Here is a 144,179-nt window from a genome sequence, read left to right as displayed (position 1 = left end):
GTGTAGACCTGCAGTTCAATTGATTTTGTCTGCGGAAAATAATTCTGTATTCCACATTGTATTTTCGTAATTGTGAAAGTCTTGTTGTGATTTGTAGCATTGAATTTTGCTAACTGTATGATCAAAGTGTTAATTGTATGTGAAAAGTATATGTATATGTAAATGTTTGTTGACAGATTCTGTGTGCGTATCTGTGGAGAACAGTTGCCCCTTACATGTTAAATGAATGAATTTAAATTTTGGGTAAAATAAATAACCCAGCCACCAACAGAAAATAGTGTAATTTGTCTCCTTGAAAATTAATGGAGGTTAAATTGATACAGGAACCTAGGTTTTTTGTGGTGTAAAGCCATTTCCATAGAAGGCACTGAAGTGAGAGCTCTCATTGACACAGGGGCATCATTAAATGTGATGGACTCCAACCAGTATGACAAAATGTCACCCAAGCCTCCTATCGCATCTTCCAATGCCAGGATATACACATATGGAGGAACAGACCCGCTGCCACTGAGAGGCGTCATAGAGACCACAGTTGTGAACGGGGAATACTCCACCAAGACACGATTCACATCACCGAAGGGAAGAAGGGCACACTGCTGAGCTGTCACACCGCAGAAGACTTAGGACTTGTGTTCTTTGCGAACCAGGTGCACCAGGCCCACGCTGACAATCTACTGAAAGAGTTCCCTGAACTATTCCACGGCCTAGGGAAACTTAAAGGAAAGAAAATCAAGCTTCACATCGACTCGTCGGTGCAACCCGTCGCCCTGAGGCACAGGCGGGTACCATTCAACCTGAGACCCCAAGTGGAGGCAGAGCTCCAAAAGCTGGAAGACCTCGGGGTGATAGAGAAGATGTCGGCCCGGCCCCGTGGGTATCCCCACTAGTAGTCGCACCCAATCCAAAACAACCGGGAGCCATCAGGTTGTGTGTGGACATGAGATTACCCAACGTGGCCGTCAAAAGAGAACGACATATCACCCCGACCATGGATGATATCGTGGCCGACCTAAACGGGGCAAAATGGTTCTCGAAACTGGACCTCAACTTGGGGTACCATCAACTCAAGCTAGAACCAGCGAGCCGATACATAACTACGTTTTCCACCCACATAGGGCTGCGTCGATACAAGCGACTGAGTTTCGGCGTATCCTCAGCTGCTGAGGTGTTCCAAAATGCAATACGTGAAGTGCTGTCAGGGCTGAGTGGAGTAATCAACCTAAGTGACGACATCCTGGTCTACTCTGCCACCCTCGAAGAACACCATGCGCATCTGAGGGCGACCCTACAAAGGTTGGTAGACAGTGGCCTAACACTACACCAGTCGAAATGCTCTTTCTACCAAGAATCCATCGATTTTTTGGGATACACCTTCACAAGAGAAGGCCTGAAGGTTGATCCCAAGAAAGCAGAAGTAATCAAGGCCGTCAGCACCGAAGTGCGGAGCTTCCTGGGCATGTCCACATACTGTGGCCGCTTCATCCCCAACTTAGCTGCCCTGGCGGAACCACTGAGAGCGCTCACGAGGCAAGACCACAAGTGGGAATGGACGGTAGCGGCCAATAAAGCTTTTCAGGACATAAAGACAAGCCTCCTAGACACGGCAGTGATGGCTTACTTCCAGCCCCGTCACAAAACAGAGCTCATCGTCGACGCCAGCCCGGTGGGCCTAGGGGCGGTACTCCTACAAGAACATGGACCGGAAGTGTGGAAGCCAGTAGCCTATGCCAGCAAAGCTCTGTCTGATACAGAAACCTGGTATGCACAAATCGAGCGCGAAGCTCTTGCGATAAAGTGGGCGTGCCGACACTTCCACCTCTATCTATGCCGGCAAGAATTCAGCGTAGTGACGAACCATAAACCACTGTTGCCCCTATTTGCGGGATCTGCCAGGCTTGCACCCCCACGGGTAGAGCGCTGGGCAGTCCAGTTGCAAGGCTACAACTTCAAGATGATTTTCAGGCCCAGGCCGCACAACCCCGCTGACTACTTATCCCGACACCCGGACATCAATAGCCCGATCAGCCCGCTGGAAGACGGAATGAGAGCGGAGGCATTCGTTCATATGATCTCGCAAGCCGCGTGCCCAGAGACAATGACTCTGGAGGAGATAGGGCAAGCGACTGCAACGGATGAAACCCTGTCCAGAGTCCGCCATGCTCTAGAAGGGAACCAGTGGGTCCACTTCCTAGATGGGGCGCAAAACCTGCGAGCGGAAGTCAGTAACATGCGCCAACAGCTGTGGCAGGTCCAGAATGAGTTGAGCACAGGGGACGAAGGAGTCATCTTGCGGGGACACCTGATCGTAATTCCCGAAAGCCTCCAGGCAAGGATGCTAGCGATAGCACATGTAGGCCACCAAGGGACGGCCAAGACGAAAGCACGCCTAAGAAGCAAAGTCTGGTTCCCTGCCATGGACAGCATGGTAGACGAGATGGTGCGATCGTGCCATGCCTGCACCATCACCGGCAACGAACCTGCTCCAGCTCTGGTAATCACAGAAGAAGCGCCTTTGAGTCCGTGGACTCACCTCAGTATCGACTTCGGGAGTTTCCCCGATGGCCGACATACCCTCGTCCTCGTTGACTCGTTCTCCAAATTCCCGGTGGTCGAAGTACTGCCATCCACAGCGTTTCCCCAAGTCAAGAAAGCTCTCAGTCGCATATTTGCCACCATGGGAATCCCGGAGGAGATCAAATCAGACAATGGTCCACCTTTTCAAGTTAGAGAGTTCCAAAACTACCTTCAGAGCCTCCAGATCGCCCACCGGAAGATCACTCCGCAATGGCCCCAGGCAAATGGAGAGGTGGAGAGACTAATGAGGACCCTCAACCGGGCTCTGAGGATTGCCGTGGACGGAGGAGAAGACCCTGAAGCCGCCCTTGATCAATTCCTAGGGGCATATCGACAGACACCGCACAGTACTACAAAGTGTGCCCCTGCACATGTGCTATTCAAAAGGGCGCCCAGAGACAGCATCCCGACTGTTCAGGCGTGGAAACCTGTTGACAGGGATGATGAAGCCATCCAAGCTCGGAGGCAAAACACCAATCAAAAAGCGAGTGAAGCAAGACATGCACAAGAGCCGACCCTGCAAGTAGGAGATACCGTGGTGATTCGAGATCGATATCCGGGCTGGAAGTTCCGAACCCCGTATGAACCTGAAGTATGGGTAGTAGATAAGATTCAAGGCACCATGGTCACTGCCCGGCGAGGCGGACAGAAGGTTACTCGAAATGTCTCTTATTTCAAGAAGGCGCAGGCTCACGTGAGAGTCCGACGCCCTACAGAGGAACAAGAAGCGGTGGACGAGTTCGCCCATGATGGCGGTAGTTCATCTCTAAGATCGCCTCTGGCCCGATCGGATGGTGAAAACTCACCCTGTGGGACGCCGCAAGACACCCGACCAGAATCCTGCAGCCCGGGGGTGAGTTCCCAGGATGATGGTGTGGAATCAACCCCGGCCAGAGCATCAGCATCTCCAGCTGCACGCAGCCAAAGATATAATTTGCGACCTAACCCAATTCCCAGCCGGAGGTTGCGAGACTTTGCATAGACCTCATCCTAAGGTGAACGGAAGTGAGAGAGATAGAACAAAAAGGACTAAATTGAAGGAGGGATGTAGAGAGCCACCCGGACTCTCCCCTACTATGTTGCCACCATGCACGCATCCACGCATACCCCGGGGCGGGCTCGCGCCGGGGTATAAATAAAGAAGGCGGAAGACCGCTCGGGGTCTTTCCGGCTAGCACCCACTATCTGTGTCTGTGTCAGTTATTGCAGCACCAAAGACACCACGTGCGAGGCCCTGCCGTGGCCCTCTACAATATCTAACTTATATCATATGAATTTCATATTACATTTGGGGTGGGGAGGCGTTTCTGTAGCTTTGATGTGAGGTCGATGATGAAAACATGGGTCATTGCTTTTTTTTGTGGCAAGGAGTGGGAGGACGAAAGAGCGAGAACATCTAGTGCCCAGAGTGGAGAACGGCACCACTTGGCGCTGGGATCTAAAGATTAACGCCTTACAAACCCGAAACGCCTCCTTATTTACTTATTTAGTTTTGAGCTTTATATAGCGCTAGCTGGACCCGGAGGTATCAGGGCGCTTTACAGGTTCAAGGAATACATTAATACGTTTACAAGAGGTACAAGAAGGGTTGTTCCCGCCTGGGTGATGCCAGGAGCCCTAATGGGTCTGGGGTGGCATCGCCCTCCTGATTCTTCAAGTCAAAACACTCCAGGTGAGGGGGAAGAGGGACGTGGAAAACCACACAATGCCGGGTGTGTGGTTTTGGTTCATCCAAAGGGAATACTTGGACCACACTCCAATTAAGAAACCTACTTCTCTGAAGGTGCTTGATGTAGTGCACACCAGGCCGAACGAAGCTCAGGGCTCTTTGTAGAGAGCACTATCTCCATGACATTGGGGATACCTTGAACACTACTTGCTGTTCCTGGACAGTGGGGTCCCTGTCCCCCGGCTGAGACCAAATCGCAGATTCAGCTGCGTTACACTAAACTATGTTTGTGGCACATATTTACGGTCTCAGGGCTGATGTGCCCAGAATCACACTTTTTAGGAACATTTGCTGGAGCCAGGATTAAAACCTCGTACTGCAGGTCCTAAGATTTGCTGCGTTGGTCGCGCTCCGCAGGCATGAGTTGGACTCTAAACAGAACATTTTATCTCCCAGATGATTATCTGTATATATAAAATAGTTTCTGTTGAGGACCGAGCTGCTCTAGCGTGAGAAAGCAATGCTATGACATCAACAGGCCCTGGAGGCGCTAAGCTAGCCCATTCAAGCATCAATGCGCTAGGCTAGGGGGTACCACCTGTCAAGCGGACATCCTGGACTCGGATGGCCTCAGTGCGCTGTGGCCCACCCGAAGGCTGTGGAACACAATCTCAGATCCCGGCTTCTCATCTTGACCACTGTGAACTTCGGCAGATTGGTGTATCTCTGTGTAACCTTCAGTGCTAAGACTCAGTGGCGTTAGGAATATGAAACATTCGTCTTCGGCGCTACTTACCAACCTGGGCATTTGAATCTATGTCTGCCGGGTGCCATGGCTTCTCCCCCTATAGATGCTGCCAACATTCATGAGTGTGGGCAGCGCAAGAGACCCCTTGAAAGGGGGTGCAGGTCATCAGTGAGGAGGTCACCATTTGGAACCCCTCTAAATGAATCTTAACCTGCAGGTCCGCTTCACCCTCAGCATGCCCTTCTTAAACACAGCATGTGTAACAACTACTCTCTGCTCTGTTTGGAAGTGATGCTCTTGGTTACGTTGTATGTGAGGCATAGCTTTGATGTTAGTGTGTGGACTGTGTAATTCTGCACATTTGAAGTTTTATTTTCCACATATTTTCGTGGAATTATAGCTTTGTTTTTTCAGTTTATTTGCATAAATATTGAGCGTGGTTAGAAGACATCATCCCCGAGGCCGAGCCTTTGCAACATCTTTCGCTTCGAATTCATGAAAATACGGAAAAGCAAAAAGGGCGTTCGTTGTATATCTGTATATATCTGTGTGTGTGTGTGTGTGCGTGTTTGTGCGTACGCGTGCGGATAACTCTCTCTCCCTCTTTTGAAAGACAGAGAATTAGAGACCAGTTTGACGTTCCATCTGATGTATGTTGGCTAAAACCAATCCAATGTATTTGTTAATAATATTGTTATATAACTTGTGCGCGTGTGTTCACACCTCCGTCTCTCCGTACATATCATAAATACATATAAATACTTATACATATGTGTGTGTGTCTGTGTCCCTGCGTTAGTGTGCATATAACATCTTGGGCCAGATGTAGGTAATCCCAGATTACGATTCTTAACCCCTTCTGCGCTGTTGACGAGCTCAGCTCGTCATGAGGTTTACCTGTCGTGCGCTCATGACGAGCTGAGCTCGTCATGAACCGCGGGGTTTTAAAAACTTCAGCGCGCAGCAGGAAAACCCGTCACGCGCATGTGGTTAAATACCGAATCATACCGATTCGGTATTTAAGAACAGGCAAATGGGATGTAGGTAATTTTTCCTAAAAAAATACCGAATCGGTAAGTTTCGGTAATTACCGAATCGGTATTTACCGATTCGGTAATTGCCATTCATTCCTATGGGCCTGGAGGCCCATAGGAATGAATGTCAATTACGGTAATTGGGGGAAACATTGAAGGGTGGCAGGGTGTCACTTTGACACCCTGTTGCACCCCTCAATTGTGCATGGGTGCACATGTTGCAGACATACATGCCCCAAGGGCATGTATGTCTGCAACATGGCACTGTTGGAAAAGCAAAAAAATGCTTTTTCAAAGGTTTTCATTATTTACCACCAACTTCTAGTTGGTGGTAAATAACTTCTAGTTGGTGGTAAATAACCAATCCTTAACTGAGGAATGCACTAACTTGAGTACTTCCTACATCCTGGATTGGGTAATTTACCGAATCGGTATGTTAAGAATTCGGTATTTTACCAAATCCTTAAATTACCGATTCGGTAAAATACCTACAGGTAGATTCATGAAGCAAAATTGCGATCGCAATAGCTGCAAATTAGCTATTGCGATCGCAATGAACAGAAAAGAAATTCATCATGTGAAAAACACAGGAATAGCGAATTCGCAAAATAAAATTGCGAAATCGCAAAATAAATCGCAGAATCTAGGAGGAACTCCATTGCGATTCGGAAATAGCGAGAATCCATGGATTCTGCAATTATTTTTGCGATTTTGCTAAATAATCGCAAACGCAATTCATGACAACTCGCAATTTGCGAAAAAGCTGAAAATCGCAATTTGCGAGGCGCAATTTAAGGAGAACCAAAAGCAGGTGGTAACCATTAAGGAAAAAAAAAAGTCTAAAAAAAAAATAACAAGCCACAGTAGCAGTCCTGAACAAACACACTTAAGGAAACACAGTAGTAGCATGAGGGCTTCCACAATGCCAGGACTCTACATGGTGGTCAAGCGGCGAAGGCTCCAGGCTGCAGCACGGAACAGACGCAGGATCCAGGAGCGAATATTCCGCCTGCGTGTCACCCTGCTGGGCTAAACTGCGGAGCAAATTTACTATAAGTACCGCCTGAATGGGCCAATGATCATCAAGCTGATACGGGACCCGGACCCCCTGATGCCGCACCCAACAAGGAGGATCGATGCCGTGCCCACCCATGTCCAGGTCTTGTGCAGCCTGCACCTCCTAGCCTTGGGAAGCTTCCAGGGGATAGTTGCCGAAGCAGGGGGGATCTCCCAGAGCACCATGTCCCGCTGCCTAAGGAGTTTACTGGAGGCTATGCTGACCCGGCTACACCACTACATCTCATTCCCCACCACCCAACAGGACTTGAATGAGACCAAGCTACATTTCTACAACGTTGCGCAATTCCCACATGTAATTAAATGCATTGACTGTACCCACATCCACATCTGCCCACCAGCACAAACGGAATACATGTACCGCAACCGCAAGTCCTACCACTCCCTCAACATCCAGATGGTGTGCAACGCTAAGACTTTCATCACGGACATAGTGGCACAATACCCGGGGAGCACACATGACGCATTCATATTCCTGCACAGCGCATTCACACACGACTGGCCAGGGGAGACTTTGGCGAAGGACACCTACTAGGTAAGTACACATGCCCCCAAATAGTACACTGTGATCATGTAGCTGTGCAGAACAGGCACTCACCCTCTGCTCCTTTTCATTTAGGTGACAGCGCCTATGGTCTCCGTGAGTACCTCCTCACCCCATACCTCAACCCTGCTACACCACAGCAACGGCGTTACAATGCTGCACACATACGCACAAGAAATTGCATTGAGAGGACATTTGGCCTTTTGAAGAGCAGATTCCGCATACTTCACAAGACTGGTGGGGCCATCAAATATGAGCCAGAGGTCTGCTGCCGCATCGTGGCCATGTGTGCAATACTCCACAACATTGCTGCCAAGCGCAGGATACCTGTCGAGATCTCTGGCAGTGAGTCGGAAGGGGACAATCGCCCACCTGCACATGTGCGTCATGCACGTGGGGAGAATCCTGCAGAAGTACACAGGCGCCGCAACCACATCACTATTAACTGTTTCTAGTGCCCACATTCCCCTCACACAACACTGCACTCATGCATGACAAATGTAATAATGACATGAGTCGGATTTAAGTGGAACCATAAATTCTTATTGTTAAATCACAATAATGTGGCTTTTGTTGTCCATGATTGCACATGGGAACAGTATTGCGTCATACATCCCCATGCAGGGGTAGAGGGCTTGCTTGCAGATACTGCATGGCCCTGCAGGCTGAGTGCAAAGTGTCACTGGCGCCTCCGTCCAGACGCACCCAGTCGCCTCTCGCTGTCCTCAATTGCAGTGTTGGCCCGTGATGCTGCAGTAGGCCTGCTGCTGCGGCGGCATTCAGGCACCGGCGGCAAGGACATGCTGCTGTGGCTTGACGTGCCCTCGCTAGCATCATCACCACCCCCTGGTTCTCCATAGGCAGTTGGCTGCAGATTGAGCACTGCTGCTGTCACCTGATCTAGTGCCCTTGCTACGTCCTGGCAACACTGGACCATTTGGACCTGCATTGCAAGGGACCTGCGGGAAAGTTGGGATGTAGCATTGCCGATGATATGATTTGAGCGGGTGTAGGCTGACAGGCGGGTCAGCAGCTGGCGGTGGCAGCAGCGGGTGATGTCCTGCTGGGAGACCAGGATCTGGTTGTTCTCTCGCACTGCTGCAGTCAGCTGTCCAACATGCTGCGCGGTATTGGTGAGCTGCAGATGTATGGCAGCCAGGTGACGCGCCTGCATCTGATGTACCGCAAGCATGCGGCGTTCAATAGCCAGGCCAGGATCCCGTGCAGGGACAGCCCTGCCCGCACGTGTTGAGTTGTCACGCTGCTGGCGCATCAGTCCGCTGGAATGTGACCTGACTGCGGCTGTGCGCCTGGTCTGCCTCCTGGCTGCTGGTGTTGTGGCATGTACTACTGCCGTGGGCGCTGGTTGGGGTGGTTGCTGACCACCTGTGGCTGCTGGGGTGGCCCTGCCCACATGGGGTGGTGGTGGTGGTAGTGCTGCAGGTGGCTGAGATGGTCCTGGTTCAGGTTGGCCCTCACCCTCGGTGTCCTCCGAGTACTCATCTATATGAAGGTCCTCGCTGTCGGTGTTGGCCTGTTCTGCTTCACCTGTGATGTAAATGGGTGCATGATTAATGATATGTAGCTTGCACATGAGATGTTGCTACATGCATGCAGGACTGCTCTCCCTGACTGGCTTTTGGAATTACTTTGAATTGACAGGTCTGCCTGTGTTGGGCTATCTGGGAATGTTTCTTACACTACAACTCCCACAATGCAATAGGGCATTTCTGGTGTGCATGGCCTGCAGTACTGGGGTTCTCAAATTGCTAGCTCAGGGGTCATGGGCACTGTTAGGGGACAGGCTCGCAGTCGCATGGCACTTACCTTGGGATTGTTGGGTGGGTCCGGACGAGTCAAGCTGGGTGATCCCCACGCAGGCTTCAGGAGTCAGGGTGTCCTCCACGAGGTCCTCCAGTGGGGTGTTGGGTGTGGCAGTGGGGTCTCCTCCACCGGTGGCAAGACGCTCCTCCAGCCTCTCCGCAATCCGCTCTTTGGCACGACCTTTGAGGTCGTACCACCTCTTTTTTAAATCGTCGATTGACCGATGGGTCACCCCGACAGAATTTACCTTTGCGCGGATGCGCAGCCAGATTCTGCGCTTGTCTGCCTCTGGCACCCTCCTGGAGTCCTTGCCAAACAGACGTGCATGGTCCTTACAGACCCCCTCAATTAGGAACTCAAGTTCTTGCTCCGAGAACTTAATCTTCCTCTTCCTCTCATGGCCACTGCTCCCTGCTGCTTCCTGTGACATATTGGAGCTTGTGGATGTCCTGCTGTGGTGCTGCAAGTTCACTGTTGTGGAGCTCCTCACAGTCCTGCTTCCACTATCAGGCTCAGTGGTCTAAATGAAGGAGGAAACAGCCTACTTCCTGGTTGTGATGTCATCATTGGGCTCGAAATGCGACTTCCCGTTTTTGCGATCTCGCAGTTAGCGAGATCGCAAATTGCGATTTCGGTAATTGCGAAATCGCAATTTCAAACTAAAAATTGTACGATTCTGCGATTACTATGCGATTGGGGCAAAATCGCAATCGGCAATTGCGGCCGATTGCGAATCGCATTTTTTGTGCACATTTCTTCATGAATGCCATTCTGCGAATTCTAAATTGCGATTCGGTAAATTTCGCAATTTGAAATTCGCAGAATGTTGCATTGATGAATCTGGCTGCTAATCATTAGAAAATGCCACCTACATCTCAAAAACCCAATACCGGACGGTAATGGCCGAAATTCGGTAATTTCGGCCGTTACCGACCGGTATTGGGCCACCTACATCTGGCCCTAGATCTCTCTTCCTTTACATATATTTTATTTCACATATATGTGTGTGTTCGTGTGCGTATTACACCCTCTGTCTCCTTTTACATTTATGTCATATTTGTGTGAGTCTATGTGTATATAACACCCTCTCCCTCCCTCTACATATGCGTGTGTTCGTGTGTGTTTAAAGTGTGTGTGATAATATCCTATTTATTTTGAAGGTTTTATAGAGCGCGAACAAGATCCTTGCGGATATCAGAGCGCTTTACACACAGATGGGATAAACAGATAAGGAATTAAACACATATATAACGCAAAGATAAGCAAACAAGTTAAACAAATGAAAACAAGGTGCGGTAGCAGTGGTGTATAGGTGGTCAACTGTACACCGATAAAGGAATAAAAATTAAACAAATAAATCATGCAAAGATGAGAAAAAGTTAAATAAATGTAAACAAGGTGAGGTAGCAGCGGTGTATAGGTGGTCAACTGTACATAGTTTTTGGAGGAGACATAATGAGAATGAGAGTACATTAGTCTAAATTCATGTGAATTTAGCTAAGAGGAGAGATTTTACTTCTTTTTTGAAGGATGCCGTGGATGAGATAAGTCTGTTTTCTGGAGGAAGGGCATTCCAGATCCTGGGCGCCATCCCAGAGAAGGAGCGTTTATATGTCTTTTTCTTGCGGAATCTTTGGGGTTTCAGAAGAAGGTTTTGTGCGCTTCTTGTAGCTCTTGAGCCACCTGAAATTGCCAGTTTCTGAGCGAGGTAGCTGGGTGAGTTGTGGTGTATAGCCGTGTGTGTCATGCATGCGATTTTCAGGTGTATTCTAGCTTCGTATGGAAGCCAGTGCAGGGATCTTAAGTCGGGAGAGATGTGTGACCGTTTTTTTGAGCCTGTGATAAGTCTGGCTGCAGCATTAATAGAGGCTTTCAATGGTGCGGTAGTTGATAAGGGGAGGCCACAGAGGGCAACACTTCCATAATCCACTCAAGGGATTACTAGGGCTTGGACTGCAGTTCTGAAGTCATTTGCAGGGGGGAAAGGTTTCAGCTTCTTCAATGTGTTGATTTGGAAATTAGCTCCTTTAGTAGCATTGATGATATGGTGATGCATATTGAGATTGCAGTCGAGGGTTATGCCCAAAGATTTCGCTGAATCCATGATAGTAGGCTGAACGTTAAGTGCAGTGAGATGGTTAAGCCAGGACTGAGTAATGGGGACTTTGGAGGGAGGAGCTATTAGGAGGAATTCCGTTTTTAGGGCGTTAAGTTTGAGATGATTCTCTGCTAGCCAAGTCTGTGTGTTCCTAACCGTTGTGTTGAGAAGTTTGATGTCTTCAAGGGTGTGTATTTTAAGGTAGAGCTGGGTATCGTCTGCGTACATGTGAAATTGTACATTAGATGCTTGAAGCAGTGCGGTGAGTGATTCCATGACTAGATTGAACAAAACATGGGTTAGGGAGGATCCTTGTGGGACACCTAGTGTTACAGGAACTGGTGTAGACATAGTATTGTTAATCTTGAATTTCTGAGTCCGGTTATGCAGAAAGGAGGTGAACCATTTGAGTACTGTCCCTGATATACCCATTCTGAGATTCAGCAGATCGAGTAAGTTCTCGTGTTTGACCGTATCAAAGGCTGATGAGAGGTCGAGAAGGATGAGGAGGCAAGTACCATTCTAATCAAGAATTTGAAGTGAGTCATCAATTATGTGTGTCATAGCTGATTTCGTGCTGTGGCCTGCTCAGAAGCCTGATTGGTGTGAATTGAGGAGGTGAAAGTGCTCGATGTGTTTTGTCAGTTGGAGGTGTACACATTCTTCTAAGAGTTTGGCCAAAGTAGGGATATTGGTGATAGGACGATAGTTGATCAACTCGGTGGGGTCCGCTGTAGATTTCTTTAATATGGGCGATACCTGTTGTACTTTGAGGGAGTCCGGGACGCATCCTTGTTGCAGAGAGCTATTAATGATTTTGGTCCAAAGCGGGAGAAGCAATGGGATAAAGTCCTTTACAGCATTAGCGGGTAGAGGATCAGTCAGGTGATTGAAGGGCTTCAGTGTACTTAGAATCTTGCCAATAGTGTCTTCCGAGTAAGTTTCGAAAGATGCCCACGATGCATTGTTCTTTAGATTAAGGGGCGTTTTGCTGTGGAGGTTAGAATAAAGTCTTAGATCAGAGAGGAGATCTTCCCTGATTGTGTCTGTCTTTAGATTAAAGAAAGAAGAGAATTCTTCACAGGAAGGTAGTGTACTAGAGGTGTTTTGTAGTCTTTGAGGTCCATCCCTGGATTGAGTTTTGATTAACTTGAACAGCTTTTTTGGTCGGTTTCTTGCCTGGTCAAGTTGGTGGCTGAAGAAGGATGCCTTTGAACGTTTGATGTTTCTAAAGTATGCGTTTCTTTTTTTCTTTAGTGTTTTGAGGTGCATAGCTGAGGGGACTGATCTCCAGTTGCATTCCGCCAGTCTCATGGCTCGTCTATCTTCATTAAGCAGCCCATCGTACCATGGTTTAGAATTCCTAGTGGAAACTCTCTTTAACTGAAGGGGGGCAACTTCGTTGATAATGGAGGACTTCGATTTGAGGTAGTGGTCGGTGAGAACCTGTACGTCGGTAGCGCCGGTAGGGGGTAGGACAAGATAGTAGCTGGGGGAGGGAAGTGAGTTAGGATTGAGTTTCTTCAAGTTTCTCTTCCAGACCTTAGATCTGGTGGATTGAACCGGGAAATTCTAAATATATATCATATACATGTGTGTCTGTGCGTGTGTATAACACCCCTCTGTCGCCATCTATATTTATGTGTGTTTGTGAGTGCACGTGTGTGCACAGCCATTCTCCCCAGATCATTAGTTACAGACCAGTTTGACGTTGCTGCTGATGTATGTTGATGAAGAACAGTCTGTGATAAATTCAAAGCGGTTTATTCGCTGTTATGTTATGTTATGTTAATATTTATTTGTTAAGCGCTCGTACGCCCGTGGGCTTCATGGCGCTGTCGGAAGTGAACATAACACAAAAACATACTCTAAAGGTAAGCCTGTTTGAAAAGCCACATCTTAAGAGAGTGTCTAAAGGTGAGGAGATCTGGACTCAGTCTTAAAGGCAGTGGTAAAGAATTCCAAAAGGTGGCTGCAAGATGGTCAAAACAGCAGCCGCCAAGGCGTTTTTTCTTAAAAGTCGGGACAGCTAAAAGAGCTTTATGAGCAGAACGGAGATTTAATGAGGGGTTATATCTAGAGACAAGTTTTTTTATAAATTTTGGACCCGTGTTTTGTAGGGTTTAAAGGTGATACATCCAGTTTTAAACGCAATCCGCTGCATCACAGGTAGCCAATGTAGTTGTTCCAGGCCAGGTCTGATGGACTGCCATTTCGATTGTTTAAAAATAAGCCTGGCAGCTTGGTTTTGAACAAGTTGGAGTCTTTTTAACAGGCCCACTGGAAGTCCCAAATAGAGGCTATTTGACAAATCCAATCGGGACAGAACGAGGGCAATAATAACCTGGGTAAGTGCAGATTGCGTTAGAAACTGGGCTATTTTCTTTATTTTCTTGAGTTGAAAAAAACTGGCGGAGACTACTGTGCCAACTTGTCCTTTCAATAAAAGATCTGCGCTACGTGTGACTCCCAGACTTTTAACCGAGGGAGATTTAGTAGGTGGGACCCCCATGCTAGGTGGCCAAAAACATGGGCCCCAGCTTAATTCGCTTTTCCCAGGCAAGATCAATTCTGTCTTGCCTGGGTTAAGTTTTAAATGGTTGAGGGTCATCCACCTCTGTATGTGTGTCATGGTGTTCTGAAGTTCTATCACAGAGTCTGCAGTATTAAGGGGAAAGACAAGTTGGAGATCGTCCGCATAGTTATAGATGGTGACTTTGGCGTTCCTTAAAGAATATAATAGTGGGCGAAGATAAAGATTAAATAATAAAGGTGATAATGATGATCCTTGAGGGACCCCACATGTAGTGGGAGTTCTGGGGGCTGTGAAGGTACCAAGTCTCACTGATTGCGTGCATCCTGTAATAAAAGAAGTGATCCAGCTTAAGGCAGGGCCCCTGAGGCCGGCTTGTTCGACACGGTTGATAAGGATGGTATATTCAACCGTGTCGAACGCGGCCGATAAATCAAGGAGCACAAGGGCCTGATGAATGCCTCTGTCAGCATTAGATCTTGGAGTGTTTTGAACAGCAAGGATCACGGCTTCCGTCGAATGACAGGGGCGGAAGCCAGCCTGGTTAGGTTCCAGGTACTCTGATTTTTCAATGAACTTGGACACACAAGTAGAGACATGGGCTTCCAGAATTTTTGATGCATAGGGAAGAAGAGAGATTGGCCTATAATTTATTGGGTCGTGTAGGTCTGCTCCTAACTTTTTAATCAATGGGATAAGCAAGGCATTCTTAAAGCTGCTGGGCACCTTGCCCTGTAAAAGTGATTCATTTAACAGCGAAAGAGCGCCCTGTGGGATGGCCGACCCCACCTCTCTAAAGATGTATGGGGGACTGATATCATCAGGTGATCCAGACTTGACACGTACAAGAAGGTCAGATAAGGTTTTTATGTCGATGGAAGGAAAGGTATCTAGTATGACAGGATTATGATAGATATCATCCAGAGGGACAGGGGCCGGGGAATTAAGTATGCTCTGTTTTATAGTAATGATTTTATTTAAAAATAATGCATTCAAAGAGTCACAGAGCTCTTGTGTAGGAGTAACCGAAAGGGTAGTTCTATCACTGTTGCAAAGATCGTTCACTATATTGAACACCTCTTTTGTTTTATTCTGTGAGTTCAAAATTTTTCTGAGAAATAGTTAGTTTTCTGTTTTAAGATAGATTTTTGATAATTCTTTGGGGCCAAACAATAATTAGCTTTGTCTTGTGGTAGATACCTGGTCCTCCACTTCCTCTCTTTTTGACGAACTTCAAGTTTTAGGGTCTTCAATTGTGAAGTAAACCATTTATGTGCGTCATTAGGGCGTGAGCGGGGGAAATTCACACAGGGTGCATGGATGTCAGCTGCCAGTTGGATCCAGTGTGAGAAGGTCTCTTCAATGACATCGATATCTTTAGTCATTGGGGGCAGGGTGGTGGCCAAGGTGTCCAAAAAAGCCAGTGTATTAATACCCTTCCATTTCCTAATTTTACCACCCGCCCGGGATAGCTGTTTCGTGCCTCCGACGATAGTAAGTGTGAAATGTATAAAGAAGTGATCGGACCAGATACAGGGAGTTATGGAGGGAGCGGATAGGGAAAGATTATGAGACCCTATTTGATCTAGGCTATGGCCTTTCTCGTGGGTGGGAGAGTGAATTTGTTGGGTTAGGTTCAAATCTGAAAGTAGATCCTTGAGTTCTGCTGCATGGGAATCTACCTCAGTAGCATCGAACCAGAAGTTAAAATCTCCAATTAAAACAGTTTTGGAATAATTCGTTACAAGAGAGGCTATTTGTTCGGCCAGTAATGCAGAAAAGGTGGGCATGGATTGGGGGGGTCGATAAATCAAGACTAATAACAATGCTCCACTGTCAGTGTCAGTCTTAAAAACAATATTCTCCGTGCTGGTCAGGACAAGAGAGGGGAGTGTAATAAATTTATGAGTGTTGTGAATGATGGCAGCCACTCCTCCGCCCTTTTTGCCAGCAGATCGGTTGGCAGTTAAAATATAAGAATCAGATGGGAGAGAAGCCAAAATGTCTGGCAGTGAGTCCTGGTTGAGCCAGGTCTCGGTTAAAAACACAATATCAGGTTTCTCAGATGTCAGTAATAAAAATATATCCACTTGGTGTTTGGCCATGGAGCGCGTGTTAAGATAGATGCAGCGAAGTTTAATCTGTAGTTTTGAAGGTGACTGAGTGACAGTGTGTGAACATAGGTTAAGGCTGGAGTTAGAAACGGTATGTTTGATTTTCAATATCAATTTATCGAACACGCCCATATATCTATAGCCCACCAACCCCTAGCCCCTCACCCCCGCTCCATGATAATGCCTCGGCTGAAAAGCACTGCTTGGATTTCCTCCTTGCCACCCTAGGGCTGGGTATCTCTTTGGTACCCCCTGCCACCACCATGCTGGCACGTCTTGGCCTCTGCATTGGCACCTCTCAGTACTCTCTTTGGCACCCCACAGACACGTCACCAGCCCCTCTTAGGCACCCCTCGTCCAGCACCCCACGGACACGTCACCGGACCCTTTTTAGCACCCCATTGGGCAGCACCCCGCGGACACGACACCGGCCCCCCTTTGGCACCCCTCTTCCAGCACCCCGTGGGCACGTCATGGACACCTCGCTGTGACGCTCAGGTCCCAACAGATCCTGCTCCTTGCCTTCGGAACCTCATCGCACTGGGCGCTTTTTCATTCACACAATGAACAAGATGGTCGTGTGTTCACATTTTAGAGGGTGCCTGTGCCCGAGGAAGGCGTGTGTTATATATCTGCATAATGGCGCATCCTTCGAGGGAGCTTGTGAAGTAACATTTGCGTCACGCCGTGACTCGATGAGTGAGGCCCACGTTGCTATTAGCGCACCAAAGCTTTTCAATAAAATGTATGTTTGTTAGAATGTGGAGTATCAAATTTTAGCTTTTGTGTGCATTTTTATGGATTGTTTTGTATCCGAAATAAAACTATTTAGTGTTTCTCGTGGTAATTTATTATAGCTTTGTGACCAGCTAAACCATATTCTGTTACAGCGATGAAAGGTTCTCAAGATTCGGAGACTTATAGGCATATATAAGGGTAGGTGGATAGATGAATAGATGGATATATAGTTAGATAAATAGATCGATAGCTAGAGAGATGAGCTAAGTAGCGCCGTTATATTTGTGATAATATTCCACGTTTATACACAAACATACCCCCGCACCCTCCGCACACAGAATGACGCACACACATGCACCGACACATACCCACCCATAAAGACACCCACACCCACATACACACACACGCACATACAGACAGAAACACACAGATATACACACACACAAAGACACATACCCCCCACACAGAAGGACACACACACATACTCCGACACTTACCAACCCATAAAGAGACACACACACACCCGGAACCCGGAATCCACTCACACACATACGCCCCAGCCTCCCACTTCTCCCCAGAATCCACCCAGAGGGGTCTGCATTATTAATGTCAGACTCTGCTCCCAATAACTCGCACCAGAATGCACACTCTATCGGTTTGCCACCCTCCCCATTCTGCCCCTTTAACTCTTCACCCACCTCTTCTCATCCTTACCCTCTTCCTCTGCCCCTTTACTATCCATCTCCGACATTTCGCCCTTTTCCTTGGTCTCCTTACCCTTTTCCTCTGTCTCTTTACCGTTTTCCTCGGTCTCTTTACCCTTCTCCTCTGTTCCTTCTCCTACATCTCTCTACCATCATCCCCGTCCCCTTTACCTTGCTCCTCTGTAATTGCCGGTGAGGCCATGTCTGTCAAGTGACCCCGCCCCACATATCAGGTGACAAAAGTTATTAGGAATGGGAAGCAGGCAAGGATATTTGACAACGGGAAGACGATTGGGATATTGAGATATAGCAATGGGCATAACTGAGCACCCTGGAGAGGACAAGAAGAACACAAATAAGGTAATGTTAGTGGGATCACATGGTTATTAGGGAGTAGGTAGGTCGGTGCAGCGATAACGTCATAAAGCGGTGTGTGGTGCACCAGAGAGCTGGTGGGTATTAAAGACCAACAGCAAGCAGGCCAATATCATCAGGGAGCAGCTCGGGGCACAGCTGTAGTAAGAAGACCATTTCTGTCAGTACCGATATGGCTGGTCACTCTGCTGCTGCCAGCAGACACCCTCGCTCTGGTGGATGCTTTTCACCTCCACCATCTTATCTCTTTGCCTTTTTCGCCCATTCATTGGTTCTTTACAAACCTGAATTACACCGTACTTTTGGAACTGGGGTGCTATAGTTCTGACCACCTATCCCGATGAGGATCCCTCTTATGTTGTTCCATAAATTCGAAACGTGTGTCGTCAACCATTAACGTTTTTGAATTGTTTTCTCTCATTACTATTCTGAAAAGTGCATTCCTTTTACAAACCGACATTTTCAAGATTCCACATTCCATTTATAGAAAGAAAGCACAATCATATTCATACCTTTCATATCCACCCAACAAATGATAAACAGACAACAAATATGCAACAAATGATAAACAGAATGACAACACGACAACAGCACATGCGCTGAAGCAACATTTTAACTCATATCTGTACATATGTAATGCTTCAAGGACAGAGGTCTGCTGTCTATCCTTTTATTGGTTGTCCCCAGTCACTTTCTTGTTCCCTAATCTTTCACTTATTCCATCCCAGACCATCGTTGGCGACTCGGATACCTTGCTTTTGTTCCACACTCAAACAAAAACATCATCTTTTACTCTAACCACCTTTCCAGGTGCTGAGAATATACATTCGCTCTTGCAAACAATTGTAATTGTTTTTAACCCCACTGCTTCACTTATGCTCACCTTTTCTATGCTGCTTTTCACATTGCCAACTTCCTGTGCACCATATATGTTATGTCTCTCTCTCCTTCCATATTGTCCTCGTTTATATGCTTTCTTTTTTTTATTTTTTTATTAGAGAAATGACATGATAACAAAATCAAACAAAAAAAAACGACAATTATACTGTACAAAATATCTATGTCATTCCTCAAATTTAATATTTGCACCCCCCACCCATTCCCTCCCCCAGGGGATCGCTTACAGGAGGATCAGGCAAAAAAGAAAAGGCAAGTTCAAAAACAGTGGCTGTGAAATTAGGCAAAGCCTAAACTGATCATATAGAACATCTATTTCAGCAAAGATTTCATCGGGCTTCACAAGTTTTTAATTTTCCCAATTCAGCCAGTTGATTAAAGGCGCCCAAATCAATTCCCCCTCTCTTCGAGTCCTTGGACCTCTTCTCTTCAAAACCAATAGCTCCCACTTCCCGACATTTATAAATGTATCCAACCATTCATGTACTTTCGGGGGAGCAGGATCTAACCACACCGTTGCTATACACAATCTCAATGTAGCCATTGCTACAAAGAATAGCTTCCTCTCTGGTTCAGTCATATTCAGATCTACTACCCCCAACACTATAGCCTGAGGTGATAGTTGTATTGTATATCCAAACACTTGCTCTAATTGTTGTTCAATTTCATTGAGCAGTGGGGTCAAACAAGGATATGATGAAAACATATGAATACTGTCTACAGCCGGTTCCCTACATCTGGGACAATTAACCCCCACCACCTCACCCCATTGTTGAATATGATGTGGGTTTATATATAGGTTAAACCATGTCTTAAAGCATTGGACCTGGAGGTTTGCAGATATAGTGGCAGTACGGCTAAAGCTAAGTGAATATTCGCATACCTCCTGTCCGGCATGTAGTCCCATCTGCCACCGGCTAAAATGCTTAGATAGATCATCATTCCTTTTTTCATTCACCATTTTATAAATCATAGAGATAGACAATTGCCCCCCCCCCCCATAACTACCTCCACTAATGGAATGCGGGTCCAACTACAAGTTTTTCTTAAAACAAAATCCCGGATCTGTAAAAATTGAAAAAATGTCAATTACTAATACCATATTTCTGTTTTATGCATTCAAAGGTGAGTACTCCCGTTTCCGAGACAATATCTCCAATTACATTAACTCCATGTGCAATCCATTCTCTGAAGTATCCATCCACAAAAATTTCAGGCAGTCGACCATTTCCTATGACAGGGGTATATAAGTGTATTCTCCTAATAATATATAGTTTCCGCACGGGTGTCCAAACTTTAAAGACCGCCAACAGCACCTTAAACCTCACCCGTTTAAAGTAAGCAAAATCAATATACCTAAATAAAAGCTACCTAGCCTCCTCCCCATAAATTAGACGATAAATAGATATATCAGACCCGTCCCTATCCTCGCCATCCAGTAATTCGGCAATATGCCTCAATGTTATTGCCCAGTAATAGATCTGAAAGTTCGGGAGGGACCAGCCCCCCTCTCTCTAGGTAGCGTCATGTATTTCATCGCACGCCTAGATCGTTTACCAGCCCATACAAACCAGGAGATTATTCGTTCCATTTTTTAAACCAAATTAGATCAAACACCAAAGGAATAGCTCTGAAAAAATACAAAATTTGGGGTAGAAAAATCATTTTAACAACATTGCATCTATCCATCAAAGTTAGCTGCAAATTTTTAATCCGGCGCGCTTCTAGTAAAGGTTTTAAATTGATCTCCACAATCTCCTCGGGTTTAGAACTTATCTCTATCCCTAGATATTTTGCCTTACCAGTAACCCTAGAATCTACCAGCGAGATTCTATCATTGCAAATTACTTGAGTTTTAGCGTCGTTCAGGTGACACCCTGACACCCTACCAAACTGTGATGTCATACTCTGTATTTCTGGCAGTGCGGTCTGCGGAGAATCTGTCAGGATGGCAAGGTCATCCGCATAACCCAAAATGTTAGTTTCTCCTCCTATGGATCTAACCGGGCGCATCAAAACATTAGAAAGAATTGTTTTAATTAAGGGCTCAATATAAATTGCAAATAATAAAGGGGAACAGGGACGTCCCTGCCGTGTACCTTTTAAAACATTGTTTGTGCCTGTCTGAATCCCCATAACCGAGATTTGAGCTAGTGGTTGTTTATACATGCTCTGAATCACACAAATGATTTTATCACCAAGACCATAATGCCTCATTACGGCCCATAAAAAAGGCCAGGAGACCCTATCGAAGGCTTTTTCCGCATCTAGCAGAATTAAAGCCATAGGGTCTCCTGAAACCTTAGTAAAATCAAAGAATGCAATTGTGCGGCATATATGGTCAATCGTTTCTCGCCCGGGCACAAATCCATGAGGACACAAGTTTCTTAATCACCCCAGATACCCTATTTGCAAAGATCTTTGCATATACTTTTATGTCACTATTGATTAACGTGATTGGGTGATAAGATCCCATATCGGATGGGCTTTTGTCTTTCTTTAAGAATGTAACTATTCTAGCTCTTCACCACGATTCGGGGGGTGTCCCCATTTTGGACTTTACGGAACATTTCCAGCATAACAGGAGTAAATTGAGATCGAAAAGTCTTAAAAAGTTCACCCGGTAAAAAATCTGGGCCAACAGCTTTTCCAGCAGGGAGAGAGTCTATAGCTTGCCACAGTTCATCAATTCTAATTTCGGCATCTAGTATATCGAGTTCTTCCGGGGATAATGCATCCACCTTATTTTCCTTAAGATATTCCTGAATTTTGACCTGCAGTGCCTCATTATCACTAATATCCTCATTATATAATTTCTGATAAAATTTTTGAAAGGCAAAAGCTATAGCCCCCTCATCGGATACTAGACCAACATCCGGATCAAGTATATTTTTAATGCGTGCGGCAGCTTCTCTTTCTTTGATTCTTACAGCCATCATATGTCCAGCTCTTTCGCTGTTCTCAAACATTTTAGATCGCCAAGCAATAAATGTACTTGCCGCTTTAGCCTGTGATAATTCTGTTATAGCTACTTTTGCTATAATAGTCTGTGTTTGGGCAGCATCACTATCCCCGCCCTGCCGTATTACTTGGACCAGTTTCATCTCAGCCTCCTCTAGCTCTTTATATAATCTCTGTAATTTGACCTTTTCTTTTCTCTGACTTTCCCAGCCATATCGAGTTGTTTCCCCCCTTATCCCAGCCTTAAGCGTATCCCAAACATTTTGGATACCTGTGCTGTCTATGTTTTCATCAAAAAATCTTGTAATCCATGGGGTCAAAGATTCAATATACTTGTCATCCTTGAGTAAACCACGATTAAATGTCCAAACATCTGATTTATCCCTGCAAGACTGTATATTTACCTCGAGCAAAAGCGAATTATGATCCGACATAACTCTCGGGAATCTGGTGATACTAGTGCCTTGCACAAGAGCATGTGATATAAAAAAATAGTCAAGCCTGGAGCAGATTTTATGGGGTGCAGAAAAATAGGGGAATCCCGGGTCATTCCGATTAAAAAAAGCCCAGGCATCGATCAGACTATGAAGATCTATCATATCGCATAAAGCCCTATAAACCTTTGGCTTTCTCCCTACATATGGCATCCCAGGTTGATTCATAAGTTCACAATCCATATTAATATTTAAATCACCACATATTATAAATGGTGCCGGCCAGCCAACCAATTCCAGATTCAACCATTTATATAATTCCGGGTCATCAAGTACAGGGCCATATATAGAACACAATGTAATATTTTTATTCAAAAATTTGCCGTGCACAATGACCCAACGGCCGTAAGTGTCGGCAGAAGAACGAGTTATGTTGACTTTCCCCCGTCGTGCTAAAATAGCAACCCCCTTGGTCTGTGCCTCCAGTTTAGTCAAAGACACCAGTTGGTAGCCCTGAAATTACAGAAGTTTGTGCCGACTGGCTTCCATATGCGTTTCTTGAAGGCAGATGATATCTGCCCGCAAGAATCGCAAATCTTCTCTAATCCGACGCCGTTTACTCGGGTCATTAAGCCCGCAGATATTTATAGAGGCTATTCGGAAATTAGCCATATCTCTGAAAAAATATTCCTAAGGAGGAAAAAAAACTCTGGCAAAACCTTTCTATTGATCCTAAACCCACAGGTATTTAAAAAAACTATTCGCATATTAGCCATATTAGCCATATCTTGCCCCAAAGATTTTCCAAAAGAGAAACCCGCACCCAATACTTTGTGACAATCTTAAATCATTTGACTTGTTTCTAAGAGCAAATCCTGATCCAAACCTTACCTCCCCCTGAAGCGCCTCCCCCCTCCCTACCCCTTCCCTCCCCCTCACGCCCCAACCCCCAAAACGGGCAAAATAGGTCCATAGACCCATGTGATGCCTCCCACTTCCCGAGTGTCCCCAGGTCACCCCCTGTCTGTATAATCCCCTTACAAAAGAGCAAGAAGGAGCACACACAAAACATTAACTGAAAAGAATCAGATAGCAGAAAAAAAACCTAGCATATATATAGAACACATTTTTTTTAAGAGATTTAAGGAACCCTAATCCCAAACGAGATTAAATCAGACATTTAGACTAAGAAGTCCATAGGTCATTAGCCATTAGGAAGTTCCTTCAGATACTCTTCGGCTTGGATTTCTGATGAAAAAACCTGTATCTTGCCATGACAGATGACCTTTAGACGAGCAGGATTCATTAGGAAAACCTCGCATCCCTTTTTTTGAAAAGGAGTATTCAGTAGACGAAGTCGCCACCTCCGTTCCACTGTTGCGTGGCAAAAATCAGGGCACACAAAAAATGTATGGCCCTCTGCAGTTCTTTTAGCATCTGGACGGGCCTTTTCGAAAATAGTTTGTCTCAATAAGAAATTGCCGAAAAATATCAAGATAGCCCTCGGTTTTGCCTCAGGGTGAGAGTTCTTTTTCAGAATCAGAGGAAACCGGTGGACTCTCTGTATCTCAGTTTCGCAAGACCAGTGGAAGAGCTCAGGGAAAGCTGCTTGAAATAGTTTCAGGACAAATCCTCTGATATCTTGTCCCTCAGCTTTCTCCTCAATCCCTAAGAGTCGAAAGTTATTCCTTCGGAGCCGGTTTTCGGAGTCTTCCAGCTTCCACATGATGTCTGCCAGTTTCTCATCATTAACCGTCATTTTTGTCTCAGCTTGCTGTAGGCCAGTCTCAAGATCGACAATCCTCTCTTCATGGGCAGTAGTCCTGGTGATAACCTCTGAGCATGCCTTAGTGTTCTTCCGGATTGCCCCTTGAATCTTCATTGTCGCTAACTGAGCTCGCTTATGTTCTTGTCGAGCCTCGCTTTGAATAGATTTTAGCATAGCATAGATCTGAGTGTTAGAGGGAGGTGAATTACGCTGGCCCCTAGAGTCCTTGAGCTCTTCTTCGTGATCCCTTGATCCTGCCAAGCTAATAATGGCCGGTGTATAGTCCCATTGGAGATTATTGCCGGTCTCAGAGGCATCGCTCTCACCCTCCCTTTGCCCCTGAGTGGACGTCCGCCTGGTTTTACTTAAGCGAAGTGTGGCTCTTTTCAAAGTGTCAGCGGTATTTGGGGGGCTTCCGCTCTCTTCGGCTGAGGTGATATTTTCGTTCAGGGAATACCCTGTAGATTCGATATCTGACTCCTCTGCAAGAGAGAAAAAGCTATCTCCATCTTGGGGATCCAGTACACTACCAGCTTCTGTTGGACCCGGCCTCATGGCGTGGTCCTACCCCTCCCGCACGGCGGGCCCGGGACGACATCGGCCCTCCGTCGACCCGCTGTCGACCCCCCTGAACCCGAACCATCGACGAGAGCAGCCCCCCTGGCAACCCACGCTCTCCCCCCTGGGACCTCGGCGGACCCTGCTCGCCAACACTGCCGGTCTGGCGACCATGCCAGGCCACCATTTCCGGCCCGACTCCATCTTGGGCCCATCATGTCCCGAGCACGTGGCCGCAGCCATCCCTGGCCCCGGCCCCAGCGAAGCCCCGACATCGAGGCACCAAGATCCTCCCAGGGGGTAGAGTGGCCACTTGGCGGATCCCGGGGGAGAGGAGTTTCGATGGGCCTCCAGCCGTCCCCGGACGCCTGGTATCGATCGCCCTCCAGCCTCCCTGGGCGCTGGCTCCACCCCCCTGCTGGGTGTCTGGACACCTTAGTCCTGGCCCCTATGACCCCCAGGCGCGAGGGTCCGGACATCAAAGGACTCCAGTCCTATATCTGGGCCAGCCCTGGATTAGGACTTCAGTTGTATCTTGGAGTCGAAGCCCTGCTGACTTTGTCGCGGCTGATCCTGATCTGAACTCATGTACCTGGAACCTTCGAGGCCCTGCTGACGCCGTCGCGGCCTGACCAAGCTGAAACCACCTTCGAGGCCCTGCTGACGCTGTCGCGGCCTGACCAAGCTGAAACCACCTTCGAGGCCCTGCTGACGCTGTTGCGGCCTGACCAAGCTGAAACCACCTTCGAGGCCCTGCTGACGCTGTCGCGGCCTGACCGAACTGAACCACCTTCGAGGCCCTGCTGACGCTGTCGTGGCCTGACCGAACTGAACCACCTTCGAGGCCCTGCTGACGCTGTCGTGGCCTGACCGAACTGAACCACCTTCGAGGCCCCGCTGACGCTGTCGCGGCCTGACCCCTTGAACTATCCACGCACCAGTTGGTGCCAAGACTGTTCCGCTACCCCCCTTTTCCCGAAGCCAAGACTTTACGGATCCCCCGATTCCTGTGTTATCATCTTACGAGAATGTGCCTTCATTTCTTATATAAAGATTCTTGAGAATATTCCTTCGTGTGGTGTCCGTCTGTGGTAGTGTGATTGCTCCGCTGTTACGATTGTAGGAGAGGAGCCTCGCCAAGGAGGCCTCCCTACGGCGCTCGGCCTCTTCCATAGAGAAAGGGGGGTCCGACATCATCTGTCTCCCCTGGGATCGCCTTTCCAACAAGCTCCTATATCAGATTTCCCTCCAACAGGGGTCAAAAAAGTAGAAGTGTCCCCCTGCTCCAATAACAACCCCGGAGGAGATTTTCAGGGCATATCTCTATCTTTATCATCCCCCTTAGTCTCCTCACCTCCACAGGGCTCAGGGCATAGAATTATTTGAACATCAGGTAGAGTCACTGCTACTGCCCCGCTTTTGGCTCCCTCCTCGCTCCTTTTGTCCACCTCTCGAAGATCTTTTTCACCACTGCACCTGTCTTTGTCTGGGACTGACTCAGGTAAGCCAGCGAGCGAAGCGAGAGAGGCTCTGGTCACCCCCGCCTTCCCGGCAAACATCCCCGGGACAGTTACCACCTTCCCCCGTCCTGCGCCTTCCACTGCTCCGCCCACAGTCTCAGATTTTCCAGGGTCTAGAGTCTTATTAGTGGCATTATTAAAAGTATTGGCGCCAGATGACAGTTTCTCCAGCGGGTTCCCTTTAGCCAGCCCCATTTCCTTAGCGCTCGGCGCACTCACCGCCGTTATCCTGGGTACAGGTCTCTCCATCTTGTCCTGCTTCCCGGGTTTCTCAGGCTTTTCCGTTACTGGTGGCAGCTTCTTGGTCAGTTCCCCCGCAACTTTACTATTAACTGTCGGAGCATTCCCGTTTTTGCGGGGGGCATCGCGTCTTGTTTCCCGCTAGGCACTGTAGACACGCCGAGTGCTTTCTCCATTCTCTCAAGCCACACCCGCCAGGGTACCAGGTGTGCGCGGCTCCGGAGGGCGGTTGCTGCTAGCCGCGCTGACCGCAGCCACAGCCTCTGTATCTCACGATCAGCGAGCATAAGCCTTGTATTTTCCAAAAAATAAACTTTCCCTTACACTCCTAGTTCGGCATCAAGTAATACGCTTTCTTCCGATACTTTCCTCACATTAGATTTTCTCCTTCTTAGCTCAAAACCGCATTCAGTGTTGCCGAGCCAGACAGGGAGTGACACTTACTCGGATCAAGCGGCCACCATCTTGCCCCTCACTATATATGCATTCAATTAATCTATTATTTGGTCTACCTGGTAACAGCAACACTAATCCTCAATAGTACAAACAAGGTTATGCTTGTATTGATTTGAGGTCTGTACGCATAACTCACAACCTGTCTCTCACCATTTCCTACTAGTATAAGCCTTTCAGTGAAGCTAATTGTAAATTACCTTTAATTTCGTTCGACCAACCCATTACTTCTCAAGTGGTACAAGGAAGTCTCAACATGTCTAATCCTACACAACCTCAAAAACGGCTCCATCGCCTTGGCACAAGAGGTTTGCCATTCTCTGTCACAAGTTCTTCTGCAATCTCTTGTCAATTGAAAACACCCCCGTAAAATCTATGTGAGCTTCTGAACACACAATATCGGCGTATGTCATGTCAGGCCATCCAGAATCCTAATCCACCATAATCATGATGTATTTGAACCCCCAGAGAGCACACCAAATGCAGCGCCACTTAATTACTCTATTGAATACGACATACACTCCCTATAATACCACTCAGTGCCACATAATTACACGCCACATAATACCACATAATACCACTCAGTGCCATATAATTACATACCACTCAGTGCCATATAATTACATGCAACATACTTACACTCTACTCAATGCAACCTAAATACACTCCACATAATACTACATGGGGAACAACCTTTATAACGCAACTTTTAGCACGCTGTGCTATTACAACGCAGACTTTAAAACGAAAACCATTACAACGCATTACACTGGGGGGCGCTCTAGGATAGGGAATAGTTTTAATTTACTATCCAACACCTTCCCTAGTGTCCACGGGGACTGGTGTTGGAATAGTAAATTAAACTATTCACTATCCAACACCCCCCAGTGTAATGCGTTGTAATGGAATGCGTTTTAAAACTTGCGTTGTTACAGCATGCGTGGTAAAAGCATGCGTTGTAACAACGTACATCCTACTACACAGTGCCCCATAATTATATGAAACATAATTACACTGCACTCAATTCAACACACACTCCAAATACCACTCAGTGCCATATAATTACAACACCACATAATTACACTTTACTGAATGCAACATACACTCCACACAATACCACTCAGTGCCACATATTATTTGCTACATAACTACACTGCACTCAATGCAACATACACTCCACACAATACCACTCAGTGCCACATAATTACACGCCACATAATTACACTGCACTCAATGCACCATACACTCCAAATATTACCACTCAGTCCCACATTATTACACGCCACAATTACTCTACTGAATACAACTTACACTCCCCATAATACCACTCTGTGCCACATAATTACACGCCACATATTTACACCTACTCAATGCAACATAAATACACTCCACATAATACCATTCAGTAACACATACTCACACGTAACAATTACACTCTATTTAATGCAAAATAAATACACTCCACATAATGCCACTTATTGCCACATAATTACCCACCACATAATTACTTTACTCAATGCAACATAAATACACTCCACATAAGACCATTCAGTACCACCTAATTACATGTCACATAATTACACTCTATTCAATGCAACAATAAATACACTCCACATTATAACACTGTGCCACATAATTACACGCCACATAATTACACTGTACTCAATGCAACATAAATGCTCTCCACATACTACCACTGAGTGTGACATAGTTACACGCCACATAATTACACTACTCAATGCAACAAATACACCCCAAATACCACTCAGTACCACATACTTGCAAGCCACATAATTACACTCTACTCAATGCAACATAAATACACTCCACATATTACCACTCAGTGCCACATAATTACACGCCACATAATAACACTCTACTCAATGCAACATAAATACACTCCACATTATAACACTGTGCCACATAATTACACGCCACATAATTACACTGTACTCAATGCAACATAAATGCTCTCCACATACTACCACTGAGTGTGACATAGTTACACGCCACATAATTACACTACTCAATGCAACAAATACACCCCAAATACCACTCAGTACCACATACTTGCAAGCCACATAATTACACTCTACTCAATGCAACATAAATACACTCCACATATTACCACTCAGTGCCACATAATTACACGCCACATAATAACACTCTACTCAATGCAACATAAATACACTCCACATTATAACACTCAGTGCCACATAATTACACGCCACATAATTACACTGTACTCAATGCAACATAAATGCTCTCCACATACTACCACTGAGTGTGACATAGTTACACGCCACATAATTACACTACTCAATGCAACAAATACACCCCAAATACCACTCAGTACCACATACTTGCAAGCCACATAATTACACTCTACTCAATGCAACATAAATACACTCCACATATTACCACTCAGTGCCACATAATTACACGCCACATAATAACACTCTACTCAATGCAACATAAATACACTCCACATAATACCACTCAGTGCCATATAATTACACGCCACATAATTGCACTGTACTCATTTCAACATAAATACACTCCACATAAATGCACTCTATACCACATACCACCAATCAACATAAATGCACTACACACCATGACACAATTTCACTAAGCATAATTTCACTCAACACCACAGTTCCAGACCACACAATTCAACTCCACACATCTCCAATACACACCGCATAATTACACAACAAACAACACATTTCAACTCCACAATCCACAACGTACCTTCAATCCACACCATATGGTGTCACCACCTGAGCACCAAACATCATTCACCACCACCATTTTGCATCAGCGCACCACCTCAGCATCACGTCAATCTGCCCTTGGAGTCTGGCATCTGTTGATTCTCCCCTAGTGTCTGTCCGCTGCCCGTGTTCTAATTAAATGACTGTTGTCCAACCTCCACTCCCCCGTTATTTATGTCCCGCTCCCCCATAACAAAATAATTATAACAAACAAGCATGAGAACAGACAGGAAGAAGTTGCCAGCAGTGCAAGTACAAAAAAAGTAAAAGACATTTTTTATGTTAATTTTTTTTTGAATCAGGTTTTTCAGTTGTATACAATGTCATCTTCATTTGTATAAAGGTAACAAAAATGCTTAACACTTTTTATTATAACTTTTCAACATAATACACGACAGCCACTATGCTCTACAACATAGACAGAAGTTTTGGCTAACCACATAAGGTAATTATAAACAAAAAGAGAGAGAGGGTATTAGAGTATGTGTAGAGGGAACTCCTGATCCCCTATTAAATATGTATACAAACAAATGGAGGAGTACCCCCGTGCCCCGTGCCCCATGCCAACCTGTATGGAGCCCCACGGGGCTCCATACAGGTTACCAAGTAGGTTAATATACCTCGAGGACACAGCCACAAATCTCGTGAGTGGTCCGCGATTGGAATCGGGACGCCCATGAAGCTAATAGTTTCTCTAATCTGAGTTTTTTTCCAGAATCAGGAAGAAGATCGCTTCACTTTTTGTATGAACTACAATTTTGTGGTTCTTGCTTACACAACGATCTAGGGCAGGGCACACCTTAGCGTGTGTGCACCACCCAGATCCTTCACTTTGGTCCTGACGAAAACCGATAGTAATAAAATGGTTGAAACATGTAGACCTACATTCTAATCACATAATACATGCGCCTTTTTTAATACACAACACGTCGCTAACACCACAGTCTACCTAATTAGACAAAGGTGTTACATTTCTTTTTATTGAGTGTCCAATCACTCCGGAATAAAAATCTAGGAGCGAGTAGCATTGGATACTTTTTAACACACATAGGGGCAGATTTATGAGTTCTGGCGCATCTCTGCAAATCAGCAGGGATGCGCCAGAACTGATGCGTCACGCAATTCCCTCCTTGCGGCACCACAGATGCGCCGCATTTACAATGCGGCGCACCATGGTGCAAGGAAGGGCAGATGCGTGACGCATCTTGTGGTGTACGGGTGGTGCATTGCTGGAGTAGCGTCGCAAGTGCGATGCAACTCCTGCAATGTACAGAGGCCACCCATACATAACGTGGTGCGTCACTCCTTACGCCTGCTTCAAGCAGGTGTAAGGATTTGACGCAACAGTGTCGTAAAACTGACTCAGTGAAATCTTGTAGATTTCACTGCGTTAGTTTTACGGGGATTTCCTACGAGGGAACGCCCACCCTGCGACAGAACGCCCACATGAAACCTGACGCAGGTTCCATGTGGCGCAGGGCTTTACAACGTGACGCATCTGCCTAGATGCGTCACGTTGTAAATAGGTCACAGGGATGCGGCACGTTTCCGCGCCGTTGCGTCACGCAACGGCAGCGTAAACGTGGCGCAAGTCCGACATAAATCTGCCTCATAGTTTATTTATTTTTTATATTTCACTGCACATATAAAAAGAAAAAATACCCGCTCCGCTTTAATCAGGTGTCGTAGCACACCCCGTTGGCATTCGGCCCGCGGGGTGGGACCCCGATGATGAAGCATGTCACCAACCAGGTTGGTGAGTGAGGGGTCTTCTTTAGGACTACTGCTGTCCTTGGCTGGTTGGGCACAACGTGTACCACAATATATCTTCGAGGCTCATCTACTACGGCCTCACGGGGGTACTCCTCCATTTGTTTGTATATATAACCACATAAGGTCCCAAAGGCAAGACCTATTGGCTATGCCAATGCTTGTTCTAAATTGGTGTGGGATTGTTCTTGTGCTGTGATTTCACTTTACTCCTGTTGTTGCATAAACGCATAACAGAGTGCCTCTAAGTTAAGCCTGACTGCTTTTGTGCCAATTACGCAAAGGTTAATATATCAACGTTTGTGGTTCACCATGACACGGACTGTGGTTGTCGCTTGAGAAGGCACTTCAAAGCCCTCAATCAAAAACCCAATTTCCTATGTTGATATTTGAGCAATAGTTTATGTTGAGTTGGAATGAAATATTGTTTTTTTTCTTGGCACCAGAGAAAACGTCCTTCTGTGGTTATGTCAGGAATTGCCTGGAGTAATTTAATCATTTGAATTGATCATTTGTTGGGGCATTATTCCAACTAGACTCTGAGGCTTGATTCATCCTATATGTTGTCTGAACCTGGACTTTCTAAGCTGAGCTGGAAGTAGCACAACTGTAGAAGCCTGTAAGCCTGGTAAATGCAGTTTATTGTCTTAACCAGTTCTCTATACCCTGGTTAGGCGTGGATTCTCCTGTTGCCTTCCGACCTCCTGCTTTGCTGACTACAATTTTGCTGGCTTTAGGATTCTGGGCACTTTACCACTGCAAACCTGTAATGAAGTGCATATGCTCTGTACTCAAAACATGTTAACATCGGCTTATCCACAAATTGGCATATTTAATTTACTTATAAATCCCTTGTAAAGTGCACACTATGTGCCTAGGGCCTGTAGGTTAAATGCTCTTAGTGGGCCTGCAGCACTGATTGTGCCAACCACTTCAGTAGCCCTTTAAATATGTCTCAGGCCTGCCACTGCAGAGCCTGTCTGTGCAGTGTTAAACTGCCTTTTCGACAAGGCAAGGTAACTTACTTGCCGTTACTTGAGACATCCCTAAGGTAGGCCCTAGGCAGTCCTATTGGCAGGGCGCAGTGTATGTAAAAGGTAGAACATGTACTTTAGAGTTTTACATATCATAGTATTGAAAAAGGTCTAAATCCATTTTTCACTACTACTAGGCCTGTCGCTCCCTTAGGTTAACTTTGGGATTGCCTTAAAACATCTTTACTTGTAATTTTCAATATGGAAAAAGATAGGGATTTGGAGTTTGGTGCCTCTGGAATCACAATTTAAAATCACAATTCATGGTGAAGTCGGATTTTAAATTGTAAGTCTGAAAATGCCACTTTTAGAAATTTGGCATTTTTTAATTTTAATAATTCTGTGCCTCTGCCTGTCTCGGAGTACACGTCTCAGTTGGGTGACAGTGTGGCTTTGTGCATTCCCTCTAGACGGTCTCGCACAAAGGGAGCTGGGGTGTGACGTTTGCATCCAGCTGGCCCATCACCAGGCTGATGGGCCTTCCTGAGTCAGATTGGTAGGTAGAGGCTGCGTCTGTCCCAACACAAAGAGCTGCATACCCCCCTGTAGTGAGGCTGGAGCCAAGGCAGGGACCTTGTGATCTTCAAAAGCCTCGTTGAAATAATCAAAGTGGATATAAGTACTGGACCCTGAAACCACCAAAGCAGAACTTTGCTGGAACCAAGAACATTCTGCCAGGAAGAAGAGCTGCTATGCTGTAGGAGTGACAGCCATGCTGCTAACTGCTTTGCTGTGTTGGCCTGGTGCTTGCTGATTGCTGTGCTGCAGGAGGGACTGCCACTTTGCTGTTTTGGCCTGCTGCTTCTTGCCTGGGAGTGAGAAGGACTGGACCTGCTTGCTACATCATTGAACCCAAATTTCTCCAAGGGCTTGCTTGCTTGCTTGAAGTCTCATGGCCATCAAAGACTTCCTTCAACACTGCTTCAACTTATGGGCTCTGCCAACTGTGAGCTCTGCACTGCCAAGAGGTACCAATCTGTTCCTGGGCCTAGAAAGTAGGTTCTGGAGCTGCTTTCCTGCAAAAAGTGATGCAGTGATGACGTTGTGCTGATGGGAACTAACAACGTGCCCTCCGACACTGATGCAGTGCCGATCCAAGGACATCCCTGCACAGCTCGATGACGGCGCAGGTCCTGAGAGCGAGGCTCAACGCCGATGCAGCACTGATCCAAAGACATCCCTGCGAGCCTCGACGATGATGCATCATGGCTTTAGGGTCATCCATGCATGGCTCAACGATGACACAGAGCCTGTATCTTAAGGGGTTCGATGACGACGTGGTACCCAACTGCGGCGCTCGACTTCGACATAACAACCCAACTGCGTGAATAGGAACTGTCTAATTGAGTCTTGGATGCCAACACTTGCTCCAGCCAAGGTACTTTTTCAGAGGGCTCTGCATGGGTCCTGTAGCTGGCCTGTCCTCTATCGCGGTCGCTGTGAAACTATGGATTTACCCTGGTCCTGCACAACCTCATGTAACCCTTAAGCGCAATTGACTTTAAAGCAATATATTGCAGTGTATTCTTAAAAACAGATATCTCAAGTTCTACTTGCTGGATTTTTGTCATTTTGGTCTTGTTTTACACGCATAAACATTCACAATTTGCTTTAACTGGTGTGGAGTCTTTTTGTGGTGTTTTCACTGTGTACTGTAATGTAAGTGTTGCCCAAATACTTTACATATTGCCTCTTTAATTAAGCCTGACCACTCTGTGCCAAGCTACCAGAGGGTGAGCATGGGCTAATTTAGGCTGTGTATCTGAATTATCCTCACTAGGATTGTGGTCACTACTTGAACAAGGTACACAACTCTGCCAACTAGAGACCCAAATTCTAACATCCCTTAGAGGTAGAACTCATGTAGCACCTTGTAAAACGTGGATTTCTTGTCTGTTGTCTGAATGTGGTTGCTATACTCCGAGCCACAGCTCATCTGAATTACCCTTAAATATGTGCCTAGTTCAGCTGTCCATGGCCAGCAACTGTGAGATTTTTCTTGATTTAATTGTTTCTCAGAGAAGGTTTTTTTTTCTTTTATTAAAATAAAAGGAAGTGGTCTTTATACATGAAGACATATGCAGTGCACATTTTTTTAAAACTCATAGGGCATGTGAAATGATTTGTCCGCGTTCCTTCACCTGCCTGTAATGCCGGTTATTTGCAAATGCTTAGGAAATAGGTGTGTAAAAATACTTCATGTGATCCCCTAGTCTCGACTGGTGAGCTCATAATACCTTTCCGAAAGGTTCAAGCTTCCTTACCATGACATAAAATTATTGCACATTTTCTTAGGAGGTGCACTTCCAACCCTACAGTGCTTTACCAATTAAAATAAAAAGTAGATATTATTTTCAGTAGAAAGGGCTAATTGTAATGCTGATTACATTATGTGAGTGTGATGAATGTTTTAGTAAATGCATTGTTAGAGAATTGTGAATATCTCCCTGCTGGAATATTTGTGATATCAGTGCATGGTGGAATACAAAGTGAAGAAAAATTATGAGAGGGAAAATTGTGGCTAGTGGTGCATGGTGCAACTAAGTAAAGAACGGGTCTCCTACAGGAGAGTGATTCATTTTAGGGCTGTAGAGGCTAGAATCAAAATGAAGTGGCTACAGAGCAATGCTTCCCAGACCACAAATTGCAATTAGTTCTTAAAAGTAGAGATCTACAAAAGTCTCTCTACCCTGGTTCACTTTTTTTTAATCATGTATGAGATGACATTTAAAAAAAATTGAAAAAGATAAACATCAGACCATCCAAAATGCCTGGCATATGATTATTTATTTTATAAAACAAGTTGGGATTTACATGCAAATCAGGATACAGGGAGCCCAAGTATTTGCACGGAAAACAAGCATTTGCAATGTAATCGGTCTCGCCTTTGGGGTCTTGCAAGTATTTAGCCATGCAGCACATTATACTGGGCACTGCAATATCTACTGTTCTTTAACATGGAATTCTTCTGAAAGTTAGGGGTTGCTTAAAGCAACATATTTAAGGGGAGAATTAACAATGAAAAAGGTATTATTTTCTTACACCTGTTCAAATGTCGAGGGTCACCGTTGATGGAATGTATCAGATAGGGCAAGCTGAGAGTGAATATGAAAGAGCTGCTTTTTAGTGAGAGAATGTGTCTGTGAGGGTGAAACAGTGTGTGCGAGAAGGGAGATGTGTCTGAAAGCATGTGCAAGAGAAATGTGTGTGTGACTATAAATTGAGTGTGTGCATTTGAGAGAAAATGTGTGCATGAGAATGTGTTTGATAAATAACTCAAGAAGCATTTCTTATAAAGGTCTGTTTGGGAAAGTGTGGTGTCTGAGAAAGAGAAAGACTGTGTGAGAGTGAGAGAGTTGAAATTGATAGTAGTGCAGCGAAAAATGAGGCAAAAGCAGGAGAGAGCAATGCAGCAACATGGGAGAGCTGGGCAATCCTGGTGCAGATTCTGCAACGTTGGAGAGAGTGTGGTGCAGGCTCGCAGTGTTTGTTGTGCAGACAGCATAGCCTGGCAGCCTTACTCTTGCATCTGCTAGGGATGGGAGGAGAAAAGTGGGCTATGGCCCCTGGGACCAACACTGACATGTGTGCTGCAGTGGGGGCCCACCAGGGAAGCATAACGTGACAGAATTGCCTGAGCAGAGCGGTGCACGATACTCCGAGCCCTACACCGATACTCTCCAATAGGCAACATAAATAGGCCCTAACTCTCTCGATGTCCAGACCTACATGTTCCCAGGTGCACATCTGCTCGATGTGTGACAGAGCTAGTGGTTAATAGCTCTAATCTCTAAAGCAGTGCACACTTGCAAGAAGGAGGCTACGGAATGTTCTTTTAATGACGCCAAGTGGGTACTCAGCTGCAACCTACTTAATTACTTCTACAGTGCTGACTAATGTCTGCTTGCTGCCCGACTGACCTGGCTTGCACTCATATTTCGAAGATGGCACATTAGCGACAGCTCTAGAGAGGATTCTTAGTTATACGAAGCAACCCCAGTGTCGCACCTGGCATAGGACCTTGAACCACTGGACATTAGTGCATAAACTGCAGCTGACATAGATTCAACATGAAGCAGCAGTACACGAGGTCGGAGATTGACAGAGGGGTAAAGGCTCCTGCCTCGACAATGGAGGTGTGAATTCAAAAGTGCTTCTAGCTAGGTCAGCCATCCACAGGCAATAAAAAGGCTGAGAGCCGTGCCCTCTTATTCCTGCTACAGGAATGGACAAGCCATACACACAGTAAACCGTGTCCCAACATGATAAGTTTGAACCTTACCTCTGGGACCCCCCAATCAGGGCTTTAAGTGGGCCGGGTCTGTCCGGATCTGAGCACCGGCAGTTATTTTTACGGGGCTCTGTTTTCGGGCCTCGAAGAGGTCGTCCGTTTTCTTTCTTTTTTTTCTTGGACTTCAGTGAAAGCATGCACATCTCAATGCTGGCATCCTCGGGGAGCGGAATATAAAACAGATCCCATTTCACTGCAATATTTGTTTGTGGTTTACGAGAGGATCAAACCCGAGTAGTCCTTCGCAAATAATGCACGGCCGTCAAAGGTAACTAAACTGCCGGATTTCTGCCTACATGACAAGCCTTCTGCTTCTGAAAAATCAAAGGGAATGCTAAAACAATACAGCAGGAACATTTTAGGACGGGAATGGCGCGAATGCAGGAGGATTGCACTGCCAACGGTGCCGGGTCACGTGACCCTAGGGCTCGCGGCCTTGTATTCAGGGTGACGATATGTCACAGAGAAGAATGGCGCAGGCCGTGTTTTAGTGTGAAGGCAGCACTGCTTTCAGCATAACGCAGAGCCATCACGCGACCAAACCAGAAGAGAATATCTACAGCGCCCACATGTTTACGCCTTGCTCATAACTGCATGAGCACCTTTTTAGCGTGCTTGACTGTGAAATCTACCCCCACGAGAGCAGCCAGACCAGGTTATTTAAATAACAGCTGTGAATGCCAGCCAACTCAATTCATCAAACGTGGAAAGATAAACGGTTGAGTCGCTGTGCAGAGATTTGACCATGTGACCTGGAGGTTAACCCCAGATCTCTCTACAGTACACTCACCCCGCTGCATTATCTTGTAGTCTACATTTGATGTCTTATGTGCTGGTGTAAGGTTGCTGCTGGTGTTATGTTGCTGCTTGCGTGATATGCCCCTTTACTTTAGTGCCAGAGAAGCAACATGCAAAATGGCGGAGCGGTCCTGCAAATCCGTGTGACGGGCTCCCGAAAGAGCACTTAGGCTGTGTTCCTCACAGGATACACAGAGGCCTTGAGCCAAGCGCGAGTCAGAGGGCTACCTGCTTCCTACCTCGCAGGAGCTCACATTATCCCTGGATGCATCTTGGGTTGTAAGTTCCTCAGAGGGTTGGGTACACAGCCGTTCTGTCCCCATCTTGCACACACTGTCTGACATGGTGCTCTTCACACCCTGGGAACTTGGCTCTCAGACCCACTGGGTGTTGCATCTGTTGTGCTATTGCCATCAGCAGCATAGGTCTAACTACTACTAACTCAGGGCTTTAAGTGGGCCAGGTCTGTCTGGGTCTGAGCACTGGCAGTTATTTTCAGAGGGCCTCCAAACGGGTCTCTATCAGGCTCTATTTTCGGGCCTCGCAGAGATAGTCCGTTTTCTTTATTTTTTCTTGGACTTCAGTAAGAGCATGCACATCGATGTGCGCATGCTCATTTTGCTCACTACTGAGTAGTGGAGGTCAAGCCATGACGTCATGCCAGGTGAACCGCGTTGTAGGAGGACTCTGTGGCATGTTTTGAAGGAGGTTGTGGCTTCGTTAAAACTCACCGCTAAGAAGCCGCGTTGACTTCTGGGAGCAGTGCTTCTAGTACACTCAGCCTCACGTGAATGCCTCTCCCTAGAATTCCAAGTTCATCATGGCACACCCTTCAGGTTCCATACCATCTACAACCCGCCTGGTAATTGCTCTTCCTTCATGGAGGAATTCATCGACTTCATTAGTGACTAATATTCACAGAGCGACAAGCAGATCTTCCTAGGCGATTTCAATCTCCACTGGGGCTCTGTGGAAGACTCGGCTGCCAACACGCTTGCAACCTTTCTCTCAGCTAACGATCTGGCACAACACTGCTCGGAAATTACACATGCCAAGGGCTCAATTTTGGACCTTGTGATTTCCAAATCAGACCTGATTACCACTGCTTCACCCAACCGTGTTGACTGGTCTGACCATTTCCTCATTCCCTTCTGTTTTCACCTCTCTCACATTTTAACGCTCAGCCAACCCAAAAGAGCCTCTACGTGATTCCGAAACACAAAAAACATTGATCTTGAGACTCTATGTGATTCTGCTATGCAGTCTCTTCCTAGGCTAGACACCAATACGGATGTCAATGAGCTCACTCCCCTTTGCCTCTCAATCCTTGCAGTCTAAAGCGACAATGTTGCTCCACTCCACAGCAAAAGGAAATGACCCACCCCATCAGCTCCTTGGTTCAACAAAGCTCTCTATGACGAAAGGAAAAACCTTAGAATCTTGGAGAAGCACTGGAGACAATCTCCATCCACCCCCAACCTCTCTCTTTTACGTTCAGCAAGATCCATATACCACAAGCACATCTTCCAGGAAAAAACATCACATTTCAGATCCCTCCTCGATTCAGCTAAAAAGAGACCCAAAAAACTTTTCGACCTCATCAAAAACCCCAATTGTTCTTCCCAAACTATCAAGCCTGAGGATGCTTCTAAAAAGCAACTGAGTTCGCTATATTGTTCAATCAAAAGGTAAAATCTCTGGTGGAACAGGTCACCCACACCACCCCATCGAGGAGCGAAAATCCTTAGTCACTTGGCAGAACTTTGCCGTCATCTCAGAGGTTGATCTCCTCAAATGCATTCGCGAAACCAAACCCTCCAACCATTCCTCTGACCACATTCCCAATGGCATCGCCATTGATTTCTATACTAACACTCTCTCCTACTGGACCAGGCGAGTCAATCTCTTCCTCAGTCAAGGATCCCTCCCAATTGTCCTCAAAACAGGACAGGTTACCCCCTTCTAAAAAAAACCTCTGCAGATGCAAATGACCTCAATAACTTCCGCCCCATCATCAATCTCAGTTTTCTTTCAAAGATCACCGAAAAATGTGTTGCAAAACAACTCTCCCAACACATTATGGACAATAATCTCCTCGACATGTTCCAGTCGGGCTTTATACAAAACTGCAGCACTGAACCAACCCTGCTGCAAGTGATCGATGATGCGCTGCATATTCTCGATTCGGGGGAATGGTGCCTTCTGATTCTTCTCTCTGCAGTTTTTGACACTGTTAATCACAACACCCTCCTTAACATTCTTCAACAAACAATGGGCATGGAAGGCACAGTACTCAAATGGTTTGCCTCTTTCCTCTCAGACAGATCCCAAATGATCAAGATTGCAAACAGTCTCTCGTCTCCACTGGTGGTTGGTCAAGGCATCCCTCAAGGTTCTATCCTCGCTCCTACTCTGTTCAATCTCTATCTGGAACCATTAGGGAACCTTCTAAGCAGATCTGGAATCCTCTACCATCTCTATGTGGATGACACCCAAATCTACCTCAAGATGTCTTCCCCTCATGATCTCTCACTACTCAGCTCTACTCTCAATACTATTCACAACTGGATGTTAGTTCACCAACTCATTCTCAATCCCTCCAAAACTGAATTCCTCCTCTTATCTAGCTCTCTCTCTCCGCCTCCTTTTTCAATCCTGGATGGATCAATCGAATCTACTCAACAGTAAACCCATCATTGTGGACTGCGCTAAATCCTTAGATGTCATACTTGACAAAAGACTCAATCTAATCTCACACATCAACACCATGGCCAAGAGCGCATGCTATCAACTGCGCCTTTCATGGGGGATTCATCGGTTTTTCCCGGAGAATGACCTAAAAACCTTGGTCCAATCACTAGTTCTCTCTAGACTGGATTATTGTAATTCTCTTCTGACTGGCCTTCCCAAATCTCACCTCTCCCCCTCAAATTCGTCCTCCATTCAGCAGCTCACTTCATTACAGGGTCCAAACGTAGTGACCACATCACTCCTATCCTGTCTTCTCTCCGATGGCTTCCCATCGAGGCTAGAGCTATCTACAAAACAGCGTGCATCACCCACAAAGCTTTGCACTCTTCCTCCCCTCGCTATCTGGCGAATAAACTCAAACTGTCTGGATGCTCAAGACCTTCTCGGAATGCGGAAAAGTTCCTTCTTGAAACCCCCTCCTTCAAAAGGGAAACATTGTTGGCACAATCGTCATCAGGTAATGCAATGAGAATCTGGAACTCGCTTCCTCCTTCGCTCCGTGCCATCACCTCCATCCAGATCTTCAAAGCGGACCTCAAATCTCTTTTATTCCAAAGACACTTTCAGCACTAATTCCCTCCTTCTCAGACCCCATCAGGAAGTTCTTTAGTCATTGTAAATTTGTCACAAATATTTTTATTTTTGTTTGTACATCCTGTGCTTGCTGCGTTTGATATTGTGTTCCTTTGCCTGCGTTGTTTTGATTCTATGGCCTGCTATTGTTCGCCAGGAAGTTCTTTAGTCATTGTATAATTTTTCATATTTATTCTTAGTTTTGCTTGTACAGTCTGTTCATGCTGTGCTTGATATTGTGTGCCTTTTGCCTGCGTCGCTCCGATTCTATGGCATGCTACTTTTGTTTGTTCTATTCCTGCAACAGTTCTCTCATGTAACGTAACTGGTTCTATTGTACAGTGCTCTGACACCTTCGGGTAAAGTCCGCGCTTTATAAAAATGCATTAAATAAAAAAATGTAAAAAATATACGGGAGGTGTCTGCCTGGGGATTTCCCGGGATGACAACACCGGTCGTGGGGTATTGGGGAGGGTGTATGGCGTTATCCATAGCCTAGCTGTAATAAGGAGGGGAGAGAGCGAGCTTGAGCGAGGAATTCCAAATCTGATGACCCTTTGAGGAGTCGTAGAGCTGACGGCTTGTCAGAGCAGGGGGTACTGCTACTACACTTACCTTTATTTAGACCACGCCCCTACTCGGATAGGGCACACCCCTTTAAGAGGTTTGCCCCGCCCCTTTTAGAGCACCCCCAGTTTTTTTCCCACTTAAAGCGCCCTGCCCCCAATGAATGCCTCCATTACAGTTACGCCCAATGTCATCACTATATTACCACATGTAAAGCGGGCCTCACAGCTTAACCAGAGACTACCTCGGAACCCGCACTAACCTACGTGTTCATAACATCATCTGGAAAGTTATAAAAATAATAAAAACAGCAACGGGCGGGAACCAATTATTAAAAAAAACAATGATGGGGGTAAAGCAATTATTAAAAACCAATTAATACAAACAGCAATGGGGAAAAGCAACTAATAAAGCACAGGTAACACGCCTAACTTTAATTAAAGAACAGCATCCCACAGGTGGTGTGCGCGCACTGTAAGGAAAAGTAGCCCAGGTTTGCAGCACTGCTGAAAGCTTCTAGGTTTGAATCCCACTTCAGAAGATTTTGAGCGGGGTGGAAGTCAAGGCGAGCTGGGTCGGATGGATAAAGGTTACAATACAACTCGCATTTATGTGAGACGTATTGCAGTACAAATGGCAGCATCCACATTTAAAAAAGCATGAACAGGAGTGGGGTGGGTGGGGGGGCAAAAATCTGCAAACTGAAGGGGGAAGGAGACACACAGGGCAGCAAATAGTGTTCGAGTAAAGGGGCTGATAGCCTCGGAAGGAGCAAAATGATGACATAGGCGTCAGGAGGTGGGACTAACAAGCCAAACACCAATCACAATGCAGAAATTATGATTAAAGCCAATCAAAAAGATGGGCATTAAGAGGGTGGAGCTTCCCCCACTATAGTGTATACAGCATCTCCCAACGAGACAGCACACGCACTGCATAGGCGAGACCTAAAAAAGAATAGTAGAGCAAGGAACGTTCATCCTTTGCACCAGAGTAGAGAGACTTTTGTAGATATCTATTTAAGAACTAATTGCAATTTGTGGTCTGGGAGGCATTGCACGGTAGTGCTAAGTAAAGGACAGCATCAGAATATCCATTTGAATATTTCAGATTACGTTATCAGTGTGGAACAGTATATACAAATAAATTGTGAGAGTTGTCTTCCATTCAGTGGGGCACATTGCATTATGTAGGCAGTGTTTCTGTAGCAAAAATCAATTTGGCTGCTGTCCCTTTTGTATTTGATGAACCCTTTTCCCATTTATGACACTAAGCTATTTGGAAATAAAGCTCCAGAGAGGGACAGGGGAATACACAGGAGAGACATGCTGCAGAGCCTGGGAACACAGAGAAACGGTAGACCATCACCTTGCAGCAGTAATCTTGTGCTGTCAGGGCAGGAGGAGAGGGGCTGGGGATTAAGGGCACGGAGGGAATAGACTGAGGTGTGATGACCTCATATGAGGGAGGAAAAGGGAACGTCAGGTGAGTGGAGTAAGAGAAAGTATGCGCATATAGAAAATAGAAAGAAAATTAGGACGTGTCAAAATTGGAGAAATAGAACTGGAAGGAATGGGGAATCTGAGGTGTTAAATGGGTGTGCAGAACAGCTACTGAAATAATAGCCAGGCTAAGCAGGGAGAGTGCAAGGTAAAAGGGAAGGACTTGGGAGAAGAATTAAACAGAGCAATGAATAAGGCGACCACTTGCCAGCTATTTACATTATAATCAGTGAATTCAGCATAACATCCGTCATTTTTTGTTGTTCATTAAAAGGATGCCATTTTTCCATAACTTAAAGTACTTCCAGGAAGCTCAACAGCAATACCGCTGATAAAACAAATTCTATGTGTCGTGTCTCTAAGTGGGAGGTACTACTAATTACAATGTAACCTAGGATTGGAGCACCAGGGTCATGTCACCCAATGCCTCTGAGTCACGCTGAATTCGATTGGTTGGGGATGCCACATGAGCTAGGTGAGGCCGTTGGGGGTGTCCTCCACGTCTAATTCTGATGAGAATGAGAATTAGTGGCACAGCGCAGTGACATTTTGTCTCCAGCCTAAGCTGGGCTTTCTGAGCCTGTTGTTCTTGTTGGAAGGGAGGAGTGGGCAGGGAAGCAAAGGCAGCTTGGAGTAGTACCCCAGTTGGTAAGAGTGAGCCATGCTGATGTACCTTTCACCTGAATCAGTATGCAATTGGCTGGCATAGAAAAACAAGAAATAGAAAACAAGATGGTTGGCGCTACTTTGGAACACATAATGGGAATGCATTATAATTGTGCATTCCAAAGAAGTGTCAGCCATCTTACATACTGATGTCGAGGGGAGATAACATGAGGTAAGTGCTAGAGCAGCTGACCTAAAGGTCTCTCTTTTACGTTCAGCAAGATCCATATACCACAAGCACATCTTCCAGGAAAAAACATCACATTTCAGATCCCTCCTCGATTCAGCTAAAAACAGACCCAAAAAACTTTTCGACCTCATCAAAAACCCCAATTGTTCTCCCCAAACCATCAAGCCTGAGGATGCTTCTAAAAAAGCAACTGAGTTCGCTATATTGTTCGATCAAAAGGTAAAATCTCTGGTGGAACAGGTCACCCACACCACCCCCATCGAGGAGCGAAAATCCTTAGTCACTTGGCAGAACTTTACCGCCATCTCAGAGGTTGATCTCCTCAAATGCATCCGCGAAACCAAACCCTCCAACCATTCCTCTGACCACATTCCCAATGGCATCGCCATTGATTTCTATACTAACACTCTCTCCTACTGGACCAGGCGAGTCAATCTCTTCCTCAGTCAAGGATCCCTCCCAATTGTCCTCAAAACAGGACAGGTTACCCCCTTCTAAAAAAACCCTCTGCAGATGCAAATGACCTCAATAACTTCCGCCCTATCATCAATCTCCCTTTTCTTTTAAAGATCACAGAAAAATGTGTTGCAAAACAACTCTCCCAACACATCATGGACAATAATCTCCTCGACATGTTCCAGTCGGGCTTTATACAAAACTGCATCACTGAACCAACCCTGCTGCAAGTGATCGATGATGCGCTGCATATTCTCGATTCGGGGGAATCGTGCCTTCTGATTCTTCTTGACCTCTCTGCAGTTTTTGACACTGTTAATCACAACACCCTCCTTAACATTCTTCAACAGAAAATGGGCGTGGAAGGCACAGTACTCAAATGGTTTGCCTCTTTCCTCTCAGACAGACCCCAAATGATCAAGATTGCAAACAGTCTCTCGTCTCCACTGGTGGTTGGTCAAGACATCCCTCAAGGTTCTATCCTCGCTCCTGCTCTGTTCAATCTCTATCTGGAACCATTAGGGAACCTTCTAAGCAGATCTGGAATCCTCTACCATCTCTATGTGGATGACACCCAAATCTACCTCAAGATGTCTTCCCCTCATGATCTCTCACTACTCAGCTCTACTCTCAATACTATTCACAACTGGATGTAAGTTCACCAACTCATTCTCAATCCCTCCAAAACTGAATTCCTCCTCTTATCTAGCTCTCTCTCTCCGCCTCCTTTTTTAATCCTGGATGGATCAATCGAATCTACTCAACAGTAAACCCATCATTGTGGACGGCGCTAAATCCTTAGGTGTCATACTTGACAAAAGACTCAATCTAATCTCACACATCAACTCCATGGCCAAGAGCGCACGCTATCAACTGCGCCTTTTATGGGGGATTCATCGGTTCTTCCCGGAGAATGACCTAAAAACCTTGGCCCAATCACTAGTTCTCTCTAGACTGGATTATTGTAATTCTCTTTTGACTGGCCTTCCCAAATCTCACCTCTCCCCCCTCAAATTCGTTCTCCATTCAGCAGCTCACTTCATTACAGGGTCCAAACGTAGTGACCACATCACTCCTATCCTGTCTTCTCTCCGATGGCTTCCCATCGAGGCTAGAGCTATCTACAAAACAGCGTGCATCACCCACAAAGCTTTGCACTCTTCCTCCCCTCGCTATCTGGCGAATAAACTCAAACTGTCTGGATGCTCAAGAACTTCTCGGAATGCGGAAAAGTTCCTTCTTGAACCCCCCTCCTTCAAAAGGGAAATATTGTTGGCACAATCGTCATCAGGTAATGCAATGAGAATCTGGAACTCGCTTCCTCCTTCGCTCCGTGCCATCACCTCCATCCAGATCTTCAAAGCGGACCTCAAATCTCTTTTATTCCAAAGAAACTTTCAGAACTAATTCCCTCCTTCTCAGACCCCACCAGGAAGTTCTTTAGTCATTTTAAATTTGTCACAAATATTTTTATTTTTGTTTGTACATCCTGTGCTTGCTGCGTTTGATATTGTGTTCCTTTGCCTGCGTTGTTTTGATTCTATGGCCTGCTATTGTTCTCCAGGAAGTTCTTTAGTCATTGTATAATTTTTTATATTTATTCTTAGTTTTGCTTGTACAGTCTGTTCATGCTGTGCTTGAGATTGTGTGCCTTTTGCCTGCGTTGCTCCGATTCTATGGCATGCTACTTTTGTTTGTTCTATTCCTGCAACAGTTCTCTCATGTAACGTAACTGGTTCTATTGTACAGTGCTCTGACACCTTCGGGTAAAGTCCGCGCTTTATAAAAATGCATTAAATAAAAAAATAAAAAAAATATACGGGAGGTGTCTGCCTGGGCATTTCCCGGGATGACAACACCGGTCTTGGGGTATTGGGGAGGGTGTATGGCGTTATCCATAGCCTAGCTGTAATAAGGAGGGGAGAGAGCGAGCTTGAGCGAGGAATTCCAAATCTGATGACCCTTTGAGGAGTCGTAGAGCTGACGGCGTGTCAGAGCAGGGGGTACTGCTACACTAGTTTCCTTTATTTAAACCACGGCCCTACTCGGATAGGCCACACCCCTTTAAGAGGTTTGCCCCGCCCCTTTTAGAGCACCCCCAGGTTTTTTTTCCCACTTAAAGCGCCCTGCCCCCAATGAATGCCTCCATTACAGTTACGCCCAATGTCATCACTATATTACCACATGTAAAGCGGGCTTCACGACTTACCCGGAGACTACCTCGGAACCCGCACTAGCCTACGTGTTCATAGCATCAACTGGAAAGCTATAAAAATAATAAAAACAGCAACGGGCGGGAACCAAATATTAAAAAAAACATTGATGGGGGTAAACCAATTATTAAAAACCAATTAATACAAACAGCAGCGGGGAAAAACAACTAATAAAGGCACAGGTAACACGCCTAACTTTAATTAAAGAACAGCATCCCACAGGTGGTGTGCGCGCACTGTAAGGAAAAGTAGCCCAGGTTTGCAGCACTGCTGAAAGCTTCTAGGTTTGAATCCCACTTCAGAAGATTTTGAGCGGGGTGGAAGTCAAGGCGAGCTGGGTCGGATGGATAAAGGTTACAATACAACTCGCATTTATGCGAGACGTATTGCATTACAAATGGCAGCATCCACATTTAAAAAAGCATGAACAGGAGTGGGGTGGGTGGGGGGCAAAAAATCTGCGAACTGAAGGGGGAAGGGGACACACAGGGCAGCAAATAGTGTTCGAGTAAAGGGGCTGATAGCCTCGGAAGGAGCAAAATGATGACATAGGCGTCAGGAGGTGGGACTAACAAGCCAAACACCAATCACAATGCAGAATTTATGATTAAAGCCAATCAAAAAGATGGGCATTAAGAGGGTGGAGCTTCCACCACTATAGTGTATACAGCATCTCTCAACGAGACAGCACATGCACTGCATAGGCGAGACCTAAAAAAGAATAGTAGAGCAAGGAACGTTCATCCTTTGCACCAGAGTAGAGAGACTTTTGTAGATATCTATTTAAGAACTAATTGCAATTTGTGGTCTGGGAGGCATTGCACGGTAGTGCCAAGTAAAGGACAGCATCAGAATATCCATTTGAATATTTCAGATTACGTTATCAGTGTGGAACAGTATATAAAAATAAATTGTGAGAGTTGCCTTCCATTCAGTGGGGCACATTGCATTATGTAGGCTGTGTTTCTGTAGCAAAAATGAATTTGGCTGCTGTCCCTTTTGTATTTGATGAGCCCTTTTCACATTCATGACACTAAGCTATTTGGAAATAAAGCTCCAGAGAGGGACAGGGGAATACACAGGAGAGACATGCTGCAGAGCCTGGGAACACAGAGAAACGGTAGACCATCACCTTGCAGCAGTAAGCTTGTGCTGTCAGGGCAGGAGGAGAGGGGCTGGGGATTAAGGGCACGGAGGGAATAGACTGAGGTGTGATAACCTCATATGAGGGAGGAAAAGGGAACGTTAGGTGTGTGGAGTAAGAGAAAGTATGCGCATATAGAAAATAGAAAGAAAATTAGGACGTGTCAAAATTGGAGAAATAGAACTGGAAGGAAAGGGGAATCTGAGGGATTAAATGGGTGTGCAGAACAGCTACTGAAATAAGAGCCAGGCTAAGCAGGGAGAGTGCAAGGTGAAAGGGAAGGACTTGGGAGAAGAATTAAACAGAGCAATGAATAAGGTGACCACTTGCCAGCTATTTACATTATAATCAGCGAATTCAGCATAACATCCGTAATTTTTTGTTGTTCATTAAAAGGATGCCATTTTTTCATAACTTAAATCACTTCCAGGAAGCTCAACAGCAATACCGCTGATAAAACAAATTCTATGTGTCATGTCTCTAAGTGGGAGGTACTACTAATTACAATGTAACCTAGGATTGGAGCACCAGGGTCATGTCACCCAATGCCTCTGTGTCACGCTGAATTCGATTGGTTGGGGATGCCACATGAGCTATGTGAGGCCATTGGGGGTGTCCTCCACGTCTAATTCTGATGAGAATGAGATTTCGTGGCACAGCGCAGTGACATTTTGTCTCCAGCCTAAGCTGGGCTTTCTGAGCCTGTTGTTCTTGATGGAAGGGAGGAGTAGGCAGGGAAGCAAAGGCAGCTTGGAGTAGTACCCCAGTTGGTAAGAGTGAGCCATGCTGATGTACCTTTCACCTGAATCAGTATGCAATTGGCTGGCATAGAAAAACAAGAAGTAGAAAACAAGATGGTTGGCGCTACTTTGGAACACATAATGGGAATGCATTATAATTGTGCATTCCAAAGAAGTGTCAGCCATCTTACATACTGATGTCGAGGGGAGAGAACATGATGTAAGTGCTAGAGCAGCTGACCTAAAGGTCGGCAAAAAGGGTTTGATTCTCAGAGGCTCAACATCCTGTGTTTCTGCATAACTCATTTAATATAGAATGATAAAGTGCTCCGATACCTGTCAAATTGCAAAGAAAAAAAACCTAACAAAGGGGATAATAAATCTAAAAATGAACCCTCTCACATTGAAGTGATCTAAAGAAAAACTAAACAGGGGCCCTCCTGATTGCAAGGATAGATGCGCAGATGAAGCACAGCAGACGAAGCAAAACAAAATAAACAGCGACTGGCAGACAAAACAACAACTCCAAACAAAACGTTCTTCCAAACCACAACAGAAAGTGGCTTGGCAAAGACAACGTAGGAAATGGGAGGGAGTGGAAGAAATAATACCTGCATTAAAGCCACGGACACTAATTAAGGAGAATAAATGTGTATTTGAGCGGTGCTCCTGAGCTCCAATCGAAAGTGTTGGGGCGGTAGGCCGAACAAAAGAGGAGCCTTCAAAAAAGAGTGATGCTGGAGTCAACTTATTGTAAGCATCAGACAGGATTAGACTCCGTATACTGAATACATCAGGTCTTGCAGACAGCACATGCGAGCTGCCTAGGCTCGACCTACAATTTAGCATTTGAAAAAAACCACTTTTGACCAAGACTGCTATCTGATGATGAGGGTCATAATTGTATCTAACAAGACCCTTAACATTTTAAACTTTGGGGGCAATGGGCAGGCTCTAAACGACAACTAAATATACCCACTCCTTGCAATAAAAGGCATCATTTGCCTGACTATTTTTCCTGCCAGCTCAACGCCATATATTCTTAAATATTGTCATGTCAAATTTCATCAAAAATATATTATTTAGGATTTTAAAATGTACACATCACCAAGAGAATGATGATAGCATGCTGTGGTGAATACTATGGTAGCAAAAATAGCTTCTACTCTATATATTGAAAATAACTAACACTTTAAAATATTCATCTGCAAAAACCCATCATAGTTAATTTAAATTTTGACAAACAAGATCCTAGACACATTCTCTGAAATCTATATGCAAGAAAGGGTTGGAACCTTTTTAAAGTAGACAGTGTAATGGAAGCCTCAGCAAAATTGGTCATACATGTATGGTATTAAAGGGTACCGATAGATCTAGTAATTAATTCTCTGGAAATGCTCCTGGCATCTGCCTTGTCCTACTTTTGCAGAGAAGACAGTAAGGTCCTAGCTAAGAGTGCCGCAGTAATCCACTTGATAACTCTGACCCCCACTCTGCGCTCTGTGTTCCAAGACACAGTGGTACTGGCAACTCTGTAGAGGCAGATTTACTCATGGATTACACGTTGGACCTTTAGGGTCTCCTTTACAATTTGGAACTACTGTAAATCAGTAATTCTGTGGCAGATTCCACCAGTAATTTATCTTCTCTATAGTTTTCTGCAGAAATGTCAGCTTCTTTCATTAGTCAAGGTTCTCAGGGGAATATTTACAGGTCAGCAGCATTACTGCAAATCTTAGAATCCTGAAATGGGGGCTTGACTCTGCTGTTACCAGTCCCATCAGAGAGTCTGAGGATCTCGAAATGGGTGGCTTAAAGCCCAGTTCCACATAAAAAGCATCTAGATTTTTTCACTTTACTATTCACTAACAAATGCAATAAATAACAATGTCAAAAAATCTCTATATTTCAAGTTTGTCTTTGAACCTATATTTTTTATTTCATGCATTGTCTATAAACTGTGTAACATTCACGCTGACTCATAATTTAATAAAATTTACTAACTAAATTAAAATAAATGAACACAAAAACCACACAATTTTTTCCATCAGATATAAATAGAGCATGTCCTGTCGGACCCAACTGGGATGGACTCTATAATGTGTGCAGATATGAAATCCAAATTTTGAGATCATATCAATTGTGTTCAACATTTGATCCAAAAGGAATAAATTAGTCTTTATTGTCCTTACCTTCAGCCGATTAAGCTGTTAATTGACTGCCACCCGCCCTCAATTTAAGGATCTGAGCTGCAGGTGAAGGTGCATGATGGGAGTACCTATTGGGAGCCACCATTGCCCTGCAGGTAAGAGAAATACAAATATTAGTATTATCCACAATGCAAAGTAGTGAGACTAGTTGTTTGTGCTTCCCACATGGTAAAGTACTGGGTTGAATCTCAATAGCTGTGTTTATGGCTCCCCTTTTTTTCTTCTATCAGCTAGTATCAAGTAGCATGGAATCTGGTAGATAATAATTATTGTTTTCCTAATTCAGTTATACTGTACGATGGAAATGTGGCCATTACACTCTAATCATAAGTGAGCAAAAGTGAATTAATCATTACAGTTGTTAGGAGTGGCATATTATTTGACATGGCCACATTTAAAATGTTATTCCATGGGCATATGAATCGCTAACATCCATCTGAATGGAAGAGAGTGATAATTGCTTTCCCCAAATCTGTCCCCCCTTGTGAGCGGAAACCCACTAGACCAACCAGGAAAAATATTATAAATAGGAATGGGTTTGATGATCTGTACCATCATCACATTAGGGAGGACAGACCTCTCAGGGTGCAGATTCAGCTATTTGCCCCATCGGCCTGGACTAGGGGCCAAAAAACGTCACCATACCAACAGAAGAGAACATGCATAAAGAAAAGGGATGTGGAGCTTGCCTTTTCTTGCATTGAACTGCACCACCTAACCCTTGGCCCCAGATAGAAGTTCTGCACCTCTGGTTGGCAGGTTTTGGTTTTGACACCCTAAATGCCCACCATAAGAACTCTACACACCACAGATTACTATAAATAATTAAAGAATCCTTTCTCCCCAAAGGCACCAGACATCCATTCATTAGTCTTTCATTAGGGAGTTACCCTAACTTTGACTACCTAGGAGAAACAACCCACTAGGTTACTATGGAGAATATTTGAAAAATGAATTGGGTGGAGACTTGGGCTAGGCCCCCAATTCCCAGGGCCCAGCCAGTCATTGTGCTCCAGATGGGGGCCAGATTGGGACTATTTATCCCACATCTGTCCCGGGGGCAGAAAGCCAATTAGACACTTTGGATTCACTTTACAAAGAAGAAAGTGGTTGGCGGTCAATCTTCCTTGACAATGGGCCACACCTTAGCCCCCCCTCACCCCACCCCCTGGAAGCAGCCAGTTGTTTGGACCTTTTTAACAGGATATTTTGAAAAGAATACACCCAATCGGCCCGTCCCCAGGGGAGATAAATTCTGCTAAACACCATACGATATCAAGCCTTACCACCCCACCACCCTGAAACATCAAGAAGTCTTTATGCAGCCTTCAGGCATAGAGACTTGGGGGTTCACTTAGGGGGAAAGCCTACTAGACACTAGAAATTGGAGTAAACAAAATAGAAAAGTGCTGGGGGCTGGTCTGCCCTGGTTTCAGGTCACACCCCTCTCTAAAATCAAAAATAGTTTTTCTGACACTGTATGGGTTTACCCCATTTTTCATGCCCATGGTGGCTAAAAAGGCTACTAGACACCAGGCATTGCTGACAAGGAAAATCGAGGGGGCTGGCACTTTTGGGATCAGACCTCAAAATCTTCCCCGTTAACAAGCCAGCCTTTCTGCCCCCTGGTGTGGGAGATTTAGATGTTTAACTGCAACCTACAAACTAAGCTCAAGAACATTATTGGTGGAGAAGTGCTTCCCAACATGGAAATTGTCCTCCAATCCAGTGGCCCAGAATTTATTTTCTGCTCCCAAGATGCAGATAGTGGAAGGCCGTATATACACACAACCTACACCAGTAAAAACCCTAGTTTTATCCCAGTTTCTATAGAGGATAGAACAGAAAAGAGGCAAGGTCACACACACATAAAAACTATACCAAAAAGATCAAATCAGCTCAATTCCAGCACAATTACTTACCCTGAACACCTTGCGAATATCATCATTATGCCTAAACAGTTCCAGATTTCTTCTCACTTTTGATGGGTTACAGTATTTGTGCTCAGGTTTGTCTGGTCCTATAGTGACACACCAACTTTGACACTTCTGAAAACAAGAGCCCCAGGGAAACACAAGCTGGTTTGCTCTGCATGGACTGTGGTCCCTGTTGACAGAAATGTGTTTTTAATTTTGTGAGTTAGATCCTCCTACCAAAGAAGTAAACACATTTTGGCTATTTCAAACCTCAAATCTATTACAATTTCAGCTCAAACCCTGATAGCTATGGAAAACGCAGCAAGCAATACCTAGAGAATTGAGTGCCATATTCGAGCAGCACTAACAATTTTAAAGCAAAGAAACTCGCAGAATAAAATTCTTATTTTGACCAAGACCCATGCCAATATCAGGCTGACAGAGATGGGATGAGGAGGAGAATGAATACATCACGTGGTCATCCTGGCCAACGTTTTTACTTTTGGCAAAAGAAATTCATATTCCAATATGTCATTGTCAGAAATGTGGTTGTTGGTTGAGTTTTGTGTTAACCCAGCTCAAGCAACAGCCACAATATCTGTGAGGGTGAGCCACAAAATTCATTAAATTAACTTGGGCTCTGCTAACTTTGGCGCAAAAGCAGTCTGGCTTCACTTAAAGGCAAAGTGTAAAGTAATTATACAGCACACTGTTGGACTTGGCCCTTTTTGCAGGGCCATCCCTAAACTTTTTGCCTTTCTCCGAGCTTTTTTCTGACATGGTGTTGGGGGTTTTAGGACTCTGGGCACTTTAGCACTGCTGTCCAGTTTAAAGTGTGTGTGCTCTCTATGTTAAAGATGTTAAGATTGGTCTACACCTGTTTGGCCTTTTTAATGTACCTGTCAGTCCCTTGTAAAGTGGTATCCCATATACCCAGGGCTGGTAAATTAAATGCTACTGGTGGGCTTGCAGCTCTGATTGCACCACTCACCAAAGTAGCCTTTCAAACCTATCTCAGGACTCTGGCATTGCAGGGCCTGTGCGCACAGTATCACTGCCGCAGTGACATGGCACCTAAAGCGTGTGCCTTGTCCGTGACCCCCCTTTTACTACATGTCAGTTGCCCCTAAGGTAGGCCCTAGCTAGCCCTATGGGCAGGGTGCATTGTAGGTAAAAGCTAGGACATGTACCTTAAGTGTGTGACATGTAATGGTAGTGAAAACAGACATTTTGGTTTCTCACTACTGTGGGGCTGCCCTCCCATAGGAATGAATTGGGGATTGCCTGATAAGTGTTTCGGTGGTAATTCCTGATATGAGAGGCGCAGTGTGGTCAAGCCTGGTATGTTTGGAATAGTAATGATAAATGCTACGCAATGGTGTGCGCAGATGTATTATAACTATTTTAGAGATGACACTTTTAGAAGTTGGCAATTCTGTGTGCTATGTGTCTGCCTGCCTGATGTGAATTGCATGTCTGGCTTTTGAGTAAGAGGGGCTGGTGAGGTGTGTATGGCTCCATGAGGGGCAGGGTGAGTCAGCACTAGGCTGAATGGGACATCTACATTTAGAGTAGTGGGAGGGGAAGTCCCTGAATAGTATTGTGCCGGCCCTAGTGAAGGCTGGTTCCGCCCCCCTGTGGTGTGTCTGATGACAAGCCCCACCTAACAATAGGGAAGAGGAGCCTGGTAAACAGAGTGCTCTAGAACCAGTTCTAGCTGGTCCCCAAAAGCCCTGTGCTCTGGAGACAAAGGAAATGTTGGTATAAATGTAGGGGCTGTAACCCCATGTTTCTTCTGCTGTTCCTGACTTGGGGGTGTGCTGCTGCTGGGGCCCAGGAGGAACCACCATCGGGGCTTACCTCCCTGCTGGAGGGCCCTGTGTTCTGGCCTCCCTGGACCCCGCCATGCCCCTTGATCCCTAAGGACCTTTCAGGACTCCTTGGCGCCTTGTGAGCGCCAGATTGTTTTATTGCTGGAATCCCCAAGAATAAGGACTTCAGCCTTGCCAGAGAAGAGGAGCGCGATATATTTCTACCCCTTTGACAGGAGAAGTGTTTTTCAGCGTGGGGATTCCCCCATGTTACCTTTAGAGCGGGAGCGCACCCCGCATTTTCATCGCCTTAGCGGGTGCCTAGTCTGCTGTATGAGTGGTTTTTACTGCGGGAGCCCACCCCACGTTTTGCCGATTTTAACGGGAGCCTACCCGCTTTATTTCTCTTGTCAGGCGGGTGCCCACTACGCTTATGGTGCTAACAAGCGAGTGCCCACCCCGCAATTGAGCTTAATCGTAAGGTGGGAGCCCATCCTGCGCTTCCATGAAGGAGAGTTGCAGCAGCTGCCGCAGAGGGAACCGGAAGTCAGGCATCCTGAGTGCCTGACTGTGGGCGGGGCGAGCAGCAACAGAGACGGAGCCTCACGGGCTCCTCTTGCAGCTGAGGAGAGGTCACCGGAAGGGAGGAGGGACTGCAGCTGACCAGTGGGGCTCCCGTGTTGGAGGGAGAGCCCCGCGGGCAGCCCACACACAAATAGTAATATAGGGAAAACACAACAGAAGAAAAGTCCCACACCAATTTAGAATATGAGAGTACATTTTAATAAGTTATTTGACATAAAAATGACAAAAATCTGCAGAACCATAGTTATGATTTTTTAAAGTTTAAGCCTAAAAGATCAAAGCACCAAATGCAGACATCTAATCGTGCGAGACCGGGTCAAAGTAAAAAAAAATATGGCCGACCATGATCATGTGACAGAGGGCGAGCCACATACAAGAAATTGAGTGGGTCTGATCTTCACTTACCTTAGGCTAAAAATAATTTTGTGGAAAAATGTCTGAGAAGATGGAGTCCAGTGGGGAAATGCTGTAAGGGGTGTCTGAGGAGGAGGCGTCATCATCAGGAAGCCACAGGACCAAGTTGAGGTGACGATTGCAACATTCAGAATTAGGGCCTAATTACGATCTTGGCGGATAGGATAATCCATCACAAACATGACGGATATCCCATCCACCATATTACAAGTTACAAAAGACATAGTGGAATTGTAATTTGGCGGGTTGAAAATCCATCACGTTTGTGACAGAACGACTATGTCCACCAAGATTGTAATCAGGCCCATAGTCTCTTTTTTTGGAAGTACAAAATATCCAGGGGACGAGTTTGGATGTAGTAACCGATGAGGGCTCTGCGCCGGTGGATACTCCTGCGAAAAAGTGCTGAACAAAATTTGCTGCTGCAGAAAAGATCATAGATGGAGCTACTGCAACGTCAAGCAGACCAGCGATGCACCTTGGGTGGATAGATCAAACCAATTAGTCCAGGTCACCTGGCTCTCAGAATAGGTTTTAGCCAAATATTGTTTAAGTCCCAGGTTTTGGAAGTTTTAACACCACCTCCAAGTGTCCATGACCTGAGAGGTACTACTTGAGGTCTTAGGAGAAGGACTCACTCAAGCTGGGTCCAGGTGTGGGTTCAAGATGACTGGAACATTTTCTGGCTCTCAGGCCCACAGCAGCAGGCAGTGCTCTGAGAGTCCTTTCACAGGTCCAGAAAGTAAACTGAAGAGTGTGTGGGAGGGTCCTACTTTTGTACCTGGTGCCTTCTTTGAAGTAGGAGAAGTTTCTAGAGATCTTCCTTTGAAGTCCTTAGAATTCCCTGCCTCCCTTGTCCTGGCTAAAGCCTGATGGCCTGAACAATGCAGTGATGTGAAGCCCTTTGTGTGAAGGCAGGGCCCAGCTCTCCCTCCCCCATCCTGCCAGTGATAGCCCATCTAAGCAGCCTAATCTTTCATTGTGTTGCAATTCTTTAGTGTGGGTCTGGAGGCATGCAACTTGATCTTTTAATTGGTGGACGTCGTCATCCACCGCGGAAATGCGGTTTCAGTTTCCTTGATCCAGGCCATTGCATTGAGGAAATCCTGCCAGATGAGAGCCATGTCGACACAGATTTCACTGATCTTACCTTCTACAGAGGACTGGGAAGTGTTAATTTCTTGAAGGATGGTGTTGAGGTCCGTGAAGGTGGAGGTATTCTTCTATGTGGGGCTGCCCATTGCTCCAGGTACTGAAGTCGTGTATTGATCCATTTTGGTCTGTGTAGTGGGGGGTTTCGGTCCTCGGTCCTTCCCCATGTCTGCCGATCAATGGACAGGGTCAGTGTTTCTGGCTGCACCCAGTGCGGTCAAAGGAGGAAGGAGGAAAGCAGCTGGTTTGGTGATCAAGGAGACGTCTTCTCCCGGTTACAAGCTGTGGGGGGATATGGGACTGTGGCTGTGTGTCTGAGCCCGACAGCTTATTTTCGGCCCCAGTGGCCTTGGTAAAGCTGTTGCTCGTTGCCGCTGTTGACCTCCCGGTGTGGAGGTGCACTGAAGTCGGCACGTGCAGAGGGGGTGGTCAATCAGATGTCCAAGTTCTTTGCTGCCACTCGCCAGTGACAGACCACAGAGAGAATAATGGTCAGGGGGGATCCGTGTTGTGAGTGGGTTTCAGGGCTGGCTTGGCTGGCGCTGGAGCCCAGGATCAGCTAAGGGGGAGACCTCTTCTACCCTAGCTGCTGACCCAGCCCCGGGCCACATCCATTGTCAAAAGGCTGGCGGAGGTCTTCAGCTCAGGCCTTGTATGAAGACAGTCAAGAGTGCCATTCCCCAATGAGTTTGTGCCCCAGTGCAGTGGAATGGGAGGAGGAGGACCCAATCAAGACCCCCACTGCTCGAATAGTCAGTTGATCTGGTGGGTCATTCTGCTGTGACTTGACCGGATCAGGCGGTGTATTCGCCAGGTCAACCCCGCGCCATGCCTCGTTGAAGCGGGAGGCCCAGTAATGATGCTCCCTGTTTGTCTAGGGGAGATCCTCCCTGGGGCTTGCACGGTCTTGTAGTAGGACGTGGGGGGGTGCCACTCGCCCTTAGGTGGAGAGGAGGGGGAGACCCCCGGGTGGTCCACAGCCCTGCTGCCCGGAGTGACAGCCATTTCTTTGTGCCCCATCTCAGTGATCATTTGTGCCCCATGCTCTGTGGGCATCCCGAGGGCTTCGGTCAGTTGAAAGATGGTAAAGGGCCTTCTCAGGCCCCAGCAGAGTAGGAGGGGGGAACCAGTCCGCTCGGTCCCCACTGCACAAAATGGCTCCTAAACCGCACCGGGCACTCTGCCTCCAATACCTCACCAGCACCGGCGAACCACCTGTGTAGAGCACTGGCTCTGCCGCAGGTTGGTGCCCAGCCCGAAGCCGGGGGGGGGGGGCTCCAGTGCAGGTCAGGATGAGGAACCCTGCTGCCTTGGGTAGTACCAAAGTCAAGGACTGCTTCAGGGAGGGGAAGAAAGAGAGAGGCAGACGCCGGTCTCCCCTGGCAACCGGATCCACAGCAGGCTAGGAGAAGGGGGGAGAGATCCCTGTCCACTCATCCCCCGCTGCTCGGAATGGAAGCCGAACCATCCCCGGCGCTTTGCCTCCAACACCTCATCGACGCCGGAGGACAGCCCGTGTAGGCCTCCAGCGCTGATGCAGGCTGGTGCCCGGCCCAAGGCGCAGGGGACTTGGGTGCATGATCAGGCCCACTCACGCCCCTCAGCAGACGCAGTTAGGTGCAGTGGAGGGCCCCGGTGCAGGCTGCCCCTCCTTGCTCCTCACCTCCGTTGGATCAGAGTTTGCTCTCTGGCTTCTGGCAGACATTCTGCCGATGACTCCGCCCGGCTCTCTCCCGTGCTCCCTTGGCTTTCGTCCGGAGATCACAGCACTGCCACGAGTGGATGGGATCCTTTGCTGCATTCTGAATCCCCCCCAGATAGTCCCCAAATGTAGCACCAAGGGAGAGAACAGTAATGGGGATCACCCATACGGGAGCGCTGGAGCACAGAAACCCCTCCCGTGGTAGTGGGAGGTGGCTGAGTAAGAATATTAATGTTGTCAAGCCATTTCCTTGTAGTGTCACAGTATAGTGATAGACCTGCCTATACATGAGTAGTATTGAAACAAAGACTATAGGGCGGTATGAACAGCATAATGTAGACCGCTGTGCACTGTTGCCATATCACAGTACCAAGTTACAATGCAATTCACAACTCACAGAACTCTCAAGTGTCATTGTTCGTCAGGTATCTCACAAGATGTGCTGCCACCACCATCTATGTCAGAGGAGGGGGTCCAGCTGTGTCGATCGTCACATAGTCCATTGCTGACTTGGGGGTGGTAAATATCCGAGGTCTCCCGTTATCATCGATGCGCAGCCGCGCTGTGTAGAGCATAGCATAAGGGATCTGAGCCGCAATGAGAATTATTCTGGCTGGTATTCCCGTCGGGCTTCCTATACTGCGGTGGTGAAATATGGTTAGAAAGCAAGGGCTTTGCCCTTGTGGGTTTTCAGGTTTTAATGTCTTTATTTCGATAATAAAATCATAAAAGACAAAGTAAAAACATTCATAAACAAATCTAGAACCACCACCGCATACAGACAGTTGTATAAAGCCGAACTTAAACATGTTATCAAATTTACACTAAAACTAAAACCACAACTAAAAAGTTAATAAACATTTGTAAATTCCACAAGACATTAGATAAGCCTGATTCTAGAAATACAAAAAACACATTGCAAGATATAGTTAAGAAAGGGTTGAGTTCCTTCTGGCTCTAATTGCCCAGGCCCAGCCTAAAAATTTGGCCAAGCATATCACAATGATTTCAGAGGTGTTTGTTTTTAGGGCCCATATTGCATCCGAGGATTTTCTACAGGGTAATCGTTTAAAAAGGGGTTTTAACCACTTGGAGCGGGGTTCTGTATATTGAGGACAGGCAAACAGAAAATGACCCTCGGTTTCTTTGCAGTCAAGACAACAGCTACAGAAACTTGATGAGGTTTTACCCCAGGATGAAGTAAAGGAATTCAAGGGTAATGAGCCCACCCGGAATTGATGATACAGTTTTTTATCCAATGGCCTGGTGATGGAATCCCAATAGGTCTCGCGGGCAGGATCCAGCTTAAAGCTTAGAAAACGCCCCGTTAGACCCTCAGAACTAGAGGCATTTACCAGGGAAAGGCGGGTTGAGGCCCAAAATAAATCCTTAAATTCCTTTTTCGAGGGAAAAGTATTGATACCTGGGGACACCCACAGATGAGTTAAGCCCATGTCGCACAGACTCTTTTTCACCGAGCGAAGCCATGGGATCCGCTCAGAACCCCCCATGGCCCTCACTTCCGCTAGCTCTTTTGCAAAGAGTACAAGATCCTCCGAGGTCCACAAGCGCCTCCAAGTAGACACTACTCTAAATCTTGCCATGTCCGTAATTGGAAGACAACCCATATCATGGCAGGGAGGGATCAATGGGGTTGATTGGGGTAGCCCTACCAGGTTACGAAGAAATCTACACTGTGTTCTATATAGACTCGAAAGATCCATAAACCCCCATAGCTCTGCCCCATAAAGTGTGGCTGTATTTATTTTAGTGTCATATATTCTCAAGGCGGGGATAACCCGTTTTGTGATGGATTTCTTCTGCTCGCGCAGAAGACATCCAGTCAGTTGGGCGAGTTTTAACTGCTGAGTCGCTATTTGATCTTTCCAGGACAGACGACGGTCCAGAGTGACCCCCAGATACATCATGGTTTCAACTTGTTCCAAGTTGACCCCATTCAATTGTACGCTGCTGCGTATTAGATTTTTCCTGGAAAAAAACATAAACTTGGTTTTACCCACATTTATCTGGAGGTCATTTTTTTTACAAAACTCCTCAAAATGGTTTAAGGCCCGCTGTAGACCTCCCCGGGTCTTTGATAGGAGTAGGGTGTCGTCGGCAAAGATCAGCATAGGAAATTTAATCCCCGCCAAAGATGGAGCATCGGTATGGGTGGACATGAAAAATTTAACTACTTGGTCAATAAAGAGTAAGAAAAGGGTGGGAGCGAGAACGCACCCCTGGCGAACTCCTCGTGTCACTGGAAACGAGTCCGTGAATTGACCTTGTGCTCCCCACCTTACCCTGGCGTAGTTTTCGCCATGTAGTCTAATGATCATCTCAACTAATTCACCCGGCATACCCAGATCCCTCAAGACCTGCCATAATTTTCCCCTCTGTACCAGATCGAAGGCTGACTTCAGATCTATAAAGGCAGCAAAGAGAGTACCACCGCCAAGCGTAACAACCTTCCAAAAGATCATACAGAAACGTAGCACCTGATCAATGGTACTTGTACCAGATCTGAAGCCCGCCTGCATTGGGGACAGTATGTTTTCAAGATCCATCCACCCCTGCACTCTCGCCAGGATCATGCGAGCGAAAAATTTTTGAAAGCAATCAATTAAGCTGATCGGGCGATAATTGCCTGGGTTTGATCTATCTCCCTTTTTGTAAATAGGGAGAATCTCAGCCCCCTTCCATGTTTTGGGAATACAGGCTCCTCTCGCTATAGCGTTAGCTATGTTTGTTAAATAAGGGACCCAAAGGGCTGTGTTGGCCTTAAACAGATCAGCTGGAATTTGATCCAACCCAGGGGCTTTCCCCCGCTTTGTCAAGCCTAAAGCTATCTCCGTTTCTGTTTCGGTGAAGATCATGATCACATCACAAGGGGGCATTACATGTAACAGGTTTGTTGTGGGCGGAGGGTCCGCAACCTCTGAGCAAAATTGGGAAGAATAATAGTTTATCCAGGCTTCAGGGGATACATGATTGGATGGGATACGAAAATCTCCATCCTTACCACATTTAACAATGTCCCAGAATTTAATCTGGTTATTAGACTTGCTGGCATCCAAGAGATCCGCCCAGTAATCATCTTCCCACGCCCTCTTTGCTTCCCATTGAACTCTTTTGTACCATTGCCTAGCCACCTTTACTGCGCTCATGTTTCTGGATTTGACTTTCTCAATTAAGGAGCTATGGGCCTCCCTACACTCTCTGTTGTACCATTTTGCTCTTGGGGCTTGCAAATTCCCAGTACCTTTCTTACAGGGTTTCGAGAGAAGTTGTTTAAGCTCGATAAAACATTTTTCATGCATGCCCATAATCTTATCTAGTTCAGTCTGACCCCTCCCAACAACATCAGGCCTCATATCATTTAATGCAAGCTTCACCACATTTTCTATACTAGCCTGTATAGTTGCATCACTTGATATGGTGGACCATTTCAGTCTCCTCCGATCATTTGATAAGGTTAAAACCCCTTGCCCCCTAGGATCTGGTTCCACCGGTCTTATCAAATCATACATTTTAAGTTTCATAGACAGGGGATTGTGATCACTTTCCGGACGTATAACAATTTTCATATCAACAATTAGGCTCCAAAGTTCCATTTTTAAAAAAATATAGTCAATGCGACTTTTTCTCACACCATTATCAAATGTGAAGTTGGCGCCAATGTCCGATTTGGTACGACCATTTACGGCCCTTAATCCCCAGGTGAGACAGAAAGCAGTCCAGCTCAGGGCGGCCTCCGTTGCTTTAACAGGTGTTTGATTCGTTAATTCCGGGATTTTCCATGATGCGTCCTCTACAAACCCCCAATTATCCTCAGGCAGATAAAGTGGCTCGATCGTGCAGTTTATATCACTAGCTAACATGATAGATGTTCCTTTATTCCAACCAGTTAAAAGATTGTCTAGGACACCTATCAGCTGGGGGCGTCGGCCGCCAGGAAGGCCTCGAGAATAAATGTTAATAATGAGCATGTCCTGGCCCCCTGCCTTACGCAACCTAATTGCCAAAATGTCAGGGTTTTCCACATACAGTTCAGAGACTGAATAACCCCAAGCCTGTTTTACCCACGTTGTCAGTCCCCCTGATGCACGCCCTTTATTGCTCTTTATTGCGGGTTTAAAAAAGTTTATGAACCCGGCTTTATATATGGGTGCTGTAGCCCAGGTTTCTTGTAGTAACACGACCTCGTATTTATCAATGAACTCTAACCAATCTTCGGAGTCCAAACGGGTCTTTGCTCCGGCTACATTCCAGGACACTATGTTAGATATCAGTGTGTCGGTTTCTACAGGGTTGTTGCTGACATTGGCAGTGGAATGGGGATTAAATAAACTTACACTTGTTGGCCTATTACTGGCCCTATTTTCTTCTATTTTGACAATCGGCGCCCTTTCCCCATCTGGCGCAGCTGGTATTCTAGCATTCTTATGGGACATAGGCTGGTAGGCCATATTAAATTCCGAAACAGAGTTGGGTGGATATTGCACTACTTCCCTGTTCTCAGTAAACAGGATAGATGACAGGCTGGATGCACACAGTCAATCTATCCATTCTAAGTCTGACAGCACCTCAAAATGGTTAAAGAGCGGGGGTACTGTTGGGGGTAGGGTGTTATCAGCTCTCGAGACCTCCCCCCTCTCGTTTTCCACTGGTTGGTGCCCATGGGATAGTTAATGTGGGTGTGGGGGTAGAAATAGCCAAGGTCCAAGGTCTGAACATCACCAAGACGGGCAAATCTTGCTTTCCTTCGAATCCTATCCACTACCCAGGGGTCTTTAAAAGAAATCAAAATACAGTCCCCTTCTAGATCTTTTGAGCCCTTACCCACCCAATCAACTCTCCTTACATAGAGGATTTCAGTGGGGGATGAGGGTGGGAGAGGACGATGTTTATTTAACCAGAATATAACCTTATTCCGCAGGTCCCCTTGGGTCTCTTTAGTACCATCTTTTAAAGGGGCCACCCCGGTTAAAACGATGGTGTATTGGGACGCTTCTGGTGGTAAGTTAACTCTGGGTGTTGGTCGTATTTTACGGTTATCCGTCCTTTGAGACCTGGATGGTTGGCAATTGTTTTGGTCTTTACCCATCATTGGTGATTGCACTGTGGTATTATTTGCTTGATTTAACAAGCCGTTCGGCAAGGGATGTTTCCTTGGGGCCTTATTAGCAGTTAGTGGGCGTTTATCCCTCGGGATATCCATTGTGGGAACTCTACTGACAGTAGTCGAAGTAGCAGCAGGTTTTACCCCTGGAAGGGGTTTCTTGTTATTAACAGCTGAAATCCCTGTAGGGGTCGCTGTAAATTTTCCCGCTCGTTGGTTTATGCCCCCAGTTGAATTACAAGCCCCCATCCCAGTAACGGGTGTTGTTAGTTTTTGCAAGAGACCCAAGTTGGTATTGACAGCTGATTCCAAAACATCTATTTTAGCGGTCATCAACCTTGTTCTCTCTAAGACCGGGAGCAATATAGTTTTTAACATTGCTTCCATCTTAGCCAACAAGATATCATCGCTGCTAAGACAGGTTGGGCAAGGGTTTGATGACCCAGAGGGAGCTAATGAGGGGCAATACATCATTGGGAGACCTTGGTGGGGCTGGGAAAGAGGTGAGCTCACCCTATTAGTAAGAACAATTTTTGGTTGTTTTTGGACCTTTTCCCCCTGTGGACTCGAGACATGTTTTCTTTTCCGGGATGTTGGGTTTATGCTATCTTGTGGCAAGTTGGACACACTGGGGGGAGTGGGAACATAAGATTGTGAAGCGACAGACGCGCTACATTCATCATCCTCAATATACTGGCTATCATCCTCATAGCTTGTCTGATTAGTATATGGGTTCTGTTCCCTGTTATCATGGGGTGGAGATATAATAACTCCATCTCCATCTACATGAACTATTGCCTCTGTCTCTGTAGTAGAAATACAATTAAAAGCTGCGTTAGTTACAGGGCTTTTAACATGGGCTAGGGCACCAATTGAAGAACGCTTCCCGGTAACTAAGTCTAGGGACAGTCTATGTTCTACCATTTCTATTTCCTTTTCTAGGATTCCCGTCGCTCTGGTGATAAAAGCATCGAGGGGACCAGAAACGACACCCTTAGAGGTTTGTATATGAACTAGACGTTGTTTCCCAGATCTTAATGCCATATTTAGGAGCTAAGTGGGATGATATATAAAAATAGAATATGAATATTAATACAGCCACTATGCCACCTAAAAAAAATAAAAATACCAGTGGAGCCCCTCTCTATTAAATACAGTACGGCTACAAACCACACATTACAGAATAATATGAAAAAAAGAATAAAAATGAATGTTTGGCCAGAACTCTGGGCCCAACCCGACCTTGTCCGACCACGGACGGCCACAGACGGTCCCGCCCTTGTCCCGGGCTTCTCCCGGTCGCTCCCGCGAAGCGGGGACACTGCACTCCTTATGACTCTACTACCATGTGTTCATTGGCTGATAGGCGGGGGGCGTGGCCAGCTGGGAGAGCAGCCCAGGTGTTGCAAGTTGGGCGCGCAGGGGCTCCTGGACGCTGGAGTCCCTGCCTGTGCTCGCAGCCCCGCTGGTTAAGTCGCCTTTCCCCACGCTCTTCCTGTAAGCCTCTCTGCAGCCTCCCAGAACAAACGACGCGCTGCGGGACCCGCGGAGCGGGTCCGGCGAGTCGTGGAAAGAGTGATGGCAAGGGTCAGCTCTGCTGTGGCAGCAAGTTCGCCGCGCTCCTCCGATAACCAGGTACAGGCAACCAAATCACTTCAGGAGGGTCCCACGGGCTCAGAGGTGAAGCCCGCTTTTGACTCCGTCGGCGGGGGGCGTGGCCAGCGGGGAGAGCAGCCCAGGTGTTGCAAGTTGGGCGCGCAGGGGCTCCTGGACGCTGGAGTCCCTGCCTGTGCTCGCAGCCCCGCTGGTTAAGTCGCCTTTCCCCGCGCTCTTCCTGTAAGCCTCTCTGCAGACTCCCAGAACAAACCGCGCACTGCGGGACCCGCGGAGCAGGTCCGGCGAGTCGTGGAAAGAGTGATGGCAAGGGTCAGCTCTGCTGTGGCAGCAAGTTCGCCGCGCTCCTCCGATAACCAGGTACAGGCAACCAAATCACTTCAGGAGGGTCCCACGGGCTCAGGGGTGAAGCCCGCTTTTGACTCCGTCGGCGGGGGGCGTGGCCAGCGGGGAGAGCAGCCCAGGTGTTGCAAGTTGGGCGCGCAGGGGCTCCTGGACGCTGGAGTCCCTGCCTGTGCTCGCAGCCCCGCTGGTTAAGTCGCCTTTCCCCGCGTTCTTCCTGTAAGCCTCTCTGCAGCCTCCCAGAACAAACGACGCGCTGCGGGACCCGCGGAGCGGGTCCGGCGAGTCGTGGAAAGAGTGATGGCAAGGGTCAGCTCTGCTGTGGCAGCAAGTTCGCCGCGCTCCTCCGATAACCAGGTACAGGCAACCAAATCACTTCAGGAGGGTCCCACGGGCTCAGGGGTGAAGCCCGCTTTTGACTCCGTCGGCGGGGGGCGTGGCCAGTGGGGAGAGCAGCCCAGGTGTTGCAAGTTGGGCGCGCAGGGGCTCCTGGACGCTGGAGTCCCTGCCTGTGCTCGCAGTCCCGCTGGTTAAGTCGCCTTTCCCCGCGCTCTTCCTGTAAGCCTCTCTGCAGCCTCCCAGAACAAACGACGCGCTGCAGGACCCGGCGAGTCGTGGAAAGAGTGATGGCAAGGGTCAGCTCTGCTGTGGCAGCAAGTTCGCCGCGCTCCTCCGATAACCAGGTACAGGCAACCAAATCACTTCAGGAGGGTCCCTTGCCCTTGTGCATTATGTTGCCCCTCTCCCGGGCCATGTGGAAGATGGCATCCCGGTCCCGGTAATTGAGTAAGCGGGCAATGATGGGGTGTGGCACCGCGACCGGCGGAGGGCGAGAAGCGAGAGACCTGCGGTCCTGCTCCACAAATAGTACCTGAGACAGGAATTCCGTGCCAAAAGTGTCTCGGACAAGGTTCTCCACATAGGTCTCAAGGCAGCCAGTGTTGGTGGACTCCAGTAGGCCAGTAATACGCACATTATTGCGGCAGTACCAGGCCTCCAAATCTTCATTACGGGCCTGTATGACAGCCAGGACCCTCTCCATAGATGTCACCTTCGTAGTCACTTGCTGTAGGCCGTCCTCACCCTCCGAGATACGTGTTTTGGCCTCACCCAGCCGCATGGCATGTTTGTCAAGCTTTTGCAACATGTGGTCCATGCGTAAGTTCAGATTGTCGATCTTCCCATTGGAGACTCGCTTGGACTGCAAGGAGGGTTTTGCCAATATTGGACAGTTGATCACCAGTCGCATCATTTTCGGTGTCCGAGCCATCCTCTTGAGAGGTTTTAGTGGACTTGCGGCACTCAAAAGTGAGGCACGGTTGGCTGCGCTCAGATTTCCCCATGTCAATGACACTGAGGCTGGACAAGGCTGGAGAAGAAGATTGTGGCCACACCAGAGGCCTCCAGGCCACTGCAGTCAGGAGTCAGGCAGTCAGTATTGAGGGAGCAGGAGATAGGGCACCATAAGACAATGTGCCGGAGTGTGCACAGCAGAACCGTCTAGATGGCGGTAGGGCGGCCTTCGGGGTGGGGGTAGGGGAGGCACAGCAGAGAAGGCGCAGTATCCAGCTAGTCTCAGCACACCCCACCACTCGACCCCCGCAGGAGACAGTGGCCGCCACTGGAAACGTGGATCACGTGAGTTGTGTCCGCACTCAGGCCCAACAACAATACAAGTCTGGTAAGTCAACTGTCAGAAGTGGCCCTGCAGCAGCCCGCAGAGAGACATGGCACAGAGCAACAGCGCCGATGTTCAAAGGTGGAGAGGATAGGGCATCTTGCAAGCGGCCCTAGTGATTGGTGATGTCTAAATTGAACTTAGAGCTCCTGAGGCGAGTAAGCCGGGAGTTAGGGCTTTCACACACCCTTACCTGTTCACCCTGCTACGAGGCAGTTAGAATTTTTTAATCACGCATTTTTTGGTGCTTTCTTTTATTTTAAATCCTTCCTACCTGACCCATGCTCTTGTTACCCCGATATCTCTGAGCATTTCTCCATGATTCCTGGACAAACCGAGGGCCGATTTAGGGCTCGGATCGGTTGCAGGCAGCTTCCCCTAGGGCGCAGACTTCGGGCGCCATCTTTGGTGAATTGCTGGTTAGCGCACTAGTGTTCGGGCGATTGTCGGCCTGGGCGCTACAAAATCAAGCAGGAAGGCCACGCGACCTGCAATTGAACTTAGAGCTCCTGAGGCGAGTAAGCCGGGAGTTAGGACGTTCACACACCCTTACCTGTTCACCCTGCTAAGAGGCAGTTAGAATTTTTTAATCACGCATTATTTGGTACTTTCTTTTATTTTAAAGCCTTCCTACCTGACCCATGCTCTTGTTACCCCGATATCTCTGAGCATTTCTCCACGATTCCTGGACAAACCGAGGGCCGATTTAGGGCTCAGATCGGTTGCAGGCAGCTTCCCCTAGGGCACAGACTTCGGGCGCCATCTTTGGTGAATTGCTGGTTAGCGCACTAGTGTTCGGGCGATTGTCGGCCCGGGCGCTACATAATGAACGTCACCTCCCGTCCGCGCAGCTGGCGGGCGCAGCGGGCGCGCCGGAGCGTGCCAGAGGTAAGCTCGAGTGCGCCCGTCCGCGCCACGACCGGGCCCAGGGCCACCCCCCCTGTTAAAATTATAAACTATTCAATGGAAACGCTACTAAGGCTAAATCCTGGTCCAAATGCCTGTTTACAATCACACACCATGGGAAACTGAGCAGGACCTTGGAGCTGCAGGTTCTGCAGGAAGAGTTTTGGTCTAAATGGACCTGCAAAAACTCCGGCACCCAAACAAATAAGAAATCTACGCTGCGGACTCATCAATGTTAGGTCCATGTGTAAGCATACCCAACATATTTTCGACCTAATAGATGAAAAAGAGCTAGATTGCCTTTTCATGACAGAAACATGGCTGACACCAAATAGTAACCCGGATGTTACAAACTCCCTCCCCCCGGGTTTCCTAATTTGTAGAGAGGATAGACCTGTTCAGAGGGGTGGAGGTATTGCTATTATTCACCGTGACACCCTAGACTGCCAGACTTTCACTATCCCAGGTCTCAAAGCGGCAGAAAGTATAGGCTTCGCATTAAAGGTACATGACTCCTTCACTTTCACAGGTGCACTAATATATCGACCACCCGGGGCTCATACAGGCTTCACGGAAAGCATTGGAGAAGCCGCGGGTAGTCTAGCCCTTAAATCAGCCAACTTTACTATCCTGGGTGATGCCAATATTCACCTAGACTCCCCCTCAGACCAGGCCTCAGTTTGTTTTACAGATACAATGAATGTCCTAGGCCTAAGGATACTTACCACTTCCGCCACGCACAAGGCAGGACATATACTTGATTGTATATGCTCTAACCTAGAGACACTCATTGTTAAAACTCCACTAGAATTAACATGGACGGATCACAGCTTTGTCCCTTTTAAACTCCCAGGGGCAGCCTACACACGGGCCACAGTGGATAGGGAACGGCGCCCCCCCCCCAGGAGGAATTTTGTTGGAAAGATCTGACTGAACAGCCGGACTTTCTGACCAGAGCAGCAGTATCTAGACCCCCTCCGACGGGAGAGCCCGACAAAGACAGTCAGTCCTTTAGAAAATGGATTAATACACTTTGCGCAGGAAAAGGCTCGATTACTTCGACCCGAAGGCCCAGTAGGAAACAGAGACCCTCTACTCCCTGGTTCTCCCCAACCTTAAAAATAGAACAGCAGAAGGTTAGAGCTCTCGAGCGAATGTGGCGCCTTAACTATATAGTTTCTGATCGTGACAACTATAAAGCCGCCCGCCGTCTTTATCATGGGATGATTAAAACAGCCAAAAGAGAATACTACACAGAAGCTATTACTTAAAGTAACAATAAGCAGAAAGAAATTTTTAACATCGAGAACACCTTCATAAACCCCAAATCCATGCAAAGGGACATTCCCCACTCCCAAAGTCTATGTGACACCATAGCAGACTTTTTCGATACCAAAATTCAAACGCTTATTAAAGATTTTCCCCAACCCCAAACCCAAGAGGAGAATCAGATAAATAGTGTCAACACAAAGATGAACACTCTGTCCTCCTTTTTACCTGTTGACCCAGAGGAATCCCAGACTGAGATCCTAAAGCTCAAATCAGGCTCTCCCTTTGACCCCTGCCCTCCATCTGACCTTCATACATTAATAGAGATCGCAAATCCATTTATCAATAATATCATTAACTCATCACTTAACCTAGGCGTAGTCCCTGAGGAATGGAAGCTCGCAGCAGTAAAGCCCCTACAAAAAAAGCCACTACCTGATCCTGCAATCCTCACAAACCTTCGACCCATTTCCCTCCTTCCTAACTTTTGTAAACTAACTGAAAAGGCACTTAATAAACAGCTCACCGTTTTTTTGGAGGCCAATAACATCTGGCACCCAAATCAAGCAGGCTTTAAAGCTCAGCACTCAACCGAATCAGCTTTAATATTTATATTTGAAACTCTCCGAGCTGCATTAGACCAGGGTAAGAAAGCAGTCTTAGTTCTGCTGGACCTGTCCGCGGCTTTTGATACGGTGTCACATACCATCCTGATAAACCGTCTAGCCGCGGCAGGGATCACCAGAAATGTGCTGAACTGGCTTAAAACCTTCCTAGCAAATAGACGACAAGTGGTCATCTTCGGCCAATATAGGTCGGAAGAAAAACTACTAGGATCAGGAGTGCCCCAGGGCTCCTGTTTGAGCCCAATGCTCTTTAATGTATACATGGCTCCCTTAATTGCCCTCATATCATCTTACGGCATAGATACTATATCTTACGCAGATGACACACAGCTCATTCCGGTCATGGAGGACAACACCGGTGAAGCTGAAATGAAACTCAAGAACTGTCTCAAAGCTACGTTTAAATGGATGGACTTGAACCACCTTAAGTGTAACTCAGGTAAAACTGAGATTTTACCTTTTGGTAAAGGAAATCAATTTAATCCCGAATCTTGGTGGCCAGAGGATGCCATTGCCCCCCTCCCCAATACTGCACTCACAGTCCGAAACCTAGGGATTAAATTTGACCCCACCCTTAGTTTCAAACAGCAAGCAGTGGCCGTAGCAGGTACCTGCTTTGGCATTATAAAAGGGCTCAGAAGATTCTTCGATCTGATTCCCCTCCCAGCAAGGAAATTTGTTGCAGTGGCCCTTATAACCTCCCGCATTGACTACTGCAACAGCCTTTATGCAGGGACCAACAGAGAAATCTGCCATAAACTACAAATGGTGCAGCACGCCGCAGCCAGACTGGTGTTAGGATGGAAAAGGAGAACATCAGCCACAGCAGCATTTAACATCCTGCACTGGTTGCCTATTCACAAATGGGTGCTCTTTAAGATTCTCCTGATCACCTACAGAGCCTTTAATGGGAAAGGACCTAGCTACATACAGAGTATGTTCAAACGCTACACCCCCTCACATTGTCTTAGATCCCAAACTGCCAACCTCCTCACCATTCCTAAGTTTAGACTCAAAATGAGAGGAGGGAAAGCCCTGGCAGTTCTAGGCTCTAAAGCTTGGAACATGCTCCCACCACACCTCCGCTTAATCCTAACTGAATCCATTTTTAGAAAGACCCTCAAAACTTCGATCTATACTCTATCCGAAACACAAAGTATATCCCTAATCTAAACTGTACCAATCCACCAGACCCCCGGTTTCAGGCTTCAGGTTCTCTTTCTAAAAGCGCAAAGATGCTCCCTGGAGTGTAGACTGCGCTATATAAGACACTTATTACATTACATTACATTACATAAAAGCAGGAGAAAGACCGGTGTCGCACCCGGTCACGGCGTAGAGGAGAATACAGGCGTTCATCAGTAAATATGGGTGCCTCCGGTCACCTGTAGTCTGCAGCAGTAGGGGGCATCGCTGGATATGCCGGTTCAAAATGCGTGTTTTGTATGCTTCAGGGAAGGCAGGTTTGGCTGCCAGTTACACCACTCTGCCACGAGCAGTCGATACGGAGTGCCGCCAGCTGCAAATACGGTAGCTGATAGGGGTCCCCACAGGAAGTGCAGCTGCAGGCGGGCGGTCTTTGGAGGCAAGAGAGGCCCCGCCGTATGGAATCGCAGGTAGGCCACAGTCAGAGGGGGGCGCACACCTCAGCTCGGGCCCGGGTCAGTGGCCCAGTTCTGAAGGAGGCCGCAGTCACGCGGTCTGGGCCAGAATGGGAGCAGGGTCGATGTCGGCAATCTATGATTCACAGCCATTGCGCCACGCAGACCAGGGCCAGAAAATGGCGTGCACCCCAGCGAACCTAGAGCATACTGCGCCCGCCACACTCGAACCAGTCCGCATAGCCCTTCAGCCACCAGCCGAGTTGCGGAATCCCCACATGCTGCCTCCCGATCCCGATCAGCGCACGATACAGCACTCACCTCAGCCCCGGAGTCAGAGCATGTCACCGGCCGCCATGAGGCGATGCAAGCCCGAAAGACTGTCAGGCTCTTTGCTCAGCCGCCCGGCGACAAAGAGGACAGCGCCATTCAGGAGAGGTTGCCCACTGGTCTCCGCTACACTTCCACTGCAGGCAGGTCGCAGAGTGCTGGCATAAACTTGAGGATATTATCTGGATTAATGGCTCTGCTGGCGGAGCTGCTCTATCGAGCGGCCATCTTGCCGTGTGCCCTCTAGCATCCCCCACTAAGCCCCTAGTTTATGTTGTCCAAGCAATGCACAGATCCTACGGATTAATAGGAACTACACAACAACATTTCTTACCCAGACAAATCAGTTAGGTGTATTTTCTAGGGCCACCATTAAGACAAAGCAGTAGCCCCAAAACATTTTTGGTACTTAGGTCCTGATTCCGACTTTTGGCGGAGCAGTGGTGCAAACCACCATGCCACCTCTCCGCCGAAGGTCGGCACTGCCCGCCCACCAGATTATGACTTTTACGTAGTCTGGCAGAAGGGTGGCGTGGCAGTCCCAGGGTGGTGCCTTATTCAAAGATGGTGGTGCCTTTGAAAAAGGCACAGCAATTGGAAAGCTTTACAAGTTTCCTGCATGGCATGGACTCCAAAGTCCATGCCATGCAGGATCTGTCGTGCATGCACACGGGCGCACATGTTATGCCCCCTGTCCTTTGTTTCCTCTCCTCCAGGGTTTACATGGAGTCAGAACCTCCATAAAAACCCCTGGAGGAGAGGCAACTCTTAGTATGCTTGGCGGGACTGCAGCAGTACCACCAAGTATATTGCGGTCTCCTGACCGCCGCGCCACCTCCAGGGAATAGCGGTTCCCTGGCAGTGGCAGCGGTCCCAGGGCGGTACAACTCGCAATCGGATGGTAGGACCACTGGTGCTGCAGTGACTGGACTGGGGTATACAACCTTTACAACGAATCTTTTACCACGCACTACCATTACAACGCGGTCATTACAACGCAAACCATTACAACGCATTGCGCTGGGGGGGCGCTCTAGGATAGGGAATAGGTTAATTTACTATACAATAACCTTCCCTAGTGGCCACGGGGACTGGAGTTGGAATAGTAAATTAAGCTATTCACTATGTAACGTCATACATCCCTGGACTGGACCAGCACCGCCACACTCACAAGAGTCTGGCGGCAGCCAGCCTGCCAGACACGTAATATGGGCCTAAAAGGGCATCAAATTGTGTTATAAAATTACAAGTTGCTAAAATTGCTAGTTGGTCCTTTCTGGACTCCATGGAAGGTAAAATTGTTCGTAGAATAATTAATGTGAATACCTTTGCCACGTTAGTACATTTGTACTGATCCTAGCGTCTATTCTATAGCAGAGTTGGTTGATACATTCTAATGAAAACTCTCTAAGGACTTATTGTGGATGTGGTTTTCATTGAGTAGGGGCATGAGAGTACCTTTGAGACAATTCTCCACGCTGCTTTTACCTGCTTTAAAATTAACAAAGGGGAACTGGCATCTATATCAATGTCAGAATTGAAGCTATTTCTTAAAAATTCTAGCCCGGCGTGGATTCTGGAATTGGACAACAGTTCCTCTCTATTAAATCCTAGAAGTACATGGGTAGGTGCTTCTTGCAGTATTAAGAGAATGCAGCCCTATCTGAGAAGGAATATTGCTTATATTGTGCGACAATTGATTCTTCAAATTAGATTGCAAATGTTACCATTAAGAAGTATAGCCGGAGCTTGGGAGAGAATTTAGAAAAAACGATGAGTTTATAATGTATGTTCCTATGGAATCCAGGATTTAGTTCATGTGTTTTTGTGTGCCCTGCATTGCGTAAGCCCCTGATGAGATTTTTAAAGCAGCTGTTTATATGTAATGGTGTTTTTACTGTTGATAATGGGAACTATAATTATCTTTTTTCTGTTATTCTATATCACTGCAAGGAGCGAGAAAAGTGCTTAGGAAACATTGTAACCTAGGTGGAATTTATTACAATATTAAACTATTAAGCAATGAAGCAAGGGTGAGATGTTGGTTTTATTAAAATGTGTTCTCAAACGTTGTTGTCCCTAATATGGGAGAAAACAGTAAAGATGTGTGTCTGTCTTTTATAAAATTCTTAGTTGTATTGCAGTCTACAGGAAATGCAGAGCCACTGCCTAGGTGGTGCAGGGTTTGGAGAGTAGACTGGATGTCTCTCAGGGCCTTTCTAACTTTGTCTGATGGTGAATCCTAACCTGTATTCAAGAAGGATCTGCACTGTCTATGAGCCAGAAAAAGAATGCACTTACCAAATCAACATTATATTGCAATTTTGTTAAATGCTGAAACAGGCAATAGTCATACATTGATTAAAAATGCATTGCAATTATAATGTACAGATCTAGTTTCTCATAATTGTAGTATCAATCTGTATCTAAGGAACTGTGCTGCAGTTTCAGGAATTAATTCTGCTTTGACAGTTAACTGCTAGGAGAGTAATCCAGACTCCCAGCTTTGCAACTACTTAATTTAGACAGCTAAAACCAGTATGTCTGAATTCCGAGAGTACAATTAAGCAAGCGGGCCTTTGTGGAATGTTAATGATTATGTGTGCTCTGGGTGAAACACATTGTCAAAAGTAATCTTCGGTTGCATTGTTTTACAAGGAACTTCAAGCACTGATTCCATTATCACAACATTGGAATGATCTGACACAGTATGAACAGCCTGCTACTGAACAGCATAATAAAGAGTGCAGTGTTAAAAGGCACAGACAGCTTAATTATACATCAGGCAATCATGATTCACTCTCAGCACAACTGCATTTAACAAAACAAACTGGGATTATTGCTTTCGAAAAACAACCCTGTCTAATGGTTTAAGCATTGCTTTTTCGTATAACTAACTTAAATTAAACTGATGTAGACCAGTAAAAGAACAAAGAAACTGATTTTGCTTTAGGTTTGACAGAAGAAGGTATCTAGGTAGATTTATCTTCTGTTATTTAATACAAAATGGGCAAATAAATAAATTGTACCATTTAGTTCAATGGCTTAAAACAATATTAATCCACTTCGAGTGCAACCATAACTTACACAAACCAGACAGGTGTTTTTTTAGACATACGAGGCCGAATTCACAAAGATACATTTGAGAAAGATCTGAGAACGAAAATGACTGTTCAAGAACTCCACTGTGTAGTACGTTTGGTAGTACTATAAAACATACTAGAAAATGCTATTCACAAACCTAGGTGTGGAGTTTCATCTCCATCTCTATTATTGCTGAATGTGAGGAAATCTCAGCTCCAAATGCATAGAATTTGCATATGTAGATAAACACCTTGGGAGGGATGGATGGGAGTGGCAGGGAATTTGGGTAGGGTTATGGGAGGGGTCCCTCGTTTTGTTTGCATCCCTGCTGCCTGAAGACAGTGCGTTTTAAAGGTGTAATGCATTTAACTAAGCAATGGATAGCACCGTTTTGCTTTTAAATATTCAGAATGTTTATGTTGCATCATCCTTACTTGATTAAAGAAACGCCACATACATTTCCAATTTTCTTCTCTTTTTCTAAGGTTAAGAACACATTTCAAGATGTATCTTGACCTTTATAAAGCTTGCAAAAGGATGGTACAGTGAAAATTGTGAAAGACTTCAAAGTCAATCTCAAAATTGTCTTATTCGCCACATTTCTGAGGCATAAAAGATTACAAGCAATAAAACAAATACATTACATACATTTAGAGGAAATACATCGAAGTGCTGCTGTGTAATGCTGAATACATAGAGTATCATGTTTCTGAGGGATCAAAGTTTAAGAGAAGAAAGCAGATCCAGTACAAACGTTAGATAAAGTACGAAAAAGTACTACTGTATACTAAATGCTAGGTACATTAAGTATTACAAGGTTACATTTTTCCTCATGTTTAGTATATGCCATACAGAAGAGGCAAACCTGCAATATTTAAGAGTGGTATAAAATTGCTGTAGGAATAAAAGAGCTGGTCTGCATTGGTGAAAATGACAGTTTCTAAAAATAGCCAATAACATCTTCCTCCTGGGAGTTTGATTGAAGTTACAAAAGAACATTATATGGAGCATCAACTGAACCGACCTCCACTCACAGGGGCAAAGGCTCAGGTCGGATGGAGTAAAACAGCAGGAAAGCTGGCCATCAGCAGGAGGAGGTTAAAATGGGACCTGATGGGCACAAAGTGTTGCTGTCTATTTGGAATTTAGGACATGGTTGGAGGCTGTCCTGCTTGCAAACCAAACTATGGAATCACACGGTTAGTTTTTGACGGTCAGCCAGATCTCTAGACAGCCTTGCCTTTTTATAAAATAACTGTTTAATGCACTTTTGCTAAAAGAAGTGAAAGAATCTGGTGTGGCAAATGGTGCACAGACATAATATCGACTACAGAATATCGAATGGAGAAAATATCGAGGAAAAAATATCGACAATATAAAAATATTGAAAAAAAAAATATCGTCATTAAAAATATCGACAAAAATAATGATAAAAAATATCGAGTACAAAAATATCGACTCAAATAAATCGACTTGACAAAATATCGATATATAGTGGAAGTTAAAAATATCGAAAATATGTAGAAAAAAAGTTTAAATAACTAATTTTAATTAATAGTAATATAAATTGTAGTTTATGTTTAGGAGCGGGATGTTGGGTTAATAGGGGATAAGGGTGGGGAGTAATTTAAAATAATTAATAAATTAATATATGTGTGTAAATTATTTATATAATTAATTAATTGCTAAATAGTTATCAATTATTATTTGAATAATGTTTAATAAAAAAATTAATAGGAAATAATTAGTAATTAATTAATATTAATTAGTTAATTAATAAAGTAATTAGTTATTAATAATTAATAAATGCAATTGTAGTTTATGTTTAGGAGCGGGAAGTTGGGTTAATAGGGGATACGGGTGGGGAGTAATTGAAAATAATTAATTAATTCATATGTTTGTACATTTATTATATTATTAATTAATTGGTGAACAATTAACATTAATTATTTAATTAATTAACTTATTAATTAGTTAATAAATTATTACAATGTGTAATATTTTTTAATTAGTAATTAATTGTTAATTTATTAATGTCTATTAGTTAATTAATTAAGTAAATAGTTATTATTAGTTTGTTAATTAAATTGTAATTTATGTTTAGGAGCGGGATGTTGGTTTAATAGGGGATAAGTGTGGTGAGTAATTACTAATAATTATGTAATTAATATATGTTAGTTATTTTTGATTTACATAAATTAGTAAATAATAATATACATTATTTAATTAATTAATAATAATTAATTTAATTATTAATTAGTAATTAATACGTAATTAATTATTATAAAATTTGTAAATATATTAATGAGATTTTTTTGGCCTATTATTTCGAAGTTATTATTCATTAATTATTTAGGGAATATAATTATTAATCATAACAATTTTTTTATTACAGCTATTTTTATTTAATATTAAATAACTTTTTTATTATTAAATAATTAGTTATACAATATTAATACTTTTATTTTTGGTAAAGGAGTATTTGTAGGGTTCAGGGTCAGTTTAGGCTTTGTGGGTAAAGGAGTTATTATTTATTGAGGGTAATTGATCAGTTCTGGGGTAATTGTTTTTTTTTATTGTGGGACAGTTTTCATGTGTTGGATAAAGGGATATGATTTGTCTTTAGTGTCAGTTGTGGTTTATTGGAGGAAGGATTATTTTCTGTGTTGTGGGTTAGTTTTTAGTCTTTAGATACAGGTTTTTGTAAAGGCTTCAGGGTTAGTTTTCTGTCCTTGGGTAAAGGGGTATTTTTAGGGTTCAGGGTCAGTTTTCTGTTCTTGCGTAAAGGGATATGTTTAGGCTTCTGGGTCAGTTTTCAGTTCTTGGGTTAAGGGTATTTTTTGGGTTCAGGGTCAGTTTTCAGTTTTTGGGTGAAGGGGTTTTTTTTGTGTTCAGGGTCAGTTTTGAGTTCTTTGGTAAAGGGATATTTTTGGGGTTCAGGGTTAGTTTTCAGTTTTTGGATAAAGGGTATTATTTTGAGTTCAGGGTCAGTTTTCAGTTTTTGGATAAAGGGCTTTTTTTAGGGTTCAGGGTCAGTTTTCAGTTTTTCCGTAAAGCTTTTTTTTTAGGGTTCTGGGTCAGTTTTCAGTTCTTCGGTAAAGGGATTTTTTTTGGGTTCAGGGTCAGTTTTCAGTTTTTGGAAAAAGGGTTTTTTTAAGGGTTCTGGGTCAGTTTTCAGTTTTTGGATAAAGGGGTTTGTTTAGGGTTCAGGGTCAGTTTTCAGTTCTAGGGTAAAGGAATATTTTTGGGGTTCAGGGTCAGTTTTCTGTTTTTGGGTGAAGGAGTTTTTTTTGTGTTCAGGGTCAGTTTTGAGTTCTTCGTTAAAGGGATATTTTTGGTGTTCAGGGTCAGTTTTCAGTTTTTGGATAAAGGGTATTATTTTGAGTTCAGGGTCAGTTTTCAGTTTTTGGATAAAGGGCTTTTTTTAGGGTTCAGGGTCAGTTTTCAGTTTTTCCGTAAAGGTTTTTTTTTAGGGTTCAGGGTCAGTTTTCAGTTCTTCGGTAAAGGGATTTTTTTTGGGTTCAGGGTCAGTTTTCAGTTTTTGGAAAAAGGGTTTTTTTATGGGTTCTGGGTCAGTTTTCAGTTTTTGGATAAAGGGGTTTGTTTAGGGTTCAGGGTCAGTTTTCAGTTCTAGGGTAAAGGAATATTTTAGGGGTTCAGGGTCAGTTTTCAGTTTTTGGAGAAAGGGTATTTTTTTGAGTTCAGGGTCAGTTTTCAGTTTTTGGATAAAGGGCTTTTTTTTGGGTTCAGGGTCAGTTTTCAGTTTTTGTGTAAAGGGTTATTTTTTAGGGTTCAGGGTCAGTTTTTCTGTTCTTCGGTAAAGGGATATTTTTTCGGTTCAGGGTCAGTTTTCAGTTTTTGGAAAATGGGTTTTTTAAAGGGTTCAGGGTCAGTTTTCTGGTTTTGGATAAAGGTTTTTTTTTAGGGTTCTGGGTCAGTTTTCAGTTCTAGGGTAAAGGAATATATTTTTGGGTTCAGGGTCAGTTTTCAGTATTTGAGTAAAGGGGTATTTTTAGGGTTCTGGGTCAGTTTTGGGTTTTTGGATAAAGGGGTCTTTTTAAAGGGTTCAGGGACAGTTTTCTGTTCTTGGGTTAAGGATTTATTTTTGGGTTCAGGGTCAGTTTTCAGTTTTTGGGTAAAGGGGTATTTTCTGGGTTAAGGGTTCCTTTGGTGTATATAAAGTGTGCTACAAAAATATTATACTAATAATTAGTAGGAAAAAGTTATACATTTTTGTTCTATTTATATATTTTTGGACTACTCAGCTACAAATATTATACAAATATATGTAAATAACATTATTTAACTATTGTACCTTTTAAAGAAATTTACAATTAACTGTCACATTATACTAAAGTAGCAATTCACATTTATACATGGTCAGTGTCCAGCAGATTACCTGATATTAGCTACACTGGAGTTGAATTGAAAGTAATCATTGGTCACTATCCAGCACCTTCCCTAATATTAGCTTGACTGGAGTAGGATTTGTAATTCATTATTGGTTAATGTCTAACATTATACATTATATTAGCTTGACTACAGTATCAATAGTAAATATTAATTGATCAGTGTACAGCACATTTCCATATAATTGTAAATTATCATGTTATTATATTACAAAAAAATGCACAATGGGTGTTTTCACAAAACTTTATTACCATTTTAATATTTTTTTATGTGAACTATAATACAATCACAATCAAAAAGAAAATAACTGTTTTTGGAAATGTAGTATTTGCAGATTAACACATTAATATTTATGTACATGTTATAATTTTTTACATACATTTCTTTAACAACATTTTTTATGAACATAAATATTTTTATCAACATTAACATTGAGTAACAAGTTTTTATATAAAAATAAATAAAGAATTAGTGTTCATTCTGCTTATTCATGTTATATTTAATAATGTTAACATTATATATTAATATTATTAAATATTTTTTTTTTACACTTAAATTTTTATAAAGTAACATGACAATTATTATATTTGCTGAAGATATGGAAAAACAATTTATGACATTTTTGCCTACATATTTCAGACAATGTTTGTATATCACACATAAAAATATATAATGTTGTTCAGTTTGTCACTGTAAAGGGGAATAATATGTTTATTAATAATTTCTGGTATTGGAAAAATATTAATTATGCAAGTATATACTTTTATAATACTTAGAAATTATTATTAACATTTTTAAATAATTAATAAAAAAAAGTATATTATTATTATTATTTATTAATAAACTTAAACATTTATTTTTTCTTTTCAGAAATATATATATTCAGATAAATAAATATACATTATTTCAGGGTATAATTTTTATTATAAATGGTTACAAATGTTTTATTAATAACAATAAATAAGTTATATTATTTATTATTATTAATTATTCACATTAACAATTATAATGTTTAGTTATAAACAAACACAACATTATTCCTATAAATTTACACAATTACAAATTAGTTAGATATATCATTTCAAGTGTTACATTATTTTTTAATATTATTAATATATAATAATTATTATATATTATTTAATATTAAAAATATTTTTTATTTTTTTACTGTTTAATTTTTAATGAGTCTAGTTTATTATTTTGTTAAAATAACAATGTTTATGTATTACTTTTTTATACTATAACATTGTATTTTCTATAATACCTTTTCCAAAATGGTTTAAGGGGACTACTTTTTTACCGCGTAACGTTATTGTGCTTCATTCCGGACTGGAGAAGCTCGCGGTTGGGAGTTGCTTCGTGTGGAGGGAGGTAAGGTTGATTTTACATACAATTTATAACAGAGTGGTAATGTTTGATGGTATATTCTAACTGTGGAGGGTTTGTGTGTGTATGTATGAATTGTTTAGGTAGCGTTTAGGTTAAATGTCGTAGTTAGACATGCGTCGTGTATGTTTTAGTTCTAATGTTATTTTAATTGTTAGGAAAGGTCTTCTTACATGGTTAATGTTAATTGTGAATCTATTTACTAATGTTATGGGCTATTTGTGGGTGGGTTTCGTTATGTATGTTTTTTGTAGAGGTTCCGGTTCCTCGCATGAAAACTACATGGAAGGAAGCGTGTTTTTTTGATGAGATACTAATGTATGACTTTTCTAGTTATATTTTGACGTGTATCTCCTATATTTCGTGTTTGCCAGGAGCGGTTTTTTATATTTTATAACTGTTTTTCGTGTTTTTGGAGGGTTTCGTATTGAATTGATACATTGATATGTGTGACCGTTTTTTTTAGAAGTTGTGTGTATATCACTTTAAATGCTAAAGTGTCCACACTACTGTTTTCGGATTTTCATGGAGCGTTTATTTCATTTTAACATTATTTTCGGGTTCTTGATCGTTTCTTATACTGGAATTATTATACATTGCAATGGACTGTATTTTGCTTTATTACGTTTTTTTCATCAACACAAATTGTAAGTATTTTAAGTAATTATTTTGTTGGGTGGGAAATGTTGAACTTAATGTAATGTGTATGTGTGATGTAATTATAAATATTGCATATTTGTTCACAAATATGGTACGAACTTTTGATCCGTTTCTTAAACAAATATGTATTATTTATAATTTTAACAGACATTTTTCTATTGTTATATGTATAATTATTGTAATAAGAGATTAGTATCTATTGTAGACATTTTTATAGTAGGCTTTTTGCAATTATTGACAGGTATTCTAATCCTCTAGTTGTCGGATATAGTGTGACTTGACTTTGCAGTAGTCGGAACATTTGTTTAGTTTGTTTCGTTAGTTTTGGACCAATTTGGGTCACAGATTGTTCCATTCTTAGTTCTTGATAGCTTTGTTCTTTTTTCAAAGCTTCTACTAGGTTATGGAATGTGGGTCTGGCTCTGCTTGTGGTAGCTTGGAAAGCATTATGCCACCCTTCTACACTGTTGTTTGTTTTAGCCTCTTGGTTTAAAGTGCTAAGATAGACATTCCACCAAGGGATATGGAATTTGGGTTGGCGTCGATGTCCAGATCTGTGCAACCTTCCCACCCAAGTATCTTCGAAATAGTCCAGTAATGGCGTTAGTTTATCTTCATTCCTCTTGTAATATGTGCTGTCAATTAATAAATTGTAGTGTTCTGCTACATCGGTAACAGGAACGTAGGCCAGTGCAATCAATTTTTTTATTTGATAGGCAAATGTGCTATCTGTTGAGTATAGAATACTTAAAGTGGATTTCTGGAGATGTCTCCATATGCTCTGGTTGAAATGATAGTAGCAACCCTGGATTGCTGTGTGGGGAAATGTTCTCAAAATGCTATTAATCATAGCTAATTCGAAATCAATAATTATTTTTTCTGGAAAATAATTATTGATTTCATTTTTGAGAACATTTAATATTTCTGCATAAGTGTTTTGCTGTTTGTTTGGTAGCAAACAGTAAATGAAAGGGATGTTATAGTTATGGTATAAACCGTGGATGGAATATAGTTGATAAAAAGGTTTTGGGCATGGTTTAAATGTTCCATCCATCATCCATTGGGGACACTGTTGGATTTTTCGTAAATTACTTGCAGTTGCAAACATTATGATTCTGTTTGTACTGCTTTCATTGTCAAAAAGGATAAATTTGTCTTTATTGTGTGTGATGGACATTTCTGGTGAAATAATAATTTCATCAAAAGTAGTAGGGTTGGGTGGGGTTGTGCAAGTGCGTCTTTTAGTGTATGCAATTGTGCGTTTTAGGGATTCAATAGAGGGTAGTTGACCGGAAGCATGGGCTGGGACTTTTAACAGTTCTTCCTTAAGGATTTGTGTTGTTGGTTTATCACTTTGTGTGCTAGCAGTTTTTATACTTTCTAAAGCATCTCTTATTTCAATTTCTGTGACATTGGGGGGATGATTGTGTTCCCTGGTAAATAACACACTAGTTTCCTCAGTTGTAGCCCTTCCATAACATTTGTTAGAGTAATATTTTGTACATTTCCAGAAAACTTTTCTACCACTTTGTCTTTCCTGATTATAAACATAACCCATATAACATAACAGTAATTTATTTTTCTGTGACATCACAAATTCTGCACCTTCTGTCATTTAGCTTAACTTGTTCTAGGAAAGAGTAGAAAGAAACAAAATTATAAAAAATATCTTTCACTTTGTGGTGCTAACATAATTAATTATGTATTTATACTTACAGTTACTAACAGTAGTAATCAGAAATCCAGAACTGTATTTTGAAGTCTTTTCTTGTATGTATTTCTTGATTTACTGTTGGTATGAGAATATAGAAATGCTAAGTTAATGTTTACACATAACAAACGATTTTTCTAGGACAAAGCAGTTTTTATTTTAGTTTACTACTACATTTGATGTGAACGTTACATATACTTACTTGATAAAATAGTTGATTTGTAGAATTGGGTGCAGTAGATCAAGGTTATAAAGTTCTGATCTGTAGAGTAGATAGAATAAATAATTGTACAATATTATTAACAATTTTTGGAATTGTTGGTAAATGGCAAATATTTAAAAGTATACTCACTTGAAAAAAAGTAGTTTTGTTTGCTGTAGGTAGAATAGATGTATGATGTATTCTGAATATCTATTGAGAAAATATAAAAAACATAACATGGTGTTAACAACATATATTTTGTTTGATTTCTGAGGTTTTAGGCCAATTACAATTATACTTACTTTTTTTACAAGGGTCGTTTTGTCTTTTGGTATAGTTGATGTTGGATGTTATAATTGGATCTGTAGGGAAGATGTAATATGCAAGATATGTTGTTTAGAAAATATGATTTATTATATTGGGTGTTTACTAACAAAAACATATATACTTACATGTTTAATGAGTCTACTTTTATAGATTTGTAGTATAGAGATAGGAAATTCTCTGATTATCTGTGAATAAAATGTTTAAAATAGAGAATAAATCTGGTGAAATAGTGTTTAAAAAAAGCAGTTGGTGTATAACACAACATTAATGTATACTTACTATCTGATTTTCCAGGTGAAGAAATAGGAACATGTATTATGTATTTATTTGTAGTACTTTCTATCAGAAATGTAGAAGGAGATAAAAAGTAAATAAGTGCAAGAGTTAGGAGATATAAGTACATTATCACACTACTAATTTCTACATAATGCACTGTTACTTACTTGAATAATTAGCTAGTGAGCTGGATCTTTAAAGATGTTTGGTCAGGAAGAAATCTTCAGAGTTTTGGCATCTTCTTTCTAAGAGTTAGCAGCACCAAATGGTAGAATGTATGTATCCCTTTTATAGTATGTGTATTTTGTGTGCTTTCATTTAATTGGTTGCAGGGTGAAAGGAAGGATTGTATAGGCTAGTTTGAATTTTTTTGGGTTAATTGGTATGTTTGTCGATGTGAGAATGGTGGTATGTGGTGATTTCTGCATTAAAGCCAGTTATTTGTTAAATAAAATAGATATGTAAGTGGTTAAAAATCATGAAAATGTTAGTTAAATGTGCAGAATATTTTCCAAAAGATAGAACGCATTTTATAGAATGTATAGGAAATGTAGTTAAATAGGAAGGTGATAAAAGTAACAGGTATTATATGTAAAATGTTTTTTCTATAGAGCACTGACTTTTATAGACTATTAATATGGTATTTTAGACATGAAATGTAGAGAAAGCAACTCGATATTTTTTTTTTTACGATATTTTTGTAGTCTATATTTTAGTAGTCGATATTTTTGTAGTGTTTGTGGTAATTTCATGAACAACGATATATTTGTAGTCGATATTTACTAAGGCGATATTTATGTATTCGAGATTGTTAATACTCGATATTTTGTAGTCGATATTTTAGTAGTTTGTGTAATAAGTATAGAAAATCGATATTTTAGTACTCGATAAATTTTCTACGATATTTTAGTAAGTCGATAATGTGACCGTCGATAATATTTCAGTGATCCGTGGCAAATAGTGCATGGTGTCCAATCTCACCACAAGCTTGTTACACATAATCTAGCCAAGTAATATTTAATGCCGATTGTCGGTTTAGACAATCGTTCCTGATTAACTTATTTAAGGAGATCTCATCCCTTACCCAAACAGATTACATCTGTTCTCCATATAAGGAATGGCCACTTTGGTGTGACAGATGGAATTAGCACAGCTACATGGCACCACCAATAGGTTTTTCAAAAAGTTAAGGTCTACTTGTTGGGGGGTATCCAGGTGATCCAAATGCCTGCTCCATATGTTGCAATTGCCACTCATTTACTAGTACAGATCGTGGAATTCTCTTTTAATGGTTTGGTGCCCAGTTTGTTACAGAAAGTATGTATACCATTGATAGATTTATCAAAATGTTTTTCCTATACATAAACATCCATTTCGAATTATGTTTCATGTCAAATAAAACTCCAAGGTAGGAAAAGCATGTGTATAATCTTGGTGGTACTGATAAATCATAGCCAATGTTTTGCACTCGCTCACCCACAGATCTTAACTCTTTCATGAATACAGTTGAATTATCATTTACATTTTGGAGCCTTCTCCATGTTCTAGCAATTAAAACCGTACATTCTGCATACAGTAAAATGGGTAAAAGACATGCCCCACAATTAAGGGTGCCCTTCCGTTTCTCATTGAAAAAAAAAATCTCTACCCTATTTATATAGAGAGAAAATAAAAAAAGGACCAGGACGCATCCTTGTCTTACGTTCCTGTGGATCATAAAAGTGTCCATGTATTCTCCATCTTTACCATATCATACATGGGCTGAGGCCCCCTTATAAAGATATCTTATAAAGGATAAGATTTCCTGATCACCTCCCATCTCAGAGATGATAGTCCATAATTTTGAATGGCTGACACAATCAAAGGCCGCTGACAAGTCCATAAAGGACAAGTACAGTGGCCCATATTTAGCAAGTGTATATTTAGCAATAACTAAGCTTACATTTAGGCACTGAACAATGGTGACTAGGCTTTTCTTAAAGCCATACTGGATATTGGATATTCCTGCCTACATAGGAGAATATGACCCATGACTTCAGCTGTTGTGTTCCACAAAGAAATCGGTTTGTAGGTCTTAGGATGTGCTTCGTCCTCTTTTTTGTAGTTGGAGATGATTACAGAGCTATTCTAAGTGGAGGGGGTATACCTAAGCCACATCATTAAACACATTGGTTAAAAGAGGTGTCCGAAGGTCAGGATTACCAAGTAAACATCAAGTGGGACCACATATGTTCATGGCTCCGTACCCATCTTTCTTTCCGCGAGTGCTCAGCAAACCACAGGCAGCTTTGAAACCAAGAGTAGGCTAATTACCTCTGGTTTATCCCTTGTTCTAATATTTCTATCTACAATTATATGGCTATTATAGATCAGACTAAAGTGCTCAACCCAAGCATGAGATGAAATCTGGGTTTCTATGGACCGGCCTGCGTGGTCACTGGGGAAGGGTGCAATTACCACACCCAAAAGGCTGTGCTATCTTTCATTTGGCTTGGATTATGAAGCAAAGTTCAAGATTCCTCCTTAATCTGCCTTTTCCTAAGTGCCAGAGCTGATTAATTAAGTGCTCTATCTATTTTATTTGACTCCACTGCTCAAGGTCTAATGTGTAAAGCCTTTTCTAGAGCTGTATTGGAGCCAAAAGGCTTTGGGTGGGAGGATCTGAAAGGTCTGGTGAGAGATTCTCTGATTTATATTAATAAAGGTGAACTTAATCTTGTCTGCCTCTACTAGTGAGTCGATGCAGATAGCTACCTCGTGTTACTTCTTAATGGTTGTTTTAAACAAGTTGCGGGCACTTACCTTAGAGCATTTGATTGTGTATCCATTTTTCCATCCAAGGTATGACTGGCTGGGGGGGCGAGTTTTAATTAAGGCCTCCAGGCCGACCCACAAAATGAGAACTGCGTGATCGCTACGACGTGGGATATAGCTCAAAGTCACTACAAGTATGCTTAAGCATTTTAAGACTAATATGTAATCTATGGTAGTCGAACAAGAATTTCTAACAAATGTGGGAAGGGTATGTTGAGATTTTTAACCCATGTCATTTGCCATGGTCATATTATACTTGACTATGAGATAGTTCAAAGTATTCCCATAGGTGTTATGAACAAAGTGGGTCAGATTGTCCCCTTCAGTGTTAGATGAACAAAAAACTTATTTTGATGGCCAGTTACAATAATGCACATTAAATTCCCCTGAACATAAAATACAAAGGGGTTTCAGATGATCCTTAGGATATTTTGAATGGCATCACCTAAATCAACCACCACCTGATTCGTTTGCAAACTTGACTAGTTTCCCTGGGATGATATTTAAAATATATGTTGCGAGGCCCCCCTTAGATCAACCAGAAGGGGAGGGCAGCGCGGGTGTTTGCTAATATGAACTTTATATATAAGTCTTGTAAAAGACATATATAAAGTTCACATTAGCAAATCCCATCTAGCTGAATGGTATTCTTGGCTGCAAGTCCTTATTCTGCAGTTTCGTGTCTTTCAGAAAGGGTAGGACAAATATGAGATCAAAATGCCACAAACAGATACAGATGTGCCTCCTAAATATATGGGGCCCAACTGACATAAGTAGTAAGGAAAGAATATGGGTAGCATTGGGGCTGATCATCGCCAAGCGAACCATTTCAAAACTGTGGGGGGCTCCGGAAACACCTTTACTACAAGAATGGGAAAGAGACATGGATTGGTGCATGGTGACGGAAAAGACAATATATGAATCTTTTTGCTTTTCGCAAGAAGTTGAAAACTTTTCTGTTTTAGTTTGGTCACTGTTCCTGCTCATCCCTTTCTTCAGCAATTACCTGTCTTTCTTCTCTAGTCTGTCCCTGGCGCCGGGAAACCCATTACGGGTAGCTGAGCGCAATATAAATTCAATAAATAATAAATGAATCCAGAGGATGTCCTAAAAAGTGGTTACAGATTTGGAGGAAATGGAATGATTACAGTGGAGGAATCTGAGAGCCCCCACTGCTGGGACTGGAGATGGACCCGGGGTAATTTATGTCTAACTAGCTTACCCGTCGCACTTTGCTGCGATCTCAGAAGAAAGGAAATTCAAGGAAACTTGTTATGATAACATTCAATTTACATTGTGTCATTTTTATTGAAACTTATTCATTTTAATATGGAAAACATTTCAAAGTGTCGTTTTAATTCTATTTATTTATTCGAGTGCTTGTGGATACACGATATTTTTTGTTTTTCCGTCTGGTGCGTACACGAATAAATCAGAAGGTTTCCCAACACGTGAGCTGGCCACATACAGTTGTCCATGTGAGAAGCACGGATTCTCCAAATGGAGTCCACACACTTGCAGCGATTGTCCTTGTGCTTTGTTGATGGTCATTGCAAAAGCGAGTCGCACCGGAAACTGTAAACGTTTGAATTCAAATGGCATATCTGTTGAATCATTGGAATACGTGGCAACAGTACATCTTCCCCCTTGAATTTCCCATTCAAAATTGTAGCTTCGATGACATTGTTAATCATCTTTTTCACTGAACGTCTTGTACCATTGCAAAGTCCTGGTGGATTGATGTTTAGGAGAAGAATGATAGGCACGCCAATTTTCAATGTCAAAATGTGTGGTGGCATACCGGGCAAATCCAGTGAATTCAAGAATTCCATTGGGTAATTGACAACTTTGTCTTAATTCATCACAGTATCAATGGACTTATATGTTGTCGCTTCGCCTGGTATTCCGTTTTGAATGCTGAAATTGATGGCATTTACATCGTTGTTCGTAGCTGCTAATATAGCACGTGCACTGAGCCACAATTGATTTTTGTAATTCTGCGCGATATTCAAAAGATTATGAGGGCCCTGGGGGGCCGATATTAACAAAAATGTTATGCCAGAAACCTTCGTGGGAGTGTACTCAACAACTTCCCAAAGTTTCATGGCGATTGGATGAATTGTGTAGTAATGCATAAAGGACAAACAGACAGACAGACAGACAAACAGATATACATTCGTTTTTATATATATAGATTAGGCCGAACAGGCAATCGATAAAGACCGTGAATGATCTGGTGCTGGCGAAACAGTGTAGTGATAAAACTGCATCCCTGAGCGTTTATGTTTGTGTAGTTATTGAAATTTGTAAACTTGTCATCAATAAAAAGATTTATAAAAAAAAGAAATGCCACAATCAGGATGGCAAAAACTTTGCTATCCTAGTCATGCTACTTTTTTCTGAAAGAATCAGCATATTGGCAACATAAATTTCTCAAGGAAAGTACAACCATCTTCCTAAAATCTAGTAAGATTCCAACAGCAACACACATATATAGCCAAATACCCAGGGAAGCATCAAAACATTTAGGGCAAGCAATGGAAATATTTTCATTTTTCTCATTTAAGTAAGCTGGTGTATAGTATAATAGCCAAATGATATCAAATGCATTCTTCCCAGATTACTTTCACATACTGCCAATTAGTATGTGAAAGTAATCTGGGAAGAATGCATTTGATATCATTTGGCTATTATACTATACACCAGCTTACTTAAATAAGAAAAATGAAACAATTTCTATTGCTTGCCCTAGATGTTTTGATGCTTCCCTGGGTATTTGGCTATATATGTGTGTTGCTGAAGGAATCTTACTAGATTTTAAGAAGATGGTTGTACTTTCTTTGATCAATTTATGTTGCCAATATGCTGATTCTTTCAGAAAAAAGTAGCATTGATGGAATTACTTACGATCAGGCTAGAGCGTTTTAGATGAGGGGACACAAATGTGTTTTTAAAGCAATTCTCCTGGCACACCCCATCAAAGTGGAAGTCAAAGAAACCTACAGTTTTGGGGAAATGACAACAAAACGTTCTAAAGTATACAAGCAAGTGCATTGTTTTAATCTATGTAATTCTCTAAACAATTATGACCACATTGTAAAATGTATTACGATTTTATTAAAGAAGGGAATCCCCTAGAGGCTTGAAATAATTATCAATTTGCATGATATCGATAATGGCTTGTCTAAGAATCTTTTATGACTCCTAAAATGTTATTCAAATGCAATGCTTAAAAATCTTTCTCTCTTTCCAATGAATTAATATACCTAAATCTTTGTATTTTTCATCCTGATTGAATTTAATAAAAATATGAATAATAAAAAAACACAACTTATATCACATTTCGAGGCTCAATGAAGCATATTTACAAATGTTTCATGCAGTGCAGCACAGTAATCAATGTTGCTGTACTATGTTGCACAGAGAAGAAAACATACTATAGACCCAGAGCTAATAATATTGAATGTTGCTAGTACCATCCCCTGCACTGGAGATCACATTAAGTTACCTTCAAGATGCACACCCTCACACTATGGCGCAGGTGTGATGAAGCGCTTTGTTGTAGAGTTTGTACTGAAAGCATACACTTGCAGCATAAACGTTTATTCTTAAACACATTTCAAATGGATCCCATATATTCAAGGAGAAGATATTATTGGCACAAATCCTGATCTGGCACTCTAAGTAGATCTGGATTTTTATCAAAACATGTCTGCTTGTGCTGCTCTTTCCACAACATACCCCAGTAATATCCACTTGACGCAAAGAGATGCAGAACCCTATAATCTGCTTTGTGCACTGAGAAAAGGGTACTTTCTCTGGAAAAAATAATTTGCGCTGGAAGGCGCGACTTTGCTTCGCTTTGAGCTGGCGAGGGGCCTCAGTAAATCTGGGTCTCAGTGTTCTGTGCCAAGTAGTGGAAGTGTTTCTCCCCAATAGCGTTACTTTTATGGGCAAAAGGAATGAAGAGGAAGGCAGGTGATGCTTCTGGAACTCAACCAGAAACATCCATACACAGCTTCATTGATGATGCCTGGGTCTCCTTGGTATCAGTACTCCTGTTGGTCCCTGCAAACTGCTGGTACCATCTTCACAAATCTCCCTCTTCTAAAAGGGATTGCATTTTAAAGAGAGGGCAAGGAGCTTCGCAAATCTCTATGAGGCCTGGTTCAAAGCAGGGCTTTCTTCTGTGCTGAGGAATTGTGCTTGTGATATGTTTTTGGGGACGGGGGCTCTCCAGCTCTAGTGTTCCCACTGTGGCTGGAATGGAGGCATGAAGGTCACTAATGGAAATAATAATATTTTGGTCCTTTATGAATAATATTAAATGGAGGTGGCTGAGTAGTGCTTCTGGTGTGGGATTCGAGTCGCACCCTCTTAGAGTGTTCTTATTTGGGAGGTTTTTCGTTCAGCTCTTCAAAGCTTTTGACACTACGTGTTTCTCCACTTTGAAAACAAGAGTATATATGCAGGGACTCGGCGTGCTGTCCTGCCTACCCTCAGTGTTTTCCTGATGTCGGCTGTCCTTGAGTAGCATCCCCAATTGCCTCCACGGCTGACCACTCTCCTCACTAGCACTCCCCATTCTCCAATATATCTTGCATCTTGCAAGGTGACTCAGAGCCATAGCAAGTCTACAGTGCCCACCTCAGTGTCCAGTGTCACCATATCTGGACATGCAAAAAGGAGCATCCCTCTCATTGCCCCTATCAAGCCCACTATTCATTGGTCCTTGGTGAGAGTTAGGGGGATGGAGTTACACATTCCAGAATACAAAACAGGAGTGGGTGCATTTCCACCCCTCACTGTTGTAAATAAACTATACAGGTTCCTCAGATTTCACTTTGAGGTTAATTTTCAACTTCCCCTACCCACGTAGGTAATTAAAATAGGAGTTGTAGTATTCAATTATTCATGAAGCACCACATCATCAATCCATTCCCTTCTGTTACCAAACTAATAATTCCACTGCCTGTTCCAACCCTCTGTGATTCTCCATCAGATTAAAACATGACAGTTTCTCACAAGAAAAGGGCAAATCTGTCTTTAAGATGATCTCTGCTAACTCAGGACCGCCTCTTCCCTCCAAATCTCCTCGAAGGGAACTGCTGGTGGGGAGATGAAATATAATTTTAGCTGCTTCCATTATGAAATCCTTGGACAGCTTAATTAACAGGTAGTTGCTGGTTAAGGTGGAGACTCCAACTCCGACCCCTTCCTCCGGCAAGAGGTTCTCAATCCGCCTTGCTACTGGCCTATTATCTACTGGAGCCATTCATCCACCAGTTAGTACAGCAGAGGAAATAAAATTATCAGCCGGGCACCTCATAAGGCAAATTTAGCTGTACATTCTATTACAAAAACTAAATTAAATGAATCTAGATATGCCAACAACGACCTCGTCTCCGAATTCTGGCCCCAAAGATTTATGGGCAAGGTAGCAACCTTCACCATTGTGCCATGCTTTAACCCCTTCCATGCTGGGCCGATTCCGCCGCTGTGCGGTAAACAAACGAACAGGGCGGGGCCGTGACGAACCCCAGCCATCATCAGCACACGAGCACCGTGGAGCGTGACGGCTGGGGTTCGTCATCAGCATGGAAGGGGTTAATCTAAAGTTATATTTTAAGTACAATTTAACCAAAAAGTGAAAAAAATGTCTGCTACCCTAGAGGGATGGTGCAGTACCGCTCAATATGCAGTACAATCATAACAAATTTGCACACTTGCATAGTGCTACGTGTGTGTAAATGCCAGGTGGAGTCAGGCAACAGTCCCCCTTGCTAAACCTTGACGTGTGCACACACATATGTCCACGTCACATGCAATCTGTTCAGAGACCTTACCTCAGCTGCACACTGCAGCTGACTTATTTTACCAGGTGGGCACTGGAAGTTAGAGCTCAAAAGCAGCTTACATATAACACTTCAGTGGGTGAGACTCTTTAATGGAGTCGCATGCAACATCAAAACAAAAGTGATAAAACTGGAGTATTTCACTGGTAGGACCCATTTTATTTTAAGGTACATTGTCTGATGGGTCCTCCTAGAGTGTAGCGTCTAGTTTATGTGCTCCTGATTTTTGTCTTTTTCTTTTTAATTGCTCTGTGATTTGACAGTTTAATGACAACAATGAAAGGGGTATGTATCTTCATAGACATTGATTTCGTATTTCTTGTAAAATGTGCTATAGTTTTACTTGTTCTCAAAGGACTAGGAGCTCGCCGTGCAAGATTGGCATTCCTCTGTTGAGGGGAGATTGATGGCTGGATTTTCCATTCCAGATCTGAACATGTATCCAAAGCATTGTTTTACTGCTCTCCATGTTCGATGGAATAGCCTATTCTTTTCCTGTCTGAGCTTGCATGTGTTCATATTATTTGCTCACTTAGTGCTAGCATAATTAATTTGTACATATATGCTACTTTTCAGCTTTTTATTAACTTAAGTCATTATTAAGTGTTCACATCACCTTCTGAGCATTGGTCTATGCGTTCCTATGACACTGCCTGACATGCATTCTTGGTGTCCATGAAAAGATGCGTTAGTTGAGTCACTGTTAAAATGAGTGATTATCTCTGTTCCAAAGACTGGTCTCAAGATTTCTCATCAATGCAATTTTACATTTTTTTGGCTATGATTTTAATTAGGATAGAATTAGTGGAGGCTGAGCTTTTCTCTGCATTAAATGCTGGAAGCTTGTCTTGCAGTGGAGGTCTTGTCTTGTTAAACGTCTGGTAGAGAGAGACTTTTCAGACCTTTTACCTGATACCCTAGATTTCTGGTCATTTGAGGTTTTAAAACTTAAGGAAGTGGGTGGCAGGAGGCGGTAGGATTAGCTATATACTCCATAATGTTGTTATTTCTTCAGTTGATTAAGCCTAATGGTCAGATTAACAAAGATAAATGTACACTTGTGTGTAAGTTTTTTCTCTTTTTTGTCTTCACAAACTGTGATTTAATCGTAGGTTCTGACTGCCGATAACCCTGCTGTCGGGGCCCAGAACTCTTCACATAAAAAGATAGAAAAGGCCGATCTTTTCATGAGCGCCGTTCTCCGCCTGACTGCGGAGTGTCCACATTTGTAAATTTACCATTAACTCATAGTACCAAAGAGAGTACATTTACGCAACAGTATAAGCCTACCTGTGTGAATCAGGCCCAATATGTTTTGTCAGTTTTAATATTTAAGAATGCTTATTTCACTGTTTGTAAAAGGTAACTTTCCTTTTCCCTTGGTTATTTCTTACACTGTAACACAGGCATAATAGAATCATATAACTAACAACACATATTAGGATTATTCAGCTGAACCACAGAGAAATTCAGTGCCAGCATAACTATTGAGGTTTATTTCTTAAGAGTAACTCAATATTCTCGTGGTTTTCAACTATTCTCTGAAACCCGTGTCCATTGTTTTTCTTTACTGCTCTGGTATTATATTGACTGTAAAACAAAGTTAATTTATAATAATAATAATAATACTGGATTTTATACAGCGCGAACAGCTACCTCACGAGGAGGTGTCCCGGCGCTAGTAGAACACAGATAGCCTGGGGCAAAGATAGGAGAACTAGCGTGGCTGGGTGAAGAGCCATGTCTTGAGCATCTTCTTAAAGCAGGATTCGGATGGGGCCTGCTGGATTGCTTGTGGTAAGGAGTTCCACAGAGCGGAGACGTTTGCTGAAAAGGTACGACCGCCAAGGCGGGCCTTTTTTGCTCGCGGGACGACCAATTGGACACGGTCATTAGACCGTAGTGCGCGTCTTTGGGAGTATCTTGGAAGGCGTTTTTTTTAGGTAAGGTGGGCAGGAGCCATGCAAAGTTCTGAACGCAAGCGTCAGGGCTTTGAATTTTATGCGGTTGGCCACTGGCAGCCAGTGCAGGGTTCGAAGATGCGGAGAGACTGACTGCTTGAAAGGGATTCGCAGTAACAGTCTCGCAGCCGCATTTTGAACTACCTGAAGTTTGTGGGTCAGGTATTTTGGGAGGCCCAGGTATAGACCATTGGCATAGTCCAGCCGTGAGGTGACAGTTGCATGGACGACCATTTTTCTGCAGCTCTCCGGTAGAAGTCTAAGAATTTTTCGGAGGTTTCTTAGCTTGCTCATGCAGCATCCGGCCACTTGTTGGATATGGGAAGTAAAGGACATTTTATCATCCCATCTCACTCCAAGGTTTTTTGCCGAGTGACTGGGCGAAGGGGGGGGGCCCATCTCCAAAGGCCACCAGAGATCTGGGGCGGGGGTGGGACCCTTGCCGAAGAAGATGACTTCGGTTTTATTGGCATTTAGTTTTAATTTATTCGTATTCATCCAGTGAGCAATGTCCTGGAGACAGCCTTTAAAGTTTGAGAAAGAGTCCTGCGTCACCTCAGAGTATGGAAATACCAACTGGGTGTCATCGGCATATGAGATTGCCTTGACACCCCAGTTGGCAATTAGCGTAAAGAGGGGGGCCAGGTAGATGTTGAACAAGAGAGGGCTAAGGGCCGAGCCCTGCGGGACTCCACAGCTGAGAATTTTGGGTGTGGAAGAAATCGTCCCAAGTGCCACCTTCTGCGTTCTCTGAGATAGGTAGGAGTTTATCCACCCCAACGCTCTGTCTTGAATGCCTATCTCTGCCAGCCGGCTGAGTAATCTGGCGTGGTCCACCGTATCGAAGGCGGCCGACAGATCCAGGAGTACCAGCATTGCTGAATTTCCTGCATCCATCGACCACCTCACTGATTCGGCTACCTCTATGAGCGCTGTTTCTGTGCTAAAGCCGGGCCGAAAGCCAGATTGAGTTTCATGTAGAATGTTGCTGGTTTCCACGAATTTACACAGTTGGCGTTGTATAACTTTTTCCAGCATTTTTCCCGGGGCGGCTAGGAGGGATATTGGGCGGAGATTCGTGAGGTCATCTGGATCCCCATTTGGTTTTTTCTTTAGGGGAAGGAGAGTAGCATGCTTCCAGACGTCTGGGAAAACTCCTGACGTGATGGAGGAGTTCCAAATACATTGGAGTGTGGGAGCTACCGAGTCCGCTATGGCACTCCATAGTTTAGCTGGACAGGGGTCGTCAGGTGAGCCGGATTTACAGCGGCTGAGTTCCTGCCTCACCTCGTTCAGGGGGATATGCATGAACTGGGAGAGGGTTTCTCCTGGCTCACCAGTGTTCGCTGTGTCCTGCTTCACTGTATTTATTACTGGGCCAAAAGAGTCGTACACTTTCTTTATTTTGTGATCAAAGTATTCTGAAATTTGCTCGCATAGTCTAGGTGTGGGAACAACCTCTCTTTCAATGCATTTTGGTTTGAAGAAGGACTGTACCACTTTGAAGACTTGTTTACTGGACTGTTCTGCCTGTAGAATCGAGTCCGCGTAGAAGCGTTTTTTATTATTTCTAATGGCTTTCCGGAATTTTTTGGAAGCTTCCTTATATCTAGTTTTTTCTTCTAAACCGTAGTTTACTCTCCAGAGTCTCTCCAGTCTTTTACATGTCGCTTTCTCCTCCCTAAGTTCCTGCGAGAACCAGGGAGCTGAGGGGGATTCTCTTTTTGATAGAGCCCGAGAGGCTGGGGCAATGGAGGAAACCATCTTTCCTATCCATTCATTGAGTAGTATAGCATCCGTATTGGAATTATTTGTCAAGGAGGGGGTGGTTTGTGCCAAGACCGGGACCATGGTATCAGGGGTCAGTTTTTTCCATTGCCTTTTCATAAAGTAGCATTTGCTTGACGCCGGGATGTCATTCAGTACGTTCAGAGTAAATGGGACGAGTGAATGGTCTGACCATGTCAGAGGGAGGGGTGTTTCAGACCGCACATTCTTGATATTAGCAAAGATGAGATCAATAGTATGGCCCCCAGAGTGTGTAGGGCCCTCATTGATCAGTCTGAGGCCGGCGGCATCTAACGTTGTTCGTAGCAGCTCTGCCATGGCGCAGTCTGCTTTATCCATGTGGATATTGAAATCACCTACCACTAAAAAAAGGGAGTGGAGGAGCGAGCTCTGTACAATCGTGTCTAATAAGGTAGTTAGATAGGGGTCCGTGCCGACCGGGGGGCGATATATCACCAGTCCTGCTAGTGAGAGCTGAGGGCTCACTTGGAAGCAGAAGTGGAGACCTTCAATTCCTTGGATAGCAGTGGGGGCTGAGGATGTCAATACTAGAAACTCTTTGAAAATAATAGCTACACCACCGCCTCTTTTTGTCCCAGGGCGGTTGGCGAGGCATATTTTAAATCCCGGAGGGATTGCAAGAGCGATGGAGGTCAGGTTATCCTCCTTGATCCATGTTTCAGTTAAGAACAGGATATCCCAATCCTGCTCTACTAGTAGAAGCCAGACCTCATCTGTGTGTTTGGCGAGGGATCTACAGTTAAGTAAGCCCGCCCTGAGGCTAGTTTGAGGTGGGGGTTTGGGATTGGGGGGTATCGCGGGGGCAGCGCTGCCAAACGCTATCCCGCAATTGCTACAGGTTTGAAGGGAGTCAAAGGTTATAGGGTCCATAGAGTGAGGGCAGCATTTAGATGGGGGATTGAATGCCCTTAGGTCCTCACCTGACCACGCTATCTGTCCACCTTGTGTTCCGCCACCTGCAGCATGTCTGGCCCCGGCCGCGGTCTGTTCGCGGACGGGCGCAGACGGGCTTGCCTTAGGCGCGCCTTCGGCGCGCAAACGGCGCTCCCGCTGCGCTCGTCCGCTGCGCTTCAGGTGGCAACACATAATAAGTAGAGGTGGAGGAAGGGGCGTGGCCTAACGGGTGGTGGGCGTGGCCTGCGTGTCCCCGGGGAAGGCGTCCACACCAGGAGTATCACGTGGCACAGGGGCTCGAGGTACAATTGTATTGCTTCACAAAGTATACACTCAAACAAGGTAAAACTGTTTTAAAATCACATCATTTTACACACAATAATTTTAAAAATCGCTAGAGTGACTCTCCCGGCTTCCGCCTCAAGAGGTCTGAAGTTCTGCCTCGCGCTCCGCTTGGCGCGCTGTTTAAATGCGCGTCGCAAGGGGCGTGGCCTAACGGGTGGTGGGCGTGGCCTGCGTGTCCCCGGGGAAGGCGTCCACACCAGGAGTATCACGTGGCACAGGGGCTCGAGGTACAATTGTATTGCTTCACAAAGTATACACTCAAACAAGGTAAAACTGTTTTAAAATCACATCATTTTACACACAATAATTTTAAAAATCGCTAGAGTGACTCTCCCGGCTTCCGCCTCAAGAGGTCTGAAGTTCTGCCTCGCGCTCCGCTTGGCGCGCTGTTTAAATGCGCGTCGCAAGGGGCGTGGCCTAACGGGTGGTGGGCGTGGCCTGCGTGTCCCCGGGGAAGGCGTCCACACCAGGAGTATCACGTGGCACAGGGGCTCGAGGTACAATTGTATTGCTTCACAAAGTATACACTCAAACAAGGTAAAACTGTTTTAAAATCACATCATTTTACACACAATAATTTTAAAAATCGCTAGAGTGACTCTCCCGGCTTCCGCCTCAAGAGGTCTGAAGTTCTGCCTCGCGCTCCGCTTGGCGCGCTGTTTAAATGCGCGTCGCAAGGGGCGTGGCCTAACGGGTGGTGGGCGTGGCCTGCGTGTCCCCGGGGAAGGCGTCCACACCAGGAGTATCACGTGGCACAGGGGCTCGAGGTACAATTGTATTGCTTCACAAAGTATACACTCAAACAAGGTAAAACTGTTTTAAAATCACATCATTTTACACACAATAATTTTAAAAATCGCTAGAGTGACTCTCCCGGCTTCCGCCTCAAGAGGTCTGAAGTTCTGAATTTAGTCCTAACAAATGTGGTTGTATTACTAATTAGACCTTCATTAGGAAGTGTTTGCATTTGCAAAAGGCAGATTTCGTCTATGTGTGATTGTTTAGTGATCTCTTCAAAACTGGCCAGAAGATGTCCCTTTTTCCATAGGTTGTTTTATGTGAAATTATACTTTCCCTAATTACAAAGACAGTTTTTTTTGCATTAGGATAATGTCATCCATTTCTCTGCGGGTTCCCATTGTGTACTAGGATTTGTTTACATTCTTTCCATTGTTGACTATGGTGTTTACTATGATGGCATGCTTTCAGCATTACGAGCTGCCTCTGAATAGAGTTCTTCCTTGTTAGCAACTAAAAGAATGATCTAGATGGATCTATTATTATTAATTTTCCATGCTGCTCAGCACAGCATCCGAATTTGCAGCCCTACGTTATGCATGTGAAACAAAACAGCACAGCGGCATATCTACTAAGACTGGCTTGCTGCTGCTGTCATTCTAATGTCACTCTAACAAGACTTTCAGTGACACAAACAGCACTGCACTATGGTTTGTGTGTGCATATACTTCCAGTTTAATTTCCTATGTATACAAAAAACTCATAGGCATTCCCACGCATTGGATGTACGCTGGGGCCCACGTGCTGGGTGTTGCATTTTTTAAATTGAACATATTTCCCCTGTTTGCAGGTGGAGTCCACTCCACAGCTATCTTTGTAGGTTGGGTTTTATCTCTGTAGGTTGGGCTTTACGTCAAAACTATAGGTACTTGCACAGATTTTCATCAGTAATGCCTCTAGGTGTAAAGCAAACCAAAGATGCCTTTGCACTGAGAAAAATGAACATTTCAACTACAAAACATCTTTTGCCCTAGAAAGTTATTAGCTTGAACCGCACTGTACCACTTTGCACTGAAGCAAACCTGTTAGACCTGGCTTTTTCAGTGGGTTTACCCCCAGACTTTTTGCTTCTTGGCCTCCTATTTTTGTACCCTGTTTTTGGTGGCTGGGCACTTTACCACTGCTAATCAGTGCTAAAGCACATATGCTCTCTGTGTAAATTGTGCTTATGGATAAGAGTTTCCATGATTCGCTTATTTAACTTACTACTAAATCCATAGGACAGTGCACTGTGCGTGCCCAGGGCCAGTAAGTCAAATGTTGCTAGTGGGCCTGCAGCACTAATTGTGCCACTCACACAAGCAGCCTTTCAAAGGGGTCTCAAACCTGCCCCTGCAGTGTCTGTGTGCAATCTCTACTGCCATAATGCATTTAGAGTAGTGGGAGGCAATTTCCCTGCACCTTAATAGGCCTGGTCTGCCTAGGACAATGCTGTCTCCACCTCCTATCAGGAAGCTCGGCCAGAGAGGACAGAACTGGTTTGGACTGACCACAGGAACTCTCTACTACAAGAGAACAAAGAGAAATTTTGTATTTATATTAGGGCCAGACACCCAGGATTTTTGAACTTGCTTAGATCAAGGAACCTGCCAAGAGCTGGGGAAGCTGTGAGGAGAGACTACCACTTTGCTGTGTTGGCCTGCAGTAGCTGCTTCTGTCGTGGACAGAGAAAGGACTGGACTGAACTTTCTGCAACTTCTTTTCTTGAGTTTCTCCAAGGGCTTGAGGTAGAGCTTGCCCACTGTTCAAGAAGTTTCAAGAACAGCAAAGACTTCACCTCCCTCAAGGCACATCTCTGCGACCGCATGTATCAGTTACCACAGAGGGAAACCGCAACCCGACACTGCCACCAAGACGGCCAGCAGTTCCGTGAGCTGAAGGCATTGCAAAGGGTACTGCCACACTTCACACCGCAACCCTGGTCTCAACAATAACGATGACCGCCACCGCCTTCGAGTCTCTGCTTGCACCGCGTCCTGTGGGCACCGCACTCCGTGACGCCTTGCTTTACTCTGCTGCCCTGGTCTCACCGACGATGCTGTTGCCATCTGACATCGCGGCTGTGGTCTGCACCGTGGTTTGGGGGCACCGCTTGTAAGCTACACGATGTACCACCCCATCCAAAACCACAGCTGCGGCCCACCCAAGCCAGCTCCGATTGACCGGCACCACCACTTGCACCATGACCTATCAGCACCGCACTGAGCACCGCCCCACTTTGCGCCGTGGCCCTGGTCTCACCGACTCTGCTGGGCAACCGTCACTGAGCCACTGTCTTCACTGCTACCTGAGGGCATCGAACACCGCACCCCTCCACTTCACAGCGCAACAGTGATGGCTGCTGCAACGGGCCCGCTCCAATGTGGTTGGCCGGAACCAAAGGTACTTTTACAAGGCTTCTGACATCGACGCTGGTCTGCACCAATGCGTTCAATCAAAACTGTTGGATTTGGTTGTATTTAGCACCGCTGTAGCACCTGACAGAGCTACCGACTTTAAGCACCTGCATTTTGAAGGTCATTCTTGCAAGGTGCATATTTTGATTATTGTACATTGGATTTTTGTTGTTTTGGTCTTGTTTGGTTTAGATAAAGATTACTTATTTTTCTAAACTGGTGTGGTGTCCAATTGTAGTAATTCCACTGTATTACTGTATGATTGCACAAATGCTTTACACACTGCCTCTGAAATAAGCCTGCCTGCTCGTGCCAAGCTACCAATGGAGGGAACAGGGGTTGTCCAAGGGCGTAACTCCCTTACCCTGACTAGAAGCAAGGGCCCCTTCTTGGACAAAAGACTTCACCTCCCTCAAGGCACATCCCTGGTACCGCATGTATCAGTTACCACAGAGGGAAACCGCAACCCGACACTGCCACCAAGACTGCCAGCAGTTCCGTGAGCTGAAGGCACTGCAAAGGGTACTGCCACACTTCACACCGCAACCCTGGTCTCAACAATAACAATGACCGCCACCACCTTCGAGTCTCTGCTTGCACCGCGTCCGGTGGGCACCGCACTCCGTGACGCCTTGCTTCCCTCTGCTGCCCTGGTCTCACCGACGATGCTGTTGCCATCTGACATCGCAGCCGTGGTCTGCACCGTGGTTTGGGGGCACCGCTCGTAAGCTACATGATGTACCACCCCATCCAAAACCATAGCTGCGGCCCACCCACGCCAGCTCCGATTGACCGGCACCACCACTTGCACCATGACCTATCATCACCGCAAGGAGCACTGCCCCACTTTGCACCGTGGCCCTGATCTCACCGACTCTGCTGGGCAACCATCACTGAGCCACTGTCTTCACTGCTACCTGAGGGCATCGAACACCGCACCCCTCCACTTTACAGCGCAACCACGATGGCTGCTGCAACCGGCCCGCTCCAATGTGGTTGGCCGGAACCATAAGAAAACTTTTATTGATATCCTCATTCACCTCAGAAAAAGAGAAAGATGTAAATTTTGTCTGCCCTTATTGTTGTGAGGGATACCAACCGCTACCGGGCATACTCCAATAGGCACCAACCTTTCTGCGGCTGTGTCTCTCACACGGTATAACACGGATACTGCTTGATTTTCCAGAATTTGTAAGGTCCCTAGAGCAGTCCAGGAGTGTTAGCTGGTGTAATCATTGGATGTGAATTTATAATTATATCAGCAATTTAACCTCAAAAATTGGTTCGTACACCTTCTATGCTCTCTAGCCAGGCAATTAATGGTTTCCAGAAAGCTTTCTTTTTAGACTTTTTCCCTGAAAGATCCATTCTAGACATATATATAAGGGATTCCAGCCATTCCAAGTGCTGTGGAGTTATGTTGCTCACCCATTTACGGCAAACCTCCCTTCTAGCCAGTAGTACTGCATAAAACAACAAATCTCTGATGCTAACTACTAATTCATCATCCACCCCAAAGATAACCAGAGAAAGGCTTACCTTTATTTGCCGACTCAAAATACCTGTCGTAGTTGTTTGTACTTTATTCCAGAACTCGCTGTTTGCTGGACATTGGAAGAAAATATGGATGTCTGTTGCCTTTTCAAACCCACAATTAGCACAGCTGGTTCGGCTTCCTTTCCTTTCTCGTGTGAAATATATGCCCAATGGAGTTAAAACAGGTGGTTTCTTCTTAAAAAAGCAGATTTAACTGTGATGTAAAGAGGGCGCATAGATACTTGCCAAGTATTCTGCAACTGCTACCGAGGCAAGTGATTTCCCCATAGCTCCTCAGCCAGTCTGAATTCTCCATCCATGATGTCCTGAAGATGCCAATACCAGAGTGCTACTTCTTTGCTTCCTAGTGGCTTGAATACAAGTTGGTCTTCTAAAATATTACCAGTACCCAATGTTGGTTCCCTACTTTGTGCCCAACTTATCAGTTGTAGGTATTTAAACTTTGTGAGGGTACCTAGCATCAATCCGTTTAAGCCATACCAGGATAGCAAATTTTCATTTCTAGACATATCCCCCCAGACCTTTAGGTCTGTGTCTCTGATTGGTAACACCAACTTATCGTTGAGACACTCTGGGGTCCCTGGGGAGTTCCAAATCGGGGCAGAGTGGGAGTTGTATGTGGTACCACATTGTTGCCATCAAATGCAGTACCTTCAATGTAACTTTTACAAAGATTTGGGATCACCAAATTTAAAAAGGAAACCATCAGCCTTTGTTTTCTTCTCTTTTAGATTGGCTGAGCACATTAAACCTATTATGGATCCATCAGGAATCTTTATGAGCATTCTGGAATGTTTTAATGGGAAAGCCCACGCATAAAATTGTATGTCTGGTAAAGGTAGACCTCCCTTCTCCCTTCTTCTTCGTAGCTTCTTCCAAGAGATCCTAATCCATTTATTAGCCCAAATGAATTAATTGCTTGCTGAATTCTGTGTATAGTGATATTATTGAAGTGTAGTGGTAGTGAGTTGAACATGAAAGTGATTTTTGGCAAGATGCTCATTTTAACCAGGCTGACTCTCCCTAGAATAGTTAACGGAGGTGGATCCAGTTTTTCATTAATTGAACTATCTCTTTAAACACTCTTCTTAGGTTCATTTCAGCAATTTGGTTGATATCTTGTACTATTTTTAGCCCGAGATATCGCATCTCCTGTTTAACTAATGGATTGCAACTTACTTGGTTCCATATCATTGCTTCAGTCTTAAGCTCATTTACTGAATACCCCAACACTGTTCCAAATGTTGTTGCTATTCGTAAAATTATAGGTAGAGCAGCAACTAAATTAGAAGAATATACCATGAGGTCGTCTGCATATAATGCAACTTTTTTAACCCAATTTCCCTGACAAAATGGTGGAATGTCAGTTGAGTGTCTAATTCTAAAGGCCAGGGGCTCCATATACAAGTAAAATAAAAGAGGGGGTAACCCTGTCTTGTGCCTCTAAGGATCTTGAAAGGCGAGGATAGTCTACCATTTACCAATACTCTTGTGACTGGTTCTTTGTATATTAGCTTTTTGGCTTGACAGAAATAATCTCCCAGATTATATCGCTTTAATACTGGGAACAGGTAAGCCCATGTCAACTTGTCAAATGCCTTAGAGGCATTCAGTGTTGTTATAGCTAACGGTGTACAAGATCCAAAGCCCCAATAAGCTCATAGGTGAGCTCATGCAGGTATCTCCCTTTTACAAAACCTCTCTGATCTTCATGTATTATATACCACGCAATTTTAGCTGATCTACCAGATAATATTTTTGTAAAAAGTTTATATTCTGAGTTTAAAAGTGATATTGGTCTATAAGACTCAGAGGATACTGGATCTTTACCCGGTTTCAAAATACAGGTAATCTTAGCTTCATTCCACGATTTTGGTAATTGTATTCCCTGAAGGAGGGGGAAAGATGGCGGCCGGCTGTTGATTCCGGTTGGGAGCTCCGTGCCTGAGCTCTCTGGAATGGCGCTGTGAGAGGAGGAGGCTGCTGCTGTTGACCATTAACAGCTAGTCACGACACAGTTATCGATGTACCCAGAGTTTCACTAAATCCAGCAAGACGTATCTATTTTCCTGCCAACACCTCCGCAAAAGCTTCTTACGCGAAATAAAAGGTCTCAAGTTTCTGAGTTTCTGATCGAGACTTACTTGTTTCCCACTGGAAAGGTCAGCGTTTCCTTTTGTTTCTTTCATTTCCCCTGGGAGCGTGATGCAATGTTGATTTATTTCGGCGTCCTGACCGAGGCTCCCGCTGTTGCAACAGAGGCACTGAGTTCTCGATCCCTGAAGCGGAGCTCTCACATCGGCGAATCGGCGCTCCACACAGGCACAGACGCCGGGAGGTGGGAGGAGGCATTGCAGGCTCGGCAACTGCAGTAGAGCAGTGAGCCGGTTCACGATCTCTGTTAGAGGTAAGGCGAGGGGGATTGATGTGCTGGAAAGTCAGGCTCGCCTCCCTGGGGGTTACGAAAGTTTTGAGGTCTGCCAGGATAATTGGTCTAAGGCACAATTGCCCTGCCTGGAATTTCTGAGCAAGTTATATTGGGCCCGGTTTAAAAACGTATCGCAACTAGCTGACTCTCCTCCCAGTTTGAGACTCCTGAGCAAGTTAAGTGACCCCAAAAAATTCATTTTGGTTGATTACCCTGTGGAAGTTCCAGCAGATAAAACACCTCACTACCACTTTTGTCCCTCACTTTATCAGTACCAGTACTAGTATACTATCACAGGGACGCTTGCTGTAGTAAAAGTGGAGGGGGAGAAAGGAAGCTCAGACAGTATATTCCATTCCTCATCTCCCGAACTGAGAGATCAGACCCGGATTTCAGCTAGTAACCAGAAAATAGGTAAAATTGCTGCTAAAGTGGATAAAGTATTTAAAGCAGAACCTGAACAGCGGGAAAGTCCTCTTATTGTCTGAGGAACAGGCAATTCCTTAAGACAACAGCTCCTCCAGCTCCTAAACAGCCTGTAATTCCGCGGATCACAAAGAGAGTTTCACGGAAAGCTCTGAAACTACAAGTAGGAAAACCGCTAAATAGAAGGGGGCCGGTAGAAGGGAAACTGGAAGTATGTGAAGGGGGAAGAAACTCTAAAATAAAAATCACCCCCTATTTCAAAGTGCAGGACAAGGCTCAGTCTAAACCCGCTATGGAAAGCTCTGCTTCACCAGCACTAACAGAAGCTCTAATGGGTGACCCAAGTAGCTCCCCAGCAGAGGTCTCCACGAAGGAGCTAGAAAATCAGTTGCAGGAAGGGCCGTTGACGCCGGCTTTAGCCCAGGGTTTAATCCTGAGTTCGCCTCCCTGCCAGAGTTTGAGTCAAGCTCAAAGTACACCCCTGGACTCTTCTGGATCTGTGTCTAAATGCCCGCCTATGAGTCCTTCTTCAATTCCGATTAACACTATTACTATCTCTGACTCTAATACTAACTCTAAGTCTGACAACACTCAGAGTGACTCACGAAACAATATGGAGGTCTTGATGGAAAAGATGCTTGAGGAGATGAGGTCCAGATTTAAAGTATCAGAGGAAAATCAGAATACGCTACATGACAGATTCGAATCTCTGGACTCCACGCTATTAGCACTAAATGATAGAGTCTCCACAGTGGAGGCAGAAGCTGTGGGCCTGACTAAGAGAGTAGAGCTAACCGAACTGAATATTAGAGACTTGAAAGCAAAGGACCAAAGCATAGAGGAAAAGCTAGAAGCTTTAGAAAATCAGTCCAGAAGGTCCAATCTGAGATTTCTCAATGTTCCGGAAGGGCGAGAAGGATCAGATACAAAGAAATTTGTAATTTCGCTAATAGAAGAACACTTCCCATGGAGTAAAACCCTAGATCTGGAAAACGACATTCAGCGGGTACATCGTGATCCTTTTGGGAAACCCAAAGAGAGGAAGAACCCAAGAAAGATCCTAGTGAACTTTAGATCATACAATCTCAAAGAAAGAATCCTGAGTGAAGCCCTAAAAAATGGGGCATATAACAGAGATGACTGGTCTTTTAGGATCCGATCCGACATTGCGAAAGTGACTCAAGACAAGCAATGGGAGCTGGGTCAAAAAATGCCCGAACTAAAATCACTTGGGGCAACTGTCCAAATGAAGTTTCCAGCCTCACTCAGGATAATGTGGAGGAATAAGATGTATAACATATGAGACCCCCAGGAAGTTGATTCTCTCTTAGTGCAAATGCGCGATCAAATTCAAATACATTCTCATTCCTAGCTTAAATACATTTAATACATTCAATAATGAAGTAGTGAAAGTAGTGGTAGCAATAGCAGTAGCACCCTCAAAAAAGCTTTTTTATGTACTCAGGCACGGGGCTCGAAGTGGGCTATAATTAAGGCCCAAAGGAAAGGGAGGCTTTCCCAGGGAGGTAGTGTGTCTCCCCGTGCCTTCTTCTTTCTTTTTTTTCTGTTTATTTTTCACAACCACTACCACAAATGGTTTTATGTACACTCAAGAAGGGAGGGGGGGAGCACAAGGGGGATGGGAACAAAGTAGGGAAAAATACAAAAAAAGTCCTCATCTCAAAGAAAAGGGGATAATCAAGGCCCAGCTTGTTAATAATGGAATTCAGCTATTCAACAGAAAGAGATGGGAAGGAACCTAAAGAATATAAAAATAACTTCTTGGAATGTTAACGGGCTAAGAACTAAGAGCAGGTGACGGAAAATCTTTGAATATCTGAAATCTATTGATAGTGAAATTTTAATTTTACAAGAAACACACTTACTTAAAAAAGAGTGGAAAGAGATAATTAAAACCCTCCACTGGGTCGACTCTTATATATGCACTGATCAACAGTGTGTTATAAAAGGGGTTGTTATCCTTTAAAAAAAATCTTTGAAAGCAAGAATCTTATCATTTGAGATAGACCCTAAGGGGAGATGGGCGATAGCTAAGGTTAGTATACTTAGTAACACTTTTACTGTGGCTGGGTACTATGGACCAAACACAGATGATCCTACTCCACTGCAATCGCTATACTCCCAATTGATATCGGTAAATTCTCCTGTGATTTTGGGCGGAGATTTTAATATCATCCTAGATCCAAAAGTAGATCGGAATCCTAGAGGAAAACAGGCTAGCCTGCCAAAAAAGAGGGAATGGTTGAGAGTGTAAAAACGAGATTTAAGCCTTATCGATGTGTGGAAAGAGAAGGGCATTAAACAGGATAGATTTACCTTTAATAACAAGAAGCTTGGTATACAATCAAGAATTGATTATTTTTTAATAGATCAGGGGTTAGTAGAAAATACTCATAATGTAATTCATCTTCCCGCTCACCACTCGGCTGTCCAAATGACGTTAAAAATAACTAACGATATAACGATCCCGAGATGGACACTAGATCGTTCAGTTCTCTTAGACCCTGCAATAATTGACCAACTCAAAGGGACAAGATCTGTGGCCTAACTATCTATAAATCAAGGGAGGTAAAAAAGAGATCCAGAGAATAGAAGAAAATATAAAAACACTGGATCGACAGATCTTGATAGATACATCATCCCCGAGAAGTCAAGACCTAAATAAGGAAAGGCTTAAACTGAAAGAAAATTTATCAGTGTTACAAGAGGGTCAAATTAGGGAGAGATGGGAAAGTAGTAAACTTGCCCATTATGAATATGGAGAGGGCTGCGGGAAAATACTCGCTTGGAAGCTTAAAACAGACCAAGCTAGAAATAAAATTAGCAGTATAGACCCAACAGATAGTTCTCAAAATGGGTCTGAAGAAGCAGTAATAAAGGAGGAATTTTCAGCCTTCTTCTCCAACCTCTATACGGAGGACTGTAATCCTAAAATTGAAGAAATAACCCAATTTCTAGACGCGCAAAACACCCCAGTTCTAACCTCTGAAGAAAAAGAAATTTTAAATAGCGAAATAACAACAGAAGAGGTAGACTTAGCGATAAGAAAATTAAAGAGAGGTAAGGCAGCAGGTCTTGATGCCCTCCCTAACGACTTCTACATAAGGCTAAAAGACACACTGGCTCCCCAATTAACAGCGCTATTTAATAAGATTTTTATAAATAATGACAGAATCCCGGAGTCATGGAATGATGCAACCATCTCTATCCTTTTGAAACCAGGTAAAAACCTGAAAAGATGTGCGTCTTACCGCCCAATATCTATCCTAAATTGTGATTACAAGATCTTCACCCAAATCATGGCAAAAAGATTAGGGAAAATCGCGGGGTCACTAATAAACTCTAATCAGAAGGGCTTCGTGGCACACAAGTTGATCCGAGCAATCGATATCTCCATCATAGAGAAAATTCCTCTATCAATAATTACAATCGACGCTGCTAAAGCGTTCGATAGAGTTAACTGGTGCTATTTAAGCGAGGTTCTAAAGAAATTTAATCTGGGGGAAAACATCTTAAAAATCGTAGAAAACATCTATAACTCTCCTAGAGCTAAAATATTAATTAATGGTAATCTAACAAACAATATCCTGATAGGTAGAGGAACTCGCCAAGGGTGTCCCCTCTCCCCCTTGCTTTTTAATTTCTATATTGAGCCGATCGCAGAGTGCCTTAGGAATCTCCCTTCAATCTCCCCATTTTGTTATCAAGGGTGGCATAAGAAAGTAGCTCGTATGCAGATGACCTCATGATTTTTACTTCAGACTTAGAAGAGGCTCTTAAAACAACAGAAGAGACCTTAATAAGTTTTGGGAAGATATCTGGTTATCAGATAAATCAAACTAAAACTGAAACCATGAGCTGGAATGAAGATTTTGTATCCCCTTTTTGTAAAGAAAAAATAAGATACCTGGGTATCGATCTCGTAAAAGATATTGATAAAATAACCCGTATTAACATCCAAAGGGTAGAGGTTGAGGTAAAAAAGCTTTTGAAAGTATGGAGTGGTCTGCCTTTAACATTCCTGGGTAAATCTAACATCATAAATATGGCAATTTTGCCGAAATTCACCTTTATTTTTAACGCTATCCCGCTCGAGTTCAAAAGAGAAAACATAAAAAAGATCCAGGGAGATTTATCCAGCTTTATATGGTCCTCTAAAAGACCAAGAAGCGCCTGGTATAAATTAAGGAGAACTAAGGAGCAGGGAGGTATAGCTTATCCAGATCGCCTAGGATATTGCAGGGCCTTCCAATTTAAAAATAGTAGAGTGTTTTTGGGCTCTTACGAAAATTACCCATTATTCCTACAAAAATTAACAAATAACACCAGCCACTTTTTGTACAAATTCGGTCACCCGAAGTTCTTTAAAAAAATTAAATTGAAGGTCCTGAAATCAGCCGCTAGATTGTGGTATTGTGTCAGATCTACAGTAGATATCCCCTTCTATAGCGATAAGGCCCAGATTTGGGATTCCCAGACTACACCAGATTGCCTTAGGGACAGTTTAGCGATCCCCCTAAAATCAGCTGGATTAACAGAATGGGGACAACTCCTGCTTCAAAACAAGCTTCTTGACTGGGAAATATTATCGCAATGTACAAACTCCACACTTTCGAAATTCAAATATTACCAACTATTGAGCTGGACTAAGTCTCTCAAAGAAATTAGAAAAGGTAATATCTCCCTGGAAATAAAGATGCAGGCTAAAAAAACGTTCCTGAAAGAAATATCCTTCTGGTACTGGGCCCTAATTTCTGCCAGGGAGGACGACTTCCGGATTCCAGAGAGTGTCTGGGTAAAAGACCTGCCGACGCTGGATACAAGTAATGCATGGCAAGTATCTATGAGCAAATGCTGGTCGATTGTAACGTCTGCTGCTCTCAAAAGAAATCATTTACTCACTATTCATAGAGCCTACTGGACTCCGAAAAGGCTATCCAAACTGAACGGGTCCACAGTGAAGAGCTGCCCAAAAGGTGGCTCCTAAACTGAGAAAAATCCTAATTTTAAGACTTTCGGTATTCACAGAAGGCATTTAGGAGTCCTAAAGTTAGGAGTCCTAACTTTACTACTATTAAATTGAGAAAAATCCTAATTTTAAGACTTACGGTATTCACAGAATGCATTTAGGAGTCCTGAAGTTAGGAGTCCTAACTTTACTATTACTAAATTGAGAAAAATCCTAATTTTAAGACTTTTGGTATTCACAGAATGCATTTAGGAGTCCTAAAGTTCGGAGTCCTAACTTCTGTGAATACCGAAATGAGTAAGTGTCTTCTGTGAATACCAAAATGAGTAAGTGCCTTCTGTGAATACGAAAATGGTAGTAAGTTTAGGATTTTGTCTTAAGTTAGTTCTGTGAATCGGGCCCTTAGTTATTTTTGGGGTGACAAGTATGAATGTAGTAAGACCTTTTTCTAAAGCCCAAGAGAACTTAATGTTCATACTGATACTTTTGGCAAGGAGGGAGATCTGTATAAAATGGATAAATCCTGCCCCCCCGACCCACAATGAATGGCTGGCGTCAGTTCTGAGAGTGTATAACTTAGACAAAAATAAGAAGCTAGGCTCTAAAAAATATAAATTCTGGGATATTTGGGAAGAGTTTCATAAGGGTTGATTTATATTATGGCCTTTGTACATAACGTGGTAGTCATCTATTTGGATTTCTCATCATACCCCACTAAAAGTCCAATGATTACGCTACCGCAACAATATTGGAGGAAGGCTTGCAAGAGTAGCCATAGTGGCTAGCTCACCCCAATCCGAAATAAGAATCCTTCTCCTTACAAGTATATGGATGTAAGGGGTTCCCTCTCTCAGAGATGCCTGGAAGATGAGAAGGGTCCCTGAAAATCTCCTTACTTTAACCTGTTGCGTAATGAGGACAAAAAAAAAAAAAATTGTATTCCCTGACCCAATATCTCACCTATCACTTATGTAAAGAGCGGGGATATCTCCTCTTTTAAGATTTTATACATCTCTGTTGAGATGCCATCTGGCCCTGCCCCTCTACCCCCTTGCTAGTTTGAATTACTTTAATTACTTCATCCTTGGTGATCTCTTCATTTAGAATTTTTTGTCAACTAATATCTATAGGTCGAATGGATTAATCGAGCCAGTCCTCTACCTCAGTACTACTTATTTTTCTTATTTATTTATTTATTTATTTAAAACACTTGTAAAGCGCGAACGAAGGCCCGAGGGCATCTCGGCGCTAGAGAACTGCTGTGTTTAACCCAGGGAGGCAAGAAGTACGAAGGTCAAGAGAATCTGTTAAAGGTTGAAAAGCCAAGTTTTAAGGCTCTTTCGGAAAGACCAGAGGGAAGTGCTGGTCTTAATTGAATATGGGAGTGTGTTCCACAATTTCGGTGCAGCTACTAGGAACCGCCTGTCGCCCCAATTAACAGTTTTGGTTCGGGGGATCGCCAGATCAAATGAGATTGAGGAGCGCAGTGTTCTGGAAGGGCAATAGGGAATCAAATTTTGAGTAAAGAACACTGGTCCGGCATTGTGTAAGGCCTTGTATGTCAAACACAGTGCCTTAAACTTTATCCTCTTTTTCACTGGGAGCCAGTGAAGGCGCTTTAGAGTTGGTGAGACCGAATGGTATTTAGGGATTTTCCCTAGAAGCCTTGCAGCGGCATTCTGGATAGCCTGCATTTTAGCTAGCACTCTCTCCTGGGCACCTAGAAACAGGGCGTTACAGTAATCCAGGGTAGAGAGAACCAGGGCACTTACCAATGTTTTGGCGTGATGTTCAGGTAAAAAGGGCAGAATTTTTTTTATAAGCCGGAGTTTGTAGAAGGCAGAGGAGGAGATCTGGTTGGCATGAGGCAGGAAGTTCAAACGATTGTCGAACAATACACCCAGGTTCCTAACTTTGTCAACCGGGTCTGGAGGCTGGCCCATAGACGACGGCCACCATAAGGAGGACCAGCCTGGGGAAAGATTGCCAAAAATAAGAACCTCTGATTTTTCAGAGTTCAATTTCAGGCAATTATGGGTCATCCAGCTGCCTATTGCCTGCATGCCTTGGTTAAGCATGTTGGCTTTTTGTAGCCCGTCGTTCTTGACCGCTAGGATCAGTTGGGTGTCGTCAGCGTAGGACGTTAGGCTCATCCCAAATGCCCTGATGACTTTGGCAAGGTCCGACACATAAATGTTAAAGAGTGTCGGACTGAGGGATGAGCCCTGGGGAACTCCACATGGTAATGACAATGGGGAGGACTCGAAAGGTCCCACAGTGACAACCTGGGTCCTGTTGGCCAGGAAGGAGGCAATAAGTTTTTTGGCGTTGCCTCGGAAACCTATGCTCTCGACACGGTCGACCAGAGTGGTATGGTCGACCGTGTCGAAGGCCGCAGATAGGTCCAGTAGGATCAGGATGGCCGAGCCTCCTGCATCCCGGATGGATCTAATATCATCTGCCGCCTTAACCAGAGCGGTCTCAGTTCCGTGACACCGGCGGAAACCAAACTGCGATTCGTCGAGCCTTTTATTCTCCTCGATAAAGAGGGAAAGTTGGGTGTTCATAATTTTTTCCACCACTTTCGCTAAGAGTGGCAGACTGGCAATGGGCCGATAACTTTTAGGTTCCTCTTTATCCAGGGAAGGTTTCTTCAGAAGTGGTTTTATAAGTGTTTTCTTTAAGGTGTCCGGGTAGATGCCTGTGGAAAACATGGCGTTGCAAATCTCAGTTATGGAGGGGAGGACTGTGTCCACAATTGGCCGTATAACCTTCAAAGGGCATGGGTCCAAGGCTGACCCCGATTTAATAGAGGATATGATGTTGAGTACCTGTGAGCAGGTCACCTCTCTAAACTGCTGAAAAGTTGGTCCTTCAAGCTGGGTAAAGGCCTCGTGGGAACTGATAGCAGTATTGGCAAAGTTTCGATAAATATCATCCACCTTGCTGAAAAAAAATCTGGACAAGGTGTCACAGATGGCTTGGGAAGGGGGGGGTGTGAGATCAACAGAAGAGCCAGCTAGCTGTCTGGTAGTCTCGAATAGACACTTGTTTGAGTTTTGTGCATTTTCTATTTTGTAACAGTAATATCTTTTCTTGGCGTCTATAATGAGATTTTTGTATGTTGTTACCGACTCTTTGTAGAGGGATTTGGATTCCTGTGAATAGTCTTTCCGCCAGTGTCTCTCTCTATTCCGGCACTGTTGTTTTTGTGTGCGTAGTTCGTCCGTGTACCATGGGGCCGACGGGGTAGCTCTATTGCGTGACCGCTCCTTGACTTGAACCAGATCTCTGGCTGCTGAGCTGACCCAGTGGTAGAATTGAGAAGTGGCTGTATTAGGGTCAGTGGATAACAATGGGGTGGTATCTGTAAGCAGATTTTTTAAGCTACATTCGTCTATGTTATCCCATGCCAGGTATGATGGACGAGAGTTATGGTTGGATTTTTTGATCGGGAGATCATGAGTTTGTAACGATGAAAGAATAAGATGGTGATCAGACCATGTTAGAGGCAATATTTTTGTGACTAGAAGGCCAATAGCATTGGAGAAAATGCCATCTAACAAATGACCTCCTTCATGCGTGGGGGCATGAACCAAAGTGGCCAGGCCGAAGGTAGATAAGTCGGCTAATAGAGTGGCTGTGTCGGAATTATCATGGGCATCAAAATGAAAGTTAAAATCACCTAAGATGGTGAAAGGAGAATCTAATGCAGATACTTCCAGAAATGACCTGAATGCGCCAATAAAGTCACTTCTAGGCCCTGGGGGGCGGTACAGAAGAATCCCTTTAAATGTATAGGATGGGGACATTTTAATAGAAAACTCAATGGCTTCACAGAAAGTCTGTGCAATGATGGTGAACCTTACACTGTAGGTATCACGGGCGATGATGGCGATGCCACCTCCCTTTTTCTTGATTTGCCTATCTAATCTATGGGTGGTATACCCCATCGGAACTGCTATGACCAAGTCCGGGTCGGATGCTGGGCCCATCCATGTTTCAGTCATGAACAGGAGATCTATTTTGTGGTCAAGAATCAACTCTCTATATACGTCACTTAAGAAGTCTTTGAAGGCCTCTCTGATCTCAGTCTCACTACTCAGGGTGACTCCAGATTGTTCTTATTTGATCTTTTTAATCCTGTTCTTGTTGCGTTCTGTCTTAACTTTCCAAACAAGAAGTTTACCCTTCCCTCTCCATACTCAAAATGTGCTAGCTTGCTGGCCTCCCACCTCTTTTTATTCTTATTTTGAGGATCTCAGATTGTAGATTTTTCATAAGTAGCTGCTACTTTCCAAGTTCTTCTTTATTCTCCTCTAAATCTGATCTTTTTATTTCTAGTTCTATTTTCCTCCTCTCCTCCTCTAAGTGTGAGATTTCTCTTCTATATGTCTTATTTCTGTGACATGTTACACTGGTGCTTTTACCCTTTATAAAGGCCTTTAAGCTATTCCATACTATTCCGTTTGATGTTGAGCCTGTAGTAATCTCAATAAACTCTCTGACCTCTGCTTTAAGAGTTTCCATTGCTATGCTATCTGCCAATATGGTCCGATCCAGCGCCCACCTAGTCCCTTCACACTTGATACTGTTTTAGTGTTAATAGAACTGCTGAGTTCCCACTCTGATCTGTACAGAAAACTTGTTGTACCCATCTTTGTTTTTCAAAGATATCTAGACATTCCTTTTTCAACAGGTGTGTCTCATGTAAGACCAAAATGTGTGCGGGAGAGTCCCTTAGGTATTGGAGTAGCCTATCCCTTCGGCCCTTCAACCGTAAACCATTGACATTCCACGATAATATCTGTATGGACATATCTCTGATATTGTAATTCTAGTTGCTAAAACTAATATTAAGGTGTTTGAGGAATTTTTATTATTTTTTCCCATATGCTCCTCACCCTGTGACACTGTGACACCCCCCCCACCCCCCTGGAGAACCCTCCCCAGCTTCTTCTTCTTGGACATGATGTTAGTCCAAATTGGTCCTTTGCTCCATTAGCACCCAGTCTCACTAAGTAAAAGAAAAAAAATAACTAAATCATAGAAAAAGATCCCCTTCGGTGTATGTGTCTAGATTACATTTTCCAAGTGAGTGCCTAAATACATACCATCTTATTCTAATTTACCTAACTTCCACCACCACTTCCCCCCTTAATGCTTTCTAGTAGGACATCTGTTTCTCTTGTACTCCTAACCATATGCATTTTATTATTGAACATTACTCGCAGAGATGCTGGATATTTGAGTTACACAGTTGCCCCAGCTTTTGTAAAGTCTTCCATGAGCCTTCCCAGTTCCCACTGTCTATATAGGGTGGCTCGTGATAATCAGATCGTATTTCAAAAGAGAAATCAGGGCCTTTTAGGGTTTTAAGTTTTAATGCTACTATCAATATTTTTTCTTTAAGAGCATAGGTATGGAAATTAATGAGGATCTTCCTTGGCTTTGTCCTTCCCTGGGTTTTTCTGAAGGGATTCTTGTGTATTCTCTGAATGTCTTTGGCAATCTCCACTTCACTTTCCTCCACCTGGACTGCTGCTTTTATGAGAGCTACCACAAATTAGTTTAGGTCCTCCCTCTCTTTTCCTTCCGAAACATTTAATATCCTCAAATTATTTTTTCTATAAATATTTTGCAGCTGCTCAACTTTTTCCAGAAGTCCCCGTTCCTCTTTGTGCAATGCCTGGAGTTCCATTCTATTGTTGACGAGGCCCTTTTTAGCTCTTCTACTGTGTCTTCCAAGATCTCTGTCCTGTCAGATAACATATCTAGTTTCTTTTCCAGAATTTCGCAAAACCCACGAATTTCACACTGGTTTGCCTCAGATATCGAGAACCCATTCCTTATCTCTGCAGTTAGGTTACCCATCATTACTCTCATGGTTTTACCAGGGGCGCACTTGACTGGCCATCCGGGTTCTACTGCTAGAAGCTGTAATACTTGTTATATTTATATCTGGTCCAGGGGCGCACTTGACTGGCCATCCGGGTTCTACTGCTAGAAGCTGTAATACTTGTTATATTTATATCTGGTCTTAGAGTGTTTGTGGCTGGTCTATGTCCACCATGGTCACTACCATCGTTGTATCCTTTATCCTGGGTGTCCCTAGAATTGTCGACCGTTTGGTTTAGTATTCCATCAGGAGCTTCAGGAGCTTCAGAGATGACAGGACCCTCGCTCATAGCAATTATTTCAGCACTTGCCTGTATTAATTTTTTTACCACTCTCCATAGCTAAGGGGATGGAATCTATAACAGTATTAGCCATGGGCTCCCCAGTTAAACTCAAACTTGCAAATACAACTTGCAATGGTCTTTTTAGGGCTAGTATTGAAGGCTGTACTTTAAAAAAAAGGGCACAAAGATGGTGCAATTTTAAGTTTAGGCTCTATAAGGTCTCCTTTCTTCTTTTGTTTTCTGCCCTTCCTTTTGACTTCTCGCCTAAAATTATCCCTGGGGAAATCCTTTTAGAGGCATTCAGAAGATTCAACCGTGAAACCTGGGGAGGTTAAACCACAATCTGGAATCTGCCCTCCTTTCTGCCCAATAGACCCACTTTGTCTACTTTGTCCCTCCTTTTCTACTTCCACTGGGAGACCTTCTTTAACCTGGTCACCAGGCCCACAAAGAAAGACCTCTACAATGGGTCTCCTACCTTTCAAGTCCTACCGTCCTTCAGCATTGATGCCGTTAATGGTGGCTGGCTGCCTCGATAAAGCTCCAACCTCCAAGCTACCCAGGCGTGCAGCTACAGCATATGTGCTGACGCTCCCACCGCTTGCCAAGGGATAGACTTGCGCTGCTGCCCTGCGACTCTTCCTGAGCTCCAGGGCGGCCGAAACACAGCGCGGACTGCTGTCCGGATTCTGGCAGGAGCCAAGCATCAGCAGGCTCAAGCTAATGTCCGAGGTAAGGCACATCAAATAATGCGGCCCTGGCGGTGATATTCGACGATATTTGAGTGACGAAAAGATTAGGTGCTACGCATATCTCAAGTGCTATCGCCCGCGCTCTTGCACTCCACGGCGCGATTCGGTACCGGGATGATGTACATTGTTCCATTGTGAACAAAAGGAGCCCCTACAAACGCTATCTAGTCTCGTAGCAGGGAGATTGAACCTGAAGCTCCCAGGCTAATTGGACTACGATCACATCGACGATTACATCGATTGACTGCCCGATGGTTGTCCGTCTAGCGGGAGCACGTCTCGCCTAACAGCCTGATCCCCAGAGAATTCCTTAGACGTGGGTTAACCTCTTATCTAGGTTACCCGAACCTGCACAGTTCTGGTGCCAACTCAACCCTCATGCACCTAGCCTAAACACAAGGCCTTTTATTTCAGGCAAACCTATTACATGTCCTGATGATGATCCATTATTTGTGATTGGATCGAAACTCCGTCGACAAACAATATGTGGTTAAACACTAAGTTCACTATGAAGTGCTAAAATTCATGTGTTTTTCACATATGTGAAGCGATTATAACCTAATGTCCTTCGCTCTTGCTCTTGTAAATGCCTGAAAAACCTTAGTTATATGTTATGTGTATTGTGTGTGCAGCACTGTGGATGCAGGATTGTGTCCCTTTGTTTTATTGTTTGTTGCTGAAATTTGATTATCTTAACATTGAATAAATTTTATAGTCCGGCTGGACTATGTGTTCATTATAGTGCACATTGTGGCCTATAATTATTGGAACTGGTAAATTTCCCTTGTCAAGGGCCATTGTTTTCTCAATTAACGCATATCTCATCGGCAGGAAGCCTCCGGAGCTTGCGATCAGCGCGCTACGCGGCCGCCATGTTCTCCGCTGAACTTTAAGAATATTAATAAAATTGTAAACAAAAATGTGATCTTTTGTAAAGATTAAGCAATGTTTTCCTTAACTTTATGAATGGAAACCAATGGCTGCACTATTTGCAGACAAACTTTTCATGATATTGCCACAAATGTGCAAATAAAGGTGTTTGGGAAATACAACAATGAGCTTTAATAATAATAATAATAATAATAGGGGTAGCTTATAAAGCGCATGGTTACGCAGACGCGTGTCCCCGCGCTACAACTAAAGGACCCTGGACGAGGTTTAAGAGAGTAAGACCAGTTATCTGGAAAACAGGTATGTTTTTAGGTTCTTGCGGAAGCTGTATTCGGATAGATCTAGGCGGAGATGGAGAGGCAGGGAATTCCAGCTTTTCGCCGCCAGATGGCGGAAGGAGCGTCCGCCCATGCGGGCCCTTTTAACCCTAGGAACCTTAAGTAGGGCCCCCTGTGAGGAGCGCAGATCGCGTGATGGTATATACCTGGTTACTAGGTTCTGAAGTGGAAAAGGCGATTTCTTTGCAAGGATGCGGTGACAGGTACAGAGGGCTTTGAATTCCACTCTGCTCTTTACTGGCAGCCAGTGGAGGGTTTTAAGAGCGGCCTTGGTGTCTGACCGTTTAGGGATTTTTAGGATAAGACGGGCTGCCGCATTCTGTATTACCTGGAGGCGATTTATGGCCTTACAGGTGGTTCCCAAGTATAGTAGGTTGCCGTAGTCCAGGCGTGATGTCACAAGGGCATGTACCAGTGTTCTTCGTGCAGACATAGGAAGGAGGTCCAGAACCTTCCGTATAGTTTTTAAAATACTGAAACAGACACCTGCCACTCGATCTATTTGGGGTCCAAAGGACAGGTCAGCATCAAGCCATACGCCAAGGTTTTTGACTCCCTGGCGGGGTATGGGAGCCTCACCCAGGCAAGGAGGCCACCACGCCGATGACCAAGCAGATGGATTCCCCCCCACAACGAGCACCTCGGTCTTGTTGCCGTTTAATTTAAGGCAGTTGGTGGACATCCAGGTTGCAAGTTGAGTGCAAGTATGAAAGAAATTCATGGTACCTATTCAATTCAATAGACCCAGAACTAAATGTATCCAGGCAGCTTCTGAAAAAGCAGAATCTCAGGAAAAACAACACATTATCTTGGAGTATTATTTTCAAGTGTTACAATATAAATTGTTGCATTTAATATGATAACAGTGAAATTGCAAATTATCCTAAAAGGCAAGACATCCCTGGGTTTGCTGTACAGATTTTGCCAAAACGGTCATTCTGCCTAATATGCTGTTACATAATGAAGTCTGTGATGGTAGTAGTCCCCATTGAGTACTTTTCATAGCATGATCACTGATTACATTTCTTTGAGGTGTAATAAAAAAACAATAGTGACCTATCAATACCCCATGACCTAAACCAGTGGGGGAATATAACTTACCCAAACATTTAAATGATATCAATCCATTAGTGGGAAAAGACACCTTCTCCATTGCAATTCACCTTCTCCATTCAATATCATGAACTGTGCAGAACCTAAATTATTTATTTTTATGTTTGATGTTCCAGCTTTTAACAAAAAGATACGATTAAAGTTTAAGCATATAAGCTGAAAGTGAAGAGGAAGACTAGGGAATAAGACTCCGCATTCTCCGACAATATGTGGGGACATCTCAATTTTTCTACAGCATTCAATGAAATCTATTATTGAAGTAAACCTGTCCAAGCAGGCATGACAAATGTGAGAATGTATGTCTGCATTCATTAAAGTCTGATTGATCGTGCCATACAACTTGCAACTGGGAGAACGGTAACGTTTGAGGTGAAAAAGTAAAAAAAGAAACAACATTCTTAATTAGTAAACTGCCATCTCCAAGATGACAGCTGAAAAGTGCTACAGTTCAATGACCAAAGCATTTAGCAAATGTGGCTTGCAGTTTTCATTGCGTTACAATTGTGTATTTCAACACTAGAGGGGGACCTTTGCATATTTCCCCATACCTGCTTTCCAGGGGCACATTGTATCATTATCAAACTTAAAACCATAAATCTAGTCTGATTTAATCTGTGGTAATCTATAGCATGCTTTTGACCATGTCGTGTTCTTGCTGATGACATTTGTAATTCTCCTCTGTTGTGTTGCAACTTGCAACTAAGTTGGACAAGGCTAATTCTACAGCTGAGTAATGAACACTCCCCTTGGTTACCATACAAATCGTTAATTCTAGAGTGCCACTAGGGAATTAAAATGAGGTTTGAAAGATTGTGTCTGTCTGATTGCTAGGGAGCTAGTACCGCCTCTGGTACATCTGATAAGATACCCTTTGTGCATCTCATTAGAAATACAAATCCAAGATGCAAATGAACAACACCGATACCCTTTGTGCATCTCATTGGAAGATGCAAATGAACAACACCAAACTTGAAAATAATATGGAGAAAGAAAGTGATTAAAGGGATGAACTGAAAAGGAGAAAAGGGGGAAAGGGTCAATTCAGTGAAGATCTGCTATAATTCCTTGCTCAGGATTATTTTGTTGGATACCTCTTCCATTCGTGCCATGCCTGACATTGATGATGTATATTTGGAGGGACTTTACCCTTCAAAATCATCTGATCTCTTATGTGTAGCTTCACTAGGCTATCTGGACTTTCATTGCTGAATTCCAGCACTCATTTAATGCAGCTACCAAATTCCTTTGACCCGTTTGGACCTCCTCTGTCACTGGGGAGCCAGACATTTTCAGATGTTCTTGTGGAGCCAAAGAGACCAATTCTTTTATTGGAAATTCCAAAGACATCACAGGAATATCTCCTTCAGCTACCATTTCACATGTCCATCTCCTTAAAGTAAGACTGCTTATCCAGCTTATGCTCTTTCAGCTGAAGATCCTTTGTGCCGCAGTCCATTGCCCCTAAAACAGTTAGATGTTTCTCTCACTGCTCCCTCTTTGACTATAGAAGGCTGTAGTTATTTGGTTCTTCAAAATAACATGCCAACAGAGTTAATGTCAGTGTCCTGAAGACTGTTGATGTGTCTGATAAAATATTTGCAATTTAGTTTTGGAAGAGCTCATCTTGGCCCATTACATGTCTCCCAATGCAGCAGAGATTTTCTAAATCAGGCAGGAAGGGCAAATGTCTTAGCCACCTGCAGGTATAACTTAGTGAGCTCCCACATAATATGTTAAACGTGAAGGCACTCACAAATGTGTAATATAAATACATTTAAAATGAAATACTTCTATTTCTTGTGGAAAGTTTTTGTTCTGAGTGAATGGAAGATCAGGCTAAACCTCAAAGGCTCCTACATTTCAATCACAATGTTTGAGAGTAAACACCAGTTCATCCATTTCGAATAGATACTCAATATGTGGAAAGATTGTTGCCTTCCATACTCCTAGCCACCACTTCATGGGGTTTAAAAAAGTTGTTCAGACAGAAGGTAACTTATCTTTGTACCAGGGAAACCCTCATCATCGATTTGGCATTCTGCTGATGAGCCAATGTCCCTTCAAACTGATTTAGCATGTTGACATATGAGAAGTTCCCTTATGATCCTGCACATAACACTGTCATCCTGGGCGTCATAGTCAACAGTATTTTTACCACTGAGCTTTCTTTAAGAACTTTTTCTCTGGTTCCTTGTCACTCCCTTGCGCATCAGAGCTTTTTTGCTGTTTTTGTACAGTGCAATCTTGGTCTAAGGGCATTATAGTGGTTTACACAACTACCAGTTTACATTATACAAGGTCGCATTTTTTTAAAGTGCAAGAAGATTTAGGGCCAATGGCGAATGAGTATCCTTACTGTCAAGATAATGGTCTGGCCACCAGATTTATATGCAGATGCACTTATAGTTATACCCCGCCGATGGCCTGATATGCAGGTCAGTTTTTACTACCCATCAAATTCCATTAAAGAATGTTTCTACTTGGCCCTCTTTGAAGGGTCACCCCTAAACATTTTACCTTTCCCTTCCTAATCTTCTGCATTTGTTTTTGTTGGCCTTAGGACTCTGTTCAGTTTACCACTGTTAACCAGTGCTAAAGGGCTTGTGCTCAACCCCTTTAACATAGTAAACTTAGCTTTCACCTAATTGGCACATTTATTTACTTGTAAGTCCCTAGAAAAGTTTTACTGCAGGTACTAAGAGCCTGCAAATTAATTGCTACTGGTAGGCATGCAGCTCTGATTGTGCCACCCACTTATGTAGTTCTTTAAACATTTCTCAATCCTGCTGTTGCTAACTGTGTGTGCAGCTTTAAACTGCAAGTTGGCTTGGCAAAATAAACCACATGCCAGGTCTAAATCATACTTTTTAATAAATATAGTTTTCCCTTAAGGTAGACACTAGGGCAGGGTGTGCCATAATTAAAATGTTGTAAATTAATAAAAATAGCGTACATCTAATCTATATAATAATGCAAAGAATCAAAATGTACACTCGTATTTGTGCAAACCAGTAAGAGGGTGCCTCCCCAACAATGAACGCAATGTGCAAGTGAATGTTCACTTGAATGCTGGATGCACAGCTTGTGAGTACACTAATTCACCTATTCCACAATGATTAACAAAAATTACACAAATTTATCATGAACAAAATTGAAACACTTGTGATTCATCAATTAGACATGAACATGTTTGCCTTTATTCGGCTTGATATACACATGTTCTCAATGAGATCAACCTTGATCCGCTTTTAGTCGAAGAAACAAAAGATACACATAGAAACATATTGGTTATGTTCAAATCAACATTAATTTCCAATCTGTCTCAGAGGATATGCCCAATGTATTTCGGGATTTAAAACATCCCTTCTGCAGGGGCAACTGTAAGAAATACAAACAAATCTTCAGAGCTGATGTACACAAGAAATATATAAGTCTTGTAATGAACAATGTACAGAGAAGGCAAAAAGGAAAATCATGAGACTCTTTCAAAACCCATATCATCATCGCAGGAATCAATGGTTTCTGATTGTGAGATGGAAGCAACACGGACTCCTATGGACTCTCAACAATCAATAGCTGGCCCAAGCATCCACCTAACAGAGACTACTTCATCTGAACCATCTACAACATCTCAATTGACGCCTTTTTTAGACAGCAGTCCAAGCACAGGTCATCCACCAGATTCAAGCAGCCTCCCAAAAAAATGCACTCAATTTAAGGAGCAAATCCAAGACCTCGGCATAAATATTTCTTCGGTTCAATTAACATCAGCTAAGCAACAAACTTTGAGCAAAGGTACTTCTTTTGTAACTCTGTATCTCACTAATGCCTTGGAGATTGACGTGTCCGTGTTTAGGTTCATGAGGAATTTACATTTAAAGCACTTCTTCACCAATGTATTACCCACGCTTGATTCACCAGATTTCAAGAACACTGAACAAGAAACACAGAATAAGGAATTCAAACCCAAGAGTACATATATGGCGCCTGTGGCCCATAAACATCTTGACACATTTGAAACTATGATTAAGAATGATTTCTCCAAACTGAATTTACGGCCTAAAGTGAAATCTAGATTCTCGAAGTTTGAGGCACGTATCATTAAGCAATTGGCCAATGATTCAAGATTAATATTCCAGAAGGCTGACAAGGGGGTTGGTTTAGTTATTATGGACACTGCATTTTACGAGAAGAGTGTGTTGGAACACCTAAAAGACTCCAATACTTACATTAAACTCGACAGGGATCCCACACTAGAAAGTTCAGCAACTTTGAGGAAGATCTTAGAAAATGCAGTAGTGGAAATGCAGTGGATTTTAAAGAACACCTAATTTTTTTTAAATGTATTACATCCCAGGCGACCACGATTGTACATGCTACCTAAAGTGCATAGAAATATGGAGAATCCTCCTTTTCGACCTATTGTTTCCAGGTGCGACTCAATCTTCGCACCTGCAGGTCAACATGTGGATCATTTTCTACAAACTTTTGTCCAGAATTGGCAGAGCTGTATCAGAGATACCACACACTTTCTTCAACTTCGAAAAATAGTTGGAACCCAGTTTGATACAAGTTGGATCCTATATTCAATTGATGTCACAGCATTGTACACCTCAATACCTCTACGGGAAGGTATTGTTGCTTGTGAATAGGCTCTTCTTCAACTGCCAGAAATAGGGGCAAATAAAATCTTTATCCTAGAACTCTTGACTTTTGGCTTCCAACACAATTATCTTGAGTGGAAAGAGAATTTCTTCTTACAAATAAGCGGAACATCAATGTGCTTTCCCGGGGCTCCGGCATACGCCAATATTTTTATGGCTAAGTTCGAACACAATCACATTTTTTCTGATGATCGTTGGCATTCCAATCTAGTATTTCACATACATTCATCGATTACATCTTTTTAATTTGGAAAAATTCAGCCACCCCATTGGAATCCAAAATTCAGGAACTTAATCAGATGAACCCTCACATACAGTTCACCCATTCCATCAGCTCTACTAGTTTATCATTCTTGGATGTGCTAATCACCAAAAGTGCCAATAAATTACAACCTACTGTGTTTAAAAAACCTACAGACAGGAATAATTTGTTGTTATTCTCCAGTTTTCATCCACCTTCAACGTTACAGAATTTACCTTTCTCACAGATGTTGAGAACTAAGAGAATCAAGTCTGATGAAAATGTTCTGAGTTCCTTGCAACAGTGTGATACTAGGCAACAAAAGCAATCATACTCATTCTGGCAAAGAGATTTATCTTAGATACTGAGGAGCCTGCAATTCTTCATTTGTCATTTATTGTTTAAAATGCCCCTGAGTTCTACTATACTTGGGCATAACTGAGCGCAAAATTAAAACTAAGATCACAGAACACAATTTGAAGTAGAAGTCTGGAATCGCTCTTAGTAACACACTGGGTAGAGAATCGTCACACTATTGCACAATTTAGATTCATAATTCTAGAAATGTTGTTGTGTAAACCGGGCAGAGACAATACCAAACTGCTGTCTCAACGTGAAGTTTGGTGGATACAATCATTACAAACCGTGACTCCTTCAGGCCTATATGATAAGTTGGATATGTCTTGTTTTTCATGACTTTCATTCCTGTTATTCATTGTTTAACCATGTTGGGATTTTACAATTTTGTCCTCCTAATTTGTACTGAGAGTTTTGTGCAATGGGCTTCCATGTGGCAACAGCCTCACTTTTAACCTTCACCAGGTACTTCTGTTAATTACTCAGTTTATTAGATTCTAGGTTGGTTCACCTTCACTTAACGTTCGTTTCCTTTTTTTCCGCACTGTTCCTCTCATTTGAGTCTTGCCAAAGTGCAGTACATGAATACCATATAACATCAGGACATGGTTAGTGCATATGTAAACACAACATAATCTACATGGTTTCAGTTACCTGGTTTCTTCTACATCTAGTTCACAACTGCCTGGCATGTTTAATCGTTTCTTGTTTGTTATACACAAATTTGGAGCAATGAGCATTAGATTCCAGCTCTTTACACACTATATCTGGGAGGGATGCTGCAGTTCGTGCACTTACTGAGCTAGTTGAATTTTCGGATCTTCAGGGAATAGAGCATGACAGGAGAATACATTGTTCCGGCAGAGTAGTTTACATGTGTAAGAAGAGTTGGCCTAACGGCTAGGGTGGCTGACCTCGAATCTGGGGAACTGGGTTCGAGTCTCGGCAATGACATTGAACATCCTGTGATTATGTACAAATCACTTAATCTCCCCGTGCCTCACACAAAAAATGAATGTGTCCTCATGTAATGCAACTGGTGCTATGTAAAGCCCTCTGATACCCGATTCGGGTCAGGTTTGCGCTATATGACACTCAGTAAAAAATAAAAATAAGTATTCTTATATGTATTTCGGAATACACTTTTGTGGAGAGCTACGTGTTTAAACTGCCATCAGTTAGAGCCAATCACTACAATACAGCATTCAGCATCAGAATATTTTTCCAGCTATGTAGAGTTGGTTATTTATATTCTTCTGTATTGGCGTTGCAGCTTCTCAGCTATACTAAGGTGACGCTCATCCACCTAGGAGTCAGAATACGAACATTAGATTCAGTCCATTGTCTGTTGTCATTAAGCTGTGTTAGTTTTAAAACTCAGCGCTCGGCCCCTGATTGTTTTCAGCATTTGATGGCGAGAGCTTCACGGTGGTGAGACGTCGTCTCAACAGTTCGGTGAGTTAACAACACACACTGGTCCACGGTATTTTAATCTTGGGGTTCTCGGTATGAGGATTTATACAGGATTTTTGCTTCAATAGCCTATTTTTCCATAGAAAGAAACTCATCGAGGAGCATCTTGACATTTGGGTTCACACTCTCACTGATTCGGATTGATTCCACTCGTGCGCAGGTATTTTATTGTATTATGCAGTATGGTTTGTTGCTGTTCATAGTGTCAGTTCCTTTAGTTATCGTTGTCTGATACTTTGATCTTCGTACAGGGTATCAACGGTCAGATCAGTACACGTTGGACAAGTAGTTTCTCGACCATGGCTGGCTGCATTGAACACCACGTTTGCCGTATATGCTTATAAAGGTAAGGTACATGTGAGATGTGATTGAGGCATTAGTTCTAGGATGTCTCAGCATTTTAACAATGTACCAACTTTTGTGTTACAGCTCAGGTCGTGATAGTGTCCATAATTTTATTCAGAGAGGAACTTGACTATTTTTTCATGTACGTTTTCAGTCAATTGCACTTTTCATTTCATTGGGTGTTTGATCAAACCTTTGGGTCATTTATCACACTTAAGTGGTTTCATCATTCTTATGCTGATGCACATCATGCTCCAAGGTGGCTTGGTTTTTCTGCTGCTTTTTCTTCTAATTAGGTTATTAATTGGACTCGGTATTACCTCTATCAACGCACTTCTTCCTATTGCCATTTGACAGCACATTTGAAGTCTTATGATTTCATTTTCGCCTTCTCTGTTCATTACAAGACTTATATATTTCTTGTGTATATCAGCTCTGAAGATTTGTTTGTATTTCTTACAGATGCCCCTGAAGAAGGGATGTTTTAAATCCCGAAATGCATTGGGCATATTCTCTGAGACAGATTGGAAATTAATGTTGATTTGAACATAACCAATATGTTTCTATGTGTATATTTTGTTTCTTTGTCTAACAGCGGATCAAGGTTGATCTCGTTGAGAACATGTGTATATCAAGCCGAATAAAGGCAAACTTGTTCAAGTCTAATTGATAAATCACAAGTGTTTCAATTTTGTTCATGATCAATTTGTGTAATTTTTGTTAATCATTGTGGAATAGGTGAATTAGTGTATTCACAAGCTGTGGTGCATCCAGCATACAAGTGAACATTCACTTGTGCATTGTGTAAATAAAATGTTTGACATGTACTTTTGAGTTTTACATGTTCAGGTAGTGAAAAATCCAAAAATGTGTTTTCACTACAGTAATGCCCACCTCTCCCCAGGGTAGCATTGGGTTACCTTATTATATTTAATAAGTGGTAACATTTGATTGCGCTCTGTATATAGAAGACCTGCACTCCTATTGTATGTCTATATGTAATCTCCCGATGATTATTTTAACCAATTGTTAGGGTGCAACCCTGCTGTGGGTCGTGCCCACAACCCGTCTGTCAATACTGCACTGTACAGACCTAGGAGAAACTAGGCCTGCAGGGTGCTCCACCAATGTCCCTAAGGCTTCACAAATATAGTCAATTGTAATTGGTTCAGTAAAAAACTTTAAACATAGCTTAATCAAAAACAATACAAGAAAGTTTATGTTTTTCTCATCTTTTTCTATTTCATTAGGTCAGTGATTTTCGAACATTTTTTGAAAAAATAATATTCAAATCATACATTTCCAAAATACTTTTGTTCCATAAGCAGAAATGAAATCTATATACAAATTGTAATTCCTAAAACGCCCAATGCATTTCGGGTTGCGTGGAACCCTTCTTCAGGGGTTACAAATTTTACAAGTTATACAAAACGTTCTTTGTACTTCTTTGGTTATCTTTCATTCCAAGAGTAGGCACTACAACAAAAATGATACATGTTTCAAATGCATGTTGAGTTTTATTCTACATCGTTCCAATGGGATAGCACTTAGATAAAGTAAAATTATGTGAAATGAAATCAAGGGTGCTGGTTGTGGATGAAATAAGCCAAAACGTGCAGATGATGAAATGGAACGGAAAAAGTGATACAGAAATGTGAGGGCTTGTAAACCGCAAAAGTAATTTCCCGGTGTTTTCTATGTTAGACAAATTCATGTTCCCAATATCTCAAGACATTGGATAATTTTGAGACTCTAGTTAAAAAAGCTTTAGAAAAAATCAAATACCATCGACCCAAGAACACTAATTTATCCAAGAAAGAAATGGGAATTCTGACAAATTTGAGACAAGACACACAGATTACATTTCAGCCAGCGGATAAAGGAGGAGCACTGGTGATGATGGACACCAGTTTTTACGACAGCAAGGTGAATGAACATGTACAAGACAGAGACACTTATATAAAGCTGGATAAAGATCCCACGACCAAATTTGGTAAGCTCCTAGATGGTATCATCACAATGGTGGAAACAAAAGGACTCATCAATGTGAATACGAGCAGATACTTACGTACCAGTACACCTCAGATACCGCATATATACATGTTACCAAAAATTCACAAGCATCTCACAAACCCTCCGTTTCGACCCATCGTGGCAGGATGTGGCTCAATTCATGAAGCAGTTGGACGCTTCATTGATCATTACTTGCAACCTTTGGTACAATCATGAATAACATACATCAGGGACACAACCAATTATTTGTCAAGAATTGCTGCTTTTAATCACTTAGTTGATTAAACAGCTTTATTTTGCACTATTGATGTACTAGCATTATACACCTCAATCGCCCATATGGAAGGCATGGAAGCCATGGAATGGCGACTTTTGAATTCAGACTTGGATCACGAATTCTGTGTACTACTACTAGAACTATTACACTTCTCCTTATATCACAGTTACTTCTTATGGAAATCAGAATTTTTCCTACATAGGACGGGTACATCCATGGGGTTCTCTGGGGCCCCATCATATGTGAATACTTTCATGGCGTACTTTGAAGACCAATTCATTTTAAAAGATCCAAAGTGGATGGAGAGCACATTACTTCTAGTGAGATTTATTGATGACATTCTTGTTATATGGAAGGGGGATATAGTGGAATTGGAAGAGCGGATCAGTGAAATAAACACAAAAAGTCCACGTATAAAATTCACATATAACATTCAAAAAGAGCTAATCTAATTCTTGGACATTGAACTACATAAAACTCTGGAAGGAATATCAACAACAGTGTTTAGGAAGCCAACGGATGTTAATAACGCTTTACACTATGAAAGCGCTCACCCAAAAACTCTGAAGGATCATCTGCCCACCTCACAATTGATTAGGATCAAAAGGATCTCATCAGAATTGAATTAATGTGAAACATTGATTCAAGCACAGATGGAACGTTACAAGGAACGGGGTTACCCAGATAAGGTACTCGAGGAATCCCAAAAAAAGGTGGCAAAAATGAACAGAAACAGTCTACTGAAAAAATCTGAGAAATCCACTAATGAACGCATAGTATTTATCATAAAGTACTCAACACAGGCAGCAACCATCAAGAAAATCATACATCAACGATGGGAAATTATTGCAAACGAACCAGACTTTGTGAACCTATTTAAACACACCCCTATTTTTGCACACACACGAGCTAAGAATCTCAGGGAAATTTTAAAGAAGAAGGAAACAATTAAAGTGCAGAATTTCAAAGGGATGAGAAGATGTATGAACTGCGACAATGTGGCAATGTTATAGTGGGGGACAAATTCGGACACCCAAAAACAGGTTAGAGCATTAAGCTCAAACACAACGCTGATTGCAACACAATTGGAGTTATTTACGCAATACGCTGCCCCTGCGGCTTGGTATATGAAGGAGGACAGCAAGAAAAGTCAAAACCAGAATTATAGAACACAAAAGCACAATACGGAACAAACAAATGTCATCCAATCTGGCAGCACATTGGGAAAAGGAAGCACACACTATTCCTCAACTCAGATATACTGTGTTAGAAGTAGTAAAGAGTCACACAGGGAGAGACCGCCACACATTTCTATCACAAAGGGAAACATTTTGGATTAAATACATGGATACAATGCACCCCGGGGGTCTTAATGATCAATATGAATTACTATGTTACCTGTAAATGTATAAAGATTGGTACTGACAGTTATGTTGGATATTTAACAAATTTGATTACAAGGGATCTGCACACACACTTTGTAATTTACTTGTTCTATTTCGTCATCCTAATCTAATCAACTGACCTTTTTATTTTTTATTATATTTTTTTATTTTCTTATTTTTGCTTTTCTTTACATCTTTTCCTTTTTTTCCCAGTGTCCTGAGAACATACATAAAATATAATCACAGTTCGCACTGTACAGGAAGCTTATACTAGGAGTTTTTTCCCAGTATTCAGTGACTATTAATGACCATGAACTCGCAGTCAGCACAAAGTCCGGAATTCCAGAACTAACAGAGCTCATAAGATAACACCATATAAAAACATATGAAGATAGAGAGGAGTATGTATAGGTTAGTATTGTTCGCGTGATCACTGGACAATCTCAATAAAGTTATCCAATAACAGCTTTCGCTTTAAGAAGACGGAGGTGAGATTATCACGTGATAGAACCGGAAGGCTATTCGGTAGGAACGGGAGGCGGTACTCTTATCGAGCGTTTGAAGGTATGGAAACTTAGTGTCTTGACACAATTAGAACCTCACTCGGAGCGAGAATTTTTTGACTAAGGACGGCATTTGTGTTCACGATTAGGAAGTTGGCAGTGCTGAGTGAAACACGAGACTACAGATCGAGGTCTCTGACGCAACGGTCGAGACGGAAGAGATTAACAGAGCAGACAGAGGGGTAAGCGCTGATTTAATATGCGAACTGAATGCAATAACTTATCTATTTTTTGGGAAAACAGGGGCATTTTTTAAAATAGGGGCACCTTATTATTTTTTCAGTCAGATTTGGCCACTCGATTATTTTAAGTCAGCACCGAGTGAGAAAAATCGAAACTTTGATCAATGAACGTTAGGGCTACACGTGAGTAGAAATGCCTGAATTATTAAGATGGAGTGTGACACCACACAGGGATTAGGACTCTGGTAGCACTTGTAGGCGAACACCTACAATCTCATATAACTAACATAGAAAACACCGGGAAATTACTTTTGCGGTTTACAAGCCCTCACATTTCTGTATCACCTTTTCCGTTCCGTTTCATCATCTGCACGTTTTGGCTTATTTCATCTACAACCAGCAGCCTTGATTTCATTTCACATCGTTTTACTTTATCTAAGTGCTATCCCATTTGAACGATGTAGAATAAAACTCAACATGCATTTGAAACATGTATCATTTTTGTTGTAGTGCCTACTCTTGGAATGAAAGATAACCAAAGAAGAAGTACAAAAGAACGTTTTGTATAACTTGTAAAATTTGTAACCCCTGAAGAAGGGTCCCACGCAACCCGAAATGCATTGGGCGTTTTAGGAATTACAATTTGTATATAGATTTCATTTCTGCTTATGGAACAAAAGTATTTTGGAAATGTATGATTTGAATATTATTTTTTCAAAAAATGTTCGAAAATCACTGACCTAATGAAATAGAAAAAGATGTGAATAACATAAACTTTCTTGTATTGTTTTTGATTAAGCTATGTTTAAAGTTTTTTACTGAACCAATTACAATTGACTATATTTGTGAAGCCTTAGGGACATTGGTGGAGCACCCTGCAGGCCTAGTTTCCCCTAGGTCTATACAGTGCAACATTTGATTGCGAGCAGGAAGGAAAGTAATGTTTGGTGTCTGAAGAAGTCCTCCTCATTTGGTGCCTGCAGCCTGTTCCTGAGGCACATAACTAGGTGTAGTTGGAAATTGGTCTTTGTGTATTTTTCCCAGATAGTATCACAATCGAGGGGCTGGATGTTGGCAGGATGGGCCATGTTGGCTTAATGGGGGTGAGGTGTCAGCTACTACACTTGCACTTTAAAGGCATTGGCCCAGCTCACATACACAGGACTTCACACTAGCCTATTGTGCCTCTAGACAAACTTAGAACGGGAGTCAGGAAAATCCAGATACCTCTGTAGGGGAAAACTCCAGAAGCATCTCCAACTTTAAAGTGGACACCATGCATAAAAATAGGACCGTCAGACCCACTCTTCAGATCTGCTCTGCTGCCCTACTGCTCTGCTGCAAGAAGGACTACCCTGCTGTTTTGCTGTCCTGCCTGCAAGATACACTGTACTGCTGCACTACTACCTGAAGATGAAGGACTGGACCTGCACCTTAAACTCAGGACCACCAAAATGACTCCAAGGGCTAATTGGCTGGCATCCTGTTCTGAGCTATGGGGTAACAAGCTTCAACACCCGTGAACTTTGCACCTGGATTCCGCCTGCCTACTAAACCCCCCCCCCACGCCTCCCAGATGGTGTCTCCCCAGTCCTAGACCCTCGGAAGTGGGGATAAAGATTCTCTGCCAGCTCAGCTGTGGTTCCCATCGGAACCCATCCAGCTCTATGCAGCCCAACGCAGACCTCACAGCTCCTCATTGGAACCGATGGAGCACAATGCAACTTGATGTGGACCTCGTCTTGCAGCCCTCACAGCTCCTCATCTGGACCTACGCAGCGCAATGCATCTCAATGCACAACCCTGCATCGCTCATTGGAACCACATGCAAAACTTGCAGTAAGGACATAATATACAATTTTCAGCCGGCCTAACCTAGTCCCTGTATCTGGCCCATGATCCTTTGTGGTTGGATTGAACTTGTGAAATTCTACTGGTTCTGTATGAGCACAGTTGGTGCTTTGCGGTTTTAAGCACTATTTATACCTAAACATGCAAAAATTCATAATGCTGGTTCTATTGATTGGATTTTTGCTAATTTGGTGTAAAAAAGTTATTGAATTTTGCTCTATTTTTTAAATTGGTGTGTGATTTGTCTTGTGTTTTATTTTCACTTTATTGCTGTCTGTGTTCTGCATGAATACTTTACACATTTTCTCTAAGTTAAGCCTGATAGCTTTTGTACCAAACTACCAGAATGTTAAGCACAGGTTAATCTAATAACTTTTTGGTGGTTTACCCTGACAAGGATTTCAGCTCTTGCTTGCCCACACAACTGCAACCATTTCTCACAGGGATTTTCTCTCAAAAAATAAAATTAAAAAAACATGGTTTGAGAAATGACTCAGCTGTGCGTTGAACTTAGATACGAATTGACAGGTACTGTTATGATAGAGGTCCCTGACAATGGTTTAGAAATGACTGCCATCTTGGCGGTCATTTTCTAAATTTAGTGGGTTGAATAGTCTCGACTAGGCAGACATTAAGACATCCACCAAAATGTAAATCGGGCCCTCAGTAAATTGCTCAGAATCACAGGATGTTGAGCCAGTTCCAGAACCCAAATTTTATTCCCCAGTTCCAAAATTGGAAGCTCTGGCTGTTCTCCTTCATCTAGTCCCAATATATTGGCCCCTATTTTTCTTGACCCGCATACTCAGCTTTGCTGATAGATATAAAACAGCATGCCTGGAAAGATGCCTGCCTTGCCTAGGTCATCATCATTGAGTTCAATTTAATCTAGTCTTGCTGTGGTGCCAAATTATTTAATTTGATAGTGACACCACATAATTTAAAGAAGGCTGTCTGAATATCCAATCACTGGAGACTTTGTATTTCAAATTTGCTGTCAAAAGCCTAGTAATATAGAACTCCATCTCATGCTGGACAGTGTTTACCCTCAGGATGGACAATGTATCTGCAGTAATAAATACAATGAGGTTACTCCAGAGGGCCTCTTGAGGATCCCCCGACTGTGCTAAGACACTACTTGAATATCAAATCAAATCAAATCAAATATACTTTTTCGGTTTTTGTGATACAAAACCATAAAAGTTCATAAAATATACACTTAACAATCCATGATTATTAAAGGAACACTTAAAGTGACCAAAATACAGTAAAAATAGGGATTCCATCATAAGAGAATTGTCCACTCCAGAATTAGACAGTATCAAATGAGTTCATATGCGATTTTACGTGTCCTACCACATTGCGTAAGATTTCGGAAGAGGAGGAAAACTGGGGAATTTGGGGTAAAAGTCGTGTAAGTCCCATAAGGATATTGGGCCGTCTCTTACTTGAGGCGGCCAAGTTTTTAGGTAAGGGACAATATTTCTGTCTCTGAATCTCACAAGTATCAAGTCTCCAGCAACATCTTTGTGCAGGGAGCCCAACCAACCCACCCTTTTAACACTCCTTATTGCTCCGTATAAGTTACGAGGGAGTGGCCTGTTTTTGGACAGCCAGAATTTGGTTTTATTAAGTAAGTCAAATTGTCTCTCAGTTTTTCCAGGTTGGAGAGCAGGTACACCCGCAAGGATGCACACGAATGGGGCCGCTTCTGGTGGTAGATGAATAGAATTAATTTTTTTATGACCTGCTCCAGGTGAGGTCGTCTGGGGAAGGGAGGCTTTGGCGGGCTATTTAGCTATTTTTTGCCCTGATGCACTAGGGCCAGCAGGTTGTGTTTGATGCCTTTTGTCCTCCGTAGGGGGATTAGAGACTAGGTGAGTAGGAGGTGACATAGGGTGGTTAAATATGTCACTGCATATATCAACCCGCGGGTTTGATTTGATGGCTTTCTCTATTCTAGAGAGCCTATCCCCTAACATGTTAATTTTTTCAAGCAGCGATGCTATCATAGAGCTTACCAATTGTTCGATAAGGGGTAGAATGTGGGAGTGGGGAGGAAGTGTTAGAGCCTCTGGATTCTCAACATTCGAAGGGATCATTGGGGAATTGGCGGAGGGTGTGTTTAAGCACAGTTTTTGAGTTTTAGGGTTGTTTATACCTTGAATGGCACCTTTATGTTTCCATTTCACCGATGGAACCTGGGGGGGTACAACACTTACGGTAATCGGGCTGCAGGTTTTGGTAAAAAATATGGGGGCATCTAGAAGTGTAAGCTTATCTGGTAGTGTACTGGCGTTTTTGGGCGGAGGGGGAGTTTCCAAGGAAGCATAGTTGGAATTACATAAAAGATTTAACTCGTCTAACAGGGAGGGCATTTGCCCAAAGCCCGCTACGCTAGTAGACTGGTCCCCCTTGGAAGTCATGGTAGATAAGGAAAATAGGGATGCGATATATGAACAGGACCACAAGTAGGGAAACGGAACGAATGGGGGGGGGGGGTATTTACCTTCTTGATGGTAGGCCTACAATGTGACAGCCAAAGGGTATGGCCCGTCCCATCCTTATCCGGCCGTAGAGGGCCCACCCTTTGCCCGGGCTTAGCCCCGGGCTATATCCCGTGCGCGTCTCGCATCGCGGGAATAGTAGCGAGATTAAATCGCTGGAGGCAGGGGGGCGGCAACGTCGAGGGAAGAGGCAGCAGCTGTGAGGCACCGAGCCTGCTGGTCCTCGCAGTCCCTCGGCGTGTAGTCCACTTCGTCTCCTTTCCCCACAAGGCAGCCCGCAGAGTTCAAAAAGCGCTTACAGAGCGCAGGGATCCCACGTCGTTCTCCCCAGCAGCAGCCCAGCATGAGCGGCACCCGCAGAGCGGGGGCCGCGAAAAGTATTTGAAATGTCCAGGTGGGGGGGCGGCAATGCCGAGGGAAGAGGCAGCAGCTGTGAGGCACCGAGCCTGCTGGTCCTCGCAGTACCTCGGCGTGTAGTCCACTTCGTCTCCTTTCCCCTCAAGGCAGCCCGCAGAGTTCAGAAAGTGCTTACAGAGCGCAGGGATCCCACGTCGTTCTCCCCAGCAGCAGCCCAGCATGAGCGGCCCCCGCGGAGTGGGGGCCGCGAAAAGTATTTGAAATGTCTAGGTGGGGGGGCGGCAACGTCGAGGGAAGAGGCAGCAGCTGTGAGGCACCGATCCTGCTGGTCCTCGCAGTCCCTCGGCGTGTAGTCCACTTCGTCTCCTTTCCCCTCAAGGCAGCCCGCAGAGTTCAGAAAGCGCTTACAGAGCGCAGGGATCCCACGTCGTTCTCCCCAGCAGCAGCCCAGCATGAGCGGCACATGTGTCAGAGAGTATATCTTAAGCCTTACCAGCTTTGCAGTAGATAAGTACCCCTAGGCACCTAGTGAATTCCAGGCATTAGATGATAGGTTCAAGGATACTTGAGGAATTGAACTCTTTTTGAGTGCCCTTAGAAATATATGTGTTTGTATCACATTGGAATTGTATCTTTCCAAAGTTTGTGACTTGCTGTACAGGCCAGAAGCCTTGAATACAGATTCCAGGAGGACCTCTCAAGCTTGTGACTTTATACTTTCCTCTCTTGTCCTTCCTTCTAAGAGCACTCCTCAGCCTAAACAAGCTTCAATCTAATAGTGTGATGATTACTGCGAGCTTGAACTCTTAAGCTTAGTGCACCTTTCTGCTGAAGCTGGCAGTGGATTACCATTACTTACTACCAATTTATCACTGTTTTCTCCCCACTGTGTTTTATCATTCTCATGTAATTTGAGATATTTGCACGGACTGCCTACAATGTTCTTCCAGATGCGGAGACTTGTTGCAACCTGCTATAGGCCTAACCAGTGAGTCTGGACCTGAGAAGAAAACGCTGCTACGGGTTTATGCAGTTTGTCTAGTTTTGCTGGAGCACTGATCATATTTTAAATCATCTTACTCCATCAGGTGTCTCTTGAACATTATTTCTCTAAACTTTTCTTCAAGGGTTTGTCATATATGAATATTACAGTGTCCCTGGGCCCGATTCACAGACCTAACTTAAGACAAATTCCTAAACTTACTACAATTTTGGTATTCACAGATGGCACTTACTCATTTTGGTATTCACAGAAGGCACTTACTCATCAATGAGGGGACACCTTCCTGCACAAAAACAATCCTAAGTTGCGTTTCCTATTTCTATGTGTGCTGCAAAATGCAGCAAACATAGAAAGAGGAAAAAGCCAGGAGAAATACAAATATTTCTCCTAATTCCATCTCATGTTGAGAGGCGTAGGGGTATGGTGCTTCCCCAGGTTTGCATGATTTTGTAAATCTGGGGCAGCATCAAAATCCATAGGTGTTGCATGGAAACACCCACTGCAATGCCCATGGAATGCCTCCTGAGTGCAGAGTAAGGTGACGCAGATGTTTGTGCTGCATCCTCTTACTCAGGATTTATGAGGTCACTGAAAGCCACACAGGGTGGGTTTGTGTGGCTTCATTATTTGTAGCATATAGGAAACTAATATAAAGTGGATCTATGCTAACAACAATATGTGACCAGAAGGCAATAAATATTCAACATTATATTATATTATTTGTTTTGGATATAAAAGGATTTTTCTTGAAAAAGTATTTTCACTATTAAATAAAGAATTAATCAACTTTTCTGAAACATAACACAGTCTACAGAGTATATTAAACATACAATGTCTCCTTTAGCCTATGTAGACGGTACATATGAAGATTATGAATGATTACAACCGTTATGTATACCCATTTATCCAATCATGCATGTTTAGTATGATTTGTGTTATGTCAAAATTAGATCAAACACAAAATTAAATCAAACACTGTACAAACAAGAATAAAGATAAAATAGATCAATACAGGTTTTATAACAGATTACCATGCAATGTGGTCATGGCTAACATAGTTAGAATCTACGCGTGTATCAGCAGGACGCCTTGTGTGGCTTCATACATATGGTTCAGAGCCCTGCATCACACATGTACCACTTTATGTGGTGCAAAATTGACGCAAGGCTCTCATTAAAAAAAAGTCTGTACACTTGCTTGGACGTTAAGGTTAATCTGTTGATTAGTCTTTCAATTGGGTGCAAGCTATTAGGGGCGCAGTTAATCTTTGGGTTTAATATTATCTCTGTGCTGAGAAAGGGTTAGTTTATAGGATTTAACCATGCACTTGCATGCAATGAAGGTAAGTTTATGTAGTTATGTACACAGCTTTGTCTTGTTTTCTTTTATAGATAGTTGATGCTGAAAGTCTTTGACAGGCTGGATGTGCCAAACATCCCTGACAAGGAAGATATGCTGAAAAAGTCCTGATGACGGTAGATCCTCTCCAAGCAAGCTGAGTCCAAAGGGAGTGGTATTTATACTGTACTGGATCCAAAATGGGCACAGAGATTTCCCAAATCTCAAGCGCCCTCTTCCAGAAAGATCTCCCATAGATTTCAAACCCACAGGTTGAGTTTGGTGCAATTTGGATGACTATTACCCAAGAGGTGATGCAAATGGTCTATTGTGTTCTTCAGGTAATGGTTCTACAATCCCATGCTGACCATTGCAAGCATCAGTCACAACTAAAAGCTGAAGATTGTGATGGGAGATTTGAATAATACATTGGGAAATTATAACATGAACCATGACAGAGCCATCGGCAGGGTCAGTTGTGGAACAATGAATGACATTGGAGAAAGACTGTTGGGATTTTGTGCTACAAATGATCTGGTCATAGAATGGACTCTCTTCCACCACTGTGATATTCAGAAACTAACTTAGTGCTCATCCAATTGCAAAAACAGAAACCAGATTGACCACCTGATGAGAAGCTGCACCTGGAGACGCTCCCTGCAAGATGTCAGAGTGAAGAGGGGAGTGGACATTAGCAGTGATCACCATCTAATGACTGTCCTTGTGAATCTAAAGCTCAGAGAAACAGAATGCTAAATATCAGGAACTGGACCTCCCATACTGCTGCAAACAATTTTCTATCTCAACCCCGAAGAAACAAAAGTTGAAGTGCCATAAACTGATCTATTATTACTGAAAGTACATTAGGTTAATGCAGCACATTCATTGGCTGGATTGGTATTGAGTACATTAAAATTCATCTGAGTTTTTCGACAAAGTATAGGAAAGGCAGTGATAGCTCTTGAATCTGTCTAAAGTGGCGAGTCTGGCACACTTGTATCACCCTGATTGCTCCTTTACCTCCACACAATCCCCACATTTGACAATTTTCCCAATAAAGACAAGTGCTTCTGAGGTATAGTGGGGAAAAACACTTTGAGAGAAGGTAACACCAAACACCATGTGATAGAGCAAGATTTCGCATCGCGACTTGCTCGAGTCAAGAACCTCGAATCTGTTATAATCCTGTAATCAAAATCGTTCGTTTTACTAAATTTTATGTATTTTCAAATGTGCGTATGTATCATAGTGATGCTTGCCTATGTGTTTTATTAATACGAATAACCCTTGTATATAATATGGCCGCTGCTTTGGATTTTGCTTCTGCGCATGCGTTAGACATACTCACGTGATGTGACGTAGTTGCAGTTCTGGAGGGAAAGGGTGCGCATGCGTAATAGCCATAAAATGGCCGCCTATGTATTAACGTGGTGAAGCTTGCGCAGATGCTCTCATGTTATTGTGTGTTGCGCTAATCTATAACCGCATAGTATATTTTTATAATGATAAACCTGAAGTATAAAATCATGATATGTAGTACATTCATTTATTTCTATGTTTTAATTTGTTTTCGCTTACTTTTCATGTATCACGATGACTGGGGGGGGTCTGAATGTACTGAGAACCATCTTGAAGGTCCCTTCCGCGCATGCTCGCGCCGCCAGGGAAGAAATAACCTTGGACAGTGGAACTCAGCCAGCTGGCAGCCACAGTCAAGATGCTCCTGTGAAAACCACCTCTGACCCAGGAGGATGGAGCAGAATATGTTCTCTATCCTGTAACATTGTAATTATTCCATTGTATTCTGTGTTACTTTTCCGTGGGAACCCCAAACTTGCTAGGCGGTACCCTAGAATGTAAATTAGGTCTTGGAAAAGTCCGTTCTGATTGGTGTGTTAACCCATCCTACCTTAGGACCAATCGAAATTGGGGATTCTGACACTTTGCAACATTGGGGGGTGGTACACTGACCCGAAAACAGTATAACTAGCCTAGGTTCACCTAGGGATTTTGTCCGACTTGTCTGAATAGCTGACCTGTCACTGACCCAACGCACTCAATAGGTGACTTGATACAGAGGTGCTGCGGAGCACTCTGTCCGAATTGACCATAGACTCTGAAGGTTTTACCAAACCTTAAGTGCTGGCGGAGCACTTTGCTGGAGAATTCGCTGACCCAATTGGGGTCCTGACTGATAGCTCCAGAGAGGGTGGAGCGCTGGCGTTGCTTCCGAACTGTGGGTGCTGGTCGTATCCTGGTGGTCCTGTCCTGATCCTAATCTCGGTTTCCTGTCCTGTCCTGGGGTGTCCATTCTGCACCTGCTGTCCCATTGAGGGTTATCCTGCCTTGAGGGTTTTCCTGTCCTTAACTGACCCGTGGCCAGGGTTGGTTTTCACACCATTCTAGGTAAATATATTGCTGAGAAACTCTAAACTGCACCTTCCTATTTTTCTGTCTTTGCTTCAATAAAGACATACTTTTGCATATGTTAAATTTTCCATGCTTTCTGCAACCACCATTTCAAAAATCATTTGAATTGAATTCTATAGTATGTTCCTATGTTACCCTACCTTTTAGAAATCATTTTCTGCATTACAGTTTGCAATTTCCTGATGTGGTCTATAATTTTCTCTCATAAAACTGACTAAAGTAAATTTTGATTTATAGCGTGTTTCACTTTTGCTTTCTCTATAGCTGTTAAGGATTTCAAATAATCCAAATTAGTGTAATTTTATATTTGCATAAGCTTGCCCATTCCTAGATGTCCATTTTAAATCTTAATTTTACTTCTTTAAACGTGTTCCCTGTTGTACTATTATATAGAAGACCCAAATGCCTGCCCTTACATTGTTCTTTTATGGTTACATGATTTTCGTCATCTTGATTATTGACTGCCTTTTAACTGTAAGCCTAATGCTCTTAGAAATCTGATTACTAGATAAAAATCTTAAAACTTTCCAGTTGTCTGTGGTCATTTTATGATAATAACAAAGTTGGGTTTGTATGTTTCTTGCCTTCCTTTCACAGCTAGCTCCCTGATCCATTGTGGTCATAGGTACCCGTATCGGTGGATGGTAAGTCGGGTACACTAGGAATAATTGTAAGGACTCATGTTTATTGGTAGTAGATTGTAAGGTCATCTGATTAATGTAGATGGTGAATTAAAGTATATGGGCCGAAACCTAAGTGGTGAAATTATTGGTCGGATGACCTGCGATCTCTATCAGTAAAGTACTGGTAGCACAGAGGATGGTTAGGGAATAGTTAAAAGTTAGGTAGGACTAGTTAAAATTAGCTAAGTTGGATGCTGCTAAAGTAACGAACCTTGTTGCTGCTAAAAAGTAGGTAGTTCAGGTGATCTGATCACTCACTTGAAATGTTTGCTTTGAAAAATTATGAAATGTTTTAAATTGATTTTTCTATTATTGTACTGATATATGTATTAACACATTTGTAGGTTAAGCGTTATTTGTTGTGTTGAGAATCCCCGGGGAAATTGAATAGCAAATGGTGAATAGAATCCATTTGTTTTGAGGTCACTGGCTTTCAAGGAAAAGTTGGTGCAGGTTAGGCAGAACTGGAAGCACTAACTAGGGTTTTTTTTTTCTGAATGTATAAATGTTAGCAACGATGTTCATTGGCAAAATTCCTATTGTGGCATAACCTAGGGGGGGTCACACCGGAAGAGTAGCAGGTCCGTCGGAGCTTGAGTGATAGCAAAGGGGTTCAAGGGTGAAACTTTAGACTTAGCAAATATCCCAGAAAGTGGATGAGTCTGAGGAAGTAGCAGGTTCCCTGATGCTTGAGTGAAGGGTAGGCGGAAGAGATCTATCCGTAGCGTGTGAAAAGTAAATGGAAGTAGTTTACTTGCAGCGAAACAAAATCTTTTCCGTCTAGACACTTGAGTACAGTGGCGAATGTGTATTCGTTGTGAAATAACAAAGCACTAGCACTTTAGCAAGAAAGAAAGTTTTCCGTTACCTTGTATAGGAGGGAGTCAGTCGCGAAGCTGCTCTGACGTCACTCTGTGCCGCGCTGGGATTGGTAGACGCAGCGGGCGTGTAGTGGAGCTGAAATTGTAAAGGAGGGGTGAGTGCTGAAGCGTGAGAACTGTCTCACGAAAAGGCCGCGCACCCATTGGTCGAGACTATTTGAATCCGTGCATTTCATTGGCCGCACGAAAATAAAAGACGCACTTAGGTTGGCAGTGATTTTGTAAACAGAAATCACTCGTAGGAATCGTATGTGGCATTCATATAGACCGCATACTCGACCTGATCCACGGCATATGGGATTTGAGAACGATCAGTGGAAAGGTGTTAAAAACGACATCATGTACGGAAATAAGAGAAAATTATCCCTGGTAAACAAAGTAAAAAATTATTTTAAAAAAGACAAACCCATTAAAACTAGAGAAGGTGTTGTCATTCCTGCCACCGAATACTCCCGCATCTTTCATGATGTTCGATAAAGGGTACAACACATGTGTATGGTTGGAAAATTGGGCGGAATACACAAAAGATGACGGAGTATTGGCTTTTCCGTTAGAAGGAACATTTAACAGCAGAATTCTATTTAATTTGAGAACACGAATGAATGATTTACATCCCAGACCTAGATTAACGCAGTATGAAGCATTAGAGGAATGGGAGATTGAGGCTTTTGAAAGGGATAAGCCCCGAATGGATAAAGGGTTAACTACATTTTATCCAAAGTTGAAGCAGGAAGCCAGAGCCAAAAAGATGAAACAGTGGAGACAGAATATGATTGTAGAAGGACTGTTTCCAATGATGCCAGCATGTGGTCCTCCTGAGGGGGAGAAAAAGACAGAAAAATGTAAACATTGGGTGCCCCTTGGGGAATTGGATGATGAATTGTTAGACGACATGTTTTTAAGAAGTCCACCACCTTATAATGAAGGACATCAACCTTCCAGTGAAGGGAATAAGTCCCGAAGACCTCCTCCCCAGGATGAGGCCAGATCTGTAAGTGTAGGAGGGGGTTACCAAATACCTCCCTATACCGAGAGTCTAGGACCCGTAGATACAAGAGACATTTATCCCAGAATACCCGCTAGTGGGGAGGTGGGATACCCACGTGAAAGAGACTTCTTCTCTAGACCTCCCTACGAGGGTGAGGCAAGACCATCGAGTTCAGGCATGCCATATTTTCAACCTCAGAGTGAGGAGGGACCCAGATCCCTAGGCTCAGGAAGTCTGTTCCCAAGATCTAGTTATAGTGAAGGTCCGAGAGAGACACATCCCACTGCCCCGAATTACGCTCCAACTTTGACCCCACAGATACTACATGACAATTCAGTCGAAAGAACACTGGAGGACAGGGAACGGGAGGCTCTAACCAAGCAGAGAGCTGAAATAATTCAGAAAATCTCCCAGTTAAATACAAATCCTGAAGCCTTGACGATCCCAGTAACTATCGGACCAGTGGTTCCGTTGTATGGGGACCGCCAAGGGAGTCCGAAAACTCCAGTTATCACCCCAGTCATAGCACAGACAAGACCAGAACCCTTAATCGTAGATGATCAAACAAGTGAGTGCGAGTCTGAGGTCTCACTACTGGATCTGCCCATTAGAAACACAGGGAAAAGGATGCAGAAAAGACATAATCCTTTTAACACGAGGGAGATTCAAATGGAATCGACTTCGGGTACTAAAAGTGTCACATTGGTGACTCCTGAAGAAATTGAAAGATGGAGTCAAGAATTAGATAAACAAACTCCACCAACGAAACCTTTAGATCTCTACAAATTGAGAGTAGAAATAGAAGAACTAATGGCAGGAAACGTAGGATTAGACAGGTTAAATACCTACTCTGAAGAAGAATTGCTGTTTATTTGCAAAAGTCTCACTCGAAACACCCGAGTACTTCATGAAAAATTGACAGACACCGCTGCTAGCATGGGAATAGATATCTCAAAATCGAAACCTTTGCAGAAACCATACAGAGCAGATTTCTCAGACAAAGATTTGGAAAACCTGAATGTATCAGGGAAAAAGGCACAGGTTAAGGAATTATTGACAGTGTTGTAGAAATGGGGAGATGTAGAGCGATGGAAGGCCAGGTGGGCCAAGAAAAAAGATGAGGTCAGGTATAGAACAGAACAGTTATACCCGATGCGCGAAGTGCCAGGTGGAAAATATGTACATGTTCCATGGTCCAGACAGGATATTGTGTCCTTTACAAATGATTTCCCAAGATTACGAGAAAAGCCTGTAGACTGGTACAGGCAAATGGAAAGATTTGTAAAGGTGCAGAAATGCTTATGGAAGGACCTGGATGGGTTTTTTGACATAGTAGTCCGTGTGGATTTGTGGACCGAGTGTAAGATCGCTATAGCTTGGCCTAGTGAGGAATACCCGAGAGACTCTAAAACAGGGGAACCCT

Source organism: Lissotriton helveticus, chromosome 8 (assembly GCF_964261635.1).
Source record: "Lissotriton helveticus chromosome 8, aLisHel1.1, whole genome shotgun sequence".
Lineage (NCBI taxonomy): Eukaryota > Metazoa > Chordata > Amphibia > Caudata > Salamandridae > Lissotriton > Lissotriton helveticus.
This window is presented reverse-complemented; position numbering follows the sequence as displayed.